Here is a 128,522-nt window from a genome sequence, read left to right on the forward strand (position 1 = left end):
GAAAAATTTTCCAAACAAATTTTACAATTTATAGATAAAATTTATTTTATTTATATTTTGCTAAAAGGGGTAAGGAAAGAGTCAACACTTCGTATTCGGAAAGGTCACCTGTCTACTGACCGCGCCATCTAGTGGCAATTAAGAAAAAGGGAGCTCTCTCTCTCTCTGTCTCCTTTTATCGGCATCTTTAACAAGAATATTTTTTGCACTTTTCTAAATTTAAAAACTAAAAACAAAATCTTAGATTGCAACAAGTTTTATGATGGACTGAAAGGCTTTTTTAATATTCGAAGATGAAATAATTAGTACATTTCATTCAAACAGATTTTTTATGTTTCGCATTGTTAGCTATCCTCATATAAAACATTTAATGAAACTTCTAACTAAAAAATATTTTTAAGGACTATTTTTGTAAAAAAAAATTTTATTATTCATAAACATAATAAATAAATTCTTTTTCTTAATGAAAACAATTGTATTTATAAGCTATAATGAATTAACAAAGTGGTAATTTATTCTTCAAAGGGTGGTACATTCATATACCATTGTAAAGATTCTTTGTTCCTGAGGACATTTGTATTATAAGGCATTTTATTAAGCAGCTTTTTTATCAAAATTTCCATTTTCTTTCCATTCATGTTATACTGAAATAAATAAATAAATAAATTTGTCAGAAGAAAAAGAAAACAACAAATTAATATTTTACAAAATTGAGATTCGTATATATTTGTATATCTTTATGATAAACTACATATGCTGAAAAAACTTTTTTTTTTTCAAAAATAAATTTTGTTTTATCAGTTTCGTGAATTCTATTTTAGTATTCATAGCATTAGCAATAGAAAGAAAACAAGTTGTCAAGCCACTTTTCTCGGAACCTTTGGAGAAGCACTTTCGTTGTTTTTTCAATTAGAAGGCAATATAAATGTTTCGTTTTATCTAAGCTTGTAAAAGTCTAAAGTTAACAGAGTTAGTTAATTTAATGATTTAGCACACCAAAATCTGTAAATAATGAACATACACCCGTATCTATAACATTAATAAATAATTAGAAAGAATAAATACTCATTTCATACATAACAGATTTCCATGCAATATTTTCTATTCACACAATTTCAATAATAAAATACTATCAAATTTTTATAGGTTGCAAGCAACACAATTTAAAGAATAGCTACTTATTCCATCAATTCACAATTTAACAGGTTTTTTTTTAATTTAACAATCGATGAAACAAAACTTTTAGACCTCTCTGGTGTTAGAGCTAAACTAAAAATATTCTAATAGGCTAGATTTCAGTTTCTAAGAATGAAATCAATTTTTAGTTCAATATTAAAGATTAAATTATAAAATTCGTATCAAGTTTAATTATACTTACGAATATCAAAGTTAATTGATAAACGTTAATTAAAAATTCGTGATAAGTGTTAAGGCATTTGTGAATGCAGTGAATAACTTTTTGAGCAAAAAATTTTATAACTAAAGTAAATGCATTTTTTTAATTCTATAATTAAAGCTTTGGATGAAACATTTTATAACAAGCGTAAATGTATTTGCAATATGCTTAGTTGTGTTCAACTGTATGAAATTTTACGAAAAATACTCTATTTGTTAATACTGTGGTTAGTGAGTTTCTAAAATCTGAACCGTAACCGACCGAATCATGAACATAGTGATGAATATCTTAGTTAACTTTCTGAAGCTTTAAATGAACGAAAAAGAACCTAACAGAAATATATTTGCTAACATTATAGTTAAAGATTTAAAATTTTAATTGAAAGAACTCTTAACAATCATAAATACATATAAGATTGCGCAAGTTAACTATCTGAAATTTTAAATGATGAAATACTTTACGAACACGTTAATACAATTATTAACTCTCTGAAACTAAAACAATAAACAATAAAATATTTATGATTTTCTTCAGTTTATCTTACTGGTATGTCTTGAACCTCCATGATAAGCCCAGGAATGTGTTCATCTGTCAACTCTTCATCTATTTTTTCCCGAACTTTCTTCAGTAATTCATCATTGAATTTGAAGCCAGCTTTCAGTTTCAAAAACAAAACAGCTCTCTCAGTACCATTTTTACTATACTGAGAAACACAAAGGCTATCGTGTACTTCAAGGAGACGATTCACTAAGGGCGAAAAACAAGGTTAAAGAGTTCCTGATTTTTTTTTTTATTTGTCTAAAATAGATTTTTGAAGATAAGAGTATTGCATTATTCACTACACGACTTAAATAAAAACATTTCTCAAGTAAATGTCTGAAAAAAGGAAAGAAAAAATGGTTAGTACACTGTAAAAAATTCTGGATCAAATTAAGGAAAAAAGTATCTGCTTTCAGGGTATCAGTACGTTTTGTCATGTAATTTAGTTTTACCCGAAATTTTACGGAACAAAAAATCTAATTTACCACAATTTTTAGAGCAATATTTAATTGAAAGCACTGAAACACTGTACATACAAGAGTAACTGTAAAAATCGCAATATTTACTGTAAAATCAATAAGACACTGTAATTAAATGAGTATTACTGAAAAAGTTATAGTAATAATTTTTATGGGAAAACTGGATTTTGCAGTAAAATGGTTTACGGATGCTGCACTCTGAGTGTCAATACTTTTTACCAGAATTTTATCCAGAATTTTTCTCTGTGGTTTTAGAATCTTGAGCAAAGTGGTAAGATGGTGACAGCGTGGTTAGAGCTGCGCACTTACTGTTCTTACTTTTCAAATCAACGCATCAGATTGGTGTGGCCAAACCCCAGACCGCCACAATGACAGCTTAGTGCGGCTTTCACATGTTTGTTTTTTACTGCTGACAGAAGTAGAAGGCGCGCTTTTTACCTCTCACACATCAGAAGGTGGCTGTAGAACAATTAATCAGATTCCAAAAGATTAGGTAATTGAGCCATTCTCTGCACAAATCAATTAATTCCTCTGGTTGAAATAACTCATATTTAAGTTTCAAAACTTAGTCATAGCTTTTTATATTTAGAACAAATTTTTCAAGTAATAAAGAGCAAAATATCTAAGCGACAAAATGTTCATAAAATTTTTTATATTATAAAAAGAATTTTAAGAAATAATGTACTTTTTTTCATCCATTTTTTGTTTCATCAAATATCAATTTGGTCATAAGAGATTTGCATGCGTTCGAAATAAGGGAAATCTTTGGGATACAACTATCCCAATTATCGGGTACTCACTGTTTTTCGAATGACGACCCTGCAATATTGCCTGTATGCTGAGCTTTATCAATTCAATTTCGCAAGAAGCCTGCCTATTCCTGTGTGGTGAAGATCCGGACTACCTTCCCCTCTATCCGGCTCTTAACACTGTTTTTCGAAGCTCTGTCGCCAAGGAAAATAATAAAAGCTATAGTTTAAATACCTTACACTTGAAGCAATGTGGTGTTTTTAAACTATATATATGATCTTGGAGTGATGAATTATCTGGTCTTTAGAACAGACGAATCAATTTATGTGTCTTTTCTTTGGAGAAAGATGTGTGCTCACTTTTAGCTCATCTGTTCCATTATTATTTTTTAAAAAAAATAATAAATAAAAAAACAAAAAAAAAACTTTGTGTTATGATTAAATTAGATTATGATTCACTGACCCATTTTGTTCATTTACATCTTCTCCTATAAAATTTGTCTGGAAAAAAGAAATAGTAATCAATGTTGCTCAAAAGACAAATATATCAAAATATTAGGCCAGACAATTTAAATTTAAATGCACAATCATAGCCTCTATGAAAGTATAATAACAGCCTCTTTTACCCCCCTCTTTTTCCGAAGAAAGTATTTTCCACATAAAAGCAATGACTGATACTAAATACATACCTACATTATAAATTTCGGAACTTCCAAATCTAAATCCAAACTGATTGATGGCTTCATCACTGAAATATTATAAGATTAAATAAGCTAAAGAAAAACAATTTATTCTAATATTTTATAAGGAACTAAAGCATGGTTTTACATTCTGTTACTTTTTATAATTAATTACTGAAAAAATAAGTGAAAAGCGTATAAGAGTATGGTAATAGAAATATTCGTTAAAATTTTAGGCCAATAATAGTCTTTGCAAACAAATATACAAACTATAGTTTGTAGGAAAAAATAAATGAAGCAATAAAGGAAACGAAGGAAATAAAAATAAAAACAAAAATATGGCGCAATTCAAGTCTTAACTGAGCAGCCCCAGTTAAGCATTCTATTAATATGTTACGCATCTTTTCCTTGACTTCTTTTTTTCAATCTGCGCATTGAAATAGAGGGCGTTGTTTTCTTCAGTTTTAAGTGTTTCCTTTTCATTCGGTTTGCTTATAAAATCGCTGTTTGACCTGGTTAAAATGAGTTTTTATTTTCTGATGATTTTGTTTGAGTTTCTTTTCTAAATTGGTTCTATGCATTTCATGTTTTTTCCTCGACTTCTATACAAAACCTTCGGTGTACTAAGGGAGTTACTTTAGGCATTTGCCTCTCCCTCAATAGAAAAGATTTTGTTTTATGGCTACCGGGGCCGGTACCCCTTGAAGACGTCGGCTTCGGTGGTCATATTTTTATTTCTATTTCCTTCGTTTCCTTTATTGCTACATTTTTCCTTTTTTGAAATTTCTGCTGCTTTTAAGCACGTTTTTTTTTCAAAGAAGTGTTTTATATTTAAAATTGAAAAAAAAATTGTTTTCTTTTAGTAGGAAAAAATAAATATATACTTATTTCGCAAAGCAATATTAAATTTCAAAATTTATCTTTCTAATGATAAATTTTTTTATCAAACGTTTACTATGTATTTTGGATAAAATGGTTAAGATAATATTGATTAATTTATTTATAATTCCTAGAATGTGAAACATACGACGTGGAAGACACGTAAAAAAATAATATATTATGTAACTATTGAATTTTGTTATATTATTAGACGGCATGTTCCGTGATCACCGCCCTTAATATATATTTTTAGAATCCTTTTCAAAAATATTGTCAAAGAAATATTCAGATTAAGTTTCAAGCAAGTATCAAAAACTTTATCGAAATCAGAACAGTTGTCTAAATAAAAATATTTTTTTTTTATAATTTGTCTTTATCTTACATCATTCTATTTGAAGTTACTTTCTCATATTGAAATATTTTTTAATAACGATAAATGTCTTATGATTATCATTTAAGTCCATAAAATATACGCTACCTTTTATTTAATTTAAGAATCTGCCATTATTGTTTCATCAACACAAAATATTTATTTAATCAAATCAAGCTTTAAATGAGGTAGATATGAAAAAATGTTTATGACATCAAGTTGGATGCATAAAATATGAATCTTAAAATTCATCAACAACAATCAGGAAACTTTTTCAATGGTTATGAGTTCAGTTAATAGTATGAAAACCTAAACTTGTCAAACTTATTTTTTGTTCATCTTTATGAGAAGAATTCAAATGTTTCGTTCTAATGTATTAGTAAGTTGTGAAACGAATTTGGTATGGTTTGTCTTTTCTTTTCACACAGCTGGCGAAAATAAATGTGTTTTTAATAACACAATTTCAATGTTTCTTTTCTTAAAACTGTAATTTGTTTTTATAAATAATTAATGAAACACGTTTAGAAGAAATTTAAAAGGATCATTTGCAAGCTGATCAAATCAACCGCATTGATGTAAAACGATAATTTTTGAGATATTTGTACAAGATAATGTTATTTCCATCGGTAAGTAAAATCCTCGAAGATCGGAGAAAAATATTCTAAATCAAATAAAAATGAATGCGGTTATGTACAATTAATAAATTACAGTTAGTAAATGACAGTTAATTAATCAGCTAGTGAATTACACAAAAACAATTTTTCAAGCATTAGAAAAAATCATTCCTTTATAAACATTTGTTTCTAATTTAAAGAATGAGAATTTTTGTGGTTGTTTAAGAATTTTTATGGTGGTCAAAATTAGAAGGAAATAAACAAACTTCCTAATTAAAGCGTTCTTACAAAAAAGTACCCGAAGTATTTCCCGCCAATCATGATAAATAATTTTGTATACACCGTGTTTCATAATAGCCTATCCTTAACATAACCTTTCAGAACCTGTGTTAAAAAAGCTTAGATATTTGGGGTCGCAAATTAATGTAAGTGAGGAAAAAAAAATATATACAATCAAACTCGATTGAATTATTAGTGCGGTAGGCTGAATTGTTTGATTGCCAAAAGAAACAGAAAGATATAGAAACGACTATTAGAGACATTTTCAATTAGGTTTACGAAAAAATTTATTTAAAAACCGCTATTATAGAACACCACGAATAATTACTTTTTAGCTTAGAGTATTTAGATGAGAAAGAAATTTTTTCAAATTTTTCTTTCAGACCAGAAATATAAATATTTTCAAGAGTTAAAGGAAAAGTGTAGTTTATTGAATTTTTTTTAATATTACCAGAAACTTATTTCCAATGTAATAAAATTTTGTATAAGTACACGATGCTCTGAAGCAAGATTGATATCAAATTTATCGAATAAATCTGAAAATAACAAATGTGTTTTCATTCTAACGAAAAGAAATTGGTGTTGTTTTAGACAAAAAACGTTAACTTCGATTTTATGTGTGTCTATAATCAGGTCGAATAGATATTTTTTTTTTACATGTATACAAATACAAATACTTTATAACTAAACTCGAGGACTTCCATCTCTCTCCATTCTTTTCTCAAGACTCATAATTTTTTTTTCTCTTAAAAGTTAATATTTTTTCAAAAAAAAAAATACGATTTAGTTTAGAATGAAATATATATTATAATTTCATGTAATAACATTTTATTAACGCATTAATCGCAACAAAATTAACGATTACTGAGATTTGAAAAATAATCAACTGTACTTTAACACCTCTTTAACGAACGGTTAATTTTCAAGAAAACAGTCATAAAAGTGCCTATTTTTTTGGCTTTTATATTTGTATTACGTATTTGATTAGTGCTGACATCTAGTTTAAAATAAACTATCTACAACTTCCTTAAAAATATCCTGGTACTGTGGTCTGGTGTGCAAAATAAGAAATAAAATTTTTTCCGGGAAAAAGAAATTATTTAGTTTTATTCTTATTGGCACGTTACTACTGATCACTCCAGCCGTCAATATCACGGGAGCGAGAAATAGAGGGCGAAAGCTCACCCCGTCATTTTCACGGGAGCGAGAAGGAAGGGGGGTTAAGTAACTTTTAATGTAGTTAAACTCTGAATTTAAAAATATGCAGATTCGTAAAATATAGTGTAAAATTACGTTAGAATAATTAAAAAAATCAATAAATAAATAGTAATCAAAATCAAAAATAGCAGTACTGTTAAATACCTCTGAATTAGGGATTCCAAAATATTTACAGAAAAAAAATTACTGTTATGACTTTTATTAAATTCATGCTGATGACAGCTAAAACAATATGGAAATCAATGTGGGATACTTGATCCTGTCATGTGATTTTCCAGCCAATAAAAAAGCATCGACAACAATGGAAAACAGTCTTTGACCAGCAATAATTTTTGAGCAAATTTGAGTTCGAAAAAAAAAACTCTCGCTAGGTTTATATTTGAAAATTACTATTCCAGCTTCTGCTCAAAAGAAATTTCTGCCCTGTAGAGGGATTTCAGTGGGCTGTAGATCAGTTTACATGTTTTTTTTCCCATCAAATTAAACAATGCAGAATTCTCAAACTAATAAAAGAATATAATTTTTTTATCTCATTGTACTCCCTGTACATATTCTTATACACCTTCGAAGTTTCTAAATCTTACAGTTTTTTGTGCAGCAAAACAAAGTGTAATCCTAATTTGAACACCAAGGTGGAGGTCATGGTTTATTAATATAGAAAAAAAGTATTTATCAGTAAAGAATAAAAGCAATTGAAATAGGTCACGTAGTGTACGCTTTATGCAATAAGCTGAATAGAATTAAAAACCAAAGCATTATTGTTTCTTAATTATTCTTTCTGCAACAAGTTTCCCATGTTTTCTCGATTTAAAATTAACAACAAAACTAACTGAACGTAATTATTTAATTAATTTTCTTACTTTCTGCAACAAATTAAGATTCCTTTAGTTTTCGGATTAACTATTGCTAGGTCCGACATCGAAAATTTATCTGCAAAGAACAAAAAAAAAAATTCAATTAGAGAATTATGCACTCTAAGAAAACTGAATAAACGTTGATCATAACATTTTGTATTTTATTTTATAACCGTCGTTGAACAGTCTACCCAATTTTGTTTTTACAACTACTAATGTTCAACTCCGTTGCCTTGTAACTTTAAACCGATCCAGAAGACAAGGGAACCTTCTGGATCAGTACCCCCGAGGTGTGATTTGTTATGGGAACATGTAGGACATTATGACTGGACAGATATAACGTACATCAATCACCATTTACTACACTGGGAGTCTTCGGCCGGCAAGGATCGAACCCACGAACTCTTGAACCGGGGCCCAGTGCCCTACCAACCAGACTTTCTCGGTCCTTAGTATGAAATATATGTCATGGAATATACGTACGAAAAATAATATATTTGGAAACAAGTGAATTTTGTTTTATTATTAAACGGCGTGTTCCCTGAACACCGCCCTTAATATATATATTTAGAATCCTTATCAAAAATATATACCATATTAAGGTTCAGGTAAGGATCAAAAACTTTACCGAAATCATAACAGTTACCGAAATAAAAGTGATTTATAATTTGTTAAAATCTTACACCCTTCTATTTAAATTTACTTTCTCATATTGAATTATTTTTTAATAACGATAAATGTTTTATGATTATTACTTAAGTCCATAAAATATGCGTTACCTTTTATTTAATTTAAGAATCTTCCATTATTGTTTCATCAACTCAAATTATTTCTTTAATCAAAGCAAGCTTTAAATGAGATAAATATGAAAAAATGCTTATAACCTCAAGTTGGATGCGTAAAATATGAATCTTAAAATTCATCAGAAACAATCAAGATACTTTTTCAATTGTTATGATTTCAGTTAATAGCACGAAGGAAAAAATTCCTTTCATATAGTAACGGTACACCGAAAATTCCAGTTTTCAAAATTAGGCTTCTTATTACCGCACGTTTAGTGAATACAAAACTAAAAAGTAAATTTTACCGAAGAAATGGTTCTTATATCCTGAAGGTATCGTGATAAAACTACAAAATTTTACCACATTTGCTAAATTTTATTGCATAATCAAGTACAGTAGTTTTAACCATACTTTTGTAAATGTATTAGAGTAATAATTTCTAAAATTTTGCATCTAGCTCCGAAACCCTAAAAGAATACAGTTGTATGTTTTTGCAAACTTTATATTTTCCATTTAAATTCATCACATTGTCAATGTGATGAATTTGCTGTTTTTCAACCTTTAAAAAAATTTTGACTTTAACATTTCTAGTATATTTTTATGAAACTAGTTAGTGCTTCGATTTAAAAAATAATTAAAAACAAATAACTCACCTTTGTATTTAGAAAAGTATAGCTCTCTATATTTGGAACCGTTTTCATCTCCATATATTCCTAAGGGCATTGACGGATATGGTTTTGATATGACTAGATCTCCAACTTCACCAGTTATGGGACAGCCTGTTTAATAAGAACAACAAACCTTTATCAAGAGAAAAAAAAAATTAGCTGAAAGTTCATCTTCTTTCAGAAGTCTTATTTTCGTAATTTAAGAACAATATTTATCATATGATACAAAAATACCATAAACATAACATTGTTTTGCACATAAAGTAAATCCTGTTTTAGTGATGTAAACTAAGCAACTCAAAGTGAAACATAATTTAATGAAATGAAAAAAAAATTAGACATAGATTCAAAAAAATAAAGACTGACTTGTGAAATTTTACTTTTTTTTAATAAATTTTCACAACTAAGAGTTTATAAACCCGAGATTAATTCTTGTTTGCTTCTGTAAAGCAAACAAAGGGGGTTTAAAATACATTTTGTAAAAATATTTTTGCTTACACAATAAAGTTTCAAAATGGACATTAGTTGAAAAATTTTCACGAGTTAGCATTATTATTTTTTATTTAAACTACAAGCTGTATTTTCTCTAAATGATTTTCTAAATTGCACAAACTGGGGCAGGTCTTCCTTAAGGAAGCTGATTTGATCTCCAAAGAATAGGAATTAGAGCGTTTTTAATGGGAATTAAAGCGTTTTTTCTTCACATGAATAACTTTTGCTTTCCTTTGTATAAATTAAGGTTAATGCAAATAAATGCTAATGTAAATAAATGCTCAAAAATAAAACAAACGTGACATATTTCTTAAGTCCATTCATTGAACAAAAGATTAAGATTAAAAAAGATGGTGTACGTATGATAGCGTTCATAAAAATGGCATTCAATTTCTGTGTGATTGTGAGTTTTCCTTAATTTATGAACATGAGTGTAATTTATTGAAACAAAATGCTCTTAAATATTTGAAAACCAGGATTTATTTATGTGTAACTAGAGAATAATGTCAGAACTTTACCTTCATCATCTACTACCTCTATATCAGCACCTAAACATGGGCATGTTTGTTCTCCTTTATATATAGGTAAAGTATGATGAAATGCCATGCATCTACCCATGATTTCAGTGGCACCTGAATAGGGAAGATATAATTTTTATTACTGAATCAATTTAGAATTGAACGATATTTGATTATACTACTTACCATAAATGGACGTGAATAAAATGTTTTTCTTAATTCTTTTATATACGAATTCATAATTTTGAGGCTTTACAACACTTGCACCAGAAAATATAAGAAGTAGACTGTTCAGCTTATGATTTTCATCTATGATCATAATATATAAATAATAAGTTAATTAAAAACACTCATGCTCAAAATACTCCTCAAGTAAATATATGTTTGCAATACTCATTAGTTAGAAAAAAACTCCAGTTTTAGACTGAATGTTCCAAAAATCAGTTAAAGGAAAACATGTGAAGTCAGCTTTCTGCTTATAAAGCCGTTAATTTGCCTTCATTTAATTTCAAAATTAGCTTACAATTTTTTTAAACAGAGAGCTACAAAATAATGTATTCAAATTGAGCAGACATTCGTGCAAATATTTCAGTTCGAATGGTTTAACGACCAGCATAAAAATTGAATACAAAAGTGACATAAAATACTGAACTAATGCGCCATCTGTCAACGAATTGTGTAACTAATTTAAAATTTAATGAGAATAAAAACGTGTATAAATGTACAAAATTTAAAAAAAAACATGCTTTTCTATTTGCTGACGTTTAACCATTGCACAACAATGTTGAACATTCAAAGGTCTGAAAAAAAAGTGTGCAGACATTCGGGCAAATATTTCCGTACGAATGGTTTAACGACCAGCATAAAATTGATTACAAAAGTGACATAAAATACCGAACTAATGCGCCATCTGTCAACGAATTTTGTAACTAATTTAAAATTTAATGAGAATAAAAGCGCACATAAATATACAAAATTAAAAAAAACAGTGCTTTTCTATTTGCTGACGCTTAACCATTACATAACAATGCGGAACAGTCAAAGGTCTGAAAGCAAATTGTGCAGACATTCTAGCAAATATTTCAGTTTGAATGGTTTAACGACTAGCATAAAAATTGAAGAAAAGAGTGACATAAAATACAGAACTAACGCGCCATCTGTCAATGAATTTTGTAACTAATTTAAAATTTAATAAGAATGAAAACGTATATAAGTATACAAAATTAAAAGAACCGTATTTTTCTATTTGCTGAAATTTTCAATTCTTCGGACATTTTTGTGACATACGGTATAATACCCAGTTTTTGACGCAATACATTTTACACTCATCAGTTTTAGATACTGAAATGCTAATACTTTACTCGGAAAATATCCCTTCTTTTCTAATTCATCCAAAATGCTTGGAGTTGCGAAGAAACTTGATATTTTATATTCATCAATAATGTCCCACAAATAAGTAGGCGATAGAAAGTATGGCACGCCATCATAAAGCACAGAAGTGGCCCCTCTGAGAAACGACAAAGGTCCTATCAGCCATGATGCCCATCCTGCCTGAATTTTAAAAAAATGTTAATTATTATGGACTTGGAACTCAGCGTAAACAATAACAAAGTTTTTAAGTTGAAAAGTAATAGTGAGAACTGCCGATGTATTCCTCCGCTTATGTTAAGTTAACGAGTGTGTTTGAAAGGGCTTGATATTCTAGGAAGTTTTATTGTTGTGCTTTGTATTTAAATGTGCACGTAAATTTAATATTTATAAGGTTCTTCTGTATTTTTAAAATTCTAAAATCTTGCGAGTCATGTATCTATATAAGGTAATTAATACACTATCTACCAATAAGTATTTGGACACCTATGCAAATAATTATATCTGCGGTCCTGACATACATCACGCCCTCCACCGGTATATAACGTGTAGGAAACAACATCGGCATTAGTTCCATGTAAGATGCCTACTTCACTATTTTGGATAACAATGTGCTTCCTACGCTGTGGCAGTTTTACTGGGTGGACCCCTGTAACTTCCAGGACAACAATGCCAGCTGTCATTATGCGAGGGTCACCAAAGCTTGGTATGGTGCCAATGAGGTTAATCGAATGGACTGGCTTGCACAGAGCCCAGACCTGAACCCTACCGAGAACCTCTAGGACGAGTTGGATCTCCGAATTAAGGGGTGTACTACCCATCCAAAATCGGTGAGGGAACTTACATGTCTTCTCCAAGACGAGTGGAAGAAAATACCACTAGCCGTCACGCAAGGACTTGTAGAAAGTATGCCCCGGAGGATTCACGTTGTAATTGCCTCTCATGGAGGATCTACCAACCATTGATTATGAATAAAGTTTGTTTTTCTTTTCAATCGCACGTGTCCAAATACTTATTGGTAAATAGTGTATCACAACATAAATAAAGTGAATGTGCTGTCAGGTTTTAAGTGTTTTCTTCAGTTTTTTAATGTTATTATAGTTAAAGTTAAATGGATAAGCGTCTTGAATTAATAGAGCAAGTCATATTGCAAACTGTATAAGTACAATAATATTGCAACGTTGTATGTTTTTTAAGCTAAGGCGTAAAAATTCTTATTACCCGGAATTCTTATTACGAATTTTATTCAATAGCGTCACCCGTGGGAAATTTTATACGGTTTTACATCCATAATAAACATTTTAATAACCTTACAACTATATAGTAAATGACTTTTTAACTCTTCGAGACCTGAGATTAATTTGAAGTGAAAAATAATAAGTTATTTGTATTAATTTTTATTTTCTTTCTGTCAAAATATTCTTTATTTATGTTCGATAGCTCTTCTATTTCATCTGTTTTTTTCGATTCTATATAAAAAAAAATTTCATAAATATGCAAATTTGAGTTTTAGTTTTAAAAAAATGTAGTTTTCATTAATAAATATAAGTTATAATAAATATATAGTTTTTATTAATAATTAATAACTAATCTCCAATCAAAATTAAAAAAAGCTTTTTTATTTAATTTTGTAGCTCTTGTTTAAATCTTGTTAACACATCATAAATGAGCTCTTCAAACTATAAAGATTTATGTTGACACTTAAAATCTGATCATTGGCTCAGAGGTTATTAGGGTATAACGTTTTCAATTTTGGAAACTTCATAAAATTTAGGTGGAATTACTTACGGGTGAAACAGATAGTATCGCACGTTCTCTGCTGTTATTTTGAATACATATCTCTTTTACAAAGCACAGAAGTCCCTACAAAAAATAATAAATAAATAAAAACTATGCTTAATCATACATTTTGTTAGATATTTATAGTTGTGAAAAGTGAAAATTCAAAGTTATAGCAATTACAGTATTACAGTTTATCTAAACTCTTAAACCATTTAGCATTGACATGGGCAAATGAAAGAGGAAAACATTTTTTTATAGTAGGGTAAACCAACCAGTGAAGGAACACTACCCAGTGAAGGAACATTTCATATATATTGATTAAAAATAAAAATTTGAAAGTTTTTCTTTAGATTGATTGGTAACAGTAGCTTACTGCCAAACAATAGGAAGTCATCTAGCAATGTTTTGGATTACCTGGTCAAATATACTTCTCTGGAAAAATTTTTGAATTTGTTATTATCTCTGCAACACCTTGTTTCGTTGAAAAAATTATAAGGTGAGTGTTTGTATTTATATGTTTGAAGTGGAATTAATTGCATGTAATAGTCTTATTTTTCTCACTGTCAAAAAGAGAATTCAAAATATAGTTATTGAATTTACGTTTTATTTTTTTTAAAGCATAGCATAATCAAGTACTGAGATAAGGGGGTGTTTATTCACTGGATCACCAAACGAGGAAAAACCAGTGAAGGAACAAGTGTTCCTTTACTGGTTTTTTTCCCAATTAATGAAAATAAAATAAATTTTTGAATTTTCTTGTACTTTCAGTCACATTATACATCAAAATTCTGTTTAAAAGACAAAAAACAACTTCTAACCAGTGAAGGAACAGGCATGTTCCTTCACTGGATCACCAATCGATGAAAAACCAGTGAAGGAACAAGTATTTCTTTACTAGGTTCTTTTTCCAGTTAATGAAAATAAAATGATTTTTTTAATTTTCTTGTGCTTTTAGTCATATTATACATTAAAATTCTGTTTCAAAGACAAAAAACAACTTCTAACCAGTGAAGAAACAGGCATGTTCCTTCAATGGGAATACTTCCAGTGAATGAACAGTAATGTGTGAAATATGATTTTACATGACTCTAGGATAAGTACTTCTGCTATATAGAGGACAACCGAAATTTTGTTAAAAATTGTATGAATAATTCCTGAAATAATTTCAGTTCAAAATGTTAATTTAATCACTTAATTTATTAAAAAATTATAATTTATATTTATTAATGGGGTGTGTAGTTACATCAAATGTTAGGTAACTTAATAAACTTTGTTTACTAATCGAAAACTAATTAAATATAATCATAAAAATTTGAATAGAACATTTTTTCGCTGACTTTTGCACCAAGAACTGATAATAAGTTATCATTATAGGATAGCAACGTGATTATATAAATTATAAAAACTACTTTACTATGTAAGATTTTAGAAGCAAGCTCCTCAACAAAAAACAGAGTTAAACAGAAACGATACTCAATTTCTTCAGAAACTTGAGAGGGAAATCATTCAAGATATGTTGAAAATTTTTAACGCAGCATTAACTGAAGAGTCTATCGAAAATGTCCAAGAGCCTGTACTTTTTTCAATATGGAAGAAGTACGTATTAAAAGAAGACCACTTGGTTAAGTCAAACTTAGGAACAGAGGCTAGTATTGATAATGAATGCATCTTAGATATCGAATTTGAAATGAGTCCTCATGCTGATCCTCTCTTAGTTGAAAAAAGAAATGATTCCGTAAGTAAAATCAGTACTTCTAAAGATCCTCTAGATACAAGTCAACAAGAGATGGATTTTCCTCAAACTTCAAGACACCTTTTCCCCGTCTATTTTCGAGAAATGCATTGTAGAAATATTGTTGAAAAATCAGAAGAAGTTTGGAGGAACCATTTACATTGACCAAATATTGATGATAAAAAGAAAGGTCAAGTAAGAAGAAAAATGAATAAATTACCTTTTGCACTAACTTCAGAGAAATGGCAAAAATTTCAAGAGGCTGAAAGATCTAAAAAAAAGTTAAAACAAGAGAATATGGAGAAGAAAAAGAACGAAAAAATACTTAAAAAAAAAAGCTTCAAGAAATAAGAGGAAAAAGAGTAAACAAAAAGGTGATAAAATAATAATGATAATTAACAGCATCGGATGACACAATGATTCAGATTTGACTGTCAGATTATAAGAAAGAATGATTTTTTAAAATTTATTTTGTATTTAACATCACTTTAATTTCTAGTTCATGATTACAGAATAAAGTTAGCATTTTACAAGTACTTGTATGTTATAATTTCATAAATAGTCTTGTTTTTATATATTTGTATGGCTAATGAATTCATAAAGAGCATTAAAATATAACGAAAATTAAGTGTTCCTTTACTGGGCAATTTTGTGTTCCTTCACTGGTTAGAGCTGTTCCTTCACTGGGTCTTCTTACTACTTGTTATTTGAACCTCCAGAACTTTAAAACAATATTATGTAAGTTCTCTAAAATTTTTTTACATAATTTGCAAATAGTGACAAATATGTTGACACTGTCATTTAACTAAAATTACGAATTTTGAAATTAATATGATTTTTTAAGAGGCAAGCGAAGCTTAAGTGTTCCTTCACTGGTTAGTTTACCCTACATCTGCTATAATTTATGAAAAACAATTTAAGACGAAGATAATTTATAATTGCAGAGATTTCATTAATTATAATAATTTATTTAAATTAACAAATAGATTAAATTGAATAAATTATTGGGAATAAAATATACTAAATTAATTATAAATTTAAAATCTAATACAATTCCGAAGTATTTGTAATGTAACAGCGATGATTAAAATAATTATTTATTAATTATAAATTAAGTATATTAATTATTAAAAAATTAAATTACTTAGATAAGATTGAATAAAATCAATTAAATCAATTATAAATTTATAATCTTACATTCTTGCGAAGACAATAACAGCAAACTAGAACTTATAATTAAATGATCTAATTAAATCTCTAAGAATTTTACCCTAGATACATCCTATTAACATTGAAGTAAAATAATATAAGCTTATGTTTTTTTTCTCAATAGAGAGTTTGCTTTTTCTCAAAAGTAATTATTAAAACAAACAATAAATTATTATTATTTTTGTTAAATAAGGTTGGTAGAGTTAAAAATTGAAATTAAAGAGATTTAAAATGATGTTGTCTTTAATTTATAATGGTTCACATATGCCACAAATTAGATATTTAACTTTACTTTGCTCGTAAGATCAAGACAAAAAGATTAAAAATAATGACATTATTGCAACAAAAAAAGTGACAAAGTTCTTTTACTAGCTTTCACGTAAAAATTAAAATTCCGTAACCAATATATATTTATTTGGAAATATCAAGAGTTGTGGTCAATACAAACTTCTGTTAGTTTAGCTAACTTTTCTTATTTTTTAAGTACTGTACTAATCCTGTTATAAGAAGATTGAATTAAAGAGTAGAATCGGGGGCCCTTGGTTTGGCGACAAATTTAACTGTAAAATTTTGCTGAAACTCAGTTTCTGGTTACCATGATATTCTTTTCTTGCTGTCTCTTCTTTTAATTACGTCATCATCGGGTTACCAGAATTTCTATTTACCGTTATGTAATTGGTTCTTGGTCTATTTTCAAATATAGGCATATTTTCAAATCACCAATTAAAGGGGCCCTCTAACCTACACCTAATCGAAGAATTAAGCAGCAATTATACAGGGTTAAACGTTTCAGAACTCCTAAGAGGGGTAGAGGGCATCTTGATGACTCGAAATCATATAGCAATGCGGGGTCGGAAATGCTTTCCAGAGGCGGTAGATGGCGTTGTGCGAAAGTTCCGAGCTTTCCAGTGCGTTGGCCTCTTCGGTCACCCGGCCTATCATGTCTTGCTTTTTATTTCTGGGGTCACATGAAAACGCTGGCTTATGGCACCCCTGTTGACAATGCTGAGGAGCTGGTTGTAAGAATTGCAGTAGCTGCCGGAGAAATTCGAGACATGCTTGGAGTATTGCTGAATGTTCGGATGTCCATGCGCCGGAGATGTGAGGTGTACATTGTAGCAGGTGGCAGAAACTTCGAACACTTACTTTGACCCATGTACCTTATGCTTATTTCAATGTATTATTAAAACGATTTTTCACTTACGGTCTCTTTTCTTTATGGTTCTTCTGTGTACACTACCGCTTCAGGAAAGCATTTCCGACCCCTCATTGTTATATGATTTCGAGTCGTCAGGATGCACTCTACCACTCTTAGGAATTCTGAAACACTTAACTGAGACACCTTGTATATTTACTTAAGTAAAGGGAAGAATGAAGAGATTTCAAAATTGTGGTCTGTGGCAAAATCCTCGCCAAGACTTGTTAATATATGGGCAGAGCCTTGCAAGAAATAATTGTAAATAAATTAAAAAACACATCGCAGAAGGGAACCAACTCGAAGAGTATAACTCGTAGCCACCTCTACGGGCAAACCTCTACATATTTTCGTTTTTAAAGAAAATTTGCTACTTAAGTTGCCTTAGCGATTGTAGTTGGCGCCACAGATTACGATACGCAAATAACCTCAAAGGAATGCATATGTTTACATTAAAAGCAAACATCATTACGTTAGAATTGATTTACATCTTTAAAATAAGTTACAAGGTCAACTATTAAGCAATAGTTTCTTAGTCAGATGAAGTGCTGAAAGTAAAAAGTGTAAGTTTAATGTATTTGGTGGTGGCCATTTAAGCAGTTAAAACTTTCAATTTAGTCAATGTTTTGCTCTATCCTTAGGGCAGTTGGGGAGGTACTGCGGATAAAATAGTAGTATAAATTAACTTACCTCACTGCCGTGTACAATTGCTTTTGGTGAACCAGTAGTTCCTGAGGTATAACTAATGAAAACGGGATGTGACATAGACACTTGTTCAAAGATTAAATCTGGCACTGAACCATCTGCATTGCGCCCAACATCCAAAAATTCTTTTAAAAAACAGCTACATAGAAAAATAAAAGTATTTTAAATGAATTTATGAGCTTCAGACGTTTCCAAATCAACTGAGATCTGATCTACAGAATATATTCTACCCTGTTAAAATTTTTACAGTTTTTTGTAAGAATGTTGGATTTGTTTGTTTGAATTCAATTTATTTTAACGTTACAAAATTAGTTTTAAGTATTCAAAGCATCTATTATACACAAAATAAATATTTGATATCCTTACATTTTGTTGCATAATTAGCTTCTGAAAACTATGATATAAATATTACAAGGCATTCCTGGCACATTGAAAGTCAGGCAAGGTTAAAAGAAGATGCTGCTTATTATCACATGCATAAATATTGAAAAAGCATTAAATATCACTAAGATAGATATATTTAATTTTTTATGTCAAGGAAAAATTTCGTAAGTTTTCCGCATCATCTCGTAAGTCAAATGCCAAAAGGGAAGCATCTATTATATATAATTCTCTTACGTGGCTCCCAAATTTTGGCTGTATTTCTTTTCCGCCGGTGGCAACGTTTGCTTTGTTTTGAAAACACCAAAGCATTCTGCCTTTTAATGATGTGTTTCTGATCTAATATATACACTGCTGGACAATTGCTAAGGACGGATCACAAACTGCAATGTAGCATAACATTAAGCGAGACACGTGGCCTAGTAGGATAAAATATAGTTGCCACACTGTTCAGACATTAGAATAAAGAATATTCATTGTTCTGGAAAGTACAAAAGCTATGAAACATCTGAAAGAAAAAAAATGTTCATTTGATGCTGTGTACGGAAAAATGGAACAATGCATCGAAATGTCAGCAGGCAACTTGAAGAAAGGTGTCAGTACGGGATATGTCCTCCATGTAGTGTGATGCAACATTCTACACGTCGTATCATACTTTGCACAACATTATCCAGCAGCTGTTGAGGCAATTTATCCCATTCCTCTGTCAGTGCACGGATGAGGGTGTTCTTGTTTGTCGGAGAATAGTTTCGACCAGCAAGTTGCCTCCCCAAAGCATCCCAAACATTTTCAATGGGGTTCAGATCTGGAGAACGTGATGGCCATACGAGGCGTTGAATACCCTCGCTGTCTAGACAATCCTGAACAGCGAGTGTTCGATGACATGTTGCGTTGTCGTCCATAAAAATAAATTTATCACCGACAGCACCACGGAAAAGACGAACATGAGGAAGTAGAACTTCATCAATGTATCGTTGGCCCGTCATAGTCCCATTCTCAACCACATGTAGGCGCGTGCGGCCATTGATCATGATGCCGGCCCACGCCATGACACTGCATGTCGGATATCGGTCCCTTTCCTGGATATTTTCTGGGCGATAACCAGTACCACTCTCGCGCCAGATCAGTTGGCGTCTACAATCCGATGACAGACTGAACCTACTCTCATCTGAGAATAATACGCATGCCCAGTTCTATTCAGTCCAATTGTGATGCTCACGACACCATTGCAAACGGGCAGTACGATGCTGTCTGGTCAATGGGACACACACAACAGGTCTGCGGGCGTATAGTCCTCCTCCCCTCAAACGTCTGGCAACAGTTTTTCGGGAGATCTGCTTTCCTGTGGCAGCAAGAAACTGATTTGTCACCTGCTGAGCTGTGGTGCGCCTGTTCCTTTTTGCTGATAGGGCGATGTATCTGTCTTCAGCAGGCGTCGTACTTCTAACACGACCTCCCCCGTGCCGCCTACTACACATTCCAGTATTTTTGAATGATTTCCACAGCCGTGAAACAACGCTATGAGCGATGTCGAACTCCCTGGCAACATCTGTTATTTTTCGCCCTTCTTCGATCTTTCCAATAATTCGGCCACGCTTAAAATCATCTAAGTGATATCGGGAAGACATGACGAAAATTTCAAGTTTGTCAACTAAATCTTTCCTGTAAAACTTTGACTTGAAACAACAACTCTCCACACGCGTCAAAACCTTTAAAGCTCTTATCAGCGCTATCACGTGATGAACAGACGTGGAAAAAAAATTTTGCATACGCATACCTCTTCTTACTATATCCCGCACTTATTCTAATTTTCCACAATTTGCTTCCTTTAATTTTATGGTTGCTATGGATGATAGTGTTATCCGTCCTTAGCAATTGTCCAGCAGTGTATAATTCTCTTACGTGGCTCCCAAATTTTGACTGAAGTACTTTGTACAACTAAATAAGATTCTTTTCACAACAGTTAAATATTTACTTTATTTTCTTCATTCACAGAGAAAACAGTCGGCAAAGAATTCTGTTAGGCTAAAAAACAATTCGCTAAAAAAAATAACGAATTCTGAAAGAAATAAAAGTAAACAACTTAAAAAATAAAAATGCTGTTGCTAGCCATAGAATTTTTTGAAAGTTAACTTAGCAACATAAATCAAAATGACATAGAAGCGCAACTAGATCAAAATTATGATACCTGAGCGCTTGACGTAACAAATCCTTCAATTCTAAAAGCGTGGTATCGCCAAATGCCCAAATTAACAATTGTGTTCTTAAAGAAATTCTATAAAAAGTTTTAAATAAACAACCTACTTCTACAACTGCTTCTTGAAGAACTTGGCTCATTGATTAAAAATATTGCTTTAATTTTACAGTACTAACTTTACTTCTACTTTCATTATTGCTATAACCCTCTTTCATTACATTTTACAACTTCATGCTAAATTTGAAGACTTTAAGTTGTTTTGTGGTTGAATACTGACATTTAGAAATGTGTACATAAAAAAAATAATATTTAGAGGTTAAGAGTTGCCTCAGAAAAATTTGAATTGTTGACATTGAACTTAACAATGGAAACAATCGTTTTTGTGAAAAATTGAATTGTATTCTTGACATCAAAACTAAAAATATTGTGTTTCAACTTAACAATACTACCTTAATTTATACTTTAGAATTGCCTCGGAGAAATTTGAATTGTTAGCAATGACTTACACAAAAAGTTATATTTTAACTGACAAATACTACATTATAATTTTAACTTTTTCTATGACTATACTCATTTTCTTACTCTTTTCTTTGTTTTTTATACATTTTATTTTTTTGTGATAAAATAAAAAACTTATAGTTGTTCTGCTTTTGAACACTGATGAAAACACAAAATGATGGGCTTCATCAACAATCAAAAATATATACATTTATTTTACAAATTCCATATTATTAAGGTAGCGCCCTTCAGAGAATTAAAAATACAAAATTATCTTCATCAAAGCCGATGCTTTACATCCGGCGTTCAGTGGCAGACTACTATTTCATATTGTTTTACAACACATGGTATTAGCCCTCTGGTGGGAAAGACTTTAAAACAAAACTTACATCAGTTACTTTTCTCAACAACTGAAATTTAGAATAGTGTGATTAAGAAAAACATGTGAACTGTTTGCAATTTCAAATTAATATTGAAATGTACAGGTTTAGAATTTTCTACAGTGAAAAGTTTTCGGAACTTCAGTATTCAAAAAAGTATACAAAAACTAGACGTTAAGAACGTATCCAATGAGCGAGCAAAGCGAGCATTGGATTGCGAAGCAATCCGAAATGAACTGTGAAAGCAGTTCCGGGGGTTGGTGAGCGCCAGCGAGCAGGGGGCGAAGCCTCCTAGTTATTAATAATAGTTCTACTAATCAAAGCGCTAGATTTTTCATGCTCCCCGTAAAGGCAAACTTAAAATTGCTAATGTCCACATTCTTTAAACAGGACGTGCATATATAATTATGTGAAATACCTGCAAACAGTCAAGAGACCTCCCACACTGTAACGAAATTGCCCGTTAGCTAAGTTGCGGTAGAAAGATTATTCTAAGCATTAAAATACATTTATAAGAATTTAAAATCAATTTTGCAGAAAGATTTATTAGATTAAATTCTTTTCTTAAAATTGAGCATTTAGCTCAAAGGTGAATTAAATAAAATTTGCATTTAATTTAATGATTCTGATGATTCCATTATTATTTTTAATCCTCCTTTTCACTATAAAAATTCCAAATTAAAATCTGAAACACAATCGTGCTCATAAATATATAGTGACCATAGTTAGAGACGGACGAAACTGGAGCTACTTATTATCCGGAGAGAAGCTGGGATATCTAAAACAAATTTTTTTGGCTCCGTGTCCCTAATAAAATCAATAGATGTTTACTTGCCTGTTAACTATTTCACTGATATCCTTTCTTATGGAATCTTTTCTGGATGGCACAATGATTATCTTTTCTGAACTTGTCAAACCTACATAAACAATAATGCATAATACTTTCTTATCTTCTTTAGGTTGCGGTAATCACTTCACAAAATCTGAATTTTTTAGTGTCAAAACACACGATTTTGTAGATCTTAAGGAAAAAAATTTTAAAGCCAAATAAAGATAAATAAGTGTTCAACAAATAATAAATTCAAAAAATACTATTTTCCATAAGAAATTTGCTCTGGTACACACATTGTTTCATTATTTAATTCGCCATTCTTATTTAACTTTAATAAATACAGTAAAAATAATATTCTGATTAAAAACTGATACAAAGTTTGTGGGGAAAAAGATATATCATGTAAAGGTATTATTTGAGTGAGTAAATTTTAGGTTTGAGTGAGTTGGTTTATCTTCTCTTCACTTTCGAAATTGTTCGGCATTTCTGCACAGGAGAAAAAAAATGCTGGTAAAATTACCGCACTATATTTTCGTGACGTTTGCGATGAAAAATAAACATATTCCGGTTAATAAAATCAAAATATGCAGTATTTAAAACATTTTTTTAAAATTTTTTTCGCTCATATAGTAACGGTTTACTAGAAATTGTGTTTTTTAAAATTATATTTCTTATTACGATACATTTCGTAAAAATTAGAAGACAGAGAAGTGAATTGAGCTGAATAAATTATTTTTTCGCCATGCTCTATGGTTTCATAATAAGAATATGGTTTCATAATAAATATGGTTTCATAATCACCGCACATTTAGAAAAAAACCCTGAAAAGTAAATTCAACCGAATAAATGGTTTTTATATCCTGAACGTATCGCGATTAAACGACAAAATTTTACCACATTTTCCAAATTTTATCACATATTGTAAAACCATAATTTATTGTTAGTTTTAATAAAATCATTACCAAAGTGGTAAATATTACATATCTGTTTGGTGTTCCCATAGAGTAAGAAACATTGTAGGTAGTTTTATGACCATACCTTTTTTATCCACATGCACTGAGTGCTATTGAAATAAAATGAGTTTCAAAAAATATATTTTGATTTAAATTAAACCTCATTGGGTAATAAAAGATACATAAAAAGATAAAAGATACTTAGACGAAACGGAAGTGCTAAGAGTCTTATGTTTTCAATGTAACCAATTCAAAAGCGTCATTCGAATACATTTTTGAAATTCACGAGGTTGAATTCAAGAAAAAAAAATTTATGATCATTTTTCCTTTGTGCCTTATCGTTTGCCTTATAAAAACATATAATTGTGTGTTATTCCATAAACTCATTCAAATAAATTTTTGAAATTCACGAGATTGAATTCATGAACAAAAATTATATGATTCTTTTTCCTTTGTGTCTTATCATTTGACTATTGGTGGAATTCAGCCTTCTTGATCTAGACTAAGAGTGGAAATGCTCGACAAAGGGAAGCTTAAGAGGGGACCCCACCCTGAATATTTCTAAAATTCGAAATTTTTTTTAGCATTTTTCAAATCTTTGTACCCTTCTTAATGTCTGACTCAAACGATTTATCGGTACCTAACTTCGTTTGGAAGTTATACCGGAAAATAGAGAGTCGTCGCTAAGCAGGTAGAAAGGCCCGTTCGGCCGGATTAGGAGGGGCGACATTCTTTTTGTGTCTCATCCATTCTGTTGATGGAGAAGATATATGGACCTGGAATTGCAGAATAAAGGTTAGTCATTACTAATTTAATAATTTACTGGATTGAACATAAGTCAAAACTTTAAACGTGTTTTTCTCAAAACGCTGTTTTTTGACCTGGCCTAACGTTTTTCTCATGATCCATACAACGAAAAAAGCTGCTATTTTAAATTACGTAAAAATATATTCTTTAGAAAGTAGCATAGGATTTTTTTTTGATATTTTGATTTTATATTAGTATTTTAATGAATATTTTTTTAATGAAAAACTTAACTTTTTTTTAAGTTGCCGCCATTTTGGTAATTTTGCGAATATCAAAAAACCGCTATGCTACTTTTTAGATAATGTCTTTATGTTTCAGAAAATCAATACAAAATCATTTTCCTATGTTCCAGGACTTCTAAATCTATGAGGCCAGTGAGGTGCTACTTTTTGATGACCAGCCACACACGGAGCTGCTACCAACTTATTTTTTATTATTTTGCAAAAGAAATTTTTTTTAAAATGGACTTAAATTGTAGCTAAATAACAGGAAAAAACAAGAAGTCTCTGCATTGCCTCTAATACTTAAAAAAAAAATTCAAGAAAAACGCTAATATTTTACCATCTCAGGGTGGAGCCTGATAAAGGGGGGAATAAATTGTTAAGGGATAAATTGAAACCAAGTGTTAACCAATTATGCAGTAAAATGTTACTTCAGTGTCTATACGCTTTACTTTTAGACTCTCGTACTTTCTCGTACTTTATAAAACGGAATATGTACCCTGAGAAAATAAATTGTGGTCAAAACTACACGAATATGATAAAAATTTAACGTATTTCTGGCTTTATGAGAATGCATTAAAAAGCTCGGTGATTTTTACCAAAGCGCTTTAGTAATCTTTTTAGTAAATCTAATATCAAATCTAAATTAGTACCTTTAATGTATCCTAATTAATCTCACTTAGAATTCTTAAATGTTTTAAAAATTAGCCCATCTAAATATTTTTTACATACATACAATAAAAATTTATTCTAAAATTTCAAGAGTTCTGATTTCCATGGCATATGTAATTTTTTTTTCATTTGACTCAAATCCAATACACAGTATTTCTTTCCATATAAATGAATATCAGTAGGGGAGAGTGGGGTCAATTGTAACAGGGTACGATTGTAACAGAGCAAAAATTTCGAGTGTCGGGTTCTAGATTTGGTTTCTAGGTGGAGCACAAGGTGTATTTAATAAATTTACATGTACACCCCTGCTGGCAACCATTTTTATGTATTTTTAAAAGAGTTACATCACAAAAGATATTTTCACGCTACGTAAGTACTTTTTTTGGTATTAGAGTATTATATTGTAACAAAGTAATTTTGTTTAAGCAAATAAAAATTATTAACCGAATATGTAAGTGGACACCTTAATTAACATTTCAAAAAAAATATTAGTTTTGTTAATTAACTAGCATTGTTTTTAACAAATGAAGCTGAAATGGCGTCGTGGGGCCGATTGCAACAATAAGTAAAGGGACGATTATAACAGCTGAAAATAAATAATCTTATGTTTACAAACCATTACTTAACGCTTTAAGAACCACCAATAGTTTCCTATACCATTTATATTATGTTGCATGTGCATTATTTTATTTGTCACCATTCACAGCATAAATTAAAATTTTTAACCACTTAAAGTTGAAAGTTTAACCCTTTAGGTCTCTGTTCATTATTATTTGTTCTCCTAAAATGCCACTACTATTTTGATCAATAAAAAATATATCACAACTATGATAATATGTATAATTAACTATGTTTTAGTTGAATTTCTGAACTGTTACATATGACCCCATAAGTGGGGACAATTGTAGCAAGTACACGACTGTTAAAAATTGTTAATAACTAATATAATAACATTTAAAATAAAGTATTTATTTTTTTTTCTAGTAGAGGATAGTCTACTTTACTCGTCTGTATAATAATAACTAGAATAATTTTACCTTCAGATATGAATTTCAATTTAGGAAGCATGTCAATATCCTTTTCCTCATAACGTATCTTGTCGATTGATATAATATATTTGGGACGCACTATTTGTAATCTCTCCAGCACTGCCTGATGAAAAAAATCAGATAATTGTCAATAATTTAACAATTATAATTAAATATTTCCCTGTAAAAAAATCATAAAAATGAAATCTTTCAAAAAGTGCAATAAAAATATTTACTTGGCGACGCTTTTTTCTTTTGGGTAAGTCTAATTTGGCACCCGTTAAAAAAAATTAATAACAAAGTTCAATAATTCTGCAGTGCATAAAAAAACGGACCACTCTGAATAGCTTTTGAACTAATAATCGGATCTTCACTTTCCAGGACTCAATCTTAATAGTTTGAAGGAGGACGGGGGGTGATTTCAAGCATGCTAATTATTTTGTGTTGGCGATATTTTAAGTTAAAAAATAAGACACAAAAACGTACTTTATCCGAATAAACATACCTTTTTTCGACGGATTCAGATTTCTGACCCCTAAGATATAAGGGTAGCCGTAATCTGGGGAATATGGTCATAATAGTTTGATCAGGAGATCGGCTCAAAGTTTTGACCCCTTAATATTAATTTTACTTTTTGTGAATTTCGTTATATTTCGAGAACGTTTTAGGCAAAGTGAACAATTTTTACACACAATTATAAAATTCGTTTACCCAAAAACAATTCTACGCAAAAAATAAATTTCAGTAAACATTTATTTATTATTTTACTTAATAATAGCTGAAATTTTTTTAATTGTTAGGTATACAGTTAAATTATCTAATTTTATTTAGCAAAATACAAAATTTGAGCAAAATCGGTTGTATAGTTCCTGAGAAATCAAGTTTTAAATATACGACTTTTTTAAACGACTATGCAACCAATTTCACTCATATTTTGTATTTTTCCATGCAAAATTAGATATTTAAAATGATGTAGAAATAGTATACCTATCGATTCAAAAACTTTTTAAATATTAAGCAAAATAATTAAAAATTATAAATATTTACTAAAATTTATCTTTTGTATGGAATTATCCTTAAATAAATGAATTCTATAGTTGTGCGTATGCGTTATATATTGCACGTCAGTTGTGCGTATGCGTTTTATATTTAGCTGTGCGTTTTATATTGCACGTCAATTAAAACTTTCGATTTCAGGAATATTTTTACGAAAAAATGCATTTAAAGTTATATCATCATTTATTATTATATTTAAAATTATATTATATTTAAAATTATATCAACAAAGATATTTTTTTAGCAATTTTAATCAGAATTCGGTGGCTATGAAGTATAAATTTCAAGGAAATAGCAAAACTTGAATAAAAATAACAGATGAGAATGACAAATTTTGAAAATAGTAAGTTTTTCAGCAATTTTTTAGCAAAGTTACAAAAAAGTTTATAAAATAACTAAAAATATCCACCTGAGCTCCTAGCATTGGAAGTATCCCAATCCATATAGCACCAACGCTAATAGCAGCAAGCATTGCGAATATAGCCTCTTCTCTATTAGACATATAACCTACATTATGTAGAATTTTTTAATGCTGCGAATAATATTAGCAGATGGAGAATATTAAAAAGATATTAATATAAATTATAAGATATTAATAAATTTCTGGATACAATTATAAATTTTCCTTGAATTAGATAACATTATCAAAATAATACTATAATCTTATTTATAACTGTTGTTGAACTGCCGACCCAATTCTGAGTTTACACTTACTAATGTTCAACTCCGTAGCCTTGTAAATTTGAATCCAATCCAGAAGACGAGGGAACACTTAGATCAAGTATTGGGAGAATTTCGCCTTTGTGAAGGACTTTTTGAGGGATCTAACCCACATTTGCGCTGCATGGAGAGGAAAGCCACGGAAATCAGTTAGCCTGACGGCAAGGGGACTTAAGCACATCATCCGTCTATCACTGAGGATATTTTAAGCCAGTACTAAGATCGGTGCAATTCAGGTGGGGAATTCGCATCGACTAGCCATGGCTGTGATTCGAACTTGGTTCACCTCAGTGGAAGGCCAACGCTTTTTCACCTGAGTCACCAAGATGAAACTAATTCACTTAAGTAGAAATCTTGAAAACTGGAGGACAGTCGCCAAACAGAGGAACAGTTGAAGGAAACTCCTAGAGAAGGCCAAGGCCCACCCAGGGCTGTCACGCCAGTGAAGAATAATAAGAAGATAATATTATGCAAAAAAAGTTTTATTGTCTATTTATTATTTTTTATTTTATAATCGAGGTGAAATAATTTTGGAATTGAGGCAAAAAATTTTTGACAGCGTAACATGCTAAACATGTTGCAATAACGTGTTAAATAATGTAAACGTAAATGAAAAAAATAAAGAATTTAAAATAACTTGAACGAATAATTTCCAAGAGACATAATTCTGAAAATTAGACTATTTTTAATGATTTCTTTCTTCATAATTAAATGTAAAACATTAAAAAAAATTTTAATACTTTATGCTTAATTAAAAAAATTTATACAAAGACAAAGATATATAGGAATCTCAACATTAGTTTATCTAAACATTATGTAAACAAAATAGTTTTTCTTTTGCATGTAAATATATTTCAAAGAATACCTTATCGACTAACTCTTATAAAATTATAGGAGAATGCTGAATTTTACTAAAACAAGTTGAAAATGCAGTTTACTTTAAAAGAAGAAAATCAGCTTAAAAAAGTACTTCAGTTTATACTTAAAGAAGCCGGAAAAGATCAACAATAAACAGGACGGGAAAAAAAATCCTTGAATAACTTTTCATCTAATGGTCGGATTTTCACGTAATAGAACCAGTGAACCGGGTCTGAACCCCAGCTACGGCTGGTCCATACGAATTATGCACCCAGGTCGCACCGAACACAGTGCTGACGTAAAATACCGTCAGTGATCATGGGTTGGAGCCCCCTAGCCATCACTCTAACTATGGGAGGTTTTCTCGGTGTTCCTCTCCATATAAAGCAAGTACGGGTTAGTTCTATCGAAAAAAGTCCTCCACGAATGCAAAATATCTCCCAATGCTTGATCCTGGAATTTCCTTATCTTCAGGATTGGGTTCAAAATTACAAGGCTGCGGAGTTGAATACTGGTAGCCGTAAACTCAAAATAGGGTCGGCTGCTCAACGACATTTATAAATTAAATTAAATTCATATAAATAAAATACAAATATGAAAATTAAATAATTCATACATTATTTTAAGTTGCGAAATAAGACAAATAAAAATACTTTCTCAGAATAAAAATACATTTTTTCCCCATCAGATATGGATTTCTGATCCCTTAAATCCTCTAAAGGAAAATATATGCAATCTTAAAAGTATGATCCCAATAGTTTGAAAGTTAGGATCCTTTAATGTTAATTTTACGTTTTTCGCCATATCTTGAGAACTTTTTAAACGAGTTAAAAAATTTCTACACAATTATAAAATTTGTTTATTCAAAGATACATGTAAAAAGTATTCTTTAATAATTTACTTTTACTACAATGAAACAAAATATTATTATTATTGATCATCCTTTTCATTTTTATATCTTATTTTGATCATTATAAAAACTCGATTTCTCAGGAAATTACTTCAAATATTATATTCTGCTACTTAATGAATGCCATTCTATGAAATGATGCAAAATTTTGAATACGTTACAATTCAAATTTTCTTGAACTATTATTAAATAAAATGATGAATAATCCATAAATAAGCAATTAAAAAACTTTTTAGAATGGAATTTTCTTTGGATAAACAACTTTTATAATTGTGTGTAAAATTTCTAAACTTTTTTAAAAAGTTCTAGAGCTATGGCGAAATGTACAAAAAGTAAATTAACATTATGGAGTCCAAACTTTCAACAGCTTTCTTGACCAAACTATTTCATTTATTGTGGTCAATCTCTTTATTTTGAGAGTCAGATATGCATTTTTTTGTGTCTAATTTCGTTACTTAAAATATCGTCTGCGCTAATTAATTAACATGTTTAAAGTGAATCTCTCGAATGACTAAATTGAGTCTTAGTATGTATAAAATCTGGTGAAACGATCAAAAGTTATTCAAGGTGCAAACGTTTTTATTTTATGCTTTGTACAGTGGGCAAAAAAACTATACCAATCCAAGGTGCAAAGTTTTTATTTTCCGCTTTGTACAGTGGGCCAAAAAACTATACCACTCTGATTGACTTTTGATCTAATGACCGGATTTTCACGTTCTAGGACTCAATGGAGAGTGATTTCAAATATGCTAATTAATAAGTGCAGACTTTAAGTTGTTAAAACAGACACAAAAACGTACTTTATCTAAATAAACATACCTTTTATTCGCTGGATTCGGATTCCTGACCTCCAAAATAAAGGGGTAGCCACTCTGGGAAGTATGGTCCCCATAGTTTGGTCAAAAGAGCGGTCCAAAGTTTTTACTTTTTGCATACTTCGCCATATCTCAAGAACTTTGTAAGCAAATTGAAAACGTTTACCCAAGGGTAGTTCCAAGCCAAAAATAAATTTAAGCAAAATATTTATTATATTTTATTTAATGATAGTCGCTTTGAATTGAGAAGAATAAAATTTTTGCATAATTTAAAAGTATTTAAATTTACATGGAAAAATATACAATTTTAAACAAATCGGTTGAATATTTCCTGAGAAATCGAATATTATCGAATTTTTTGATATTCGAATTTTTTTTCGAAGTCGTATATTCGTATTACGTTTTTATTTTGTAATTTTTGTTAGTTTCGAATTCGAAATTAGAATCCGTTTAAAAAAAGATATGCTTATTCAGAGAAAGTGCGCTTTTGTATCCATTTTCGAAGCTTATAATATCGTCTGCACTAATTAATTAGCATATTTGAGGTCAACCCCTCGAACTATTAATATTGAGTCCTAGAATGTGATGATCCGATGATTAAATCAAAAGTAATTCACGGTGATCCGTTTTTTTTATTTTTTTTTGGTGTGCTGTACATACTATACAAACAGCATTAAGGAGTTCAATAGCGAGCTTTTTTATAAACTTAAAATAAAGAATAAATTCTTAAAATTAAATCTTACAGGCTACTTTATCTCCTTTTTTGAGACCAATTTTCCTAAAAGCTGCTGCATACTGTTTCACTTCTTCATATACTTCTGCGTAGGTGAACCTTGTTTCTTCTCGATTTTCACCTGTAAGATTTAATGATATTAAACTCTTTAATATTTCTTTATATTTTGCAATATTTTTAGATGCGTTAAGAGAAGAGACCTATTCCGATCAAAGCAGTATGATTATCACGGAATGTCAGGAAATTTTCAGCAAAATTTAGTCTTGCTCCAATAAACCACTTTGGTATTTGACTCATCGGTACAGAAAGATCTACCACCTACAAAAATAATTAAAATATTTTCAAAAAATCCTGATATAAACGTATTCAAATAAAATACTAATAGTTCAAAATTACGCTTATGATTTTTCGTATGGGTAGTTTTTAACGAAGTTGTTCTTGCACTCTGATTAATTCTAGATAAATTATGGTATAAAGTGCAGGAATCATGAGTGTAGCATTCAAATAATTCTGTTTGAGTGTGAAATTCAATTTTTTCGTAAACTTTATGCTATAGTTTTTACATTAACAGTAATTACATTACAGTACAGTTGTAATAATTTTTATAGTTACAGTGATTCGTTAAATATTTCTGTAAAAATAACGGTTTATTATATTTTTTTGTTTCATAAAATTCTTTAGTACAAATGAATTTTACGATAAAAAGTACTGGCATTCGGAGAGCTGCATATTAAATCTATTTTTAAGTAAGATTCTTGTTTACCATAAAATTTATACCAATTTATTATTACAGCGTACAGTAAAATTTATTACAGCGATTCAGCGAATATTACTGTAAAAGTTACGGTGTATAAGATTTTGCTTTATTCCGTTAAATTTTAAGATAAAAATAAACTTCATGGTAAAAGCACCCTGAGTGCCGTTAATTTTTACCGCAATTTATCAGAAATGTTTTGCAGTGTATATTCCTTGAATGCCCAAAACAGTTTCTAAGCATTGACTTTCTTCTTACATTGAAGGGTTTATAGTGTAAACAAAACACAAGTAGTTATAATTATGATGCATGATTTTTGTGAAAGTAGTTTTTACAGAAGTTGTTCTTACACTGTAAAAAAACTTCCGATAGAATAACGGTAAAAATTAGTGGCACCCTGAGTACAGCATCCATAAAATCTATTTTAAAGTAAGATTCATTTTAATCGTAAAATTTATACTCCAATTTTTACAGCAACATTTAATTAATTACAGTGATTCAGAGAATACTACTGAACAACTTACGAAATATGAGATTTTTTTGTACCTTAAAATTTTAAGGAAAAGATAGATTTTATGGTACAAAGGTACTGGCTCCCTGAGTCTGATATATTTTACCGCAATTCGGAATTCCGGAATTTTTTACAGTGTATGTTCATTGAATGGCTATCACATTTTCTGAAAACCGACTTTCTTTGAATTTTCAAAGAAAATATTAAAAAATATATAAAATTGTATATAAAAAATATGTAAAGAAGAAACAAAATATAAAAAGATGTGTATAAAAAATATATTGAAATAATTAACAGAAACTTTTTAGGTGTGTTTTTGAGGAGAAACACAAAATTTAACGTTTAATTATTAGAAAACTGTAAATGCTATTTAAAACTCTTTCCCTCCTTGCATGCTTATTTATAATATTTAAATAAAAACTGAAAAAGCTGTCGAGTATATGAGTATGAAATTAACTATTTTAACTTCTCTGAGGACTTGAATTCTTCATCCCTTCTCGCCACCTTAATTCAAAAAGAGCTATATAAATACTTATTTAGGCTTAAGAGCTTTAAACTATACTTTGTATCTGAACTCCAACTGCAATTAAAAAAACTTAGTTATTGAAACGTTAGACTTTTTGTGTGACGTAGGGTAAAAAAATTATCTATGCAAGAATGTTTGTTAAATATATTTATTTCTTAAAATTTTGGGAAAAAGAACATGATGAAAATACAGTTTATTGCACCATCATTTATGCTCCATAAAATTGAGAAATTTCTTCTCCTAACTTGTAATTACTTGTAATAACTTACTTGTAGTTACTGTGTTTAAAAAAGTAGACTAACAGCTACTCTTTAAATTAAAATAACTGTAAGTTATGGGACTTTTATTAATATTCTATGTATTTCGAGAAACATAAAGTTCATATTAAACGATTAAAAGGTACCCATAATAGGATTTCAATTAACTAAAAGAATATCATAAAAGTATGCATAAAATTGTGCCTCAAAAACATTTTTAGTTATGACTAAAAAATGCTTAAAAATCAAAAATATCATAAATACATTTAAAGTAAAATCTTGTATATGTAATGTTTTTTCCCTAATTCTTAGTTTACGGGATATATTTATCGTATCAAAATGTATCCCGTGAACTAAGAATCTATCAAAGGATGACATTTCAAATATTTTTAAAGGGAAAAATCTCATTTTTTGAAATTTCATTGAAAATTAATTTTTTAAGGTAGTAAGGAACTTCAGAATACGTTTTTAAGTGCATAATATGTAACGTTTAAAATAAAGACTAAATTTTTTTTTTAAAAAATTCACAATAGTGCACCTATAAACACTTTGATTTAGTTTTACGGTTACAATATTATAAAGTACTCAAAATTGTTTTCTAATCAGAGAAATTAATAAATCAAGGAACTTTTTACGAATTAAAATTTTATTTAATGCATACTTACTTTCTTATACTTTTTTGAATACTTGATTTCAGAAAAATCCCATATTTCTGCCCAAAAATCTTCAATATTTTCAATAGACCATTTATGAAGATCCCAGTAGTTTTCTACAAAATGTTTCATCATATATTTTTTTCTTTCTGCTTAAGAAATCATATAAATATACATGTGGAAACACAATACAATTAGAAAAATAATGAAAAATGATGAGAAAAAGTAATGATTCTCATCAGGACGCATTCCCTTATGAGAGGAAAAGAGATATTTCAAAGTAAAGAATAATTGTCCTAAGACAAAAAGAAATCCCTCTCTCTATAATGCGTCTATGCCTCTAAAAATCTAAAAAAAAAAAAATACTTAAATGAGTTTAAGATAAAAGAAGAAAAGCAGAAAACTAACTTACCGATATGAAGCAAAATAAAATAAACATGTGTTAAAATTTGATATACTCATCGAACTATTAACAAAAAATTTTAAACAGAGGAAATATAATGAATGTGCTCATAGCTTATGTCGTGCTACCATTCATTGCTACCATCTATAAAAAAAAAACAATTTTATAATAAAAATAATGATAATAGTTGGCCAGACAGCCCCAATATGAGCCAATGCCTTCCTCTGAAGATTTCTCCATAACGATTTCCGATTTATAATTGATCCCCGATTCTTTTCAATAATTGAAAAGAAAATCAAACTCCACTGAGTCGGCCCTTCCCGGCTTTATTTATTGGTTTTTCTTCTTTCAAAGGGTGACTTTTTATATGTCAGAGCCAAATGGCTTATATTGGCTAAATTGGAATTAAAACCGATACTGCTTTGAATTGAAAGTTAATATCATTACTTTTGTCAAAAAATTTTAATGTAATTTCCCTATCTTCATAAATTTTAAAAGATAAATCAAGAAAATTTTCCGAAAGATGCCAATTATTAGTTTTGTTGAGAATTAATTCACTTGGATAAATTTGTTTAGCTAAAATATGTAGTGTCGGGAACACAACATCTGGACAGATGGGAATTGGTGTCGAATACTCTTTACGGATGAAAGCAGATTCAGTCTGACTCATGATTCTGGACGCATACACATCTGAGAGGAACAAGCAATAACCCTTCTAACATCATCGAAAGAGACCAATTTGAAGGACGCGGAGTTCTTGTATGGTATCAGGCTTGGTACCAGTACTTATCTACGTATCTTCCAAGGTGGTTCAGTCATTGGTGACCGATACTATACCGAGGTTCTCCTTTCTCATGTAAATCTTTATAAAGATGCTGTGGATTCTGAGATCATATTCATAGACGATAATACTATTCATCTTACAGTGGCTGTCACAGAACTGTTGAAGCGGGAAGATATTGCACTCATGGAATGGCCGACAAGGTCCCGGATTTTAATCCGATTGAACTCATAGACTGTAGGGAGAAGCTTGGAGCACGTCCCCAGCCGCCAGCAACAATTCCGCAACTGCGATTAGCTCTACATCAAGAATGGGCAGCAATTCCTCAAGAGCATCTTATCAACCTGGTTCTCAGCATGGGCAGACGACGTCAGTCCTGCATAGCAGACACAAATGATAATATCCTCCATACAAAAAGGCTGGAATTTCCTTGCCAAACCTGTGTAACATTGAACTTTTAGCTGTTGTTGTTGTCGTGGGCCATTATGGCAAGTTGTGCGATTGCTCTTGTTTTACAGTGGCGCCATCTATGGCCAAGAATTTGACTTCTGCCACGTTCATACATCCATTCCTTCATCCGCAGATAGTGATTTTGACCTGAGACAGATCAATCTCCGATTCAGTACCACCAACGGCATTTGCGCTTAGCTTTATCCGTTTAACACTCATGTTTATTAAACTAAATTAGAGTTTACATATTACATATTATTCATATATGCTTATTTATAAATGTGCAGTAAAATTAGTGAAATGTTTTTCCAAATTTTGAGCAAACTTTGTCAACTGGAAAAAATTTTAAAACGTTTTGAAGTAAAGGTTATTAATTTTATATAATAATATACCTATGACTTATTAGTAATATAATGTAATTGTTAATATTTACCCAGTTTCACTTCATATTTTCTCTCGATCATTTTAACAAACTTTGCATAATTAGATGATTCGTTAATTCCTGATGGTTTCCACACGCAGCAGGAATTTTCAAAGTTTCTTAAATCCATAGTTCGCTGAAAGTATCCGTAACAATTTTTTCAATTAAATGTTTGATTCGTTCCTTACATTTTTTAATTTGTGCATATTACTTTACTGCTAATAATGAACTTAAATGTAAAAATTATTAAAATGAATAGCTCTTTAAACGATTACAAACTTTAAATGTAATTGTATTATTTTCAATTCTAGTCACATAATTTTCACGCAATTATCTCTCAATACAAATAAAAAGATAGAAAGTTTTGAAATATTATCTTTCCCCAGTCGTTTGAGTTAATCTCGATCTTTATCTTTTAATGGATAATTTTTGTTATGGAAGTCTATAGTTAAAATCTTGATAGATAAAAGTATCAGATAAAGTTTTTGACCTTACATAAATAGTAAAAATCTCTAGATGACGATGCATTAAAATGAAACTCTAACTTATGATCCCAATTCAGGTGTTGAAATGCACACCTGAATTATAAACACCTGTCTAGCAAACTATTTTTCATAATGTCAGTTTCCCACGCGAATTATAGTGAGAGAAAATTTTTTTATCCACATCGGAATGATCAAAACGTGCTCGAAAAATTATGGGAATAAATTTTTCAAATGAAAAAACTAACTAAGCTTTCTAATCGTAGGCAACATATTGATAAATACTAAATCAAAATTTTTTCATTGACTTAAACTGTTGTTAGAAATGTTTATAGATTTAATATCTGGTGTTCAGAATTCAGAGATTTTTCTATTTGGTCGATTGTTCCCAGAACTTCTGAACAGATGTTAATTAAATTTGGTTTGAACACAAGTTGATAGAATACGAAAACAATTACTATTTAACAGTTAAAATACACGCGCATGATCGTGCGTAACACTCATTAGAATCGGATATTATCGAAGAGTGCGTGCAATGTTTAATGAAAACTGATTTAATAGAGGATATGGCCGTCAAAGCACAAACTTACAGGCCTGATTTCATACTAAAAATGCGGCAGTTTGCATTAGTTTCTGCTGAACCACTCTTTCAGCAACGCTGTTTTCAGACACTGAATGGTTCATATTTCCAATGACCTTCTCAAAGCTCCCCAGACATGTTCTATAGAATTGGGGTCTAGAGATCAAGCTGAATATCTTAATTTTCCAGCGAATGGGAGAACAGAAGTGTGTTGCGTGGTGTCATTGTAGTAGGGCTCCAAAACCTCTTATCTAAACCTCATACCATTCACAGTACTTCTTTCAAAAATTAAAGGGGAGTGCAAGAATTCAGCATTATGTCTGTCCAAACCATAAAACCTCGGAGGCCAAAGTGGTTCCTTATTCCCTCATTAAAAAAGTACGTCGAGAGTCAGTGCGCAATTTAAAGCAAAACTCATAATTGATTCATGCTTTAATCTCTGTGATCTCTGCACGATTGATTTTATTATATCGAGGAATTAACAAGTCGGGAAAATGATCATGATGGCAAACTAATCATCTCAGCAAAATGATCATGTCGGTGAAACGATCGTGCCGGCAAAATGATCCTCTCGACGAAATTATCGTGTCATCTTGTCGGATAAACAATGTTGACGGTGGAATGGGCATTTGGCAAAGTAATGTGCAGTAGGTGAACTGTTCTTGGCGATGATATGATCAGTCTGTGAAGTGATTGACTGTGATACAATAACTGCCAATTTAAATAGAATATAGTTAACAAAATATTTTAGCATTTAATTTACACTTAAATAGTGCTCCAGTTTTACTTAGAATATTGTTTTTAATTGGGTTTATTGAGTGTAATGGCTGTCGCTGCTTATTTAATCCTTTCTGTCAAGGCTTATGAACTAGACTACGGACCAACAGGTAACTGAATTTGAATAAAAATCAGATTGAGTCTGAGTAGAAGATAAGCTAGGATATAAGAGGATCTCATTCATTAATCTCTTGTATATTTGGAATTATTTTTTAAATATGTGTTCGTTTATATCATCCTTTTTATATTCTTAAAAAATAGATGTTTTTAAACATTTGGTAGATAATTTTTAGCATATTTACAACACTAAGCACACAGAACTGATAAAGTAGGAATGTATTAAAGTCGTGATAAAATTCAATGTTAAAACAGAGAGAATATATACATCTATTACCAAAATGTTCTATTGTGATATCAAATAAAACAACATATTAATAAAATATTTTTAGAATACAAAAATATCAAAAATCGATTACTTGAAAAGTAATTTATTGATGTTTGATTTGTTTAGTATAACTACGCAGTAACAACTCCCTTTTACAAAAAAATTCAACTTTTGAGTTTCATTTTTGCCCTATCAACACATGATTTTAAACTTTTTAAAATTTATAATCCTTTACTTTCAGCGAGCACAACATTTATGAAGTAGTTAATCTAATAAATATTATTAAGAAACCTCTTACCCCGTTCAATATTTTGATAATTCTAATAATAATAATAATCAGCTTTCTACAATTTGTTGATCATAACCACTTAATCTTGATGATGTAAAGTTAATATTTGATTTCCATTACTTAAGCATATTTAGTTTTCCTTAAAAGCTTTTTATTAATCATAGTTTGCCTTTATTTACTCATTGGTTCCTGTAATGACAGATCGTTGTCTTTAATAAAAAGATATTAGTTTTCAGTTGACGTTAAACTATTGATTTTTAACTGCGAATCGGTTTATTAAGGAAATTTCTCTTAGGTCTATACTTTAAAAGAAATAGGATTAGTCTGGTGTCATGAAAAGTTACGAAAAATGGTGTTCCTTTTTGTAATAGTTTTGCTACCATTACATTAATTACAAAAAAAAAACGTCTGATATTGGAAATTTTTATAATCGTAATTATAAATTGTGGAATAATTTAAAATGAATTTTATAGAGAGAGAAAAGGCTCGCGCAGCAACCATTATCGGCTACGATCACATATTTAGTCCTATTTTTACTATATTTGAAGTATGTGGAATATTTTCATGGGATTTTTGGTACAACCATGCATCTAAATATATTATTTTCAAAAAGTCAATACATATGTTGACTTTCTTCACATACATTACCTCAAATGTTGTAAATTTAGGTTCACATACTTACTGTACTTACGTCTCAAATCGTCAAAGAGACCATGTTCAATATTTAACAGAATGTTCGATTCTAATTTTTGCCATTGCTTTGCCTATACTCCTGCGGTTTAAACTGAAATCCCTACAAGAGGTCATTCCTACAATAAGAAAATTTATTTCTCAGCAAGAGGATTTTAAAATATACGACATGGACTTCATCAGAATCAAAAAATGGATACATTTTTCAATGTTTTCGATTTCAATATCTCATGTGATTTTTAATGGTTATTACATTTGGAATACGGTTACTTTCGGCATGTTTAATTACATGCACATTTATTATTTCGATATCCACTTCTCATACAAGATAAACGCTTTGCTCATTACAACATCAATCTTAAATTTTGACATGCTTATTTTGGCTGCAGATGTGTTTGTTTTATATTATTGCACAGTATGCTGGATATTGCATAAGGTAATCCTTTCCTACGGTATGATGCTCCAGGAAAACAAAAACTTTAAGCACCTGATTTCCCTTCATGGAATTGTCGCCAAACTTGTATCAAAAATAGATGATCGATTGAGTTTTGTTGTGTTTTGGTACATAGCACTTTGTCTCGCTCTAGCTTTTGATGAAATTCACGAAGTGTTTGATGATACGTTGCTGGCAAACATTGTCCACCTCACCTACACGATTCGCAGTGTTGTCGGAGTGATTGTACTCATTATATTTGCATCACTTGTATCTAATGCGGATGATATGGTTAAAAGCTCTTTAGATTCAGTAGACATTAATGTCTCACCTATGGATTATCAAACTCTTGTGTTGAGAATAAGTTCTCGGGATATGCGTCTCACAGTTTGGAAGATGGCATCTTTAAAACGAAGTTTAGCGTTTAATGTTCTTGGTGCTTTGATTACATATGGAATGCTAGTCAAACCTTATAGTAAAATCACAGAATGATTTTTATGTTTAAATAAGCCAAATTTGCTGATGGCAAAATTAAAATAGGCACTCTACTGCTTAAAATATAATATTTTTACTCATCTCCTGCGGTATTATTATTCCAGAAAAAAATTTTTTTATTTTATTGGTTCATAGCATTTTGTCCTGGTTTAGTTTTTAAAAAAATTCATGAAGTATTTGAAGTTACAGTAGTGATAAACATTATATTCCTTACATACATAATTCGCAGTGTTGCAGTAGTGATTGTACTCATTACATTCGCATCATTTGTATCTAATGTAGATAATATGATTAAAAGCATTTTAGATTCTGCAGACGTTGATACATATTTATCAACGTCTAAATTATGAAAAAAAATTGAAAAGTATTAAAATCTTGTTATGAGAATTAGTCTTCGAGACAAACTTCTTACAGTTTGAAAGACGACCTCTTAAAATAAAATTTAGCAATAAATGTTTTTAGTGCTACTTACGGAATGCGAATCAGACTTTATAGTAAAATCACGGAATGATACTTTATGTCTTTGATAAACCGAATATGGTGGTGATAAAATTTAAAAAAAAGCACCAGATCAGCCAATTTAGAGCACTTCTTAAAATAAACTATTTTTATTTAAAAAAAAAGGTATTCATCTCTTCAAAAAAAAGTTATCATTATAAGCGTTACTATAGCTTTTCATTAAATTTATGAAGTGTTTGAATGGACACTGGTAACAAACATAAACCAGTTTACCAATAAAATTTGCAGCGTTGCTAGAGGAAATGTATTCTCTGTATTTGCATCATTTGTATCTAATGCAAATGATATGGTTAAAATCTCTTTGAATTATAAAGACCCTGATAGTTAAACCTAAAATTATCAAAACCATTGGGAATAAGCTCTCGAGATATATAACTTATAGTTTGCTTTCTTAAAACGTTAAGCGAAGTTAGTCAGAACGCTAGTCGAAGTTAGTAAACGCGTTAAAACGAAGTTTAGCGAAGAATGTTCCTGGTGATTTGATTACTTATGGAATGCTAATTAAATCTTACAGTAAAATCACAGAGTAACTTTTTATGTATTCTATAAAAAGAATTTGCTTAGAATAAACTTAAAAACACTTTACATTACTTAATTTTCTGAACTTCTCAAAATACAATCTACTTTATTTTTCGACGTACTCTTGTGGTATTACACGAAGATGAAATTTTTTAGCATCTGATTTATATTCATGGATTATTTGCGTATTGTATGGCGAACAGATGATATACCGATTTTTAAGGTTCTTTAGTTTTATAGAATTTCGTCTTACAGCAGCTTTTGCTGAAATTTCTGAGATATTATTCAAGTAACAAGCATTATACTCTTTACCTACTCAATATATGTATTGCTCAAATTATTGTACACATCTATCTTGTAAATGATCTGCATTAATTTCGTCGAATAACGAATGAAATGGCTAAAAACTCTTTAAAATATATAGACGTTGATAGTTTACAAGAGAATTACTAAAATCTTGTACTAATGAACTCTTGTAAGATACATCTCAGTGTTTGGACAAGCTCTTTAAATTGAAGTTGATCAAATGTTTTTCCTTGGAATGCTCTTATTGCATACGGAATAATGATTAATTAGTTTTATAGCAAAATCACTTGGTGTTATTTTTATTAATAGGTAGGACATTTTGTTTAAAAATAAAAATGTGTTAAGTAATCAGATTAGCCAGTACTGAATTATTTTTAAAATGAAGTATTTTTAACATGCATCTTGAACTGAAATGTCTCATATACCTAATATACCTAAAAATCTAAGTTTTAGAAAAATAATTTCAAGTTAAAACATATATTTTATTAAACTAAGAGAAGGATATAAAAAGTAAATATGTAGTTGATAAGTTACAGTCAGTAGAGTGTTTGAAATATATCCGGTTTTAATTTTCTGTTGTGATCATATCAATGTTTTAGAGTTTCATCATAAAACACAATTGAAATTTTAAGCTGAAATTTCGAACAATGAGACTTCCTCGTGAATAACTTGCAAGTGAAAAGTAGATTTAATATTAATGAATTAATTTTCAAAATTTGAGTAGCATTATTAATTTCTTACGAACTTAGTTTGAAAATTTATTCAAAATCTAAACTCCTGTTAAAGAGTTTAAAAATATTTTTTTCTATTTTAGTACGAAGAGTTATGCTGAAATGGTATTCAGTGAAATAAAAACCTATACCTTACTGAAAGTTTCAAATTACTGAAGAATCAAGTTATGAAACGCTTTTGTAAATTTAAAACGCAACAAATGGGCTGTTTATCTATCTTAATAATCTAATATTTATTGAATATTTTCGACTTTTAGAAAAACGTTCAATTAAAATTATTATGAAGAAAGAAAAACAAAATTAAAAAATTTCAAATAACAATATATTAAATGTAAAATAAAAAGGACACATATATAAAAAATTGCATTAGTATTTTGCACAGAATAAAAATAACCGAATTCAACTATGAAGAAATATGTCTCTCTAACAACCATTCTTAACCGTTTATTCGGTCCTTTTTCGTCTTTATTTCAATGAAAACCAATTTTCGGCTCATGCGTATTCTATTCATCAGTGCATCAGAAGTTTATCACTGCATCAGGAATCAATGCATTAGAGCGTGGTGTAAAAATCATTTATTCGGTTAAATTTATTTTTGAGTTTTTTTTTTTTTTTTTTTTTTTACTAAATGTATGATGTTACGATCGATAATTTTGAAAACCAGAATTTTAAGTAAACACTAATCATAACGCAAAAATTACCATATAAATGGTTTAAATACCGTATTTTTTGGTTTTTATTACCAGAATCAGTTTTTTCACCTTAAATATTATAAGCATATAGTACTGTAATTTATCAGAAATTTTTTCTCCCTGAGATAAAGAAAAGCATGCTATCCTTTTAAATATAGTAAATCTTCAAGGATTAAAATGGTTAAAATTGTGGTTGTGATTGGGATGTTTAAATAATATTTACATTATATACATACGGTATAATGGTAAATAAAGGTAAATGTAAGTTTTGAGTAAATGTATTGTCATGCGTTGCACAGTTAGAAATTTCTCGGAAAAAATGGTTAAATAACAATTTATTGAATGGTTATTTTACCATATTTAATCAGAACAGTCAAATTACCATAAATAAAATGGGAATCAAACTGTTAAGTTTGCGAAAAACTGTTTATTGACTGCATTCACCTAATATGGTTAAATAACCAGAATTTTATCTCACCAATTAGAACTACCTAATGAAGCTACTTAGTTCTATGCAACGGCGTACATATCATAGCCAAGCGGGCTTATCTGTCAATATCATAACCGGCAGAACTAGAGTTCGAGTCCTAGTGGTGACACCACAATATTTCTTCAATTTCCTTCACCACATGGAGAATTTCCAGTGTCCGGCACTCTCTAATTACCATTACCTTACGAAAAACCGATCTCCTAAGCCTAGTTAGATTATTGTTTTTTTTTAACGTTTTTGAAAAATGCCAGTTTTAAATGGTTAAAAAACCGTGTAGTTTTATATTCATCGTTTTATAACCATACTTTTTGTAAATGGTTTCAAAACCATAAAGGGAAAAAATCTTTACTGTAAACTTTACGGTTAAGAAGATTTTTTTATTTAGATTAGAAGATTATTAGATTATTTTTTATTAGATTTAGAAGTTTTTTTTCTTTGATTTAGCTATCTGTCCATCGGATGGACAGACAGCTGCCAGTTATTTTACCATAAATTTAGAATGAAAATTTTAACAGTGTGTAATTCTGTCTACAAACACCTCATAAGTGATGTTAATAACATGATTTTGTTAAAATGTGTTAATCAATGATTATTTTAATAGCTAACTGTAATCGAAAATTGCTAATAATTCCTATCTTGCACTTTTTTAATCTATTATTGAAGCTTTTCACTGAAATTACAGTATATTCAATGAATATGTTCAAAGCCTTCAAACAAGTCAATGGAAACACCGACAGCTTTCTGCATCAAATAAGGTACAGTGAGCAAAATGAAAAATGGACTACCTTAAGAAACTTTTGATCTAGTGATCGGCTCTTCACGTTTTAGAATTCAAGCTTAAAGGCTTGAGGGGGGACTTCAAATATGCTAATTAATTAGTGCAAGCGATATTTTAGGTTACGAAATCAGACACAAAAACGTACTTTCTCTGAATTCCTTCTTTTCGTAGGATTCCGATATCTGACCCCCAAAATATAGGTAGTAGCAACAATCTGAGAAACATGGTACCCTGAGTTCGGTCAGGAGAGCTATCCAAACTTTGGACCCCTTAATGTTAATTTTATTTATTTATTTTTTCGTATTTCGCAATTTCTCGAGAATATTTATAGCGAATTGAAACATTTTTTCTCACCCTTATAAGATTTATTTATCCGAAGATAACTCCAAGAAAAATTTGACTTTCAGTAAATATTTATTATTTTTGATTATTTTATTTAACTCATGAGCTATATAATCTCAATAAAATAAGGGAAATTTTTTTGAATCGTAACTTATACAATTTTATATCATTTTAAGGAATATAATTTTGAAAAAATTTTGAGAAAAATCGGTCGAATAGTTTCTGAGAAATCGAATTTTAAAGAATCCGTATTATTATTCGTTTTCTCCAGAACTATTTGACAAATTTCTCTCAAACTTTGTATTTTGCCACTTTAAATTATATCCTTTGAAATGATGTAAAAATTTTTATAACTTACAATTTAAAACAAATATTAAATAAAATAATAAATTTTTACTAAAAGTTATATATTGTGTAGAATTTTTTTTTTTTTTTTTTTTTTTGGTGAACGAATTTTTTTACGGTAAGCAAAAGATTTTTTAATTCGCTTGAAAGATTCCTGAGATATTGCGAAACTCCCAAAATAAAAATAAATAAATAAAATTAACATTAATGGATTCTAACTAATTTTGAGAATAATTTCGTCATGAATTCTCGCGATTTGTGACGAAACATAGTGCATAGTGGAAGATTGCTAACAAGAATGACAAACTAGAATGAAGAAAATACGATCGAAAATAAAGTGACGAATTAAGCCGACTATCATGTATGGTGGTCAAGATATATGCCGTATACTAGGAAGACCCCGGAATCGAATCCTTTTTCAGGCAAGGTGCAATTTATTTCTCTGTTCTATCTCTCCTTCTTGCGTTGTTAAGGAGATATTTATCCACCGACATGGTGCCCGTGATTATTAAAAAAGTTAAACCCCTAACGATCGGTTAATTTTCCAGAAAACGGTCATAAAAGTGCCTTTATTTCTGGCTTTTGTACAATATTACGTATTTGATTAGTGCTGCAACTAGGTTAAAACAAACTAACTATCTACAATTACCTTAAAAATATCCTGGTACTGCCATCAGGTGTGTAAAATGATAAATAAAATGTTTTCCGGGCAAAAGAAATGAATTAGTTTTATTCTTATAGGCGCGTTACTACTGAGCACTCCAGCCTGTCAATATCACGGGAGCGAGAAATAGCGGGCGAAAACTCACCCCGTCATTTTCACGGGAGCGAGAAGGAAGGGGATAAATACTTTAGGCACTATGAGTTATTATTATTATTTTTTTTTTTTTTTGTAAAAAATAGAATCACAAAATATTTATTTTAATTTTTACGAAGTTTGTTTCCTTGAAGAAGTGACGATAATTATTTCGATATTAATCGATATTAAAAAATACATTTTATTAATCACATGACTGACAATAACAATGTGGTATTTAGTCTTCATAAGATGGAACATTTTGAAAACAATGCAAGGATTCCTTGTTTATAACTACCTCAGGACTGTAAGGCATATTGTTAACAATCTTCTTAACTAATATTTCCATCTTCTTTCCGTTTATGTTGTACTGAAAAATAAGTTTGCTGATCAATTCAAACTTTTTAACTACATTTTCTATGTCATCTTGTAAATAAGGCACACAAGATAACATAAAACAATCGATTTTTTTACTATAATTTTAATCACAGGATGAAAGTCAATTGAACCGTAGTCTACAGAAATTCACGGATTTAAAAAGAACAATTAGTGATTCAAATTACTTCTTCTTGCATTGAAAAATCGTAAGCACCACTGCCACCGTTGTTTTAAGTGCCCTATTTTACGTTATATTTTGTTTTCTTGCACAAAAATTACTAGACTTTAAATACTTACAATTGTGAAGATGTGTATAAAAATGTACAGGGGGGGGGGGGAGTACGTTGAAATGAAAATGTAATTTAACTTTTGATAATTAGTTCTGGAATTGTTAACTGTTAAATACCAAGCTGGTGGCTGAACACTGGCATTTAAAAAAGTCGTAGAGTCATGTGACTCATGTGACATCACAAATGAGTCTCTGTGACTGTCACGTTTTGTCACCATCTGGTAACAGTGTTATCTGGGCGAAAGTATTTTGATCGATTATCAAATATTCAGCTAACAATTAGAGATTCAATTTCAACCTTGATTTTGATGTATTCGCACAGTTCTTATTAAAAAAAAACTCAGCTAATAACACATAATGCTTGCAAGTTTTCACATTCTTTAATTTTTTTTAAACTTATCAAAAATATCCAGGCTTTAAGCATTAAAATATTTTATCAAAAAAAAAAGCTTTGAATGATTTTACATAATCCATTTTAACTGTTAAACAATGTGAAAAAAATGTCTCTAAAAATTCAGCAAAAGTGTGTCAAAACAGCTCCGAACCAAATAATAACGAAATTTAAAAATCCCGCGTATTTAAAGTTGAAGCAGCAGATACTTATATTTTACCAAAATGCATAGTCTTAAAAGAGATATAGAGGGAGAAATATGTAAGACAGATGTTATTTGACTACCGGCAGGATTCGACCTTCAAATTCGTAATAGGATGCTTTTACCTGGGTAATTGTACACCTCAGTCCAGGTAGAGTTAAGGCCTGTTTAGACGATCCAATTTCTTGGACAGAAATTGATTGATATTGATGGAAACTTGTTTTACTTTGAGATTTGATCGTGTAAACAAACATCCAAGAACTTGGTCCAACTTCTTGGACGATAGTAGAGCATGTTCTACTTTCCATCCAAGTTTTTTCTCCCTTAACCAATCAGCGTCTTAGGTTTTGTGACGTCATAAATCAGGCAGCAAATTATGTCATCTTCTTGTCTGTTTCATATATTTTAGTCCAAATAAATTGATCTGTTGCGGTTTATTTGTGTTATTATGATTTTATTTGAATTTATTTAGTAATTTTAAACTTATTTAAGTATTATTTTATAATGCTGAATATGAACAATGCGCATGCGCAAGTTTTTATTTCAACGAATCAGCAACATTCAAGAACTTGGATAGTGTCAACGAATCGTCCAATTTCTTGGACAGAGAAATCCGTCCAATTTCTCGGATTCAAGAAATTGGACCGTGTAAACAGGCCTTTAGGAAGCTTAATATAGTAGCCATTGCAATGACATATCATGGCCTACTAATTTCCAATTTCAATGATACAAAGAGTTGCAATTTTTTTTTTAAATTCGACTATTACTTGTTTCGAAGCTATTTTGACAAGAGTTCTCAAAATAGAGCATATACGTTGCTCAATTTTTTACAGTGTAAAAATAAAACAATAATGAATACAAAAAAAGTAATTTTACTGGTATATCTTTAACTTCCATAATCAATCCAGGAACGTGATTTTTTGTTAGTTCCTCCGTAATTCTACGTTCAACTTTTTTCACTATTTCATTGCCGAACTTGTATCCTTCCCTTAGTTTTAGAAATAGAACTGCTCTCTCATTTTTACTTTTACTATATTGAGAAACACAAAGACTGTCGTGCACTTCAGGTAGAATATTTACTATAAGAAACAATAAATTAATTAAAAAATAATTTTTCTGAATTTACATTATTTCAAATAACTTTGGCATCAGTTGTGGATTTATATACGTTCCTTAAATAATGGCACATATGAAAAAAAATTTCCACTCGACTGCGGCATATTTCACCTTAATTCGATTGCCAGCAACATTCTTTACCATTTTATGTGTCAGTCAATAGTTAGATCAACATATGAATAACAGCTTAAAACAATAGTAAGGTCACTTGGTGAGTAATAGTTTATGCATCAGCCACAAGTAAGAACAATAGTGAGAGAATTGTTCATATATCAGTCAATAATTAGACCAAAATACAATCTTTCATAACTCCGATTTAAAATTCGTTATATTAAAAGTCAAGGTCTCATATGCAAGATATTGAAATACGTTATGAAAATTTAAACATCTTATTATAAATAGCCTCCATATTTATTTTCAACATCAATCTGAAAAATTATTCAATGGTTATTTAGAAAATGCTTATTTTTGGGAGCATAAGTTGACCTCATGACAACGATAATTTCTACTTTTGACGGAATCACCATCCTCTAATGCGTTGTAATTTGAAAGAAAATATACTTCTTTAGCCAATAACAATTATTTTCGACTAAAAATCTTTTTTTATTTTTTAATAATTTTTAGATAGGAAAACGTAATTTTTACTAATTTCTACATTGGAACGGAAAAGATTATTGGATAATATGGTTCTTCAGAAAATTTTTATTTCTGGGAGCATAAGTTGACCTCATGGCAGTGATAATTTCTACTTTTGATAGAATCACCTTCCTCTAATGTACAGTAATTTTAAAGAAAATATACTTCTTTAGCTAGTAGCAATTATTTTCGACTAAAAATCTCTTTTTATTTTTTAATAATTTTTAGATAGGAAAACGTAATTTTTACTAATTTCTACATTGGAACTGAAAAGATTATTGGATAATATGGTTCTTTAGAAAATTTTTATTTCTGGGAGCATAAGTTGACCTCATGGCAACGATAATTTCTACGTTTGATAGAATCACCATCCTCTAATGTACTGTAATTTGAAAGAAAATATACTTCTTTAGCCAATAGCAATTATTTTCGTCTAAAAATCTCTTTTTGTTTTTTAATAATATTTAGATAGGAAAACGAATTTTTTACTAATTTCTACATTGGAACTGAAAAGATTATTGGATACTATGGTTCTTTAGAAAATTTTTGTTTCTGGGAACATAAGTTGACCTCATGGCAACGATAATTTCTACTTTTGATAGAATCACCATCCTCTAATGTGCTGTAATTTGAAATACTTCTTTAGCCAATAGCAATTATTTTCGACTAAAAATCTCATTTTATTTTTTGGTAATTTTTAGATAGGAAAACGTAATTTTTACTAATTTCTACATTGGAACTGAAAAGATTATTGGATAATATATACTATTCTAAGTTTACATTATGCAATAATGTTTAACGGAAATTTAGTAAAATAATAAAATAAATATAGGATTTGGAATAAATATAATAAAATAAATATAGGATTTAGGGATACATATTAATAAACTTTTAGCCTCAGTTCAGAATTAAACTTCCTCTGTTCTGGTAATTTATTATATCTCATATTGAATATATAATATGCAAGAAAATCCAGAAAAACTGATCTAGGAAAACGTATGAAAATGACAGAGGTATGCAACCAATCAGAGTAATGCAATGTAATTGGACTACACTTTTCAAGATAAATGTCTGGCAAAGCTCTTAGATTGATTCCTGTTGCTACAGTGGTAAGTTATGAAGATATAGACGAGTTTCAAATTGCTGTCATAGTCAGAGGAAGATATTCAGGATAAAGTATTTCCGAGGTAGCGATGAAATTTGGATTTTCGCATGTTACTATTTCACGAGTATACCGTGAATATGGGGAATCAGGAAAAACATCCAGAAACAATGAGACCGGAACGTTGAATGGGAAAGACGTACAACCCTTCCTCAAATTGCCACGAATTTTAATGCTGTAGCATCAACAAGTGTCAACCATTCAACGGACCGTCATTAAACGGGGAATTCGCAGCCAAAGGCTCGGTCATCCTATCGTTGTTGATCGTATTGATCGTTGTTGGACAACACAAAGCTTTATGTCCCGTTTGGGCACACTGACTGGTACTTTTTGTGTCCAGCAAAGTGTTGCCGAAACTGGCATATTTGGTTCCAGGTAAAAACCTTGTGAATTCATAGTTCCTACAGGTCAACATTGAAGTTCTCAAGTTGAAGGAGACCGTCAAGGAATAGAGCCAGCATGACATACAGCTGATAACTCTAGATACAACTTTAACAGGTAAGCATCCTGTTCGATTACCTACACCCATTCATGCCCATTGTACAATTCAAACAATTCAGCAGCAGGAGATTACGAAATTTTTTACGTTGCAGCAATTTTTGCTACCGAATAGATACGGGTGCACTCTCTCGATTGAAGACATTTTCATTGGCTACCTATACTTTCAAAAGTAATCATTATAAATCATATCCTGCAACACGTTGTTCAGATGAGATATTCATAACCTGAAACTGCCATGGATTTCTAGACTGTTCTGCAGGATTCATGGTGTGATTTGTCTTTAGCATGCATTTCGACATGAGTCGAGTTCGTGCCACGATGTGTTGCTGCATTTCGCAGGGAACAGACACATATTAAGAAAGTGTATAGTATAATTTTTTTGTCTTTATTAGTGTACATAGAATTATATGGCTTCCAGTAATAAAAATATAAGTGATGCATTATAATTTGGTAAGGAATGTCCATCAAATTTCCTCAAGTATATTTTATTTATTTGTTTTGATATTCATTTTTTAAAATGAAACTTATATACGTCATACGTTCACTTTCATAAAAGTCGATTTAATCTGAGATCTATAAATATCTATTGAAAATCTATAATCATAAGTACTTACCTACGTTATATATCTCAGTACTTCCAAATCTCCACCCACCTGGTTTAAGAACTTCATCGCTGAAAGAAATTTTAAAAAGGCTTTCAATTTTTTTTTTTTTAGTGTGAAACTAATTTTTAATGTAACAAGTGCTGTGAAAAGTGTCAAGGTCTTTGAGATAGGTAAAAACAATTTCAGTTTTTGAACAAAACGAAAACTGATTCAAATGTTGTTAGGGAAATAAAGATACTGCTTTTTCTTTTCAAATTAGATAGTTTTTGCTTCTTTGTTTTAGGGAAAATCAATGTTCTTTTCTCCTTTGTATTCTAAACTGTGTCAAATAAAGTTCGTAAAACATTTTTTCAATGAGGAAATCTTATCAATTTTCAAGTAAGTCACATTTTTTACAATACTGCAGCATGACGTTACATCTTTAAGTTCTAAAAAATATGTTTGTTTTTTCTTTAATTTTTTTTTTTAGTATTTTTAGTTTTAGGATTCTACTTTTCAACCAATTAGCTTTTTATTCATTATATAATATGTGCCCGAATCGTGATCATGCAATCTGTAGCCCAAATTAAAATAATAGAGTATAACTTGAATTTTTGGTGTTTATTCTAATACCTTAATCTCCAAGAACGAAGCAAAAACCCAAAATATAATGAACATTCTTTTTTCTTGAATTGCTTGATTGAAAAAAATTTATTATCGTGCCCTTACTAAACAAATTGATTCCATTCTCTATAAATTCAATATGCATATATGATTCTCGCATAAAAGTAAAATTTTTTAAATTAATGAATAAATTAAAAACATTAAAAATTTTCATATCTTATTTTTATTGTTTTATGATATTTTCAATGTTTTTTTTTATTAATTTCAAGATGGTTTCATGCATTATTTTAATTTCATTCAAAATCAAGTTTGATTTTTCTGTTTAAGTTAAGCGTACTTTACAAAAGGCCTCTTTTGTATTTAACATTTTATATCAAAGATGTGAAGAATAGCGGAGATTTAATTAAGAAAAAGTTCTCAAGAATCAGAAACATATGGTTTAATCCATTATTTTCCCCTTCTTAGATATTTTCTCATTCGCCTATTTTTTAACGGATAGAATTTGTATTAATTCAAAACATATTTAAATAGGAATTAGTTGCATAAAAATGTTACACTACGGATAAAACTATTATTATTTATAATAAAAAAAGCAAAATACTTGCCTTCTACAGTGAATAATTATGCCTTTAGTAATGGGGTTAATAACTGCTAAATCTCCCATGGCAAATTTATCTGGAAAAAAATATCTATTATCTGGAAAATGTTAAATCTAATGTATTTTTAAATTTCATGTTCATATGCAGTTTCATATCTTGAAGCACTATTTTTTATCAATTATTTTTTTCATGCGCAAAACAATTTTAGTTATTTGCTGCTGCGCCTGGGTAGCTTAGAGAAAGGTGGCTAGTGGTCAGTAAGTGCTAGTGTGGCCAAAGAGCGACGCCTGACAATTGTTTGATGATTCAGACTTGACATGTTGGCATACATATCAGGAGTTGAAAAATTGCGAATTAATCTCCTTACTGTCGGGATAATACTAGGAAGTATTTTATTTTATTTTATAACCGTCGTTGAACAGCCGAGCCAATTTTAAGTTTACGACTTCCAGTGTTCAAAGCCGTAGTCTTCCAATTTTGAACCCAATCCAGAAGACAAGGGAGCTCCTGGATCAAGTATTGGGAGAAATTTGCCTTCGTGGAGGTCGTTTCGATGGAACAATGGAACAAACCGCATATACGTTACATGGAGAGGAAGACCACAAGAACCTCCCATGGTTAGATTGACGGTAAGGGGACTCTTTCCCATCATCCATCTACCACTGAGGATATTTTACGTCAGCACTGTAGTAACTGCGACCCGGGTGTGGAATTCGAATCCCAGCCATGCTGAGATTCGAACTCGTTGGGAAGAGAGCGTTCTATCTCCTGAGCCACCACGGCTCCCTAGGAAGTATTCGTCGTTTTCCTTCAAGTGGAATGCAAACCGAGGCTAACTTTTGCTCTAGGAAGGTGAATTTCTTCGGTTGTTTGGCTATAAATTACGAAAATTTGAACAGCGGTTCTATTGCAAAATTACTGAGCTACGGAGTTGAACCCAAGTGCCACACTTGACTTTTCATACAGGTAATCATTTTATTAATATCATAAGCAAAATGGCATAATGAATTTTTATTTTACTGCCAATTGTCATTTGGTTAAATAATATTTTTTTAATCCACATATAATTTCAGTTTAGGGGAACTTTTCCTATTTTTAGTAAGACAGCAAGCACATCTGATGAGCAATTTCGAAAAAAACCGTTCGCTTTGTTTCAAAAAATTGCTGCACTTAGGGAAAATGATGGTAATCTCCGTTTATGCATAGTTGAAAAGCACAGAATATGTTTGACTAATGTGAATATGTGTTAAGAATGAGTGTGATTTTGAGAATACAATTTTTATATATTAATACTTTAAGTAATTGCTAAAAAAATCAATTAAATTTCAAAGCAGAGTTCGTGAACCGTTTCCATAAATATACATGGTTTTCTCTAAGTCCTGGCCTTAATTTATCTTTTCAGAGGGTTTTTTTGTTTAATGAAGTAAAAAGTATACATGCAGTGTGAAAAGTTTTGGTGTGTAGTGTTCACCATTTTGATATTGAGGTAAATTGAATACATTTTTAAGCGAATAAGAACTGTAAATATCGTGCAAAACATTATATGAGATTGGCAACATAATAATTGTCTGAAAGAATTAGCTTGAATATGTTACTAAAATGCTTGTATTTTTTAAAAGAAATGTTTTTGCAATGAAGCTATATTGGTTGTTTTACGCAGGAAATATGTGTTATCATTAAAAAGTAATTCGACAAATGAAAATTTCTTTAAGTTTACACTGCTCTCTGCTCTTTTTGATTTTCGAACTATACCTTCAATTCATATCAATATTATTTTGCCACTCCTGTATGTCACGAGATCAGAAACCATCCTCACTGATTGCAGGCTCAGCGAGAACTGGTCTCGTGATCGCCAGCCATACAAGGTACATTTTTAAATAATTTTTTATTATAAACAACACAGTTTTTCTAAAAAGAGGGGTGATAATGGAGTATCCTGGGTGAAATACATGCTTAATCTAGTAATTTGTGCAAACGATGAAAAATTGGCAAATCTTGTCAAGATTGTAAACAAACACTGGCCGATGAATTAGAAACTTGGATGATTTTCTTTTGCTTTGTTCGCATTGTAAAAGGATCTGGTGGGAGTATCATGGGCCGAAACGTGTTGTGCTGGTAGGAAAATGGTGCCTTGGTGATCCTAAAAGATTAAACAAAAAGCCCTACAGCATCTAGACGCATTGTTATATCAAATTCATCCTATGAACATTACAATTTTGCTCCATGGTTACTTCTTGAACCATATTACAACAGTGCATCTAGCCAGAAGCGAATGAAAATGACTCACTGAACGTCAATGTAATCTCCAATGCCTTCCTTAGCAACCACAAAATCCGCATCTTAACCTAATAAAAATGTTTGGGACAATGTTGAAATGACACATACGACATCAAACTTTTCTTCCTTTTAATTTACAAGATCATGAAATCTGTGCATCTATTTGCATGTTATTTTCTGAGCATAAATTCACTCCAAAAATTTACAGAATCGATGCCCTTATGAAGAATGGTTGTTATTCGCACAAAAGACGATCGAAGAAAATATAAATCTAATGTTTCTAATTCATTAGCCAGTGTGTGTATGTCTAGTATATTATAGTATTGAGTTCAGAACAAAATCGCACGTACCTGGATATTTAGAAAAATATGTTTCCTTATATTTAGTACCATCAACATCTCCAAACAAGCCGAGGGGAAAAGATGGCATTGGTTTTGCTAGAACTATATCTCCAAAAACTCCTTCAACAGCTCTGCCTAAATGAATAGCATTAGAAACTAATGCATTTTCATTTTTATCTAATACTTTTTGAAACTATACTCTAAATTTACAAACAGAGAAATAAAATGGCTAGCTTTTGTTTCATCAATAATGCTCTGTCTGGCAAACTTGCAACATTTATATTTTAAGAGTCTTGACTATATTTATATTTTAAGAGTTAGACCCACAAAAACTAAATAATTGTAAATTATATACAGAAATATAATTTATGAGTGAACTTGTCATTTCTAATTGAATAGCATTCAATAATTTAATATTAAAGGCAACTGTATTTATGAATATGAAACATTATAGACATTATTTATTAAAAGCATGAAAATGAGAAATATATATGTCGAGTGGGAATGATATCTTTAACACCTTCAAAATAAGTACTGATTTTTTTATGCAACTATATTTCATAAGTTATATTAAAAAACTTATATATACAATATATTTATACAATATATATATATGTATATTTGTTATCGAAATACAGTTTTGAGCACACGTAAAAAATATAGTAATCCAAATAACTTTTGATTCTCTAAAAAAAACCATCAGGATAACGTAATTTAATTTTTTTTCCTGCATTGATTTCACATTTTCAACATTTCATTTTGAATCCTTGAATTAATTCGATGTTTATCTTGGTTCCATGCAAGATTAATGGAATCATGAATTTAATTGTCATTTATAGAATCATAAAGGAAATCTTTATTTATTTAATAATAAATGAAAAAATTAATTAAAATGTGTTGATAAAATATTTTTGTAACATTTTTGACGCTTAAAATTTTTTGTAAGCTTCTCTCAGAATTCAAATTATTCTTGCACTAAAGTAAACTAAGTTACAAAGGTATTAAAATTTGCAACTTATATTCAAATGTAACTTTAATCCATTTTTTTAAACCAATTTTTTCCTTAATTTTTTTAAATTTTTTAAATTTTTAAATGCAATATTTTTATTTGTAAACGTGTATTTATTTTTCCTATAATTTACTTTTGCTATTATAATAATTTTTATAATAATATTTTAGCATAATTTTTGTTAATTCAATCTTTATTGCTTCTGTCAGGAATAGAAATTTTAACATGTTACCCATAAAATATTGATTTCATCCTGAATATTCATGTGTGTTTTTGGTTACATTAACAATTCAAGTTGTCAACATTTGCTTCAAATATCCATACCTGAGTCGTCTAAGCATTGAATATCAGTGCCTAAAGTTGGGCAAGTCATTTCACCTTTGTAGACGGGCAGAGTTCGATGATAAGACATGCAGCTACCCAATATTTCTGTTGAACCTGCAAAACACACTTTAGTAAGATAGCAGCAGTTCCCAATTATTGTCGGTTGCCGTGCCTTAAGTGATCGGCCTTCTTTCATCGGAACTCCGAGACTTAATCAATAAAATTTATTAGCAAATACGAATATATTAATTAACGAAAGACTATTAATTTAACTTAGACTATCAGTTAAAAACGAAAGACTATTTGAAAACATGTAATCATCATCTAAATTGCAATAATTATTTTGAAAAATATTAGTGAATGAAAAAGACTGAAATTGTTTCACGTTTTAAATTAATTGACAGTCTCAATTTGTTTTCAATTGAGACTTCAATTGTCTTCAATTGACTGTCAATTGTCTTTTAACAGTCTTAAAATCAGACTTTATGTCAGACTTCAGAGGTTTGAGGCAGACTCTTGTCTTTTTAATTTGATTTTAGTATATGCATAAGCTGAAATATTGTTTTCATTAAAAGAAAGAAGAAAATGAACCTTCAATATAGTTATCAGAGAAACATGTTTCTTCGTTGTGGAATTTGGTTACTTTTATTCGATGCCTAACAATAATGTTTAATTTTTTATAAATGCATATCCTTTTCATAATTCGTTCATTATATTGTTATAAGAAAAAAAAACATAGTTTTAAAATTTCTTTCGTTAAAAGCATTTCAATTAAATAATTTCATAAAATAAGCGGAAATAATTAATAAATAATGGATTTTGGATTTAATTACAAGTTTCAAAAATCATCACTGGTTTCAATTTTTTTTTTTCTAATGTCTCGGAATCCCTGAAATTGAAATCTGGATACCCCTGAAAGGAAAATAAAAAATCCGCTGTGTAAGTTCCTTACATTCGAAGCAAAGCGATAATTTTAAACTATATATATCGTTTTGCCGTGAAGAATTATCTCAGTTTTAGAACGCAGGCTAAAGAGAATAGAAGGGCTGGTTCACTCCTTTGAAGAAACTCTCGCCGAGGCAATCCTCCGATTTTCTCTAGTGACGTCACTTTGGCGCAAAGCTCGCACTTTTACTTCAAGAACAGAGCGGTCGGCCTTGCTAGCTCTAACTAATATTGGAGCATTTCTTTTTGTGACATATTCTAAGACATTTGTAATTTTCTATAATGACTTTCCTCAGTTTTTGCCGTGAATTTACGAAATTTTAAAACTATTAACAAAATGCCAGTTTGCGCGATTACAACTTGCAAAAATTCTGATAGAAAAACAAAAGGAAAAAATATAATTTTCCGCGTGTTCCCTAAAGTAAATGAACAACTGTGTAAAGAATGGATTCTGAAATGACACAGTTAATATAAAACAGCAATACGTTTCTTCTATCGTTAAGAACTTTTATAAAAATTCGTTACCTAAATAGAAACCGCCTCGTTACTTCAAAAAGAAAGGCATGTGAAAAAAATTTAAAAATGGATAAAGTCAAAGAAAATTAAAACGTAAGTAAAAAGTATAAATAAAATATATTGTGTACAGTTGAAATTCTCCTAATTTCATAACTTATTTTTTTAATGTAGTTATTCTAAATATTTATGATTCTTTTAAAAATTATATTCTCTTGAATTTAAATATCTATAAATTACATCATCTTAAATTTAAATATCTATAAACAATTGTAAAATTTCTAATGTCATTATGAACCTAAATTATTATTTTGTTTCAGTAATTAGCGTTTAAGGTTGATGTTTCCTAATGATTAAGTATGAACAAATTGCTATTAACGGCATATTTTAAAATCGGAGATTCTAAATTTAACTCAACTTATTGTTATAAAAGAATATGTAGATAAAAAAGTGTCGATATATGCTTTCATATTTCTTAATAATTAAAGTTAAAACTAAACTTCTTAAAATAAAGCATTTATAGTGTCATTTTCGCCAGCTAGTAAAATATTTTTATAAGTTCAAAATGGTATTTTTTTAATATAATGGCCAAGAAAGTTTTTTTTAAACTATGTTTATGAATGGAAATAATGTGTTAATTAAGTAAAATTTGAAAGCTAATAACCAGAAAAAGTCTAACTTATTTTTACAAAGAGAAAGATGCAAAGTTATCATAATATCTTTGAGTGCGATCTTCCGAGATCTGTGGACACAGTGACGTCATGAGGAGGGATATCGTAGCTTCATCTCTAAGAGCGGAGTGAACTAGCCCTTCTATTCTCTTTAGCCCTGTTTAGAACGGACAAATAACTTAAATATTTTTAAAGTTACTAAACTTTTCTTAAAAATCACCAATTTGGCCACATTTTCCACCCTAGATGAAAACTATAAAAATTATTGCCTTATTCTCAGTTTTTGCAATTAAAGCTGCATTTCGCTGATTTTGCAATTTATAAGCTGCATTGGAGTAATTTTTTTTTAAAAAAAATATTAAAAAATAAGTTTACTAACGCAAACACCTTTTATTTTCACGAAACAGTGGCTTTTCTCCATGTTGACGTTTTGCGCTATTTGCAAAATAAGTATAGACAGTGCTGTCTTTAGATTGGCTTAACTTGATTGTACAGTAGTTATGTAAATGACATTTCATTCGTAAAAAGCATCATTTCAGATGACGACGATGCCTTCGAAAAACAACCTTAAACATGACACTACAAGCAATACATTTCGTTTCGTTTTTCTTTAATTAACTTTCCAGCATTTTTAAAACACGCTGTACACGTCAATAACCAGAAATGAAAACAACACTAAAAAAAAATTATTTCCCTAATAATTTTGTAAATTAAGTATCTTTATTTAGCATTCAGATCAGTTTTAAAATTGAGATATGATATAAATTAATGAAAACAGTCCTGAAATCAATTTGAATTAAAACATTTCTGTTTTTCATATAAAAGTTAGTTCTTTTCATGAAGAATTGTAGAATAATTATCATGTAAACTGTTTTTTAATTGTGTGTAATCTAACCGAGAATAGATGATTAATTTAAAATACTTTTCATTTTTAAAAACCTTTTTATTTCTTCATATAAATTAAAAATAGTTGTTCTTTTTCAATTTATTCTCTGGGTACAGGGGACCTTAAAAACCAACTTTCAGAGTTTTTATTCTACAATTATGAAACTCACAGTATTTACTTATAATATCTTTAAGAAGCTGTATACAAAATTTCATGTAATGTGATTAATAATTTTTAAAGTTATTGAACTTTTAAAATTTTAAAATAGCATAAAATCCGATAAAGTCAAAACACTCCACGCGGCTTGAAATTCACCTCAGAATCATACTTTTTTTTAATATGACTCGCTTTTGATTTCCAAATAAAAGTTACCATCATTCAGTGGCTAATTATATTGCTCTAGCTCAAAAAAACACATTTGTTATGTATTTCATGAAAATTTCAAGAAAAATTTTAAAAATCTTAAACTTTTTTTACTATAAACGAATTTTATCAAAGTTCTAGGTAACAAAACATGGTAAGTTTTAATTACATACATACATAGTACACATAAAACAAGTTTCAACCAAAAAAAAAAAAATTGAGACTCATGGAGCATTTCGAAAACACAAAAATCCGTCAAAATTTCATTTTGAGAAAATAGCATTTTTTTTAAATGTATTTAAAATAACACTATTAGCTGTGCATAATATTTAAAAAATGACTAATTAAGCATATATCTGTACTTTTATCTCCATTATTAGGTTGAAATGGATGAAAATTCAACTTAATATGTGCATATGAAGAGAAATACACAGACGTACTCTACAAGCATATTTACTTATTCGAAATTTAATGCAAATAAATTCACTAAAATAATAACATAAAATAAGTTAGTAAGCATGAAGTTAATTTATTTTAAAAAAATATGAATGATATATCAAACGAAAAATGAAACATTGATTCAAATGTAAATGTAAAAACTAATTGTGTGCGAGTCAAATATAGAAAATTTTCTTAAAATTCCCCCGCACAATAGGAGGGTCCTTCTAATCTTACATAATTTTGATCATCACTAATTTTTTTGTATTTTGAATAATATAAAGCTCTTTTAGCTTTTAGCTTAAAACGAAACTAAAAAAATCGGCTGCTTCAAGCTACTGACTTCTGTTTTCTGAATGTAAGCAAAGGGGCGTGGCTTAATTAAAATCCTCGTAACTCAGTAAAAAATGGTTCGATTTCCAAAAGTTTTTTTTTGTTTGAAAGATTATAACGTCTATTTTTTGAAATAATAAAAATCTCAAAATCGAAATTTTGGTCACTTTTTTTTCAAATTTGAAGGTCCCCTGTACCCTTAACTTACTGTAGGCAAAAAATCTAACAGTATTCTTATTATCTTGCGGCTGCTGAACTGAAAATCATTAAAAAAAACAATGTATGCAAAAAATTTATAAATTTTAGTATATGTATTTTGTACCCCTTTTATTTTATAAATATTTTTTCAAATTAAATTATGTTAATGCGCTTTTGAAAAAAAAAATGCAAATCTGTTTTTTTAGTGGGAGTTCATGCTAATTACAATAAAAAAAACACATTTTAAAAAAGTTGTTTTGTAGCCCCAGACTTTATATAAATTAAATTCTGGTGCTCTTAATTTTTTTATTGACAAAATTACATTTATTTACTTTCAGGGTACTTACCATAAACTGAACCAAATAATATACCAGGTTTAATTTTTTTGCAAACAAAATCGTAGTTTCGTGGTTTGACAATGCTTGATCCAGAAAATATAGCAAAGAGTGAAGTAAGCTTATGTTTATCAGCTGAAAATAGAGAAAGAACCTTTTTATTTCTATTTAAGAGAAAAACTAATTTTTAATTCCAAGTAATGTAGATATTTTTTTTTCAAATAATGAAAAAATTTCAATCAATGAAATCAGAAATTTAAATCAACGTGCGAATTTATAAAACTCTCAAACACCATGCTTGTTAAATAAGAATTCATCTTTAGAAGTTTTAGGATGTATTAAAGAATAATTTCGTACAAATTTGTGGCATCCTTAATATAGAGCTAATCTGATCGATTTTATCGTACTTCTTGAATTTGATTACATGATTCAATGAAACTACATTGTAAAAAAATCCTGGATAAAATTCAGTAAAAAAATAACGACACCCTGAGTATCGGTACTTTTTACGGTAAAATTCCTTTTTACCATAAAATGTTTCGGAACAAAAATACTTACTAATATTTAATGAATCACTTCAATACTACTATAAAAATTTGCGATATAAAATTTTGCTGTAAATTTTACAGTAAGTAAATTATTATTTTTTTTTTTTTTTTTTTTTTTCTTCTTTTGCTGAGCATTGTGTAACTTGACTAGTGACATGCTGCAGAAAAATTGCATTATGTTTGAACCAATTAAACGGTGAACCAATTTTTCTGGTGAGTGTTGGAATAATAAAAAAGCGGTTTCCGTCTTTTTAGTTATGTATTTGTGTGAGAAAATTGGTCGCATGCACTGTTAGAAATTTCTTAGAAAAAAATTGTTAAATAACAATTTATTTAATTGTTATTTTACCATATTCAAACAAAACAGTCAAATAACCATATGGGGCAATCCATACAAAATTTACACCTATGATACAAAAATGATATAATTTTTTTTCATTGTTCTTTATTGAAAATAAATCGACACGTATTTTTGCGTTTTTGTTTAAATTCCATATTTTTGACTATACGAATTTTTGAAAATTTCGCTTTTTTGAGCACACGACTTTGCAAGTTATTTTTTAACGTATTGCCATCCAACAACAAAAATATTTAAATACACTTTCTTGAAGTGATTTCTTTCAAACTTTAAGAAAATCAACATTAAAATATAAAATTTTTTGTTTTTGACATAAAAAAATTCATTTTTTGAAAAAAGCAACTTTTTTTTGCAATTTGGACATCTTTGATTTTTTTTATATTTCGACAGTGTGAAGTATAATCAATGATGATATTAATTCCAAATTTTTGGAATGGTAAGACACTTTGTTCGAAAGATATAAACAAAACAGTGACGGCGCACTCTACTTTAGTAGGTAGCGGATGAGTTCGAGAACAGTCGAGCCATATTCTACATACATACGCGGAGTGCGCACCGTCACTGTTTTGTTTATATCTTTCGAACAAAGTGTCTTACCATTCCAAAAATTTGGAATTAATATCATCATTGATTATACTTCACACTGTCGAAATATAAAAAAAATCAAAGATGTCCAAATTGCAAAAAAAAGTTGCTTTTTTCAAAAAATGAATTTTTTTATGTCAAAAACAAAAAATTTTATATTTTGATGTTGATTTTCTTAATGTTTGAGAAAAATCACTTCAAGAAAGTGTATTTAAATATTTTTGTTGTTGGATGGCAATACGTTAAAAAATAACTTGCAAAGTCGTGTGCTCAAAAAAGCGAAATTTTCAAAAATTCGTATAGTCAAAAATATGGAATTTAAACAAAAACGCAAAAATACGCGTCGATTTATTTTCAATAAAGAACAATAAAAAAAATTATATCATTTTTGTATCATAGGTGTAAATTTTGTATGGATTGCCCCATATATAAGATAGTAATCAACCTGTTAACAGTGAGAATAACCGTTTATTAACAGCTTTCAACTAATATGGTTAAACAACCACAATTTTTTCGCACCAACTAAGCCCACTTAAAGAAGCCACTCAGTTCTTTACACCTGAGTAAGTATTATAGCCGAGAAGGCTAATCTGTCAGTCTCACTATCTACAGAACAGGGATTCGAGTCCCAGCTTTGACACCACAATATTTCCTCCATTCCCTTAACACGTGAAGAGTTTCCGGCGTTCTGCACTTACCAATGTCCATAAACTAACAAAAAGGCTAGCAAACATGTTCAGTTTAATTTACGGCTTTGAAACCATGGTTACATGACATAGACAGCAAGGCAGCCACTACTCTCATCAGACTAAGAACAAAACATCATAAAAACATGAAAATCTCTGCAGATGGGACTAGAAAATATCAAAACTGTGGCAACTGTCTTAATGTGAAACTCACACCATATCATGTTTTTAACTACCCTGCAGTCGTTTCAGGCCTTCACCTCTTAAACTACCTTGCAGACTATTCAAGCACACCATGAGATATGATTCAATAGAGGATGCGACACTAACCAACCAACCATGGTTAAAAAGCGGTATAGTTTTAATGTGAAACACACACCATATCGGGTTTTTAACTGCCCTGCAGTCGCTTCAGGCCTCCACCTCTTAAACTACCTTGCAGACTATTCAAGCACACCATGAGATATGATTCAATAGAGGATGCGACACTAACCAACCAACAATGGTTAAAAAACCGTATAGTTTTAATGTGAAACACACACCATATCGTGTTTTTAACTGCCCTGCAGTCGCTTCAGGCCTCCACCCCTTAAACTACCTTGCAGACTATTCAAGCACACCACGAGATATAATTCAATAGAGGATGCGACACTAACCAACCAACAATAGTTAAAAAGCCGTATAGTTTTAATGTGATCACACACCATATCGTGTTTTTAACTGCCCTGCAGTCGCTTCAGGCCTCCACCTCTTAAACTACCTTGCAGACTATTCAAGCACACCACGAGATATGATTCAATAGAGGATGCGACACTAACCAACCAACAATGGTTAAAAAGCCGTATAGTTTTAATGTGAAACACACACCATATCGTGTTTTTAACTGCCCTGCAGTCGCTTCAGGCCTCCACCTCTTAAACTACCTTGCAGACTATTCAAGCACACCATGAGATATGATTCAATAGAGGATATGACACTAACCAACCAACCATGGTTGAAAAACCGTATAGTTTTGTATTCATGGTTTAATGACCATACTAGTTGTAAACGGTTTCAAACCCGTAACGGTAAAGAATGTTATTTGCTGTAAACTTAACGGTTAATAGGATGGGCAGACTTCTGCCGGTTATTTAATCATAGTTTTCGAATTAAAATTCTAACAGTGTGACATGCGTTTCTTTTAAATTCCATTTAACTATATAGAAAATGCATCTCGAGAAATTCTGATTTGGAGATTTTTTTTTTTTTTTTTTTTGCGGCACAAGATGTCCAAAATGACATCGTTTCTTTATACATTGATCATACTTTCCGAGTGTGTCAAAACACTGACGGTCAATTTGAAAAATGAATTAAAGAGCAACGGAAAGCGATAGAAATGTTCAGTTTGCTGCATTTTAATGAGGAAACAAGGTTATTTATCCTTATTAAATTTCAAAGTTTGTAACAAAATTTGTCAAAACATGACGTTGCTGATAAAAAAACAATAAAACAGATCATACCAATTGAAATATTAGCACGATGGTTTGTTAATTTTGTTCACAAATTGCACCGTGCTAATGTTGGTGTACAAATAGTTGTTATTTTGAAGGGAAAAAAAGTTTTATAGTTATTTCCTGCCAAAAGTACCATCTACTAGGCCGGCATAGTCTGTTCAGTAGGGAGCTGGGCCCATGTCCGAGAGTTCTTGGGTTCGAAACCAACCAGCCGAAGAATCCCCGTCTAGTGAAAGGTGACCGATGCACGTTAAATCTGTCAAGTAGCAAAGTCCCCCATGTTCCCATAACAAGTCAGACCTCTGGGGGTACTGGATTGGAGATTGATCGTTCTCTGATTCAGGTCAAAATTACGATCTGTGGATGAATGTATGTATGAATGGGTTCACCCTATAAACGGGTGCGACGAATGGGGGTGACAGAAGTCAAATTCTAGGCCATAGATGGCGCCACTGTAAAACAAGAACAATCGCACACCTCTTCCTAAACACAGCCTCTTCCTATACGCAACAACAACAAGTACCATCTGCTGATAAACTTAGAAATTATTTTTGAATCTGTGTTGCAAAATACTTCGTTTGCATAAAAGAATGCACCAAATTATACAAATTCTTCCATTTTTCTTTAATTGATCAGTCAATTATTTAGAAATTTTTGGATTACACTATGGATTCGAAATTTTGAAACGCGTTGAACCGTAATATCATTCAAATTTACTGCAACCTTAATAAGATGCTAAGATGAACTATATCATCATGAAAAATTATTCTTTTTGAACTTGAATATACGATTCTAAAGTTTAACTTAAATAAAAACGTGGCAGAATTTATTCAATTTTTCTGAAAGTCTAAATTGAGAGGGTCGTATTGAGTTAAAGTAGGACGTTATTATTGCATTTTGTTATTCAATTCTCCTGACTTATCATATGGAGGATTCAAACTTGAAATTTTGAATAGCAATTTCATAATAATCTATCTATAGATTGAAAATTTTTGAATAAATTTATGAGAAATTCATAATTTTGAAAAAAAGAGCTATTTGCTGCTTGCCCATTCTTCTCTCATAAATCTGAATAAATTCTTAGCTGGTCCCAGTTGCGCAGAAGATTTTAAGGCCTTATTTGATTAACGGACCATCTCCGTTTACTAACGCGCACATTCATATTTATGAAAGTCCTTTCTGTCTCGTTTTTTAAAACTGGTACACCTCCTATTTATTTCTGCTGCCAAACAGAGGGCCCCACCTATTAGGCAATGTAGGAAACATATTGCACTAATTGAACTTTAAAATCTCAAAATGAGCAAAAATGAAGTTTGCTCACTATTCAAATGAGGTATTCATATAAATTCATTAATTTTTATATCCTCTAATAGTTACATCATTTGTTTGGTCATCTGTAGTATTCATACTAATATTGATTACAAATATTTAAGTAAATGAATAAAAATAAAGTGATATTACACATAGAACATGCAATATTATTGATTGCTAGGGGAGAGTGGGGTCAATTGTAACATTTTTTACTTAACTATTTTTAACTAGCAAAAAATCCAATATATTATCAGTATTAAATGACCGACGAGTAAAGTAGACTATCCTCTACTAGAAAAAAAAATAAATACCTTACTTTAAATGTTATTATATTAGTTATTAACTATTTTTGACAGTCGTGCACTTGTTATAATTGTCCCCACTTACGGGGCAATTGTAACAGTTCATAAATTCAACAAAAACATAGTTAATTATACATATTATCATAGTTGTGATAAATTTTTTTATTGATCAAAATAGTAGTGATATTTTAGGAGTAAAAATAATAATGAGCAGAGACCTAAATGGTTAAACTTTTAACTTGAAGGGGTTAAAAATTTCAATTTATGCTGTGAAAGGTGACAAATAAAATAATGCACATGCAACATAATATAAATGATATAGGAAACTATTGGTAGTTCTTAAAGTGTTAGGTAATGGCTTGTAAACATAAGATAATTTATTTTCAGCTGTTACAATCGTCCCTTTACTTATTGTTATAATCGTCTCCAAGGCGCCATTTCAGCTTCATTTGTTAAAAACAATGCTAGTTAATTAACAAAACTAATCTTTTTTTATTGAAATGTTAATTAAGGTGTCCACTTACATATTCGGTTAATAATTTTTATTTGTATAAACAAAATTACTTTGTTACTATATAGTATTCTAATACCAAAAAAAGAACTTACGTAGTGTGAAAATATCTTTTGTGATGTAACTCTTTCAAAAGTGCATAAAAATGGTTGCCAGCAGGGGTGTACATGCAGATTTATTAAATACACCTTGTGCGCCACCTAGGAACCAAATCTTGAACCCGACACTCGAAATTTTTGCTCTGTTACAATCGTACCCTGTTACAATTGACCCCAGTCTCCCCTACCGTCTACCGGGGATACTTTGGTCCATCACAAAATAAAAATTATTACTTTTTGTACTGAACAAAAAGACATTTGGGTATTTTTTCCATTTATCATAATTTATGAGGAATAATTAAGCGAAAACTCGTAAATGTGGCTCAAAGTACCTCCAGTTGATGGTATTATGAAAAAGAATTTACTTGGCAAGTATCCTTTCTTTTCCAGGTCATCTAGTATACTTGGAGTTATTAAGAGACTAGTTAGCTTATACTCGTCTACCAAATCCCATATGTGAGTTGGTGAAAGAAAGAATGGTACTCCATCATACAGGATATTAGTGCTTCCACTATAAAATGTAAAAACACCCATAAACCATGTTGCCCATCCAGCCTAGAATAAATAATAAAGATCAATTGCTGATGCCTTGAAAAAAAATTATTTTTCAATACATATTTATTTATGCGTTAAAATTTGAATACTTTGTTAATGTTTGCGCATTAAAATTGGATCAAGGTGAACTTTATTTTAACATGTTTTGACAGATTTGCGCATTCTATCAAAAATATATTGCAAAACTCATTTGGTTTTTAAAAAAAATTAGTCATCCCTATAGAAATCATGAAATGCATTATTCAATAGAAATAGGTCTGTGATAATCATATAAAAACTAATCATATAAAATATAATCATATAAAAACGCTGATACAAAATTATGTGTTAAGCAACACCATAGTTTTTTTTAGCATTTTTCGTACTATTCAACATTTATGTGTTTTAAGCTGTAAAAATGTAAGTCAATAAAATAATTCTAAATGAAAAAGTAATGAAAATACGAACAGATATAGAATAAATTTATAAAAATGAAATTAAAAAAATTAGTTTTTCCGCCCTGGTTCTTAGTAGACTTACTGGAGAAAGGGAAAGGCTGACACCATGTCTACTGAAATCACCTAAGAGGCATTGTTCCCTCGCAGAAGTTACAAGACACTAAAAGAAAAGAAACTGTGTTAAAAAAATTAATGCAGATAATAAATTAATCCAAATTAATTACAGTAAAACCATAAAGACTAATAAATTCATCTAAATTTAGTTACAGTTCTTATGTCTTAATTAAATTAATTTAAACTTAAAATAATGAAATTATATTGACAAAACATGTTAGAAATCGAACCGTAAATGATGAATTATATTATAAAATTTGAAAAGTTCTAATTCAGTTTTAGTATTTATTATTATGTTTTCTTTTATAAAAGCATTATATATTTCCATTGATACGTTAATTTCGTTTTCATTTTATAATAACGTAATGCTTTTTTTTTATGTGTCTTCCTTTTAGATTAGTGTAATGTCTTTATTGATGTGTCTTCTATTTGAAATTAATATAATGTCTTGATTGATCCTATTGTTGCGTCTTCCCTTTTAGATCAACGTAATGTTTTTATTGTTGTGTTTTAATTTATAAATTTATAATGTTTTGACAATTTATAATGTAATGAAACCATAATAATGTTATTATGTTTTCTTTTATATAAGTATTATATTTTCTTTTATAAAAACATTATATATTTCCATTGATACGTTAATTTCGTTCTCATTTTGTAATGTTTTTATTTATATATCTTCTTTTTAGATTAGTGTAATGCTTTTATTTATGTGTCTTCCTTTTGAAATTAATGTAACGTCTTGATCGATGTTATTGTTGCGTCTTCCCTTTTAGATTAACGTAACGTTTTATTGTTGTGTTTTAATTTATAAATTTATAATGTTTTGACAATTTATAAATTTATAATGCAATGAAAACATAATAATGTTATTATGTTTTCTTTTATATAAACATTATATTTTCTTTTATAAAAACATTATATATTTCGATTGATACGTTAATTTCGTTTTCATTTTATAATAACGTAATGCTTTTTTTTATGTGTCTTCCTTTTAGATTAGTGTAATGTCTATATTGATGTGTCTTCTATTTGAAATTAATATAATGTCTTGATTGATCTTATTGTTGCGTCTTCCCTTTTAGATTAACGTAATGTTTTTATTGTTGTGTTTTAATTTATAAATTTAATACAATGTTTTGACCGATAAAATTATTATTATGATTATATTATAATTGTATTAAATTTTTATTGATGAATATCCATTCTACATATGGGGTGAAAGAAATAAAAAAGAATTTAAAAAAATCGGCATTTATAAAAACTACAAAAGCATGCACGAACCCAAAAGCCACACACCGACACAAAATCTTTTAAATCAATTAATGAGTTAAAATAATTCCAATTTTCTGTCATTATAATTTAAGGTTTTTTAACATGCAATAAACTCCACTTATGATTAAACGCAGCTAAAAGCTGGCACACGTCTTTGATATTAGCTTTCAAATAATTAAAATAAAAAGGCATCTGCAGTTCAATTTATAGCAATACATTTGTGACAACGCAATTCATTTTTTAAAAAAGACTCTTCCGAACAAACTAATTAAAATTTTTGAACAATTTTTGAACTCGTGGCTAAAATTTCCCCTTGCAGCCATTTTCGAATTTCCACAAATGGTCCTAGAGTTATGAGAGAGGCATACAAGTTCAAACTCTTTCTTTTTTTCATATATTTTTTTTTCCAATGCCCACCTGATCGACACCATCATTCAAATACCAGTTGGGCAGATTTGTTGACTAATCTTTCAGGGGCACCATATTAGGTAGTTGCTCCCACAGTAAGGACAGATAATGCAGGGAATGAAAGAACATCCATGCCTTGTCCGGGACTCTAACCTAAGACCTTTCTGATATGAGATCAGCCTCCTGACCACTACACAGTCCGGTCGGCCTTTTTCATTAATATACGAAACTTGGAAACATTTCTTGTCGTTTCCTGTTGCATGAAATGTTTTAATAGATCTTTCGTACTGTTGATTCAAAATTTGGAATCAGTTCTTCTCTCCAAGCTGGAGATTTTTTCAACAAAAAAGAATTACAATAGTAGGCTAATTTTTGTCAAAATGCACAAGTTAAAAAACGATATATATAACAGGGGGTAGCATAAATATAGCGGCAAACTCCTTGGAGATCATCAAGATCAAAATTGCATGGAATATACGCAAAATTGCATACATACGCCGCTAGGAGCGCTCCGTGTTATGAACTATTTCTTCGTGTGTTTAGAAACAGTTCTTAGTAGAGAAGCGGCCCTATCCACGTACGTCGACAATTCCAAGCCTGAGTTCTTATACAATTTTAATCCTTATGATGTGACCTAAATGTCCTAGACGTCTGTCGCAACTTTTGCTAAAAAAATACGGCATTAGAATCAAAACAGATTTTAGATTTGAAATCCTCACACCCGAACTAGGCAAGATCGTATATTTGTATGAATGCAACGAAAAATTTGTTCCTCAGTGTAATGAGCTAAATAGAAAGGTAAGAATTTTAATGTTAATGTTTAGGTCATCGAATACCACAGATAACTTATCCAGTGATCGTGAACAGATAACTTACCCCGTGATAGTTAACAAATAACTTACTCCGTGATCGTGAACTAGGGCTTTGGGAGGGCCAGTTGTTCCAGATGTGTAACCTATTATTATAGGATCGGAAAAAGACATTTGTTCGAACACTATTTCTGGAACTGTGCCATCCTTCTCTCGTCCAAAATTTAAAAATTCTTCTAAAAAGCAGCTATAATTAGAAAAATTTAGATTTAGAAAATGAAGAGCTTAGAATTTAGAAAATGATCAGCTTTTTAAAATTAGGCACTTTTATCCAAAAATGTCTTATATTAAAATGAAATTGAACCGTTTAACTTGATGTTGTTCTCTTTATTGAATTTTTTTAAGAGATGACACTTGTGATGATATTCCACTTTAATATAAAATACTTATTTTATATTATAAAGCATCAGTTTATTTTAGTAATTTAATTAAAACCAAAATTTAAAACTATTTAATATTAATTAAAATGCTGTGAACATTAATAAAAATTAATTAAAAATATTAATTATACCTAACCCTTAGTTAAATTAATAACAAGTAATAACAATCATATCAACTTTATTAAAATATCAACTTTCATTAACCTTAGTTCGAATAAAACATTAATTAGAACGTACTAACCTTTTGGGAATGCCAGCTATGTCTTTTTTTATAGAATCAGGCTTTGAAGGAACAATAATTAATTTCGTCAAACTTGGTAAACCTACATGTGAATAATAATTGAAATTATTTTTAATAATTTTTAGAATTTAAGTAAAATAGTTTTCAAACAAATAGTCCATTAAAAAAGCAGCGAGTTAAGAGTTTAGAGTTGAATGTAATAGCTTTCAATTAATTTAATAATTCACAATATTTCATTTTGTTGCTGTATAAACCTTTTGATATTGTAATTTGTAATAATTTGTAAGAAAAATGTAGTTTATGTTTCTGAGAAATTTTGTGAATCGCAGAAAAAATCAGTTTGGGTTTCTTTCAATTAAGGATTTTTCCTCGCATGAAAAGATATTTTTTATTACCCTTTCACATTCTTGCAAACTTTGATGATAAAAAAAATTTAATAAAAAGTTAATCAGCTGAAATAGCTGATAGCTTTAAAAAGAAATAGCTTATTTGTTTCTATAAACAGAAAAGTTCCAAGCAACTTAAATTTAAATATTTGTTTCACAACCATTAAAAAAGTAATCTAGTAACTTACAATTTGAAAAATAATTTGCAGGCTAAAACATTGTCCTAATTTGCATAATTTCATTTAAAAATATTATAAAGTAAAGGAAGAACACAATTTTTAAGAAAACGACTCTGCATGTTTTCATAGGCTGTTCGGAATTTCTTTCTAATTTTCAATTTTTAATTTCGGTCTAGATTAATATGACTCAATCAATCTAATGCAATTAATTGTAAGTTGTGCAAAACATGAAACTCGTCTTTATTTTATAGTAGCCACCTCTGGTGACCAGTTGGTCCTCTTTTTTAAATAAGTAGAGTTTCGAGTATTTCGAGATTCACTACGATGCATTTAATAATATCAAGATTTCAATAAACTCAAGTTTTGACTCTTACATATTCTTCTTTTCAGATCTTGGGCATTTAGGAGGTGATTTTTATATTTCACGAAATGAATATCGTGGTTATTAAAATGTTCAGTTCAACATATTCTAACATTTTTAATAAAAAAAAAACAATTTTCTTGATGGCGTTATTGATAGATAATAAAACAAATTAGCATCTTAATTAAAAATTAACTTTTTCACTTATTTGCTGTAAATAATTCTCAATGTGTTACGTAGTAAAACTTTCTATTATGATTCAATTGTATTTGTAAGGATTTTTTTTTTCCTTTTTGCCAAATTGAAAAATAAAAACTTTAGCTGTTATAAATTTATTTAAGCTGAAAAATTCACGGATCAAAATGGAAAATAAATAAGCAAAATATTTTAAAGCAAAAAAGAAATTTAAAAATGATGCAGCTTAATGGAACTATCAGTAAAACCATATAAATGAGTTTTTTACGCTAAAAAGTTTAAACCAGTTTTTGCACTCATGTAACACGTTTGATTGGTAGTTAAAATAGATTTTTGATGGTCAATTAGTTTACTTTTTAATTACTAGACAAAAAAATTGCTGTTATAACGTTTTTCTTGATATATAGACCCAGACTTTGAGACAATACTGATCTAAGTCTTAAATGTGAGTACACAAACATATAAATTTTGTACGTCTAGCTGTAGTTTGAGTCCAACCTTTGGATTATTTTTATATACTAGTGGGCTGCGCTCCCTGCTCGCTAACGCTCGCCAACCCCCAAAAATTTCTATGCAATCTGATATGGTTTGCTTCGCAAACCAACCTCGCTTCACTCGCTACTGCCTTAGGTACATTGCAAGTGCACAAAATTCTAAGAATTCAAAACAATCATTCAAATCCATATAATCCACTAAATAGAGATCAATCGACAAAGACTACTCACTTCTGCCTAGCTTAATAGTATGAGATTGCCGCAGCTGATGCTCTCTGGTTATTTCAGTTTCCGTTTTATAAGCGTTATATGTTGAGCCACCTCAGCTAGATTTGGCATGTGACATTTTTAGCGGCAATCATTGGTCGATTTTCTAGCGCTGCCATTCGGGAAGCTGTAATGAGGCATTTTTTTGTCGCCGTGTAAGCGAAATAGTAACGTAAACAAAACAAAGCAAACGTTGTCACCGGCGGAAAGGAAATACAGCCAAAATTTGGGAGCTACGTAAGAGAATTATATATATTAGATTTTAAGATAAATTCATATAAAGAATAATATTACACAGTAAGAGAATAAAAAATTTATGTGTTTAAAAAAGGCGTTAAGAACAGTGTTGAAACTAAAATATTTATTACAAAGTTTCATAAAATACATTGTTTTGAAATGCCGTTTCGATGGATAAGAAAAAGAGTAATTATGTTCAGAAATTAACAGTGTCACTTTTTTTTTGTGGATTATTTAAGTAAGCTAGTGGTTTTTTTTTTACTTTAGTATTTAAACTGTGAGCTTAGCGAGCTTTAGTGAGGGCTTCTAATTTTTTCTTAACATTTCGTTCACCTCTATTTTTCAAATACTTAGTAATGATGCTGTTTCCATAGCAGCGCACATATAAACAACTGTCCCTAATTAATAGTTAAAATCTGTTACTGTGTCAGTAGGATGAAAGAACATGTTGAATGATATGTTAAGTAATGTATTTTACTAACTCACATAGAATTTACTCATACAGCAATATTTTTTATCATAATAGATTAAACTAAACTAATAGCAATTTTCAAACAACTATAAAGACATCGATGTGCGGCTACAACCAGATCTCTAATGTTATATTATGTTATGTTATGTTATGTATTGTCGTGTCGTGTTGTGTTGTGTTATGTTACGTGATGAGGTGTAATGTAATCTTATGTAATGTAATGTTATGAGCCATCGGATGGCAATAATATTATTAAAACTAACCTTCAGAAATTTCTTTTAATTTAGGCATCATTCCAATTTCTTCTTGATTATATTTCATACGATCTACTGAGAGGATAATACTTGGATCAACTAGCTTCAATCTGTCTAATACAGCCTAGAAGAAAAAGTAAAATAAAATAAAATGCAGTCAAAAGTGCATGTCGTTTAAAGATTTATTGTTTTGTGCAAAAATAAATTAATGTAAGTCTCGTTTTAATCAAAAATTTTTAATTTCTATACATAAGACATTTTTAATCTATAAGCTATTAGCTTTATTGACCTGCTTTTGGTTTTATTTGATTTAACGTTAACATAAGAAACAAACAGCATTCGTCTTGGCATCATTATTTTACTATTTTCTTCTTTGACTAACTAAGATTTAGAATCGCGACTGCATTTCGAACAAACGGCAAACGTAGGTTACTTATAAACTAAACCAAAACACAGTTTTTCAAGTAGACTAAAAGAAAAAATCATTTTGTTTTAGACAAATTTACAACGAGAAGCGTATAGGGCGTATTACTTACGAAAACGTGGGAGTAATACAATATTTTTCGAAAGCAACAAACCAGGGCTCGAAAAACAGCCCGTCCGCCCGTCCTCGACGGTCAAAAATTCTCCGCCGACAACGAATTTCTCGAATCCGACGTCTGCGCGGACGGCCATTTTCCCGTTAATGTTCGTGATACATTTTCAATTTTTGTTATCTTACAAGAGTCTTGTAAGTTACAATGCAGCAAAATGACCCACAATACAGCAACATACAGTGCATATATTGATGTTTTCTCTGTCTGGGAGTACTGCAGCGGTTGAAAGGGGCTTTGCAGCAATAAATTTACAAAAAAACACAATACGTACTGGTCTTAAACAAGAAGCTTTAAAAGCAATTATGAACATCTACCTAAATGGAAAACCCCTTTCAGATTTCTGTTCAGAAACCTCTGTAAATCATTGGCTTCATTGTGGAACTGGCAAACGTCATATTTGATTCATTTAAAAAAAGCAGTACCCTCGGATAACTTGACATTCCAGATAACTTGACCCTTGTCATTTAAATTATTTCATAAAAGAAATACTAGGTTACTATTGCTAACCTAGTATTTCTTTTATTACTATATAATGTAATCCTAGTAACGACTAATTTATTGTGCAATTTATATAAATGTTTGTAATAAATAGGAAAAAATTATATTTTTATTTATTAAAAAGCGACGGGTTAGTTTCAACGGAGGACGGGTGCATTGTTGGACAAGCCGTCCTCGGGGACGGGTAAAATTTCTGAGTTTTTTCGAGCCCTGCAACAAACCCTAGATTTTCTATTTCAAGTCTGGCAAAAATAAAACTATTATCTCCGATTATTTTTTCTTGTCTACTTAAAAAAAAAACGTAGTTATATAATCTACCTAAAAAACTTTATTTTCTTCAATTATTTTTCTAGTTTTGAATTTTATTTATATTCATAAGTGGGTAAACTTGTAACTTTGCTTGAATGTTAAATAATAATAAATTAGGAATAATGAATAATATAATTTCAATAATGAATGAGGATAAGGTTTGCCTGAACTATTTTAAAAAAGTAAATAATGGTATAATCATACGAATTTTGTTAAAATTCGAGCATTCTCATTAGCCAGAAAGTAGGGGAAATTCTGATTGACAATAAATTCTATTTGTGGATAAAATTACTTTATTTATAAGTTCTTCTTGTGGTGAGGAAACTTAGACTGTCATGGCATGGAGCACAAATAGAGATTTAAATGCTCTAGCTAGATGGAAAAATTACAATTTTAGTCACGAAATTCCACCTTTAGATAGAAGAAAGCAAATTGTGTTAAATCCGAACACTTTTTTTTTTGTGATAGCTTTTTTCTCTCCAAAGATTAATACAACACTATCTTTAATCCAAAGATTAAAGATTGTGAAGACCCCAAGTAATATATATCGATCCAGACAAAATAGAGACCTCGAACTTAAAACAACACATTAATTGTTTAAACACCTAAGGCATTTAAAACATTTTATGAGAATGTGGTCTTGTGTACAGTGAATAAACAAAACGTGCACTCAAATTTCATCGGAAAAAACATAAAAATCACGTAAAAAATTGAAATTTCCATCATGCAACGATCTGGATTTCTGCGAGTCTTTTGTAATCATTAAAAGCAAAAATTCAATAGTTGATGATACTATCACTGCACCTTATTTATCAAATCTTTGGAAATAGCAATTTTTTAACTACTCTCCTTTAATTGTATGTTTTTCTGATTACCCAGGAAGAAATTCTTGATGGGGCCATCAAGATATTTTATGCTGGTTTATGTTGGTTTTCTGTGGGAACAACACTGATATATTTTATTGATCACTTATTTATATTTGATAGTAACTCTCATCCAACAATTCCCCTCATGTGGTAATGGATTTTGGTAGGACAACAAACTTACAACATTTCATGTTGGAACATGATATTTTACTATATGATGGCCAATCAACATGTTTTAAAAATTCTTTGACCAACAAATTCCATCATTTCCAGTTCGAAATTTTTTTTAAAGTATTACGATGGTCAACCATCAAAGTATGTTTGGTATTGTTGAACCAACAACACCCATCATTTGATGATGCGACGTATTTATTTACCATAACTAGACTAGTAACCTATTAAGTAATGTTTGCTATTAATAATGGAGCTTCATCCTTTATTTCATTATAGAATAAGTTATAATAAACCATATATGATAAACTATTTCACATTGAATAATGATGTATTTTTCAACTCATGCTGACAACATTTTGCGTGGAATATTTTTTGACATTAACTACTGCTTATATAACAACTATATTTTACAAAGATCAATCTGTTTTGTTATAAATACCAATTGTCTTTTAAATAATATGAAAATATATTTAACGAAAACTACCAGTAAAAGTCTACCAGTAAGAAAAAAAAAGGAAAGAAAGAAAAAGTGTTGGTGTGTGGCGTTGGTGGAAAAACTTCACTTCACTTGCTTCGATGAGCAGCTTGTAAAAATTAGATCCATCCAACATAAGGCTGGGTCGATTTCAATATCGTGGTGTAGATCGTAGTTTACAGTACCTTCACTTCAGGCTAACAGTGGGTCTTCGTGGTTTTCTTCTCAATGAAACACAAATGCGGGTTAGCTCCATCAAAAAGTCCTCCACGAAGGCCCCCAATAATTGATCCAAGAGTTCCTTTGTCTTTCGGATAGGGCTCAAAATTACAAGGCTACGGAGTTGAACTTTAGTAGTCGTAAACCCTAAATTGGGTCGGCAGTTCAACGACGGTTATAAAATAAAATAAAATATCGCGGTGTAGAGCTGTGGTGGCTCAGGAGATAGAGTGTTTACCTTCCAATGATGCGAACCGGGTGTGAATCCCAGCGATGGCTCGTTGATTCGAATTCCGCATTCGGCTCGCACCGACCGCAGTGCTGACGTAAAATCTTTAGTGGTAGACGGATCATAGGTTAGAGTCCCTTTGCCATCAGGCTAACCGTAGGAGGTTTTCATGCTCTCTCTCTCTCTCTCTCTCTCTCTCTCTCCCTCTCCCCCCCAAGGCAAATTTCTCCCAATACTTGATCCAGAGTTCCCTTGTCCTTGGGCTTGATTCAAATTATCCATCGTACTATGATGGTATGACGCAACAGAAAAAGGTGCCAATGCCTAATTTAGAATGTTGGGCAGATTTGATGGTCCCATAAAGCTGTTTTTGATGAAAATTAAAGATGATAATCCTCACACTTACGTTAGTTCATCATTGGGGAAACATTAGGATTTTTTGTCTTGGGTAGTTGACCTAATTTAAAACTCAGATGATTTGTTTCAATCGCTTTGTCGTGCCATTCCTGCTAGTTTATTCAACTCATGAAGAACCATTCCTGTTTTTATAAATTTTATTCTTTGTGTTTTTAAACATTGTTTTTACTCAATCGTAGTGTAAAAAAATTTGAAACTTTTCTTACCTGCGCTCCTATTAAAGGAAGAATTCCAACCCAAATAGCACCAACTGAGTTTGCCCCCAACATTGCAAACAATGCTTCTTCTCTGTTCGATAAATGACCTACAAAAACAATAATTTCTAAAATATATAAAAGGTGTAAAACGTTTTCATTTTTCTATTCTTCATTAATTTTCTGAGATCAATATTTTTATTTATAACGTTTCTAAAACTTTTGAATATTATTTTAATTGGAAAAAAATGCGAACCAAGTGTTCAAGAAAAGTGTTTAAATGTAATTTAATTCAAATTTAATACATTTTATTCTCTATACTTTCAGTATTTTTTCTGTTATTAATAAAAATTTAAAATAACAGATAAGAAAAAAAGACTATTTAGTAATTTATATTATATTATTGCAAAACACAAATACATAATTTAAATTTAATTTTAACCTACCCTTTAATTTTTGGATTTTCTTAAATTTATTTTCAACAGAAAACAGAATCATCATTGCTAGAATGTGCTACACTGATATTGAATTATAAGGAATTGGAATTCGAGGAAAAAGATTCAATTAAAGAAATAAAATTTAAATAATTACAAATGTAAATGATATGACATGAGCCATAATAACAGAAAATAAGTGGTGTCGATGACTCTTTTACTATCTTAGTTACCACTTAAATAGAAAAAGTTATATTTTTCATGAAATTATGCTTGGATGAACTAATTTTTATAACTGAGCAAAAAATTTTCAATTCACTTAAGTTTAGGCGAAATATGAAAAATGTAAAATTAACATTACGGAGCCCAAGCTCTGGACCGCTGTCCCAACTCAAATATTGGAACTAAATTTCCCAGATTGTGACTACTCTCTATATTTTGGGAACCAGAATGTTTTTTTCTGAGTAAGTACGTTTTGGTGTCTGATTTCGTAGCTTAAAATATCGTTTGCACTAATTAATTAGCATATTTGTGGCCATCCCCTCAAGCCTTTAAGATTGAGTCCTAGAACATGAAGATCCGATCACTATATCAAAAGTTATTTAGGGTAGTCAGCTTATTTATTTTTTTGTGCTCTGTGCAGGCAAAAAAATTCTAGTAAAATTACCATGCCGTATAACTATAAAATTTCGTAATTGAAAAAAAACATATCTATATATTAATAGGCTAGCAATATTTTGTCTCGCTAAAAACTCCCAAACTACGCAACAGAATTAAACAAATAAGGTGTCGTTTTAAAGGTATTGTTATGTAGATGTGCAATAAGGTCTTAAATTATGAAAATTTCCTTTAATTAATTAATAAAATTAATAATTTAGTTTCAACCAATGAGAATTCAGCAAATCATTTTTCGGGTGGTTCGCATAAGCATTGTTTCCGTAAACATCATTTGATTTAAAGCATTTCTGAATTAATAGATTGATAAACAAAAATAAGAGTGGATACAAAAAAACGGAACTGAATTTCTTAAAAAAAGAATTCAATATCTTTAAGTCCGTTGATAAATTTTTAGTTTCATGATAAATTTTTTGTTTCGTTATTTTTTGTTTCGTTCGAATGGCAATGGCATCGTGCAAATATTCAAACCAAAACAAACTTTCTACAAACAATTATTTTGATTTGAGATTTAAAACGATATCTTAGTTATTTAGTTCTATTTTTATTTATTTAGTGCCTGCTGCCTAAATAAAATGCCTGCTATCAGGCGTCGAAATATCTCTGGCAGACGTCAGAGAAATGAATGGCGGAATTCTAAACGGGAAAGCATTTCTTATTGAGATATATTCTCTGCTACAGCTCCAAATTTCTCAGCTACATGAAGAAAAGATAATCAAATTGTGAGGGGGGCAGAGAAGTGTATAAATTTCATTAAGTAATTGATTTCAATATCTGGCATTTTTATTTTAAAATTTAAATTTGTTAAAATGTTTTTATAAGATTGCGAAGCAATACGCAATGGAACTGCGAAGCAGTTCTGGGGGTTGGCGAGCGTAGCGAACAGGGGGCGGAGCCCCCTAGTATTTGTTTAATAAAATGAAAATAAACGATATTTAAACCTTTCCTTGGGTAACTTTTCCGTACCGGTAACGGTTTCCCAGAAATCCTGCTTTTGAAGATTATAGTTCTTATTACTTCACATTTAGTAAAATATTATGTAAAAAAGTAAATTCAACCGAATAAAGGGTTTTAATACCATATTCTAAGGTATCATGTTAAAATTACTAAATTTTGTCACATATTATAAAACCATATTTTATTGATAATATTTCCAAAATTATTGCCAAATCGCTTCGGAAAAAACTACCGAGGATTTTGGTGTTCCCATAGAGTTAGAAATAAGATCAATTTTACCCTGGTCTGGTAGTTTTTACAATAATTTTTTTCAGTGTAGCAAGGTAACACTGGACGTCAGAACATAGACAGAGAAGGTGTAAGATTCTCACCTTACTATGTGTTTACAACTAAGTTGGGAAATTTGAAACTTTAAAAGTAAAAAAAGTTTGTAATTACCATAGAGAACAAAAAAAATTCTTTTAAACCTTTATCACTGTCATTAAGATAAAAAATGGAGTTTTGTATTAATGATATATCAATCGATGTTTTGTGTGTTTCTCACCAACAATTCGATCTCCTTTTTTGAGCCCAATTTTCCGAAATGCTGCAGCATATCTTTTAACTTCTCCAAATACTTGAGCGTAGGTATAAACTTTTTTATCTCTATCTTCTCCTGAAACAAAATCAATAATTTTAAGATAATGAATAATTTATAATCGTTCATGCAGCCTCTAAAACATATGCAAATTGCTAATTATGTATCCCTCATATCTTTCATGTGCATTTTCAAGAATAAAATATCCTAAAAAGTAAAAATTGAAATTATATACTGTAAAATTATGATTTGAATCCGAATATAGCCTAGATATTTTGGGAAATATGTGTATAAATTTTTATAATATTTATTTTTAGAGAACTTTCCAATGATTTATTTATAAAATTATTCATTATCTTATAATTTTAAGAAAAATAAATAGTTTTAAAAGTTGAAATAGAATAATTTTTTAAAATAAGATTATTCAGATTTAGAAGTTTTAAACTCTCTCACAATAAATGAAGAAAACCTATGAAAATATATACTAAAAAGAGTAATTTTATTTCTTTTTTTTTTTACTAAAAATATAATTAAAAATGTAAATAGAATGGAAAAAAAACACATCATCCTTAAGAAATACCAGAAATCGTTTTCTACATCTGATTAATTTAATTGCTCATTTTAGTTGAAAGCATAAAAGAATTAAAAAATTTATTAGTACCTATTGCAATCAAAGCAACACTATCATTCTTCTTTCGTTAATGAATTCAATTTTGATTAATAACAACATGAACGTTTTAGTTTCGTAAAATTAAATTTTAAAAATAATTATAGCATTCAATTTTTAATATTGCTTGAATATTAATAATAACTTAAAACTTAAAAGACTACAAAACGCAATTATTAAAATATCGACAATACTGCAAAAAATTTTCGTGCATCTTAACACCACAATTTGCGTCAACTACATTGCAACAAAATGGTGTTCCAGTACTATGTCAAGAATCTTCTAAAATTTATAATTATATTAATATAATATACACATATGAATAAATAAATATATTTTTACAATACAATGTAAAGAAAGAATCATTAATTTAGAACGATTTTCTAATTTTTAAAATAAAACTAGTTTGTAAATCCAACATACGAGAAACACACAGATAACATAAAGACGAACTCAAACAAGGCTTAAGAGAGCGGAAGCTGACAAAAATTATACATGTTAAAATCATACATTTCACAGAGATTAAATACACATAAGAATAAATAAATGTATTATTACAATACAATATGAAGAGCCTTGGGGGCTCAGGAGATAAAGCGTTCGCCTTCCACTGAGGTGAGCCGGGTTTGAATACCAGCAATGGCTGGTAGACATGAATTCCGCACCCGGCTTGCACCGACCACACTGCTAACGTAAAATATCCTCAATAGCAAACGAATCATGGGTCCCCTTGCCGTCAGACTCACCATGGGAGGTTTTCGTGACTTTCCTCTCCATATAACGCAAATGTGGGTGAGTTCCATCAAAAAGTCCTCCACGAAGGCAAATTTCTACCAATACTTGATCCAGGAGTGCTCTTGGTCTTCTGGATTGGGTTCAAAATTACAAGGATACGGAGTTGAACATTGGCAGTCGTAAATTCAAAATTGGCTCGGCTATTCAACGACGATTATAGAATAAAATAAAATATAAAGTAAGAATTATTAATTTAGAATGGTCTTTTGAATTTTACAAAATAAAACTAGTTTGTAAATCCAACATAGGAGGAGCACACAGATTCCGTTAAGACGATCTCAAACGAGGCTAAAAAGAATGAAAGCCGATAGAATTGTTAGAACATGTTAAATCATACAGTTCATAAAATATTTAAAAGATAACAGATAATTATTCTTATAACACAATTAAAACGCAGTTATCTATTTTAACTATGAACAGCAAATCGTTCAATCAACTCGTAACAAATCATTAACAACTGCTAAGTATCTTAGACTGATTCTCGATTACGAACGCTAACTTCTGGCGATAAAAATAAGCGCGCCAACACATTGGTGTTTATGGACAGCAGAATAATTCTCGTTTGATGTGAATCGGTGAGAATTTGATGTAAGCTAACTCTATAACTGTTTTGATTTAAAATTCACCCTTTAAATCGTATATGAACCCTTCTTTTGGAGTTAAACCGAAATAAAGTTTTTTTTACAAGAACTTGTGGGGTTGTTTAACATCATATTCGGAGAGATATTACGCCACAGTTTTTTTACTGTTTATTGTAATTTAAGTCCAATGTTATAACATGCTTACCTATTGCAATTAAAGCAACATGATCATCTTTATATCTCAATAGGTTTTCTGCTAAGTTCAGTTTAGCTCCAATGAACCATTTCGGAACATCACTCATGGGAACAGATAAATCAATAACCTATAATGCAATAATCATAAGAAGGTTTTAAAATATTTAAAAAAAATATTTTGAATTACTATATATTTTTGTAGAACAAGTAGAAAAATATGATAAACAAGCTTTTATAATAAAAACAAATTTTGAAACGAAGATTATTCAGTTATGAACTTTTACATTACATTTAGAAAAAAGTAAGTTCAAAGCTACTTGAATATGGTAAAATTCATCCTGTTTTTGGCTCTATGGTAATTTTAAAAAGTACGGTAAAATTTTCAAAATTGCTTTGGTAATGACTTTTGATATGAATAATAATAAAATATGGATTTATTATCATACTTTTGGTAGTAAATGTGTTAAAATTTGATAATTTTTTCATGAAAATTTAGAGCATGGCATAAAAACATTTATGCGATTGAATTTACTTTTCATATATATTTTTTCTAATGTTTGGTACAAAGAACTATAATTTTAAAAAACAATATTTTCGGTAAGTCGTATCGATTGCGAATGGAAAAATTGCCAAATGAATAGTTTAAAAATTGCATATTTTATTTTTATTAACTAGAATTATGCTTCACCAGAAATGTCATTACCATACAGTACGGTAATTTCACCAGAATTTTTTTCTCTGTGTAAATATTACTTATAACTAAGCTGACCAAAGTAATCTAAAGAAACTATGCTTTGTTGCAAGTTAGGAAAAAACCCTTATCCCTATATGATATAAGGAGTACAAAACTTATTGAATAATCAAAGAACAGGTAATAAGAATTAATGTAAAAATCAATAAGAATTATTAAAAATTAATAAAAATAACATCCAAAATTCGTAATAAAAATACGCCGTTCTGCTTGCATTTAAGGAAACTGATAAAGGATTAATAGATATTGTTTTTTCTAGACGATTTCTTCTACCTCGAAAAAAAGTTTATAAAAAGAAGCTGAAGTTTATTTTTGTATTCTTTATCTCTAGCCTTTGATTTATTATGAGCATGTCAGCATAAGACGCGCCATTTTAAGAGGCCCAATCAAATTCAATGCTCTTGCAACATCATATAGTTGTTTCTTTTTCAACATATATAGGTACAAGTTTCAAAAAGGATAGTTAAAACCTCACTGCTTTACCTTTCCAATTTCGTTTTCTGAGAATAGAAATCCTTCGCAAAAAGCCTCCAAAAGAAATATTTTTTAAATATTTGAAACAGTGAAGCCGCGTACTTTCGAATTTTCCTTCCGACACCTTGCTACCAGCGTTTTTTTTTTTTTTTTTTTTTTTTTGCTTGCTTACCAGCTTACATATAGCCTCATAAGAAATTAGAAAACTATTTCAAAAATTCAATTTTTTTATTACTGAATGCTAATGACGCACATTGCACTTAATTTTTAATTTTTATGGTTTATGAAGACAAAATAAAAATGTATGAAAGATAGTTTTGTAATCGAAAGTCAAAAGTCAACCAGACCGCTGAATTTATAAACGCTATGTTTTTATAACTGAGAACATCTTATAAATTATGAGAGCACTTATTTTTTCATACCACAACAAATTTGCTTCGGTTTCCAGGACTCAAATATTAGATAATTTCAAATGTTAGAAATTTAGAACTAATGCAATACTTATTTTTGCTCGTACTAAAATGAATTTACTCAAAGTAGCAAAATTTTAAACACTAAAGTTTTCGAACTGTCTGAATTACAAAGCTGGACCAAGTATCTTCTTTATATTCACGCCAATATAAATTTGAAGTACGTAATGCAAATGTTAAATGCGTTGAACTGTTAGCATTCCATAACTGATACGAGCAGTATATTTTGGTATTTCAAAACTGATAAAATAATCTCTTTGTGGATAAAATGGCACATTAGATTTAGAGATTATTCAAGAACTTTCATTTACATGCAATTTTTTAATTGCTTAAAAAAGTCACGTGTTAGTTTGACGAGAAATTACATTGAAACTGTTACAGAACAAAACGTAAATGTTTGTCAAGAAATTCTCACAGCCTACAAAGATAAAAGAAAATTTCCATTTTTGTTTTTTGTAACTAATTAAGAAAATTTTACTTATTTAACTGTAATTTTTGCAAAAATAAGAATTACTTTTGAAAATGAGCTTTTTTCTTAAATTGAAAGCTGAGACATTTCTTAAAACTGTTAGCTTTGAAACACCTTTCGAAAAACGCTCGAAAATAAAGTTCTAAAACTGTTTGCAAGAAAAAGTGGAGTTTGAATAGCATAAGAAACATTTTACTTTTATTCTGGTTAAGACAAAACTGTACTTTAATTCAATTTTTCGAAACAAGAATTCAAATGTTTATTCAATGCATAATGTAAGTTGACTAAAAAATATAAATATTTAGATCAAACCTTATCGAATGTTTTCGAACATTTGATTCCTACAATATGCCATATTTCATTCCAAAATTTGTCTATATTTTGGATCGACCATTTGTGAAGATCCCAATAACTATCTGAAAAAAAGAATTTCCAATTATCAATCTCTTGCATGAATAAATGTTTTTAATCAAACATTTATTCAGTCGAATTCATTTCTAATCAAGAATTATTTTGTATTAATATAATTTATTGAAGAACTATAACGAAAAAGTTACGAAGCAATAATATTTACTTTTATTACATCTACAATATTTGAAAACTGTGAGTCTTTAGTTTTGTATGGATTTAAAATTATAAATTCTGTAACTTTTCTTAATAAAACAATATTAATATTTTTTATAAGTTGTAAATAGTCCAAGGAATAATAATTCTTTAAAAAAAAGGAATATTATAAGTTTTTTAAGTGAAGATTAGTCTTATTTAGGATTTTATTGTCTTTACTCAATTAAATCCTATGGATTAAATTTAATCAAATGATTTGAAATCTCATTTTATCAAGTAAGAAAAGGGAAAAGAGATATATGGTTTCGTTTATCTAGCAAAGGAAAAAAAACAATATTTAAACTAGTTTCTTTAATTATAGTGTTTATACAATTAAGAAGAGCTATTATGACAAATTATAACATTTTTTCTCCTAATCGCAAAGAGTTAATTCCTAAATGTCACTGATTTGGTTTCAAAATCATTCAAAGGACTGCAACTTGTAATTTATTTTGCTACACAATGTTTATTAAGGAAACATTTTAAAATTTAAATATTAAGAAAGTAATTTCTCTTACCAATTTTAGCTTTGTACTTATTTGCGATTAATTTAACAAATCTCGAATAGTAAACACCATTGCTTCCAATTGGTTTCCACACGCAAGGTACGTTTTCGAAGCTTTTATGATCCATTTTTTCTAGGAAAAAAAATCATTTTTTATTAATATACGGTGTTATTTTTAGCATGATCTTATTTTAATACTTCACTACATTATCTGAAATAATATTAATTATGTATAGAGTGCACAAAAAAATAAACGGACCAACCTAAATAACCATTGATCCTTACGTTCTAGAATTCAATCTTTATGGTTCGAAAGAGTGACCTCAAATATGCTTATTAATTAATGCAGACAATATTTTAAGTCCAGAATCTGACGGGGAAAAAACTTACTCTCTCAGAATAAACATACTTTTTTCAAAGGATTCAGCTATCTGACCCCTAAAATATAGGAGCCAGCCGCAATCTTGAATATCTGGTCTCAAAAGTTTGGTCAAGAGAGCAATACAAAGTTTAAACCCCTTTATGTCAATTTTATTTTTTTGGATATTTCGACATATCTCGAGAACTTTTAAAGCAAATTGAAAGATTTTTTGTACAAAAACATCAAATTCATTTATTCAATGATAATTCTGTGCAAAAAAAAATAGCTTTTAAGAAATATTTATCATTCCTTATTACTTTTTTTTTATAATAGGCCGAAAAAAATTTTAATTGTAAGGTATAAATTTTTTTACATCATTTTTAAAGAATGTAATTTTACATGGCATAATACAATATTTGAGCGAAATCTTTTTCTGCGAAATTGAATTTTAAAAATACCACCTTTTTAAAAATTCGATTTCTCAGGAACTATTCGACCGATTTCGCTAAAATTTCGCATAGCGTCCAACCTTTGTGTCTCCTTCTCACCAAAATATTAGGACCATATTTCCTAGACTCCCAATGTATTTTGGGAGTCAGAAATTCTAATCCGTCGAAGGAAAAGGTATGCTTATTCAGAGAAAGTACGTTTCTGTGTCTGATTTCGTAACTTCATGCTACGCCTAAAGTCGCATCAATACTGATGCGATAGTTGTATTTCATTTAGAAGTCATGTTTAATTATAATGAAATTAAAGTTATTGAACAAAAACCATCTATTGTACAAACAATCATATCTCCACCCCTCAGCGGTCGGCGGTAAAATTATCAAACGTTGAAAAAGTTTGGAGAGCACTGCTTTAGGGAATTAGTATTCTAACGATTGCGTAATGAAGAAACTTAGGATTTCGGGTGCTCCCTTTAGCGAAAAAACCTAAAACACGTGGACGCTCAAAGGGAGTGCCACGATTTAATTTTGTCATCGCTACTAAATTTAATAAATATATTGTCACCAAATGCTCAACTTAGAACTTTAAAAATGTAGGAAAAATTGTTTTATGCGTATGAAAATATGAAGCTTTTACTTAAAAATTGCGTTAGGCGTACAAAAGAAATTTGTAGAATACATCTTTATATGAATATAACATTCCTTTTTCGGAACTTGGCCGCAATTTTCCTTCATATCAACTTCTTGAAGTATACAAAATCGCTTTGACCGCACTTGAATACAAAATCGTTGTTTTGAGGAGCATTTTTAGTCTCTTTGTCTTAAACTTTGTGTACTTGCCTGTCAAACAGGACTCATTACAAACTAGCCAAATCTGTTTGTTTCTTCAAGTATACTTTTCAAAATGGCACAAAATATATTTTTAATCCAAACTTCCATTTGTTTTTAAAGAAAGAAACAATGTTCAGTTATTAATATGAATTTAACTTAAATTTCTAATTTACAGAAAATACATTTTTGATAATAAATTATTTTTATTATTATTTTGTTGTTAATTATATACCGATTTTTATTCCAGAAAAACGCAAATTTTGTTCTTAAATGAATAACGCATTATAATAACTAAAATGCATACTTTCGGATATCTATAAAATGCACCTTATTTAAGGAATAATTCCAAATAATAACTCAATGTTTAGGATATGTACTCAAATCGTTTTTAAGACTAACGATTCAATTCTGAAAAGAAGAAAAGGGTATTTTTAGTACTTTACAACTGTTTTATTAACAGTTTTTGGCATTTCTCTATATTTAAATCAAGTTCAAAATTAAATAAATCTGTTTCAGGAAAAATATTTTATCTTACCAACAATGAAAAGCTACCAGTAACGGAAGAAAATGGTTATCTGGATTTTTTTTCCGTCAATTCTTAATATCATTCAACTACGAAATAAATTATCTCATTCAATAAGCTTGAAATTTATTTTATCATTTTATGCTTGCATGTTTATCATTTTCTAGTTGTTTGTTTTGTTTATTTAAAGAAACTCCCTTGATTCAATTTTGATAAAATCATTTCATCTAAACGCATAATAAATAAAAAATATCTTTGAGGATTTTTAAATTCCGAGACATTTAAGAAATGGAATTTTCTCATTGGCTTAGATATAGCCATTGTTCTAAAGTAAACTATAAACTATTCGGTTTTGTCAGTTTATTTTTAAAATAACACCAGTGATGCTTGCTAGCTTACAGCTCTAATAAAAATGAAAAAAAAATTTTATTGCACGTTCTGTATTACTTAGTTATTTTTTATTTCTTATTCTTTATGCTAGGTTATCTCATTGATCAACGTGAGCAAGATAGCACAAACGGATTACGTCACCAAATTAGTATTCTTAAGGTTATCTGAAACCACGTATTATTTTTATTTATAGATCGTTTATTTTGTTTATCGTTTTGCATAACTTACATTTACTGTTTATTTGTGTATTTTATTTCAGCCGAGATATATTTCTGTTTTGTGTACCTGGCAACTTCGATACATAATTAGTTTGTTAATATTCTGCATAGCTTCATGCCTGTCTTAATATTAAGCAAGAAATATTTAGTGAAAGAATTGAAATCTTTATAAAAGAATCATTGAGTAGGAATATAGAATGTATCATTTAAGAAAATTGATGTTTGACGGGCATGGCTTACTCGAAATACGGGGGAAAGAACAGTTGCTAACGCAAGCGAATGCCATGTTTCAGCAACCAATCAGGATCGAGATACCCACACTACGTTACTTTTACGCATCCCATTTCAAAATCAATTTGCTTGAATTTATTTTTAGATCTGTATATTATTTCAACTTAAAGAAGTTAAAGTTCGTTTCTGCCAGAAAAACCCTTGTAATTTACCTCAATGACTAGCATAATTAATCATTGCAATTATGTGCACAGTTAGATTGTGATTTATTATCCTTCAAAAGTGCCATTGAGATGATTACTATATTTTTTAATGTTAAACATTTTTTCAGCAAATTAATACCGTATTAAGCATCTGGAGACGGCTAGTTAGGTATTATAATACCATTAAGCATATTTTATGATTGTATTATGCATAATTAAGAGAAATCATCATTTGCATGATAAGTACGCGAGCTTCAAACTAAATTATATTGAATTCATGTTTTTTTTTTTTATAATTGAAAAAAAAATTATTATATTGAATTCATGTTTAAATACCTGAAAATTTATGTAATTGATTTAAGAAGTGCTTTTTACCTGATGCTGTTTTTCCAATACTCGTTTTCCTTGCTTTTTTCCCATAGTTTTTTTTTTCATTCAGAGCATTTTTCTGTGGTTTTCATAGCAAAAAAATTCACAAATTCTCAATGTGTTATTTTTGTTGAATAACACATTGAGAATGTGTAATGGCTTGAATGTGTAATTTTTGTTGTACCCAGCGCATGTAAATTCCATTAAAATTAGAGCAAATTAAAACATATTTCGCTAAAATTTATAAATTTTACTCAGCACTTATTAAAATTATTGAATTTTGAAAAATACTCCATCAACTTTACTAAAATGTGAACATTATTTTATGAAAATTAAACGATGCTCTATGAAAATTTATTTTTGTCAATAGCTTAAAAACCTGACGTGATAGAGCAGAACTGTTTTTCAGATTTGAAAACACCATAGAAAAACTGCATTAGAAGCAGTAAGCACAATGCAAAACATATATAACTTGTTTATCAGTGTTATTAAAGTAATTTCTATTGATCTTTACTAACAATGACAAAATCCAATGAGACAATAAAATGAGACAGATTTCCTTAAAAATGTTTTAAACTTTCAACGAACTTCTTTTGCTGATTGCAGTAGCTTAATGCTTTGTAAAAAATATTGTGAAATAGTGCAGAAAAAGCTAAATTCCTTTCTTGGATTGCTTTATCTGAATTTTTTTCAAATCGATTGTTATTTTGAACAAAAACTTCAAGAAAAAGAACATTAACTCAATAAAATTGCTTTATTACTTATTTGCATCTTTTTATTTGTAGTTAAGAATCGAATTTAAAAATTTACTTATTCCTTTAAATTTTTTCTGCCTTATTTTAAAATCATCGTGCAAATGAAAGCAATTGCTGCTTTTGGTTCAGAAACGTGTTATGTGAAATGTGTTTAAAAAAAAAACTATGTACTGAGCAAATTGTTTAAAAAAATTTAAATGTACTTTTAAATTTATCGCTGAAATATATATGAAAAAATAGCATTCGTTTCTGAAAAATATTGAATTAAAATGAGTTTAAACAGGAAAAAAAACCATCCACTGCTGCTATCAAAAGTTATTGATTTTCATGTTGTTGATAGACAAATCGTAGAAATATTTAATCATATATTTCCTCTACTTCAAATATTTGGCATATTTTCATGGAACCATGCAGAACGTATAACATCAATACAGTTTTTTAGAAAAACACTGTGTTCTTTTATTTTTATTTCATGTATTCTCATAAGTTTGATTAAATGTCTCTCAAATATATATTCCAGATTTGGCTTGCCTAGAAAATCGTCCCAACACTTATCAGAATTCGCAAAGGCCTTGCTCGGGGTTACTTTAGCCTTACTAATGCCTTACTTCAGAATTCAGTTTTTTAAAAATCTAGTTTTACTTATTAGGAAATTTATTTCCCAACATCATAGTATGGAGTATATTGATCATTTTCAAGTCAAGAAATGTGTTAAGGCCTGGTTTCTTAAGGCTTGGTTTCTTAGGACAGGACGCCGTCAGCTGGAAATCAGCGTTAACCTCTGATTGGTCCATTTGTGAGTTTGATAGTATACGTCATCGAACGCTCATCTTGAACTACAATTGCCGTCCAACTCAACTGCAGTTGGATTACAACGTGACGTTAACCACAGAAGCAATGGCGGACAACATCCAACAGCGCATTGAAATCAGCCAAGATTTTGATTTTGACATTAAACATAGCTTCTTCATTAAACATAGTACTCTTCATTTAGCTCAGCTAGAATGTGTTTTTTCTTGGACAAAGTCATTATTTGCTCTCTAAAACACTGGTCGACAATAACAAAATCAATGCAAATTCAAAATAAATATTTGTTTACGTTATTAACGCATGCGCAATGAGAGATAATGTCTGCGTTAGACCGACTGCTCACGCTGAGCTAACAAAAAAGTATTTTTTTGGCGTCAGATCTACGTCAACTTTCCGCTGACGCCCAGATAAGGCGCTAGTTCTAAGAAACCAGGTCTTGAGCTAACAAACCAGTATTTTGTTGGCGTCAGCGTGACGTTGACGTCACGCCGACGCCCAGATAAGGCGCTTGTCCTAAGAAACCAGACCTTTAGAACAGGACGCCGTCAGCTGGAAATCAGCGTTAACCTCTGATTGGTTCATTTGTGAGTTTGATAGCATACGTCATCGAACGCTCATCTTGAACTACAATTGACGTCCAACTCAACTGCAGTTGGATTACAACGTGACGTTAACCACAGAAGCAATGGCGGACAACATTCAACAGCAGATTGAAATCAGCCAAGATTTTGATTTTGACATTAAACATAGCTTCTTCATTAAACATAGCACTCTTCATTTAGCTAAGCTATAATGTGTTTTTTCTCGGACAAAGTCATTATTTGTTCTCTAAAACACTGGTCGACAATAACAAAATCAATACAAATTCAAAATAAATATTTGTTTACGTTATTAACGCATGCGCAATGAGAGATAATGTCTGCGTTGGACCGACTGCTCATGCTGAGCTAACAAAAAAGTATTTTTTTGGCGTCAGATCTACGTCAACTTTCCGCTGACGCCCAGATAAGGCGCTAGTTCTAAGAAACCAGGCCTTGAGCTAACAAACCAGTATTTTGTTGGCGTCAGCGTGACGTTGACGTCCCGCTGACGCCCAGATAAGGCGCTTGTCCTAAGAAACCAGACCTTTAGGTATTCAGTAATGTTCATCCTATTAATCCATTCAGCGTTTCTAATGTATTACATTTGGAGCATTGATCTGATGTTTACAATCCCTCTTTTGCTATACGTGACTCTTATAGTTACAGTCAAAGATTGTGAGTTATGTTTTTTCGTTCTCACTTCACAGTAATTATTTTCGATTCTAGATTTGTGTAGTTTGCTTCTTTTTTTACAAAGATTCTAGAAAAATTATCAACCCAATGTGCTAATCATGACAAGTTCAGATATTTTTGAAGAAACACAGATTGTTTTTAATAGTAATAGCAAAGTATACAAAATCTGAAATCGCTTGTGTAATCATTATGGAAAAAAATTACATGGATAAAAAAATATGGTACTGCTAAAAATTCTGATAACTTAATTACTTTTAAACATTACATGAACCAAAATTTTTTACGGTCTAGCTGTTGCATATATTAATTTCAATTTTTACTCGTTTCAAGAGATGTCTGCTATATTGTCAAAATTCTTTATATATTGAATTTTGTAACAATTTAAAAACTCTCTAGCAGCCATTAAATCACTCAAACCACTATAAGTATAAAATCGGGACATTTCAGCATAGCAAACATCAGAAGAATTGAAATTATAATTAGAAGAATTAAAATTATTACTGTTAATTATTGCTTTAAGACTTAAGAGGACAGAATATCGTGAGAGAAAATCTTCATGGCAAATTCTGTTCAACCAATATTACTAAATTAAAGTTTAGAAGAAAGTGAATAAAGGAAAACCCAAAGCGAAACAATGTGTTTCAGACGCTGAAAAATTGTTTTCGAAATATCGAAAAGAAAACAACTTAGTGTTAATTATTGCTCTAAGACTTAAGAGGACAGAATATCGTGAGAGAAAATCTTCATGGCAAATTCTGTTCAACCAATATTACTAAATTAAAGTTTAGAAGAAAGTGAATAAAGGAAAACCCAAAGTGAAACAATGTGTTTCAGACGCTGAAAAATTGTTTTCGAAATATCAAAAAGAAAACAACTTACTGCAGGATTACTCAGGATTTGGCAATTGAGAAGTAGTCTTAGCTAAGTAGTCCCTTGAATTTCAAAAACATTTTATCGGCATTCAAAACTTTATGGTTTACCTGAACGTATTTTTTTGTCCTTACTTTAAATTTTAAATTACCTCTGGAGGTGAAATAGAATTTGCCATGAAAAAATTCTCCCACTGTAAAGTGTATATTTGATTCCGATCTTAAAATGATTTTCTTCTCCATTATAACACATTCCAGGATAAAATTAACTATACCAAAAAATTCAGTGTACAAGATTTCGGAAATATAAAAGTTTGTTAGTCCTGATATAATTTATATTTTTAGTGAATAAAATTAAAACAAGATTTAATTCGCATCAAACTATGTCCTACAATAGGTTGCTTTAGGTCTTCTCACTATATGAGAGAATGCATATGCAAATGCGGGGGAAAGGGAAAACTAAATTAGCGAGTTTTTTGGGAGTAAATATATTTCTATGATCAATTTCTGGTACGCATCTCCAAATTCACATACGCGTTTTTTGACTGCAAAGTAAACGGCCCGATTAAAATATGACGGATATTTGGTCAATTTAGGAATTGGTAACTGGGCGGAGTGAGCTTGACGCTAGCTTTTATCCATCAATCTTCTTATAACCCTATATTGATTGTGTGACCAAACTTTTTCGCCAAAGCAATTGGCGTTGTTTAAACCAGGGTTGGGTTTTTGACGTCAAAAAGTGGTTTTTGACATGACAAGGGTATAATACTGGTTTAAACCGTCAAAAACCCGTCAAAAATGTCAAAAACTAATGTTTGCCAAAAAAATATATAAACTTCAAAACTACCAACAGTTGCCATGCATTATATTGAAATTTAATTATACTATAGGTAATCAGCAGGTTTTAAAATATTTTTTAATTAAAATTAAGGTAAACTAACAGATTTAAAATCTAAGAGATTTATATTCAAATGCATGTGCAGAAAAATTTTGTACAAAATTTTTTTAAATATTTATATTTTGAAAAAAAAATTTTTTTTTTGATACTTAAGAAAATTAAAAGTTTATTACTATGCATTTTTGACATATAAGGAACATATAACTAATATTTATAAGGAACATACAAGTTATGTTGTATAAATACAAACTTGATAGAAGTGTATGAAAAATTTTTTTAATGTTATACCGAATATCTTTATTATCCAGATTGTTAATTTGAATTTAAAAGTAGTTATATTTGTGAATAATGATAAGTATAATTCATATTGTTTATTATATTTATTTATAATTATTACACTTATCATTTTAAAACAATTTTTACCTCTTAATTTTTTCCCCCCACTTGTATTAAGAATACAAATAATGCATATCTTGAAAGCAAGAAGTAATTATTCAACAGCTGAATAATTAGATATTCAACAAAACTATGTATATAGTATTCAGCAAAATGAAATTCACAAGTATTTGGATAAACTAAATTTTCAGCATAGTAAATGAATAGGCTGAATATACTGTAAATCGACACTAACTACTCTGTGTATTTAACAGAAAGCACTTAAATTTGTATTGTCTTATGTTAAAAAGATTATCAAGAAGATTTAAAAGAATATTAAAAAGATTTCTCTTTAAAAGATGTCTAATGTGCAAAACTGCTAATGTTTATCCTTAAAAATGTCTAATTTTTAGTATAATCTATACTATACACTAAATTTGGTTATAAATAAATTTCTTAATAATATCACTGCAGATTTTCAATAACACATGAAAATGAATACATAATATTACAAAAGATGTGAGCTTTCAAAAGTACAAGATTTTGGTTACTATTCAAAATATAAGTGTTTCTTCAAAATTTTAAATTTATTTTTTCTAGAACATATTTAGAAACACTATCCTTTATAAAAAATATATAAATTTTACGTATTAATTAAATTTCACATATGAATATAGGTTTTTGACATTTTCGACATTTTTGACAGTGAGGTTTTTGACGTGACAGTTTAAACCATGGTTTAAACTGTCAAAAACTGTCACATGTCAAAAACCTGCCAACCCTGGTTTAAACAAAAGCTGTTGTTAGAGGAAGCCATTTTCTGTATTTGTCTGCGCGGGATTTCATATTTTATCATCATGAAAGTTTTAATTACAGGTAATTCTTATTAATTAAAAATTTATAATATTAGTGTACGTTTCATAGCAGTATATAAAAAAATTACATGAAATTTTTAAAAAGATTAATGAATTTTATTATATATCTGTGAATACCACGCGTTAGATTTTAAAATAAATAGTTTGTAAAATGTATGTATTTTAAGAAAATCGTTATAAAAATTCATTTATCAAAGTTTTTCTCTGCTTCCTTTGAAATCCTTTGTTTGATCTGCCGAAAATGTGTGAAGCAGTTTAGTAATGAAATTTCATTTAGTTAAATTACTTGATTTATGTTTATTTTAGTGACATAATACAGAGGTATCTTTTTTTTCTATGAAATATATTGCTAATTAAAATTTATTTTATGTAGAATGATTAATATTGAATTTTCTTAAAAATAGTGAAGAGGGTTTTGATCATGTCTAAAATAATTTGTTTCAATTTTATTGTAAACTAATCTAAAAAAAAAAATTCTGAGAGAAATGGAACAAATTTAGATAATATTTATCATTTTCATTCACAGTTACTGCATTCATTATTATTCTTTTAGGTTGTCTTAACTATTGAATAAATTATGAGCATGCATACTTTCAAAAAAAAATTTTAATTCTATAGGTGTATCACATTTATGTGCAAAACAATTTGTACTCAATAATTTGTTTTATTTAAAATGCATAATACAAATACTATAATAAATTAGAAGATAATTCAGATTAGCAAGTTATCTTAAATTTAAGTTATCTTTAATTGGATATTAATATGAAATTGAATTTTTTCAATTATTTAACTTCTCAAACTATATCTATAATTGTATTTTTTTCATTACCCTAAGATTTTTGACAGTTTACGTGGACAATGTAAAGCAAACTTTTCATATTTCTTCTTTCTCTTCATAAAATACTTTTTTACTAGGTGATTCCCTGGAGAAGTATTTGGCTAATTACTTAAATGCTGAATGAAAATGGGATATCGATGTTTGCACACCCTGGAATCGGTGTGGACAAATTAAGTGTGCAGTTGTGAAGGGACGATTGTGTTTTTGTCTTAATTCATGTTGGTAAGTTGAAATGTAATTTATTTACATATTTAATGATTATGTATCTAAACCATTTGTTGGCATTGTTAGTATCTTGTGTAACTATTCTAATTCAGATACTTATTTATTTTTTTATTAATATTACTTATGGTTGTGCTATAAAATAATAATTTATTTTGCTTTTCTTAAAAATAAAGGAACTAATGATGTGCAATTGGGTACAATGCCCAACTTTAAAAAACTGGCTTGTGTGGTTAATAAAATTTGTGGGGTTATTGGGGAGATTTTGTTTGGTTATCTGTGGGAGAATAATTCTGGGTAGCCAGCCGCCAGGAACTAATAAAAAGAGAAGGGAACTCAGAAGGTATAACTCGTAACCACCCCCGGACAACTATCTACATGTGTTTTTTTTTTTTTTTTTTTGTTATTAAATTTGCAAGTTTAAAATCTGTTTAGCACCTTGGTGATTGTAGTTGGCACGGCAGATCACAATACAGAAATATTTCTGAATTGTTTTTCTCGAACGAAGAGTTTAGAAATTTCTCTTGCTGAAAGATCAGCGTATGCATCAACATTTTGTGAAAACGTCACTATAAAGCGATTCAATGAAGTAATTAAAACTTTGTGAATTTTACTTGGGCTAATGTTCTGTGAATCAGCTTTATCTGTGGATGGATGTATTGGTTAAGACCACATACATTTAAACTGCCAGGGCCATATTCAACTGGCAAACATCTTTGAAGAATGCATAGCAAAGTTGCTAAAAAAAGAAGTGTATTTATACACAACTTTATATACTAATAATATAAAAATATTGTAATCTTGTCTTGACATTTAGCCAGATAACCAGAACTCATCCCATACAAATAAGAAAGAGTAGTCACAGTCAGATATCTGTTTAGAAGAGATTTGGGTCCGTTAACGAACTATTCACAAAATATCTTTTCATAAAAACGGACATTTCACAAAATAATTTATCCTTTACTCAGACCCTTCACAAATTCGTTTATCTTCATTATTGCTTTGTTAATCGAATAAACCCTTACGGGGGGGGGGGAGAACGACAGATGTAATCTAAATAAATTTTGTCTTCGGCAGACACTTCTTCCTTTATTCGTCCGAAATGAATATTCTGCGTTCAGCAGTATAGGCAAAATACCAAATATTTGTGTGTTGCATCTCTAATTTAGTAGCAGCAATTGCTGTTTATTTTTTAAATTTTAATTTTTTTAATTATAATTTTACAGTGTTGGGCATAATCTTGTAAGTCAATTTAAAAACTCCTTGAAAAAGTTTTTTTTTTTTTGCAATAACAGACCCTATTTGAACAAATTCACAAAAGCAGGACCCTGGTTGAAAGAATGTGACTTAACGTTTATTTTATAATCACAAATTACAAGTAATTTTTTCCCAATTTTACAAATACGGACCTTTTACAGAATGTCTGGACAGATCCCTGACAGTACTTGAACAGATTTACTACTATGATGCTGTAAAGAAAAATATTCAGTAGAGAGTGTTTTTTTCTAATATTCTTATCTGTGCTACTCTACACAACGCAGAAAATTTTTTAGATGCAATAGAATATTTTATGACTAGTTCTCTCTCAATGATTCTGGTTCTACCCTTAAAGGACAGAGGGAAGATTGTTTAGAGCATTGTACCTGAATTATAAATACTCTGCCACTTTAAATGCCTTTGGTAAAATATACTAAATTAATAATGCTAATAACGCTAATGAATAATGCCAATTGCTATTTCTAAATAGCAATGGGTATATGTTCAACACTAAAAGAGATTATAAAAAATTTTAGATTGCACGGAGATTGATCTAATTCTATGCTTTGTTAGCTTAAATGAGATCTAGACTCAACAGGAGCTAATATGAGTGTCTCAGTTAGTATCTTTCTCTTTTATTACTATAATGTTTTGATTATTCGGAAAATTGTATATTTTTAACAGTGGCATTATACCTTAATCGTTGTGAGTTTTTTTTCCCCAACTGTATTGTTATAGTACGGATTGTTTACTGTTAGTACAGCACTGTTTATAAATTATTACAGTATTAATAAAATAATTAAAGTCAGAATGAATTAAATGATCTTTTAATGTTTATCAGTATTTGTCTTTAATCACACCGTGGTTAAGGAAAAGACAGTGCCCTACCAGTTAGTATATTCCTCTTTTATTAATAATAATATATATTCTTTTACTTTGATTATTTCAAAAATATTTATTACTTTTGTTTTTATCAGTGGCATTTATTGCATTCTAAATAAAAACTAATTTAATGTTTGATCTAGATACTAATAAGTTTAGAAAATTAATTTATGATTTTATTTTTTATTCTTGTAAAAGGTTTAGAAAATAATATTCATTAAGGAACTGGTGATGTCGACAGAATTTAGATGATTAGATACTAAAAAACTGGGAACAGTGCAATCAAACCTGAACAATGGACAAACACATCAACATGTACTGGCTCATCATTAAAAGTCAGCGTGGGGATAACACAACATGCACATTCCATGATCCATCATGGACTCGTGCCTTTAAGAAGCCTACATGGCTGTCTCTAGGGTAAACGGTGACTCAACAGTGCACACACCAACTGAACAATTGGCTGTGGGGTCATTTATGTTGTGTAAAGAAAATATAATAAAATCTGTGCTGTGACTAACTATTAAATGCTGTGATGTAATGTCCTGTGATTGTCTTGTTCTTAAAGCCATTAGTCTTTATATGTAAACCCTGATTGATGCTGCAATAGAAATATTAAATAATATTAATCAGACACTTTCCCTCTCTTTCAGATGTAAGTAACCTGACTAAATTGGGGATCTGCAAAAAGAAAAAATCGAGCAACAAAGCTAATGTTGCAATAATTTACACTCCTTTTTTATGTCTTGATTTTAAAGTGACAGATGTGTCAAATCCCCGAGTATGAGTTTGAGTGATGCTTCCACCCAAAAGAGTTGTGAGACCACTCTGAAAGTGTCACAAGTATGCCATATGCGTGGAAAAAGATGGATATGCCAGATTTAATAATATTAAAAAAAATTTCTGTTAATCTGTGCTTATAACTTAAAACTTATACTTCTGTGCTAAATGTTCTTTCACTCTGTAATTCAAATTGATTCAAACTAATGTATGCAATCCTTTATTAAATTCACAATTTGAAGAGTTGTGCTTTTATCTATATACTTAACCATTGGTTGAAATCTTAACAAGGTATCTTGATTACAATATTAATTTGAAGCAACTTGTTCTCTTTTAGCTTTTGCCTGGATTCTGCTGATGATTCATGTTTGTCCCGGGGAATGGTCTCACAGCATTGTCTGCTTAAAGCTTTTCTGTGAGATATATTTACCAGGACTTGATTTTCTACAATGGTTTATGCAGAGTCTCATTTAGTTTGAAGAATATCTCTGTACCGTAACAAGATAACATTTCAGTCATTGATTTTGCTATATGTTAGGGGTGCACAACCTGCGGCCCTTCGACTACTAAAGTGCGGCCCACGAGAGCTTCTAAACACAATAAAAAAAATTTTAAAAATGGCAATTTTTAATTGCACTTTTAAGTCATCACGTTTTGGCACAATCAATTTTAACAGATTTTTTAGTAAATGTACGTTTAACGCACTTTCTTTAAGCCGATTTTATCGTAAATATAAATGATTTTTTTAAACAGTTATTTCCGCTTTTCTGCGTGATTTCGGAAATCCCGAATTTTTATAACGACGCGAAAGCGAGTTTCAGATCGCAAATTTAAATAATCACTTTTTGTGTACTTTATTTGTGATGATTTAATCTTAAATTTAAGTGATTTTTAATCTTTTTTTTTGCAATTCTTTCTTTTTTTTCCACAATTTTTTTCGGCAGTTATTGCTATGCGTTCCCACGTATTATAAAAAATTCCAATTGTTCTATAATGACATACAAATTTTAAATCATGCATTTGACACGCTTTATTCGTGCTGAGTTCAGCATAAATATATTTTTTATTTCCATACTTTTCCACATGATTTTGACGATCCCGTTATTTAACTATGATGTTATTACGAAACGTGATTGTTAATCGCGCAATTAAATAATCCCTTTTTGATACGGTATTTCGGTACAGTTTTATCTTAAATCCTAGTTATTTTTCCTGTGTTTTTATTTCCGCAACGAATATGATTTGCTCGAATGTGGTAATGAATTGTGATTTGATCAAAAATCAAATATTCGGCAAAAAAAAAAAAAGAAAAAAAAATCGATTGGCCAAATAGCAAAATCTTTTAGCACCATAGCAACACTGAAACTAAAATTTCAATGCTCAGAATAATATTTCCTGGAAAAACATATTCATAAATTAACTCTAAAAAATAAGGCCAATCAAGAACGCTTTTGAAAATGTCGAAAAACGAAACAGAGAAGATAAAAATCGAATTTAATTTTTGAAAAAAATTTTTAAAGCTGAACATCTCAGTTTTTCAATTACCAGAAAAAGCCAAGAAAAAAGTATTAAGAAAGAAATGCTATTAAAAATTACTACGTTATAATGAAAACGTCTAAAAAAAGGTTTTTACTATTTAAAGAAAATAAAAAGATAGAAAAAAAGCGTTATAATTTTTTTAAATGAAAATCTCAATTTAAATTTTTCTCATTGCCATAATTTTAGCAGAAAAAAAATTGCTATAAAATAAAATTTATTAGTAACTTTATTTTTAAAAAAAATGCTGAGTGATAATAAAAATGCCTTAAAAAAGAAAAACAGAAAAAACAAATTTTTCTTAGTTCCTGAAACAAAACTTTAATACTGAAAATCAAACTTTTCTATGTTACTGGTTATTTATATTACAGTACAGGGAGAGAGTGATAATAAACTCAATTCTCAAAGTATCGAAAAAATGACAAAATTGACTTGTCTGATTATAATTAAAAAAAAAAATTTAATATCTATAAAAACTCAAAAATAAAAAAAACTTGGCAAAATACATTTCTAAAAGATATTCTGCCGAATATTTGACTGATCATTCAACCAACTGAATTTTTCACAGAAGGGCCAAATACTCGTTACATCCCTCCCTAATTTAAATGCAATGTTATTGCAACTTAAGAAATTCATAAAATGACGGAAAACGTGAATTTTTAAACTGCTCACTGTTCGTAGTTTAGATTTCAATTTTTTGTTGCTTAAGTGATCTTTTTCAATAAAAAAAAAAGGAAACTGTTCATGATATAAAAAAAAATCTAATAATTAATAAAATAAAATAATAAAGCACATTACAAAATAAGCATTGAATTTTATTTTGAACTATCACAGTTTTGTTTTTATTTTAGGCTTTTATTTAAAACCCATAAATTTTCTTCAATTAAAATATTTAATTTGAATTTATATTACTTAATTATGACTAAACTTTTTCCTACTTTAATTCTGTGGGCATTGCAGTTTTTTTTTATTTATTAGAATTTAATTCTAAAATGAATTTTCGTATTGCGTGATATGATAAAAAAAAAAAAAAACATTTCTTTTCTTCAATGTTTATTTATTTTGATAAATCTGTTGTTCATATAGTTCGTATAATTCAAAAGAGCAAGTTTTTTTTTTTGTAAAAAGAAAAAGTATAAGTTTTTTTTATTTTTGAATGAATTCTAATAATGGAACACTACTAAGTTATTGATATTACTAAGTTTATTGATAAAAAAAAAATGGAACGCTAATGTTTAAATAAACATTACTACATTTGTCATTAACATGTGTAAATAGATCTGCGGCCCTTCGTTAGCCAGCCTGCTGTGCAAGTGGCCCTTCACTCAAAAAGGTCGTGCACCCCTACTATATGTATTAAATATAATTGTATATTTTTTAAATTCATAAAAATAATTAAGCTCTTTATTTTCCGGCATGGTTGTCAGTTATTAATATAACTGAAGTCTTTGATTGGATTCTGATCCACTGTAGAATTTTAAAGTAACATGATTTCTATTTTTTTATCTAGAAAAATGCTTTTATTTTACAGCTGACTAAGCAGACAATAGCATAGCTGCCAACTGTTCAGAATTTTTCGGATTTGTTCCTAATTTTTAAATCCAATCTGATATTTTTATAAAAATTCTGAATTTTCATAAAATTTTTGATTTTAAACCAATCCTTTTTTCTGATCGCCACAAGCATGCATCCTGTGATTATTGTGCTAAAGTAATTTTTAGTAGCTTTTTATTGGAAAATATTATTCCAATAGCTGTCTGTTGCTGATTATTTCACTAAATTATTATTTTTGGAAATTTTTTTTTGTAGTATTTAAACACTTGCATCAGAAATATTTGTTTATGATGTAGATTATTATTTACCAGTGTTTTATAATTTGGAGATAAATAATTATATATTAATAGGTAATGTTTGTTTTTAATATATTATACCGGTATTCCTAATTGTAAAACATTAATATTATAAGTTTCCCACAAAAGATAGTGTTTATAGTTTTGTTTTACTAATTTACATATTTAAATATATGTCTATTAATGTTATGATTTAATAATTAAATTTTTATCTTACTCTCGTAATTAGTGCGTATAATTTTGTCGCATATAGTGTTCCTCATTTTTGATTCCTAAGGTTGGCAGCTATGCAATAGTTATAAAGAAAGACTTAGCTGCTCTTTTTCTCAGGATGATGCCACTGATAGTGGTCTTAGACCTTATATGATTGCATCTGCAAGCACCTTCATAGAGTCAAGCTAGCTACCATACTCTGTCTATTGTGTAAGAACAAAAACAAATATACGTGCTTCAAATTCTCAGATCCAACTTGAATAAATTTTTTTTCTTCCTTTTTTATACTTTTTACATATGCTGTACTCTTACCACTAAAAATAAATATATTCAAAAGAAAATTTATCTCATTTATTTATTCTTTCTTGAAGATGTATATCAAGAGAAAGATACTATTTTATAGTACATATGTATCCAAGGTGCTACTGCTATAACACTGCAACTATTTTAGTTTAAATGAATCTCAAGTTAGAATTTAATGCTACTATATTTAATTAAAATTTTGAAAATGCGTTCAATAGTACGTTTAGAAGTTATTTGACTAAAATATTGATAAGTATTGTACAAGGGCTAGCTCTTGACCTGAGAAAAAAACAAGAGTTTCAGGAAACGAAAAGCGTTAGTTAACTTATTTTTAACGAACTGTAATTCAACTTTTTTTTATTTTCAACTAGCTGAATATCCACTCTTCGAACAGGATTAATAAAATCAAAAAAACAATAACTCGGTACTGAACAACCCAATGAAATCGTGGACAAAACTGAACGGTATATACTGACAAAATTAATAAGCAAAAACATAACAAAACCTGTTTTTTGTTGTTCAGCCCATTAAAATTGAGATTAACTGTATTCAACATTACTAGGCATAATATCGAAATTAACCATTAACTTGGAATTTTTTTAATTTATATAATAGGAATTACCCATATTAATTGAGCATCATTGGCGACAATAATAGTATGGCGCTTGTTTACGATTAATCTATACGAATAAGTACCTGAACTCCATAAATGTTGCTTTTTGTAACATAATGGCTTGCTTTTTAGTATTTCAATATGCATCTATTACATTACTTAAATGAACTGAGCGTCAGCATTAACACTTTGACTCAGAATTTTCATTAAATATATTTTTTTTCATTATTTCTTTGTATTTATTCATGTCAGGATAGGTGAGAAATAAATTTAGAAGTTTAATAATATTTGGTGAGATGAAATATAACGTGAAACACCATGTCTTTTCCTGCATAAAAAGTCAAATATTTCAAACGCGGTTCACTTCCAAACAATTTAACTAATATGCAGTTATTTAAATCTTAGCGAAACAGTTATTTATAATTGAAACTTCTTTAATTTACAAAATCATTAATACATTTTTGAATATGAATCAAAAAAAGATTTTTCCAAACTAATTATTTTGAATTTTATATTTCAGTAAAATATATAATTCCGTAATCTAACAAATATTTTTTTATCAGCTGTTTGACTTTTTATTTTTAAAGAGAGAATACCAAAAAAATATATATATTCTTACTAGGAATTAAAAGGCCAGAGAAAAAGAAAAGAGGGACAGCGGTTAATAAAACTGAAGTAATTTTCTACGTTTTTCCTAAGCAAATTGTACCACTTTCCCATTAATTTTGCCTTTCATTGCAAAAGAATTTTTTTTAAATTTTAATTACCGCTGTTTTTAAATTATTTACTTATACCGAAACACATTTTGACAGACGTGACAAATTAAATACGTGATTTCAGATAACTTTAGAGATAATTTGGTGACATAGTGCTACCACGTAAATTTTTTTTTCATTGTTGTTGTTTACGTCGCACTAAAGCTGCTCAATGGGCTATTGGTAACGGTCTGGTAAACATTCCTGACAATCATCTGAAGACATGCCATCACAATTTTGAACTCTGCCGAGGTGAGGCTCCCTTCGCTTCGATACACCGACGACATGCGCGTGAAGTCAAGTACTTACGTATAACATTTTAACGAGAACCAATACCTCACACCCTCGGTCCCTCCACAGATTCATCCAAGTAGTTTTTCACCCGCACGCTGACAGCGGCCAGTTATGCTCGACTTCGGTGATCTGCTGAGAATGTGTCAACAATCAGTCAATTGCGGAACTGTTGTTGATTGAAATTATGACGTAGCGAGAAAAAAAAAACTAAATAAAGTACAAGCAATAACTCTTTTTTATTGTTATTAAATAGAGCTATAAAGTATCAATGATGTTATCTTTAAGATTTTTGAGGAAACAACGGCTAAGGCTTAACCAGTCAACCCCGCTTAAAGGAATATCAGTTCCAGCCAAATCTATGCAATTGAGCGGGTTATTCGATTAAAAGGATAGTGCAATATTCTATCCTAAATTTCTGCGAAATTTTATTTTTAATGGTATTTAATGCAAATTATAGTGTTTTGATTAAATAAACTTAGTTTTATGATCAATAAACAATTTTGATTACTAGTATCTGTGTTAGTATCATAAAATATAAATGTCATTTAAAGTTATATAAAAATAAATCAATATTAGTGAATAGTATAATATATAGGTACTAAAATATTATTTGATCCCTTCCGAAAAAATCTATAATTGAAGACTATTTTTATACCCGTTTAATTCGTCAATTTATCAAAATTAGATTTTCCCTTTCAGTTTCTATTAAGACTTTCATGAATAATTGCGTATTCCTCTCAAACGCATAGTCAGATAATTTATTTTAAATTTTTTTTTCTAACCTCGTCTTGAGAATTTCCAAATTAATGAGCTATTTTAGTTTGGAATTTTTTTTAATATATCGTTTCTCAGATTCATTGCCCCCCCCCCCTCGATTAATTCAAATCCATCCTTTTCTCGCTGAACTTGCAATCATTCTCAGAGTTATTCTCGGGATTAAGCAATAATTATTCTTACTTAAGAGAAAGACACACTGTATACTGATTTGTTACGTTTTTGAAATTTTTTCTTATGAAAGCTAATAGCGCACCAGGAGGGGACCACAAATCTTGACTACAAAACAAATCACTCTGTACCTTTTTAAAATTCTAAATGATGTGTAAGTAAGTACAATTTGTCTAAAGTAAGAACTCCCCTATTCGTCTGGACCTGTGGGGGTGACTATGGTAACAAGGTATAACTATTTCAAATAGGGGTGTGGGTCACTATTTAGGATATATTTTGTCTCGGGTGGAGGAGAGAAAGGGAATCATTTTTCTTCATATTGCCCTAAAGCAGTGTTTCCCAAAGTGTGGTACACGTACCCCCAGGGGTACGGGAACAGTTTAGCGAGGGTACGCGTCCTTATGCGAAATATCTTGCAATAAACGAAAATTTCAAACAAACTTATTTAAAAACAAAGCTAGCCATGAAAATTTACGATTACGTATTTTTCTATTTGCTATTTTTTGCGGAGTTTGCAGTTAATAATTAGTGGTGTCAACAGCCAGTTGTGATTTTTAACTTTTGTGCAATTTTTTTTTATAGTAAAAAATACACTCATTTTTTTATTAGTGGTACACAGCATTACGAAAAATTTAGAAAGGGTACACAAAAGTCATAAGTTTGGGAAACACTGCCCTAAAGTAAAGAGAAGCTACCCTCCCTGAAATTCGCTATTCTTGTTTCCTTAGCAGCAGACGGCCTCAGATTTAGTGGCGGGGGGAGTTCTTACCGTAAACAAACTATAATTCAAAGAGGGGTAAAACACTCGTCGCTCACTTCAATGTATAACTAGCAGCAAGATTAGATTTTTTTTTTCAATTTAACCCGAGCACCTGTTTAGACCAACTAATGAACAGGACCCTTTTGAAGTGACCACCTATTGTATCCTTTTCTTAACTGAAAAACGAAAATTTCATTTTAGTTAGTGAAGCATTTCTCCAAAATAAACAAATTTTTTTCATTTCAGTACCTCTTCTTCATGCAATTAGGCGGGGACAAAAAACAAAGAATGTCAGTTTAAACGGGGAAGTTTAACATTAGTTGCATACAAAATGATTTGGTTCCATTCGTGTAAGCGTGTTATTCGATTATCCGACATGTAATTAAGTGGACATGACGCAAGAAAGTTCCAATCCGTTTTTCGCTCGAACGGTTTGTAATATAATGTTTTAATGTGAACAGTAATCTTCGTGCGACGAACTATTAGTATGCCGAATTTCATTGCTCTCTGTCGGATGGTTTAGTCCAGGGGTGGCAAACCTTTATGTCTCAACGTGCAATTTTTTCTAAAAAAATGTTTAATGAACTAGTTAATGTATAGTTTGTCTAAAGTAAAAACTCGCCTAGCCATTTGTCAAGACCCTTGGCGGTGACTATGGTAACGAGGTCTAACTATTTCAAGGGATGTGGGGTCATTGCTTAGGACAGATTTTGGCTAAGATTCAGCGAGAGTAAGAGGACTTTTTTTCCAGTCTATTGTGTTAGCCCTAGAGTGAAGAGAAGCTACTTTCCCTCCCCTCCCCCAATGCCCTCCTGTGTTAACATTGTTCGTCAATTCGGACATTAACAGGGCAGATTTGTTGGCCTCTCTTACAAGGGCACCATATTAAGTGGGCCAACGTTGCTCCCACAGTAAGGGCAGATAGTACAGAGAAGAAAAGAACATCCATGCCTTGCCCGGGATTCGATCCCAGAACCTTTCTAGTGCAAAGGCAGTTCCCTAACCCCTCCACAGGCCGGTCGGCTAGCTACCTTCCCTGGAATACGCTATTCTTGTATCCATAGCAGCAGACGGCCTCAGACCATGTGGCGGGGGGAGTTCTTAGCTTAGACAAACTATAAATACTCTGTTAAATTCTGCATCCATTTATAATTATTCATGTTTTTAAAATATAGGAAAAAACAAGTGAGTGCGAGCGAAAAGGACACATAGCCTCTAACATAATTGGATATAAATAGGAGAACAGATTTTAAATTATCTTAAGTTAAAGCTAGACGCCCGGTGGCTGAGTGGTAGTGCTTTGCGCTCCCGTGCCACCGGTCCTGGGTTCGATCCTCAGGCCGGGCAAGGTTGACTCAGCCTTTCATCCCTTAAGTGGGTAGACAAATGAGTACCAAGCATGCTTGGGAACTAAACACTTGGGGTTCCGCGTTCGGCTGACCACCTAACTGGAACATCTGCTCCTGTACCCTAGAGCCCAATGTCAAGAAAACTGAGATGGGCCCAGTAGGCCTTGGCCCCCTAGGGGCTGTCGCGCCACTGAGTTTAGTTTAAGTTAAAGCTACATTTTTTTCGTAATTTAGTTAAGCTAAGATTATAAGAAGTAAAATTATGACCGCGGCAGTACCTATAGAGTGGGGGGAGTCTCTCCCCCTCCCTATATATATATGTGTGTGTGTGTAACATAAAGCGCTTCAACTAATCTTTTTATGTTATTCCTTTGTCGAAGTCTTTTTCTTAACTTACTATTCTAAACTAAACGCTCTTGCACTTTAATATTCACATCCTGTCTTGTAATCTACTTTTGGTTACTCGAGTAACAGTTTTGATTTTTCCCCTTATTTGAACTGTGAGAAAGACTTTTTCACTCGCCTTATTTAAAATATAGATTTTGTTTTATAACCGTCGTTGAACAGCCGACCCAATTTTAGGTTTACGACTCCTAATGTTCAACTCTGTAACCTTGCAATTTTGAACAAATTCAGAAGACAAGGAAATTTTTGTTTCAGTACCCTCAGAGGTATTGATTTGTTATAGGAACATGGAGGACTTTGCAACTCGATAGATTTAACTTGCATCAGTCACCATTTACTACACGGGCAGTCTTCGGCCGGCTGTGGATGAACCCACGAACTCTTGGGCATGGGTTCAGTGCCCTACTATCCAGGCCTATAATAGATAGATTTTATTTTATTTTATATCCGTCGTAGAACAGCTGATCCAATTTTTGAGTTTACGACCACTAATGTTCAACTCCGTAGTTTTGTAATTTTATAATTAAAAACTGGAAAGTTCCGCCCCTTGTTTACGTTGCTGATCAACCCTCATGGTTGCTTCTCATTAATCATTGCGGATTAAGAGAAAAAAACCTTTTATTTCCATAAATTACGATCGAATTGCTATTTACATTTTGAAGATGACTAAATTTAGACAAAACAATAAAATTGGTACCAATCAATAAAATTGGAACATCCTGTAGAGTTAATACTCAGTGAAGATGGAACCAAGGGAAAGAGTATTCGCCTCCGAATGAGGTGAACCAGATTCGAATCCCAATAATGGCTGGTCGATACGAATTCCTCACCCGGCTTGCACCTATTACAGTGCTGATGCAAAATATCCTCCACGGTAGACGGATTATAGGATTTCGTGGTTTTTTTCTTCGTGTAACGCAAACGCGGGTTAGTTTCAATAAAAAAAATTTCCCAAAACTTGATCCAAGAGTTCCCTTGTCTTCTGGATTGGGTACAAAATTACAAGGCGACGTTGTTGAACATTGGTAACAGTAAACCCAAAATTGGGTCGGCTGTTGAACGACATTATGAAATAAAATAAAAACCACGAGCTCCAATCACAATATTTTTCAGTAATATCCCGATTTTTTTTTGAGAGTCAGATTTAAAGCTCTTAAATATCATTACTTAAACTGCATAACATATTTGAGTTTGGATGGAGTTGGATGACTGCATTCAAATTATCCTATTACAATCATTGTTGTCGAAACTGGTTGTCGTAATAATTTCATTTAAAAACAATAAAAGGTTTCAACTTAAACAGGGCATTTCATAAAGTTCAACCTTAATGTATATTTTTAAAATCCTTGATGAAATTTAAGTAAAAAAACGAGTGCACACATTAAGGGTCATAAATTAATATTTAGGCAAGGAAAAAAAAAAATCAAAATTTAATGAATCACGACTGATGAAGGTGGGATTGACTAAAAACTTGTGATTACTAGAGAAAACAAAACTTAGAAGGCGATTAAAACTTAACACGTTCGTGTGTCATCGGCCATTCAAACTGGTTTTCTATTTTTCATACCGCCTATTTACCAATTAATTTAACTGATACGATGAAGTTGTCATTTTTTCTCCTCTATGAAATATCAATTTGCAGCTTTTACAACGTGTTAGATGTAATTACAGAACACCCTGTATGATATACAGTATTTTACGTGATTATTAATTAGGTAATTTTCACAATCAAATTTAAATTTTAATAAGATAAATAGCTTTTCTAATACCTAAAATTTAAAAATATCATTTTTTAACTTCTTGTAATTACTACGTCTCTTCAAAATTATGTTGAAAAATTATGATGTTAAGAATGATATAAAATGTTTCATACCTTTTAAAATACACTTCTTTTTATAATCATTAATGAATAAAATACAAATAATATTTAATTCTTAAAGGAACTTCAACATTAGTTTTGGACAAATAAATTTTACTGTAATGTGAAAATATTTTTAAATTCTTGAATTTAACTTCATAGATACGACGGAAATGCGAATTGTCATAGCATTTGTGCTCATATTTTCGAACGCTCTTTAGAATGAGCTATTGTAAAAAGTTGCATAGATTTTACGAAAAAAAGAACAACTTAGTGTTCAAACGATATTGAGGAGCATTTAGAATGTCGAAGGCACTCTGGAAAAAAAAAGTAAATAAATAAAATTCTGCTGCTTTTATCCTTGTGTTTCATACTAGGTTTATCAGGCATGTTGCAAATATTGATGAGCTTTCTTTAATATCATTGATGTTTGGAACAGTGTAGTCGATTCTGGTAATGCTGTCATTAAACTATAACTGAAATTTCATCTAGAAAGAGTCAGTCCAGTTTGAGCTTTATCCTAAGCACACTTCTCTTCAAATACAATTAATTCATATATAAAACGTAGCAAATCAAAATTGAAACATTATTTATTGATTACCAGTTAACCTCACTATTTTCCTTAGTAATAAGCAATGAAAACTCACCACTCATGCTCTAAGGAAAATCTTTTTCAATGGTGCATTAGAGTTCAAACAGCGATTTTACAAATAAACAATTAAAAATAAATAATAAAAAGTACTGTTAAATTAATGGGGTATGCCTTTTTATTCTATGCATGAATCATGGGGATAAGTATAGGCTTACTGTTTGCGGGTTGCAGCCCAAGGATAGTCAAAGGGTCATCTAAGAAATGACAAAAATAAATAAAAAAAAAAAGCTATATTCAATAATTTTTTTGAAAAAAATGTCAAAATTCCAAAACTGCTAAACAGTATGAGAAAGAGCCTTAGTGCAGATTATACATAAAATGCCAATTCTATACATGCAAATAAAATAAAAATTATATATCAGGGTGCGTAGCCAAATCTTTGAATCAAAAATAAGCACTTTTTAAAAACTTTTCAAGCACTTTACAAAAATTTTCAAGCACTCAAAAAATTCATATTGAATCAATGATAATATTGAAAAACAAAAACTTTTTATGAACAGTTTTAGCATAAAAAGAAACTCAAAAAGAAACGGACGTAAATCGAAACAATCAGTACTTTCCCACCTCACCAAGTGAATTCAACTTCACTCTGAACTCAGAACAAAGGTACCCTTACCCCATACATCAAAAAAGTGTTAGAAGTAAAATAAAATAAAGAAGAATAAAATTATAAATTAAAAAGAAAAACATTTAATAAGGATCTGACTCTATCCGAATTGGAGCACTCGGGTTTCAGTTTCGAGTGTGCGCGCATGCGCAAGTCATAACGTGGGTACTACATGAAGTCCGTGTGAATAATTACATAGCAAACACCCCATTTTTCGTGAAATGCAGGGAATCCGCCAAATATCACTGAAGGAAAAAAAATTCGTGAAAAAAAAGCACTTTTTAAAAACGTCAGCTGAAAAAAGCACCTTTAAAAGCTTTTAAAAACGAAATCTCCCAAAAAGCACCTTTAAGTACTTTTCACAAACGCTACGCACCCTGTATATATATATATATTTTTTTTTTCATGAGTAAAAAATTAACTAAATATTTAACAAATCTCATTTTCTGTATTAAATTTATGAAAATTTATTTTAGCCATGATAAAAAAATGAAAAAAAAAATTATATATGTGTAACATGTTATGCTATTTACTTAAGCTGATTTGAAATGAGATCCACAATCCCTTAAGATGTTCTTTGGTCTCTTTATGTTTCTAAACAAAGCATAAAAAATAAATGCCCTTTTAACATAAAACGATAGTTGTACTGTAAAAAAAATTTCTTCCTTCATGTTTCAGCATTCATACATAACTTTTTCAGAAAAAAAAATCTATATATATATATATGCTAGCAACATTTAGACCAATTTAAATTAGATATTCATTCAACACAAAACAATCCTATAAAAAATTTTTAAAAAAACTTTGATGAAATAAAAATTAGAGTAAATTATTTACACTTTTTAATATTGTGTTCAATAAACAAATTTTGTGTATTATAAAATCATATTATGATTGTGAGAAATAGAGACACTTTTTTGAAAAGCCACACAATCTCCGGTACACAAAAAAATATATGAAAACAGACACGAAAGCCACACATCAATTAAAACGAAAATGTATTAAAATTCATCTGAAAGTAAGATCCAGTCAGTGGTGTTACATCCTTTAGAACTGCTCTTAGAAGATATTAGAGGGTATGTTGTAATTTTGCAGTACAGCCAATGGTGGATACGATGTATTTTAGATGTAAATATAAACTACGAAGAAGTTAAGATACGTTTTCTACAGCCTCATGGACCCTCACTGTCATACTCGTACCCACAGAAGCCTTTGATATTGAAAGTAAATAAATCACAGATCATTTAGAAGGTTGAAGTACTAACAACAACAGGTTAAGATTTTTTCATACCGTCTAATGAGATAAAAATAATTAACAAAAAAATAGCACTACATCATTCCTAACTATTTCATAAAATTTAATAATGCTTATATGTTTAAAAAATTACTAATTCTGTTCATAACATATTGTAACAGAGTTAATAATCATAATTTTAAAAAATATTTTCTATGAAATAAATGTTATTCATATCTTGTAACTATTTCACATATTTTTTGCATATCAAAAGGTAAACAATTTTTTAATAAGAAAAATATAATACACTTGCTAAAAATAAAAATGTTATTTTCGATACATTTTAGGAGACAAAAGTATGGGATAAATACTACTTTTGGTATGAATGATCATTGATTTATATATTGGTTTAAGAATTTTAGGCTTTTTACTCAGTTTTCCATGTATATTGTATGAAATGTCTTAAAGGGGAAAAAAGTTGTACAGCATACCACTTTCAATTAATAAAAATTTTGGTTTGCAATAATTAATGGTTTTTTTTTTTTTTTTAATTTCAATTTCTATGCTACAAATTTGAAAGGTGTAGAAGAATGTTGTAGTTAAAAAAAAATATTTCTTTCATAATTCTTTGAGACCACATATCACAGGTCAAATCAGGTTGCTTTGAAAGTTGACCTAGCCTCAGAAAGTCATATAAGGTATCAAATGAAAGGTTTATTGCAATGGTGTTTCAAATCTTTTTTTAAACACCATTTACTTTCTTCTAAAGTAAAAAAAAAGTAACTTATAAAATAAAAGTTCTTAAAGTAACTTTTTTTAAGTAAAAAAAAAATACAGTTATTTATATGTATGCAAGTTAGTGGTTTTTTCAGTGAAAATTTTATTTTTTCAAGTGTTTATAACTTGGACAAATTTCAAATTAAAAACTGTTCGAATTGTTTACTTTATCATGTGTGCATGTTCCACCAAATTTCATTAAAATAGTAGGGGGGTCAGTTCAAAAGTGATTGATATATTGTTCAATGACTCATTATGAAATTTTTCCTTTGCTAATATTTCTTTCTACTTATTATATAAATATAATTCAAATTTTAAAGGATCTTTTTGATTGATAGTTTCTAAATCAAAAAATAAAAAATTTTACTCTTATATGCTTCAAATATAGATTTTTATATATTTATTATTTGATTGTTACAAAATTGTTTTTCTAATAAAGCAGTGGTAAGTTTAAAAAAAGCAACATTTTTATATTGCCACTTGATGCACATTTGACCTAACTCTTAATACACAGCAGTAAATAATATGTAATCAAAAATCTAATCTATCATCATGAAAGTAAGTAGTCAACTATTCGAAAATAAATTTTATGTAACATGAATTTTTTTCATTTCCAATATTATTGTTATTTCCACAGAATTTTTATCATTTCAATATTATTGCTTATCATGATGTGCTTAGATTCACAAATATATTATTACTTTTCATTACTTCCAAATAAATATATAATAATTGATAACCACATAAAAATTTTACCGATAATTTTTCTCTTGCCATAGTTTTATTAACTAGCGATAATTTTATTTTATTAAAACTGCGGGTTACAAATTCATTTATAAAATGTTAGAAGTAGAAACACTTTTAATGTCGAATAAACATAATATATAAACACTTAAACATCAATTTGAACTTTACTCCAGAATTATTTTTTATGTTACAATTATAATGCTTAATAATTAAGTACAAATGTTAGGAAATATGCATAGGATGATTAGACATTACATGGCATAATTATTCTTTTAATTTAGATCCGAATTTTCTTTTCCTTACAACAGAATGTAAGAAAATTATATAAATATTGCAGCTAAGCTTTTATAAGAGAATACTTAATTTAAAAGTATTAAGAGCAAAGTATTAAGAACATACTCTTAATATCAAAATGACATACTTTTATTTAAAAACAAATAATAAACATAGCAAAGAAAACATTCATTTTTATTGTTACATTTATAAATATCTAAAAATTCGAAAACATTTTCGCCTAATTTCTTTTTTAAACACAAATCTCCTCTTTTCCAGTGTCTGTTTACGAAATAAATGTAAACACAATCCATCAATGAACCAATTGTTTCATCACACCAAATACGAGATTACGCGAGAACACAGACAGGCATGCACAAAATTATTGAAATTTTTATTTTAATTCACAATAAACGCGATAACTTCCCAAATTCTTGCAACCATGATTGATAGTCAACAGCCAATCACAATGCGAAAAGCCCATTGATCCGACGTTATCATTTCCTTGTTGCCATTTTGTAGTAGAAACTATGGTTTAAAATTAGTTACCAATTCCTTAAAAGATAGAGACCCAAATATGACGTCATGCTAGCAGTCATCTGTTTTCATTATTTAACAAAGCTATAAGCAACTACTCTAAATCGATATAAAGCTATCGATTAAAAGAATTCCCAACAAAAAATGCGGGTCCGTTTAAGCGTCTTTTGAATAGTGTTCTATTAAATTAAACATTTTATGTTATCAGTCATGCATTAGTAATTTCAAGATAATACAGTTTTTGCTAATTTAGATTCAAACTTTATTCTGAAAGAATTTAAACTGAATTAAAACGTCTTTTATCAGGTAAAAATATGAGTAGCCAGTTTAGTGATCAGATGTGTGATCTTGTTTACAAGTGTTCCGAAAAGGAAAAAATTGTATTTCTTGAGACAAATTATGCCGGTATCAATGAAAAATCAGAAATTTTTTTATCCAATTCATTTGAAGTTATGAGTTTTAGCGATGGTGCCATTAGCTGCGAGAATTACTGTTACTCGGAATGTGATGAAAATCCAGTTGTAACCTCACAAATCATTAAAGAAATTCAATCTACGAGAGAAAAGTTAACTTTTGATTGGGTAAAGACAATGTCACGTGATGCTTTAAAATTTGAGTCCGATTCAAGCTTTGAGTGCAGTAATAACAGTAGCAGCGATAATTTGAAAACAGATTCAGAAACAGACTATTCATTTGAAATTGATCCAAATAATTCTATTGAAACATGTCCTGAAAGCAGAACTGATGCTGAAATCATCGAAAGATTGGAAGATTCTAAAGATAGTGATTTATCAGAACTCACATTTTGCTTTGCGGATGCTGTTACAGAAGAAAATTATGATAGTGGTTTTTCCTTCTCAACCAAAGGTTCCCTTGCAAATTTTACTGATGATGATTTCTTAGAAGATGATGATGGTTTTGAACTTGTGTTTTCTAATTCTCCTTTATCTGGTGTCAATTTACCTGGTTGGACTGATATTATGAGTGAAGCATCTGAATTATCTCAAAGCTTTGACAATGAAATATTTGTTGATTTCTTTGAATCGCCTGCAAAGTCTAAAGTCAAAAGAGTTAATGAAAGATGGGAGAAAGACATGTGTGATGTTAATGACAAACCAAGAGATCCTGTCAAAGTTTGTATTCTACTGTTTATTTCCTCGTTTATTACTAAGCAATTTCAGAAAACCGTAAAAGCTTATTACTGTAGTACTAGTATTTCTTTTTATCAAAATTCAACTTCACTGGGGGAGGATTTTTTTATATTAATACCTGTGTCAAGGATCAGGGGTCTGTGCAGGCCAAATTTACTAGCGTTTAGCGGTACCTTCACAAATTCAACTTCAGGAAAAACGGTATATTTATTTATTTTTGTATCCCGTCAAAAACTACAAACCCATGTTTTTACATAATTTTTACAAATTATGTCTTCTAAATTTTCACAATATTGGTACCTCACAGAAAACCCTAGACAGAACCCTGGAAATATACTCAAAGGGAGTAACTATTATCCACACCTTTGAAAAAAAATATAAAAATTTTTTTTTAATTTTGAGAAAACTTTTATTATGGTTAGTGCAAATAGTACCCATAGAAATATTCTTATCACTGGTATCTATAATATGGCGCCTTTTTACAGCCCCCAAAACAGAGTATGAATGTAAACAAAAACAAGCTTCCTAAATCCACGAGAAATTTAGAAAACTTCTAGTGTATCATTCCGAGGGTGTATGAGGTGATGTTTGAACAGCTTAATATCCTTGAAAGTTTACAGCTTAGTATTCTGAAATGATTTTTTATTCTAAAATAGTACCATTTGTTTTATTTCGGGTTAACATAATGGCAAGTTTAAAAAGTCTCCTTAAATAAACAAAGCAAGTCACCTTAAATAAGCATTTTTTTTTTTTTTTGAAGTTGCAATTTTTTATTTAAACTCTTATATGTAAAAGTTTTTATTTTTCCAATTCTGTTGAGTACCACATTTTAAAATAAGAAAAATGTTAATATTGGAAGTTTATTAGAATTTACTTACTGTAATAGTTGAATAATTTCTTCTTGATGCAATTAATACTTTAATGCGGAATAACTTTCTCTTTGCACCAAGGATTTTTAAGTACATTTTTTTTTCTTGCCTAGTTTTGTAAATGATCTAGTGTTTGTTTTACTTGTCATTGTAAAGATGTAAGAGGAATGATGAGTTTGAAGTGAGAGCTGAGAAATAATGTGTGAATAATTTTCAATTAACAAGCAAGATTGTATTGGAAATGGATATTTCACCTTGTGATGATGAATTTGGCAAAAATTTATTAATGTGACTAGATAATGTGTAAAAACAATAATGATTTTGTAACGTATAACTTTTTATATTTCATGATACTATTTGTTTTGGATAATGTTTTCCACACTAGGGAGCTGTGCAGGTCTTTGCTGGTTATAATTCCAGGTTACTGTTTACAGAGTGTTTTGGTTTCATTTGGCTCACGATGTGTTCATTGTTTTTTGAGTAGGGTTTATGGTATATGTAGTATTTGTTACCTGATTTATTATTTGTGTTTACAATGAGTTCTAAGTCTAAAACTCTAAGTGGCTTTTACTGTGTAGTTTAACATTTGAAAAAAGAATCATTATAAAAGACTTATTATGTTGTCAATAGTGTACCAGCTTCAAAGTTGAAACCAAAATAATAATTTATAAAATGAGCATGTAAAAATGAATGGAATGTCGAAGCTCGAACAATGTGCTAACATATGATGGTGAACATGCAACAAGAACAAACAGTTAATAAACAAGTAAAAAGAATCCGAATCAAGACTACCAAAGACGCGTCATCTACCATGTCATCTTTTTTAGCAATATATCTTTAAATAACTAAAATAAATTTTGACTTCAAGCTCACCAGAATTATTTGATATTAGTGGACTGTGCCCCCTGCTCGCAAACGCTCACCAACCCCCCAAAGTTGCTATGCAATCTTATATGGTTTGCTTCGCAAACCAAGCTCACTTCGCTAGCTACTGACTTACGTACATTGCAAATGCACAAAATTCCAAGAATTCAAAACAATCATTCAAATCCGTATAACAACTTATTTTTTTTTTTTTTTTAAATTACATCTTTTTAGTAAATACTAAGTCATTAAAATAAATTTGAATTCAAATAAATGACATGTAATTCGTTAAACCTATTAGAAATGTGCTATAGTATAATTCATGATATAAATCAAAAATCGATAAATAAATTCGTAATATATAAATTCGTGAAAAAAACGCTTTCGACAAAATACTAAAATAGAGATCTATCGACAAAGACTACTCACTTCTGCCTAGCTTAATAGTATGAGATTGCCGCGGCTGATGCTTTTTCTGGTTATTTCAGTTTCCATTTTTAAAAGCGCTATATGTTGAGCCACCTCAGCTAGATTTAGCATGTGACATTTTTAACGGCAATCATTGGTCGATTTTCTAGCGTTGAAATGAGGCTTTTTTTCCACCGTGTAAGATAAATATATATATCTTATGAAATACAGCAGGTTCAAGCTCAGGAATTATAATAATTAACTTTTTATTTTTATTGAATACAAATTTTCTGATTTTAAATCCTATTTGTTATCTAAGAGTACTTGACTATCTTGTTAGTTATACATTTACTTGTAACTGTCTTATGAATTATTTATTTACTTTTTTTCAGGTCACTTTTGCACCTTTACCTGACCTAGTTACTGTTCACTGTTTCCAAAAACCCCTTGAAGAAAACCAGCCATCATATGATACCTCTGCCCTCGATCGGATACGTTTTCAAAATCGCATTGAAGAATTGAGTAGATTACTAACTCCGATTCTCACACTGGAACATCGAACAAATATTATCTTACGAAATTCTCTTTTTATTACTCATGATTAAATTACAATTTTGTTACTGTTTCAGAGTTCATTGTTTATATTGGTGCTAACCATTGTTTATATCGGTGACATAGCTGCCAACTCTACTGGATTTTTCAATAGGCTACTGGGTTTTACCAGTTTCTCCTGGTCTACTGGTTTATTAAAAATTCTCCTGTTTTTTTGTGCATTTTAGAAAACTTCCTAAGATTGAGTAAGTTTTGTTTAAAAAAATCCCTATTGCTTGCTTGAATGAAGTGTCACTAATACATAATAAAGCGAGGCTCATTTACAAAATTTAGTTAACTATCTTTGAATTAAATTACTATTCAAAATTATGAATAAACAAAACATTTCAAGATCATTTAATGTGAAATCTTAACTGGAAAATATTGCAGTTTTTCTATTTTGATTACTATTAAAATCCCTGAAATTCCCTATGTGTAAAATATTTAGTATATTTTGAAACAATTATCATGAAATTTACATTATTTCAGGAAATCTACTGGATATCTTTCTATCTGTGTTTGCAGCTATGCACTGTATTCAAAAAGTTTCATTAATCATGTTGATAGAGCATATTCTTTTATAAATTTACTAGGGATGTAGCGAATATTCAGCCGAATAATGAAGTATATGTTATTATTAATTATGCTGCTATTATTAATTATTTAGATTTGTGAAAGCCTTATTGTTGGCATCAAGATAATTAAAATATTACAAAAAGTACATCAAATTGTTAAATTTTTTTAAAATATAGAAAGTTTAAAAAAGAAAATTTGTTAATATTTATTTTATTTATAATTTAAAATTTGAAAATTATTTAATTACAAGATTAAAATTTCAAAAGCGAAACTTTTTAAGAAGTTCTTTATTTTCTGAGTTTTAATAATTTTTCTGACAAAAAAGAAAGTTAAGAATTCATTTAACAGTAGTAAGTAATGGGTTCTTATCTTAAATAAAATAGCATATAAATTACAAGTATAACTATAACTAAAATATGCTATTATTAATTATTTAGATTTATAAAAGCCATATTGCCTTGTTTTTGGCATCAAGATATTTAAATTATTACAAAAAATAAATCAAGTTGTTAAAAAAAAATTTAGATATACAAAGATTAAAAAAGCAATTTTGTTAATATTTATTTCATTTTTAATTTAAAATTTGAAAATTACTTTAATTAACATCAAAAGAGAATTTTTTTTTTTTAAAAGTAAGTATTTGGACACCGAATATTCGGCCCCATCACTATTCGTAACATCACTAAAATTTACCTCTCGCTGTAACTAACGCTAAGATTTTGGGGACGTATAATTCTTAACAAAAAAAATAAATTTACGTAAAAAAAATCTTAAAATTGAACATGATTTCATTTTATGTAACATCTGTATAATATTTAAAAACAAAATTATATGAATGTTGAGATGTAATTTTCATTCAGGTATGAAAGGAGTGTTAAATTATAAATTAACTAAAAAAGATAAAAAATAAAACACAATTTTATTTTTTGTGATACATACATTGCTTCTGTCCAGTAGCAATAAAATGAAATTATTGAAGCGTGAAAAAGATACCCTAAATTAAAATACTGAAATTTCAAGATAATGTCCCAAAAGAGTAAGATAGAATTTCAATCAAAATCTGGGCCTTAGTGATATTCAATTTTTTACCTCATAAATTACTGATTCATTGTGTATTTTTATATTGAATGAGATTATTTTTGGATGTGTTTTAATATCCTGTTCTCAGAATTTTTGAAAACTACTAAAATTGGATGTGGTATAGCAACTTTTTATTATTTGTTAACATGCTATTTAATAAATTGGAATTGATAGAAATATTTGGCTTTTTTATGATTGTAAAATAGCCTTTACTTTCTTAGTTTTCAAGAACAATATTATTCCTCAAATTATACTCATTTTATAGTACATGCATAAAAGTAAATTTGAACTATTATTATGTGCAACCTTGCAAAAGTAAGATGAAGTGTAAAAATACATGTTTATATAGTCTGGAGGAAAGTTCATTACATCTATTAGTGTTTAATAGAAGAAATTTAGACTTGTGAATTCTTAAGCATTATAAAATAATAAATTTTTGTAATGTCTTATATTAAATATTTTTTATGTCCTGATAAAAGCCTATTCGTGTACTATTTGTCATCTTTATTTAATTACTTTTTATGCTTATGTAATTTTAGCACTTCATATTAATCTATTTATTTTTCATCAATAGCAATTTAGTTTTATTGCAGTTTGCTATTCTCATTGACTATATTCCTTTTTAAGTCTACAACATTTGTTTGCATAATTTCATTGCTGTGTGGAAAAAAAAAATTCTTTGTTTTCAATAACATACCAACTCTACTAGATTTTCTACTAGAGTAATGAATTTTGCTAGTTTCTACTGATTTAATCAAAAGTTCATCTGGCTTTTATCAGAAAATTTCTTAAAATTTGAAAAAGAATCCCTACTTTAAATTGTTTGCTTAAGTATTTAAATAATTATTATTGCTAAATAATGAAGTAAGCCATATTTAAGATAAACAGTTATGAGCTTTGCTTTTTTTACGGTGCTCTTAAAATTTCATTTTTTGCAACTCTCCAATTTTTAATTAATTGAACCAGAGCTCATTCTAGGCAGGGTAACAGGGCACAGCACCCTGTTGCCCTTTTTGTCAAAAGAATTCACCCTGTTGTCCCTGAAGTAAAATAGTGCCCTGATGTAATAGACTCCATACCCTTTTTGCCCTTTCTTTCCTCAACCCTTCTTTATTTCCCTCCCAAACTCTACAATGGATTTCTTAAACTTTTGTTATTTTCAACTCTTTTTATTCAGTTTGTTGTTGATGCCAATACATAGATTAATATGGGAAAGGTAAAATAGCCATCACACCCCCTTGTTGCACTTGTCTTTGAAAGTTTGCAGTTACTTCCACTATCATTAAATCATAATTATTATTAATCATTTTAATTATTAAATCACAACTACAGACACTTAAAAACATACATTTATTATTTTATTAATATATGCATGCATTTTAAATAAATTACTAAGCTGATTAGTTCATTAACTCGGTATACATGTTAATTTATTAATAAAAATTAGTAATTAATATGATTGCTTTGCAACTTTTATTAAAGCAAAAAAAAATTTCTTTTACTAATTGACAACACTTTTTAATAGAATGTGTAAAGCCCATAGAAAGAAATTATTGCCTTTTTAGAATAATAATGCCCTTTTTTTAAACTTTTGCACCCTGCCCTTTTTTCTGCCTAGAATGAGCTCTGATTGAACAATATATTATAACAATCCAAAATGATTTCATTATCTATTGTTATTGAAATTTATGAATTTGAAAAATAACTGTAAAATGATTGAAACTATATTTTCAAGTGACTCATCATAAAATCACTAGTGGCCTTAAGTATTAAGAACATTTTTTTTAACATTGTAGGATAAGTTTTATCTAACCGTGTGAAATTGGAAGAAAAAAAAGTTGGTGCACAACCAGAGTTTAGATGTAACCATGCCTCCTAACCAAAAAAAAAAGAAAAATAACAGTAATTTGACGATCCATATGTTGAGGGTTTTTTTTTTTTTTTTTTTTTTTAAACTAAATAAAGAAATATCTCAAAATGAAGCATGCAAATCTTAAATTTTTGAAGATTGAAAATTTTAAAAGGTTATCTTAAATGTTATTACTTTGCAAAGTTTTCAAAATATTTTTTTTGGTTCAGTTGTATTATTGAATTAAAATAACACAATTTATGCACGATCTAAAAGGTCTCTGAATACTTTCGAATAATGAATTAACAATTAAAGTGTTTTGAATAATGTTCATTTTTAAAGTAATATCATTTAACTCTGTCGCTCTGTTCTAAAAGGTATCTGAATACTTTCGAATAATGAATTAACTAAAGTGTTTTGAGTAATGTTCATTTTTAAAGTAATATCATTTAACTCTGTTCCGAGTAAGGTTACTAATCCCAGTATAATGAAATTGAATAATATTTTCCTGATGTCCCAAAGATGATCCACAATTTGAAAACTCAATTATATAAAAGCAGTGAAATATGGAAATGTATTGCTTTCTCTGCTTAGGAGATCAGGGAATCTATTGTTACGAAGTTTCAAAATTTGTTAACAGGTATCACTGTTGACTTGGAAAGAAAAACTGTAAAAGAATGTTTTTGAAATAACTACCATGTGCTGCAACAGCATGGTGCAGATTGAGGGCAAAATTTATGGATGCTCAGGCAAATATTTCAATTGTATGGTCTGGCATAAAACAAAAAAAACTTTGTTTTAAACTCCATCTGTTGAGTGATTAATTGTTTCTTAAAACATCGGTATATAATTTATTTGGGTTTTAAAGATTGTTTACTCCTGAATTTTTAATTTAGATGTTGGATGAATAATTTTCAAAAATTTGTGCATTTTCTTAAAATATTTATATTCCATTTAATTGTTTTCTATTTTTAAAGTTTAACAAAACTCTGTGCCTTGAAAATGCCTTATCTTTACAGAAGAATAAAAACAGATTAGGATTTTTTTTTTTTTTTTTTTTTTTGTGAAATAGCAGTTTCAAACAAATAAGATGCTATTTTTGTGATGCGTACCTAACAATTAACTATAATTGTTAGGTTAAATTTTGTCTACTTGTAGCCATTATTCTCTATACTGATAGTAAAAAATATCTAAAATGTTTAGTTTTTGGGTTTTTTTTTTAGATAATGATTTTTTTTATAAGTTACTGCATTATTTGGGATAAAAAGAATGTGTCCGAAATTGAGATCCAAATAAATTTGCTGCATTGTTAATTTTTCAAAAGAAAAAGTTTAATAATTTCTTATTTAAAGTTATCTGCACGCACACAACAAATTATTCCCCAGAAATATTTAAAAAGCTGAGGATTAATTTTAACATATATTTTATAGAAAATAGAGTATATTTACTGAATTCATTTTATTTAGACCCTAAAGCTTTAGGTGCTTTAAAAAATACTCTAAATTCCCTTTGAACATTTAATTTGTTACCAACAAACTGTTGCAAAACTACAAATATATTATTGATATAAATATTCTTTTTAGGATTAAAAATGTTCCATCTTTTTTTTAAAAATTTTTAGCTATATTTCAATGAATGATAATTGATCATAACTGTGGTAAATACATAAAAAAAATTCATCTCATTGTATACCATTGATTAATACACATCTGAGTCTGTCATTGATATGATTTTGCATTGAATTGTCATTATTTGTTTTTATGAAATATTTTATTGTTGCGTTGTCTTTCAATTATGCTGTGATACTTTCAGCTGTATATATTTGACAATAATTAAATTACATTTGATTTGATCCTTAGTTTAAATTTATTGTTTTCCTCAAAATAATAATGAATTTAATTATGTCTAAATTACGATTTTTTTTTTTTTTTTTTGTACTCTAGGAATGATTTTAAAAATTCTGAATAACAACAATTTAAGAAAGTCTCATCTTTTACCCCATTTTTAAACCCAAGACCCGCAAAAAATTTGTGATTTGAATCCAATGTTCCTGTATTTTTGGGATGCAGCTTTTCAACTGAGAAGGAAAAAAATGGAGAGCTGTATCTCTATATTGAGAGCTATATCTATCATGATGAAGCTATATCTTTTATTGAAAAATTTGTTTTTTTGTAGTATCAGGGTGCCTTCCCCCTCCCCTTTGGAAAACCAGAAATTATGAGGAATTTTTTTTTTTTTTTTTTTTATTCTGGATAAAAACCTGGAGAAATCACAAAATTTTAAAGAAAACTTTGAAGTTTTTCGTCAATTTTCTTAATTTTACTAATTTAAATTATTTCACCATCTGCGAAAGACATTCTCACACCTCAGGCAATACTGAAAACAACTCAATTTTGGAAATGGAATCTGAATTTCAAAAGACTTTTTTTCCTTGAATTGTCTAACTAGAGAAGTTTTATCACTGTAGAAAATTGCTTTTTATATTTTTAATTACAATATTGCTACCAGAAAATTACAAAATCTATATCAATCTTTGATTTCAGTGACTCAGGCTGTAGAGCGTTTGCTTTTCAATGATGTACCCCATGTTTGAATCGCAGCCAGTATTCGATTTTAATGGGTTGATATGAATTTTGGCACAGACCATGGTCCTGAGATCCTCAGTGATAGACGGATCATGGGTTAGAATCCCCTTGCTGTCAAGCTAGGCGTGGGATATTTTCCTCTCCATGTAACTCAAATGTGAATTAGATCCATCAAAAAGTCTTTCACGAAAGCTAGTTTGCCCCAGTGCTTGATCCAGGAGTTCCCTTGTGTTTTGGGTTGTGTTAAAAAATTACAAGGCAACGGAGTTGAACATTGTTGGTCTTAAATTCAGAATTGGGTCGCTGTTCAACGCCAGTTTTAAGATATAATTATAAAATGTTGATTTAAGAGACTTACATTAACAAATTAGAATAGAAATTCTCAATATTTTTTGTCCTATGCGTCTTTTCATCGTTGTTTGAGGATCATTTTCCAGCTCCAATCTAAAATTCGAATGCATTCGAATTGAAAATTCGAATTCATTTATTTAATTTTAGATTATTTTCTAAGAAAAAGTTGTTTACTTTCATAGACTGAAACTAAATATCTAACACCCTAAGTAAAAAGAAAATGCAATTCATTTAATAGAAAAAGTTCAATTATAATAACTTCACTGGGAAAAAAAAGTGCAAGTTGAAATAAATTATAACAAAAGGAGCATTTCTTCTATTGAGGATGAGATTTATTTTTAGATTTTGAAATACTTGTCTTTTAATTTCATAAAGTAAATTTATTAATTTAAAAACATGTTGCTCAAATAATTATAATTCTTAGTTTTAATCAGATGCGTAATTGTCTTCAGTCTCTGGAGACAGATTAATGTTTTGTGTCTCTCTCAATATAGCTCTAACTGCAAAATGTATATTTAATGAGCTTAACAAATTTGAAAAGGTGTGATTTTTAAACTAAATTCAATAATTTAATCAATTTTCATTCGATTTGGGTAAATTTCATCGAATTTATCCTCTACGTCGTTTCCAGTGCTTATGAGTTGTTTTAAATCGCGCTTATAATTATACATACTTAAATACTATTTTAAAGATGCTTTTTATTCAATATGTCACCATTTTGTTACAAATTATTTAAAAAGTGGAAAATTTTTGTCATAGACTGCCGTAATACAATTTATAGATTTATAAACATTCTTATGAATTTATCAATTCATTCACTGATATGACTATTTATATTTTAGCAAAATAAACATCACAATAATAATAAATGTACATTTCTTAATACACACTTAAAACATTATCCTCTCTGATTATTATGTTTTTTATAAACGAGTATATTTTATTATTATTTTATACTTATATTGTTATTATTTTATACTTTTATTATTATTTTACGCTTTTTTATTATTTTTTTCAATTTATTTTGGGTATCAAAGAATCAAGATAATGATAAAATAAACAAATCTGTACCCTATTTGCTTATTGAAAACTTTTTTTCTGTTTTTGTATTTATTTCTCATTATGTTAGTAAGATGCAAAAGTTTTATTTTTTTGTAACTTGGTGTTTTTGTTAATTATGAAAATGAGTAAATGGGATGGAAAATCTAAAGAAAAAATTCTCGATTTATTCTTAACTCAAACAAAACAGAAAAAATTTAAACTAATGTTTTTTCCCTCAGCATAACAGTTCTGATTTAAAATTAATAGCATTTTTAGAGCAATAGTATTTCATTCATTATAGATATTTTCACTCCCAATTTTATTTATATGATATTAGTTTTTTTTTCCTATTCTTTCTATATTATTTAATTTTTTTTTTCTAATTTAATCCAGTTCATTCGACGACAATTAAAATTAGTATACAAAATATTGTAAAATTGTTATTTCATTGCAATTTTTAATTGTTGTTTATTATTTTGCTTTTTGGGAGGGAACAATTTTCCAATGGAATTTTGATTCCTTACCGCCTAGTTAAAGTGCTCAAATTTCAATTGAAGCTCTGTACCTGTTATTAATACGACTTACAATTGTTAATACTGCCCTAAATGGTGCTAGCAAAATTTAATAGCTATCGAAATTTCGCTTTCCGAGATAAGCTAACAGGTGACAAAACTGAAAAGTTGAAAATAAAGTTAAAGAACTATGTTTTTTAAGTAGGCTATATAGGGGAATATAATTTACCTAAACTTAATGCAAGACCTAAAACAGAAAAATGTAGGACACATCGCTTTCATAATATACTTTAATCACTACTGAAAATTCCACACGCCTTTTATTATCTGAAAATAAGTAAGTATTGAAATAGGGTGATGCAGGTCCAATACGCCTAATCAGTAATGCCCCAATCCCAGCGAAGCAATCCAACTAAAGCGCTTGAAGGTCATGCAATTAGTGGACACGCAAGACAAGAGCACCACAACAAGACGTCAATGAGCTTAGGAGGAATCAAGCATGGAGTCAGAAACCCAAAGGGTGGCAGGGCCGACAGCAGAGAGCCAGCCACCACACTGAGACCCACTAAGCAGACCTCTGACTGGAAAGCCTACAAACCTTGAAAAAAACTTTATTTAAAAAAAAGAAACAATACAGATTTGATTGGAAACAGTTAAGATATAAATTTGGAGTTGCGCTTGATAGCTTGCAAAACCGGAGCGGGAACAGGAGGACCAGTTCTAGCGGTATCCTGTTTTCCGTTGCATTAATTCTTTTGCCCATTGAAATGGAGGGACAACTGGATTGTAACGCGCTGGATGAAAATTGGCTCATCACTTTCATGAAAAACTTCAATCGCAACCGGAAATAACCCCATGCCTTTTAAATCAAAACACATTATTTTCGTAACCAACTCTCATCACTGCATAGAATCCCCTTGCGTCTTTCAAAACAGAAACCAAAAACTTAACATCACTTTCGTTACCAACTTTAATCACTGCAAAAAATCCTCCTACGTATTCGAAAACTGAAACAAAAAATGTGGGGCACATCGCTTTCGTAATAAGCTTTTACTGCTACCGAAAATCACAAACTGTAAACGTCTTTTAAAACCGATGCGCCCCACGTTTTTCGTTTTATGTCAGATAAAAAAATTTCCTTCTTAGTCTCCTTTTTAAAAAAAAATGAAGCCTTTGAAAATTTTCCTTTTATTCTTTTCTTCGTTTTATTTTTGTGTCTATTAGTTTGTTCATGCATTAAAAACAATTAAAATGATACTTAGGAGCGAAACTACATTAATTATGTGCAATATAT

At 29.6% G+C, this 128,522-nt stretch overlaps 3 protein-coding genes and 1 long non-coding RNA gene across 6 annotated transcripts; 2 read left to right on the top strand and 2 right to left on the bottom strand.

Moving 5' to 3' along the window:
* Positions 1-406: 406 nt before the first annotated feature.
* LOC107442549 (acetoacetyl-CoA synthetase) lies at positions 407-36,674 on the bottom strand. 2 transcript variants are annotated; one of them, XM_043041411.3, is made up of 17 exons: positions 36,339-36,674; positions 34,284-34,387; positions 31,771-31,888; positions 31,581-31,691; positions 27,944-28,041; positions 26,488-26,602; positions 22,801-22,882; positions 18,495-18,648; positions 13,675-13,749; positions 11,880-12,069; positions 10,705-10,827; positions 10,519-10,632; positions 9,494-9,619; positions 8,065-8,134; positions 3,854-3,912; positions 1,941-2,143; positions 407-644 (listed from the first exon to the last, which is right to left on the bottom strand). In XM_043041411.3, the coding sequence occupies exons 1-17, from the start codon at positions 36,454-36,456 to the stop codon at positions 513-515; spliced, it is 1,992 nt and encodes a 663-aa protein (XP_042897345.2). In that variant the 5' UTR covers positions 36,457-36,674; the 3' UTR covers positions 407-512. The 2 variants fall into 2 exon arrangements, with proteins under 2 accessions (XP_042897345.2, XP_087008375.1); XM_087152249.1 differs by lacking the exon at positions 10,705-10,827.
* Positions 36,675-46,165: 9,491 nt separating this feature from the next.
* LOC107442550 (acetoacetyl-CoA synthetase) lies at positions 46,166-88,545 on the bottom strand. The gene is made up of 18 exons (XM_087152250.1): positions 88,410-88,545; positions 86,250-86,369; positions 85,441-85,544; positions 82,975-83,092; positions 80,694-80,804; positions 78,096-78,193; positions 74,116-74,230; positions 71,262-71,343; positions 70,674-70,827; positions 68,057-68,134; positions 67,348-67,537; positions 61,103-61,225; positions 56,409-56,522; positions 55,085-55,210; positions 52,464-52,533; positions 51,265-51,323; positions 48,112-48,314; positions 46,166-46,345 (listed from the first exon to the last, which is right to left on the bottom strand). Exons 2-18 carry the CDS (start codon positions 86,362-86,364, stop codon positions 46,214-46,216), a joined length of 1,992 nt encoding a protein of 663 aa, XP_087008376.1. The 5' UTR covers positions 86,365-86,369; positions 88,410-88,545; the 3' UTR covers positions 46,166-46,213.
* A 7,027-nt stretch (positions 88,546-95,572) lies between these two features.
* Positions 95,573-99,884, top strand: LOC147804281 (uncharacterized). 2 transcript variants are annotated; one of them, XR_015429373.1, is made up of 3 exons: positions 95,573-95,665; positions 96,580-96,724; positions 99,517-99,884. It is a non-coding gene; the product is annotated as an uncharacterized LOC147804281 (long non-coding RNA). The 2 variants fall into 2 exon arrangements; XR_015429374.1 differs by having other exon boundaries at positions 95,579-95,665; positions 99,062-99,884.
* A 15,594-nt stretch (positions 99,885-115,478) lies between these two features.
* On the top strand, positions 115,479-119,268 carry LOC107442563 (uncharacterized). Its single transcript, XM_016056154.4, has 2 exons — positions 115,479-116,484; positions 119,036-119,268. The coding sequence occupies exons 1-2, from the start codon at positions 115,666-115,668 to the stop codon at positions 119,246-119,248; spliced, it is 1,032 nt and encodes a 343-aa protein (XP_015911640.2). The 5' UTR covers positions 115,479-115,665; the 3' UTR covers positions 119,249-119,268.
* Positions 119,269-128,522: the final 9,254 nt, after the last annotated feature.

This window comes from Parasteatoda tepidariorum, chromosome 9 (assembly GCF_982258835.1).
Source record: "Parasteatoda tepidariorum strain Cologne lab strain chromosome 9, Ptep-v5.0, whole genome shotgun sequence".
NCBI classification, from domain to species: domain Eukaryota; kingdom Metazoa; phylum Arthropoda; class Arachnida; order Araneae; family Theridiidae; genus Parasteatoda; species Parasteatoda tepidariorum.

What these genes read in the sequence shown, in the direction of transcription:
- LOC107442549 (XM_043041411.3), bottom strand. Translation starts at nt 36,456, where the DNA reads ATGGATTTAAGAAACTTTGAAAATTCCTGCTGCGTGTGGAAACCATCA. An exon ending in ATCAGTGAAATAGTTAACAG is followed by an intron (nt 18,649 to 22,800) that starts GCAAGTAAACAT and finishes TTTTCTATGTAG; the next exon opens with CTGTTTTTTAAAAGAATTTT. An exon ending in TGGAGGTTCAAGACATACCA is followed by an intron (nt 645 to 1,940) that starts GTAAGATAAACT and finishes TATTTATTTCAG; the next exon opens with TATAACATGAATGGAAAGAA.
- LOC107442550 (XM_087152250.1), bottom strand. Translation starts at nt 86,364, where the DNA reads ATGGATCATAAAAGCTTCGAAAACGTACCTTGCGTGTGGAAACCAATT. An exon ending in CCCTAGTTCACGATCACGGA is followed by an intron (nt 68,135 to 70,673) that starts GTAAGTTATTTG and finishes CTTTTCTTTTAG; the next exon opens with TGTCTTGTAACTTCTGCGAG. An exon ending in TCAGCCTTTCCCTTTCTCCA is followed by an intron (nt 67,538 to 68,056) that starts GTAAGTCTACTA and finishes TATTTATTCTAG; the next exon opens with GCTGGATGGGCAACATGGTT.
- LOC107442563 (XM_016056154.4), top strand. Translation starts at nt 115,666, where the DNA reads ATGAGTAGCCAGTTTAGTGATCAGATGTGTGATCTTGTTTACAAGTGT. An exon ending in AACCAAGAGATCCTGTCAAA is followed by an intron (nt 116,485 to 119,035) that starts GTTTGTATTCTA and finishes ACTTTTTTTCAG; the next exon opens with GTCACTTTTGCACCTTTACC.